The sequence below is a fragment of the Brienomyrus brachyistius genome, chromosome 11 (genome assembly GCF_023856365.1).
Source record: "Brienomyrus brachyistius isolate T26 chromosome 11, BBRACH_0.4, whole genome shotgun sequence".
In the NCBI taxonomy this organism is placed as follows: Eukaryota; Metazoa; Chordata; class Actinopteri; order Osteoglossiformes; family Mormyridae; genus Brienomyrus; species Brienomyrus brachyistius.
Genome location: NC_064543.1, coordinates 23,151,348 through 23,295,526, shown reverse-complemented (window position 1 = coordinate 23,295,526; position 144,179 = coordinate 23,151,348). Strand labels below are relative to the sequence as shown.

General features: G+C 43.6%; 2 protein-coding genes and 1 long non-coding RNA gene across 5 annotated transcripts; 1 reads left to right on the top strand and 2 right to left on the bottom strand.

Annotated features, from left to right (window-relative positions):
• The first annotated feature begins 34,238 nt into the window (after nt 1–34,238).
• Nucleotides 34,239–38,538, top strand: dbx1a (developing brain homeobox 1a). Its single transcript, XM_048969692.1, has 4 exons — nt 34,239–35,330; nt 35,691–35,792; nt 37,234–37,436; nt 37,709–38,538. The coding sequence occupies exons 1-4, from the start codon at nt 34,967–34,969 to the stop codon at nt 38,021–38,023; spliced, it is 984 nt and encodes a 327-aa protein (XP_048825649.1). The 5' UTR covers nt 34,239–34,966; the 3' UTR covers nt 38,024–38,538.
• A 729-nt stretch (nt 38,539–39,267) lies between these two features.
• On the bottom strand, nt 39,268–137,451 carry nav2a (neuron navigator 2a). Of its 3 annotated transcripts, XM_048969622.1 has the most exons (39): nt 137,104–137,451; nt 117,783–117,900; nt 114,817–114,869; nt 106,156–106,228; nt 104,480–104,717; nt 103,993–104,061; nt 102,629–102,777; nt 94,989–96,090; nt 93,607–93,719; nt 90,861–90,969; nt 89,147–89,533; nt 81,798–81,920; nt 70,736–70,865; nt 67,087–67,390; nt 65,475–66,102; nt 62,383–62,775; nt 61,899–61,964; nt 60,618–60,662; nt 59,655–59,815; nt 59,108–59,287; nt 57,235–57,287; nt 55,307–55,330; nt 55,052–55,126; nt 52,689–52,772; nt 52,416–52,527; nt 51,577–51,728; nt 49,288–49,457; nt 49,028–49,181; nt 48,711–48,870; nt 48,521–48,618; nt 48,316–48,411; nt 48,050–48,218; nt 46,575–46,810; nt 45,977–46,131; nt 45,743–45,814; nt 45,086–45,282; nt 44,176–44,294; nt 42,218–42,418; nt 39,268–41,809 (listed from the first exon to the last, which is right to left on the bottom strand). In XM_048969622.1, the coding sequence occupies exons 1-39, from the start codon at nt 137,338–137,340 to the stop codon at nt 41,684–41,686; spliced, it is 7,131 nt and encodes a 2,376-aa protein (XP_048825579.1). In that variant the 5' UTR covers nt 137,341–137,451; the 3' UTR covers nt 39,268–41,683. The 3 variants fall into 3 exon arrangements, with proteins under 3 accessions (XP_048825579.1, XP_048825581.1, XP_048825580.1); XM_048969624.1 differs by lacking the exon at nt 60,618–60,662 and having other exon boundaries at nt 137,104–137,450; XM_048969623.1 differs by lacking the exon at nt 103,993–104,061 and having other exon boundaries at nt 137,104–137,450.
• On the bottom strand, nt 42,442–44,167 carry LOC125704271 (uncharacterized). The gene is made up of 3 exons (XR_007381066.1): nt 43,547–44,167; nt 42,707–43,476; nt 42,442–42,636 (listed from the first exon to the last, which is right to left on the bottom strand). It is a non-coding gene; the product is annotated as an uncharacterized LOC125704271 (long non-coding RNA).
• Nucleotides 137,452–144,179: the final 6,728 nt, after the last annotated feature.

Genomic DNA, 144,179 nt, shown 5'->3' with positions numbered 1-144,179 from the left:
GTGTAAGGGATTAAAAGAATTAGAATTGGTGTGAACCAATGCAACCATATTCTTTCTACTGGATCTGGGTAATTGGAGGGGTGGAGAAGATGGCTGATCCATTAGCTTGGTCTGTTTGCTCAGGAGTCGGGCAGCTCAGTTTTCCAATTTTGTTCCTTCTTTGGGCCCTACTACTTTTGTAAAAGTGGGGGGACATGTCTTTGTCCCAGGACCTAACCCTCAGCACCTCTGTATACTTACCAAGCTAAGTAGATTCTACTACAAAGAAAATGCCTCCAAGACTTAGGAGGGTGGACACTGTTGCAAAAAATGCAGTAAAAGTTTCAAGTGCTACTTAAGGGGCAGTCCAATCAGACCACACTCAATCTGTGGCCCGAAAGCAAGAGATAATTGAAATTTATAAACACCTCGGAAGCCTCTTTCTTATTTTATTAATTCTCTGCTTTTGGAATCCAGGCATCAGATGTGCCGAAAGCTACTTAAAGGAAAATTGAAATGTTTTAGATTCAGCATAAAGAGAAAGGAATTATGGGAAGGCTTTCCCCGAGACCGCATAATCTTAATAGCAATGCATTTTGTTATTTGTACAGCTGGAGCAAACTATGATGTTTCTGTCCCATCCTGTGTGATATAATGTCATTATGTTACCCAAGACTAGTCTGAAGCCTGAAAACTATGTTCTTTTCTTTTTGATAGAAGACAGAATCATCCTTCTGTAACATATACCTCTTGTGTGATTCACTGTCTGGACGTCTTTCAGCTTAGTACAGAAGAATCTAAGACAGACTCGATCTGAACATAAAAGCCAAGATTGGTCTGCCTGCTTCTTTGTAGTTGCTGCATTTCTTCCAGTCAGGTGCACGAGCCAATGCAGGCCATCTTCTGAATCATATCAGTAAATTCTGTTGTAAAAGAAATCTCTCTGTACCCATCAGAACATATTCTCAGCTATTTGATCTCCTCTACAGTTTAATCAGGGTTGTTCATGTTTGTTGGGTTTGCAGAAATACATGTTGAATTTCGTAAATTCATATTACGTACAACCGAGTATATTCAACATTAGTTAAAAGGGGTCTGGGTTTTTTTCAAAACTAAGAATATATTTGATCTATTAGATGGTGTAACGTGTCGATGTGACATTGCCGAGGCAATCAAGCTGTGTCAGTTACTGACAATCAGTGTTTTCCCTGGTCAGTTGCACTGTGCACTGCTTCAAGGCCCCTTCCTCAAAGGGATGATCATGAAAGGGTAGTGACTCGAACTGACGGGACATATTAACAGCAGATGATTTTAAGTGGGGATTGGATCAGGTGTCATCATCAACTCCCTCTGGTCGTGACCCTGTAAAATTTTCCTTGGTGCCAATTAGGAGAGGGGAAAAAAAACCTGTGTGAACAGGGTGGGGCCCTGGGTGGTGTTAGCGTGCCCCTGCTGGCCACACACTGGCCGGTCAGCAGGGAATGGGACTAATGGCTTATCAGCTCCTCATCCGACCTGATCTGTAGTGTCCTACTGGGAATTCTTGTCTGCCAAGCAGGATCAAGACCATTAGAGCCATGGCGTACTTTAATGATGAGATATTGTGGGTCGGGGCGTCCCTGATGTCAGAGCTCTTTAGGAAGGTGAGACATTCATAGGGCAGGAGCATCAGATTACTCCTTATGCACATTTAACAAATGAACCCTCTCAAGTTCTGCAAGGCCTGTTGCAGGTACAGTAATACCAGTGGTGGAACTGTATTGGCTAATGAAATAGCCCGGCCAACTGTTTTCCTATGTAAGGTTTTCTTATTGGTTCAAAAATGATTTTTCATGTGTGACGTCTTTGCAATCCAATCAGAGAGCGAGTTCCATCATGCCTCATATACAGCACCTTCGATGGCTCTGTCCCACACACGCCCTGCTCCCAAAGCTGCCTAATTACCCCAGTGTTCTCTCCATGGCCGATTCTCCACACCAGACGCAAAGTGTGAGCAGTAATGAGCAGATAAAGAGTGGTAATGACACGGCGTGGGGTGGGGGGACAAAGGCCCCAGGACGATGGCGGCCACGTTGGCTGACCCCTCGATGGTGCCTGTGATCTGAATTTTATTGATCACTCAATTTGTGGCCTCCTTTGGCCGAAGCTCCCCTCGCAGCGTCTGCCGCCGCCCCCGGGGGCGCTGGGCCCGGGAGACTCCGTCTGCTCGGCTTGTCAGGGCCAGTTATATGAGTGAAGAATGGAGGAGGCAGGTGGTGTGACTAAGCGAAGGCCTTGTTAGGATGGGGCGGGGTTGGGGGTGGGGGGGCATAGCGGGCCCTGTCCCAAACAGGCCTCGCTCCACACCCTCCCAACTGTTCCTCATTCAGTGCCGGACTGCTTTTCCCTCTTCTCCTTTTTCTTTACAATGCATTGTTAACAAAACAGTTTACAAACCACGGCTGATACATTATCCACCCTGCTTGCACTGAGATTTATTTAGGCAAATGGATGCGGGGGTGGGCCTTTTGGGAGAAACCCCGTGCACAGAACTTTACACAACACCACATGGGCTGTGCCGAATATGCCATTAACTTTAACAATATGTTAAGCATATATTATTCTTATTAGGTATATTAACGCTTTTGAAATGTTAATATGGGGACTTGGAGCATGGCTCAGTATCTATTACAGGATGTAGGTAACAAACTATATTGTTACTTGTGAAGATTTTTATTTTATTTTATTTAAACTTATTTTATTTTATTGCCTTGATCCAAAACAAGAAAACAAGGCTGGATAGGAGGTGAACAGATTGAAATTCCGTAAAAACGGAGTAACTGGCTTAAGAAATTAATTCTGCACTAAAATGAGAGGAAGATGCAGTAAATAGACAAGTAACACACAAAGAAGCTGGTGAGTGAATAAGAGGCAGACAGCCCAGACTCACAGAATGTGAAACGATGAAAACGCTGGTTGTTTCAAAAATGTACCTGCATTTAAAGAGAGGAGAGTCACGTAATGCTGCTTAGCCCTTCTGGAGAGGTGGGAAGTCCTGTGCGTTCCCCGTGGCTCTTGCCCATCTTCCTTAGAGACCTTCTCCATTTATTGTGATTTTTAAAATTTTAATTTGACTTTAACTACATCATCTTTTTCTCTTTCACACAGTTGGAGCCTCTGTGGCTGACAATAGAGTCTTTCAAGGGGAAGGAGGCTAGTGTTGGCCAAAGGTTAAACAGGGCTTCCCATCATGATAAATCACTGCTTGATGAGGCCACCATTGTCCTGTATTGTTGTTGCTCACTTTCAGACCGTTACCTTCTGGTTGTAAAGCTGACACAGCTAATGAACTGGCTGCTTTGAACTTTTCCACAATATTGACTGGTTGCACGGAGCAGATGTCCCTGGCCAAGCAACTAGTAAATGTACATTAGATTAACAAAGGCGATGGGGAAGGAGATGGGGGTGAATGGAGCTGTGTGTGGGTAGAAAACCGGAGCTGGGGGTCTTTCAAGATGACAGCACTCGAGGATCTTGATTTTATAAAAATTAACTTCTTTATTAACCTACATAACGTGGTGGCACACCTGAACAATGTCACTGCTGGAATGATCAAAGAACATCTTGTTGATTGTATAGTATATTTATAAGGTACAACTAAGGATTACATTTCTATTCCATCTCCTACCTGATCTCATGATTCGATTTACATTGTCCACATATGTGCCATGTTTCAAATTCACTTGAATACTTATATACATAGTGAAGTTTTATGTTATTCATTTACTTCATCCCCTTACTCACTACGTAGTCATTGCTCTTTAGACCAGCAGTGGCATTCACATTATTCTGTTAAGCTTATTTAAACATTAATCTTAAAACAAATCTAAAATGAAATAGGTTAATATCTTCCATAACTGGCTAAAATTAAATTCATAATTAGCCTCATTTTGACAGAGCATATGACAAAATCCATGAACTAAAACTGCAATATTTAGATATTTGTAAAATTCAATTACAATTGCGCATCTTTTTATCTAAACTGGTCAGTTGTGGAATATTCCAGACGAGGACTTTAAGTTCTATGAAGAGGGCAGCTAAATTGGGTCCAAAAGCAGCAGAGTGTCTGACCCTAGAAAGAGCTAATGACTTAATAAGGAGGCATGACTAAACATTTGCCACTTCACCAACTTGTACTGACAGAGGGAGAAAGTGGGAGAGAAAGGTATGAGTAAGTTACACTGATTAGCATATAATTGCTGTCTTTGTATTAGACACCAGGAATTAGGACTGTGCTTGGAGCCTGGCAGTTCATTCATTCAGAGGCTACATACATGGCCAGTTCAGTTTTAGCCATGCGTTTGGAGTATTGATTAAGTGCACTTGTTACGGCATTTGTGGAAGTAAATTATAGAAGATAAATATAATAATGACCTTTTTTATTTTTTGAGGAGATAATGACACAATGCATTAATTTGAACTATTGCAGAAAACCCATCATGACTGCAAGAATAAGTGCAATTATAACTCATCAGAAGTGGAATTATAAATCAGTTTTTCCTACTTTGTGCAGATTTCTTTGGTGTCGCTATGTAAGCGCAAAAATAACTAATGTTATGAAGTGACATGAGTGTCTACGAGTATAAAGATGAATTGATGATATTTCCATAAGTGTCACCATACATCAGCACCATAAAAAGGGCATGAGGATGTGGCACCACACAGCACGGTGAAATATGAGTACATCAGGTCCCAGTGCCACAGACTGCTGGTGGTCCTGCTCTGATTCCCAAATAAACTCCTTCAGATGACAATGCAGCTTCAGCCTGGGGGGGGCAAGAGTGGCAGATTAGGCATGAATACAAAACCACTTCCGGAAGTAGAAAGCCATGTGGAGGTCTGGTCATGTGCAGCATGTCCAAAATGGAGATGATTAAAATGAGACGGTCTGTCTACAACATTCTGCTCTATTGCTTCATTATATATTATTATTCACTATTTAAGCAATCTGTACAGTAATTCTGCTACATAAACTGGAATCCATGGATTAACCAAGATTTATTGGTTTAGGATTATTTTAGGGTTCTCAAGCTGCTTACTTACATTTTTTAAGGTTTGTTAAGATATGTCAGAAATGAATGTCTACAATGGCACTAGTTAGAATACACTGAAAACGAAAATAAAATTATTTCAGATGATTAAAAGCAAGGAAAAAGTCAATATAAAGCTAATGAGACTATTCAATGCCTGTGCTGTTAAAGACGACTCAGATCTTATATCCACTTGGTGCTGCTCAGAATTGTCCGCAAGCAAGGGCTCTCTTCTACACTAATACAGCATCTTCCCCAGGACCAAAACTGTACCCGGCTAGTAGCAGCCCCCCTCCCTGTCCCTCGCCTCACTATCAGTCATTTTATTGACACAACCATTTCCATGGTGTGCCTGTTATAAATTTGTTGTTACATGGTACGTCTGCCACGGTCCACACAGCATTTTTGTGTGCGGCGCCCGCTGGCATAGGAGGGGGTACAGCGGGGCCCGGGAGGGGTGTGTGTGTGGGGGGGGGTGAGATTTCCCCTACCTCTGGCCCTGATAAATGGCTTGCAGTTGGCTGGGGTAGATGCAGGAAAGGGCCATGGGGGCCGGTGGCCTACTGGGACAGAGGGGTGAGATGGACCCACGCCAATTATGGCCCTTTGTGTTGCTGGGTACTGTGATTGACACTAGTGTCTCCCCCTCCTCATGGTCTCATTATCAACACTAGCCAGGCATTGACCCGCAGAAGGGAGGCGGTCTCACAGCTCTGCGCCGCTACAGCTCCCATTTTACCTACGCCGCTTAAAGACATTTCTAAAAAAGCAATGGTAGCATATATTGGTGCCGGCGTTTTTGCACAGATGATCATAATGAGCCGTTAGCACAAGAGAGGACAGATAGATCTTTTTTAAGATGTACAATCTTCCCAAATGCACCCAGCAAGTGGTGGTCAGTAAGGACCCCCTTTTTCATATGAAAGAAGCAAGTCTATAATCCAATCCAGTGCCTCTTTGTCCCCTTTTAAATCAATGATCATTTCATCAGTTTAAGGCCCTTTCCCCAATTTGTCTCAACTCTTATTATTTTTGACTGACTTTTTTTTTTTAACTGAAAGCGCAGTATTTTCTTAGCCCTCCATTTTTCCTCAAGTGACGGCTGAATAACTATGCAAAAAAATTAAGGCATAATGACCCAGAAATGGTGACAAAACCTGATTGGTCACGGAGGCCACTGGCTAATGAGCCGAAAAAATGGCCCTTGAGTGTGTAATAACTGTATTTTTCTCCGTTTCTTCTCCTTTCGTCACAGCCTTGTGTGGCATCTCTAACAAACTGAAATGGCACCAGATGCAACAGGGCTCAGACATTTTGACTTGAATCACGAAACCATATGTTCAGATAAGTCATGCTTTCCTCTTTCCCACAGACAGGGGCCCTGTCTCTGTGAGGTAGGGTACTGGTGGCCAGGAAGCCCCCATTTATAACCCCTCACAGTAGTGTGGAAGCAAGCCTCCTCCTCACACAAACACACACACACACACACACACACACACATCTCAGTGGAGCATTACTCTATTTATCCAGTAGAAATTTATTCCCCATTTGCTCTGCTTTTAACGTAGAATCTCAAATGTTTGTTTCTTCTGTGTATGCATCACTAAAATAATTTTTATAATTACTTTAAACATTTCTGAATTCATAACAATATTGAAAACATTAAATATTGCCGAAACACAGTCAACATAAAATTAAACCCAAAGGTTATTTGAATGCTGAACTCCAGCAAAGGCAGCAGGTTGGAATATATATGGATGGGAAAGGCAAGTTACTTTGCAATGAATGCAACGTGCCGTGTTTAGATTCCGCTGTGGTGCTGCATGCGGAGGTGGCGAGTTTACGCAGGCTTGGCTGCTCAGTTCCTGGTGCCGCAGGCCGGCCGCAGTCAAGTGAAGTTATTATCCTTTTTTATATACTGCACTTCTTGCCCTCATGAACCTGTTGAAAGGTTCTGAATGAGGCCTGAAAAGTACCACTGGCTCCTGAAAATAGTGCTGACTACAAGGCAGAAAGGGGGAAGCCTGGTTTTATTCAGTGCCTAAGATAACACCATACAGAATGATAGACTCCTCGGAATTGTTTGTCCCCCTTGGCCATTGTTCTTCCTTTCAATGAATGAGACTCTTAGCTGCACTTGAGGGGTCGTCACAGGTAGGGAGACCCACAGAGATAATTCCCAGCCCATGGTTGATTGCCCCCTTATAGCCTCTCACTCACGGCCCTGAAAAGCCTCTGACGCTGGTGAATAAACTCCTACTCGCTTCCATAAACTTTTTCTCCTACTGAATTTTCCGGTGATGTGAGCAGCTCCCAGGCCAGCCTGAGGATGCCTCTGAATGAATCCCTGTTCATAATCAAAGCCCGACAGCTCCACCCCTCTCTGCAGCCACACAATGGGAGTCTGCCACTGCCTTTAAAGCAGGGCCCCTTTCTGCTGCTCACAGCTCCAGGTACGGAGAAATAGCATCAACTTTTGTTGTATCGTAAATTCTTTTTTTTCATATGGAGAAGTGGTTTCCATGTATGCATAGCGGTATCTTTATTCAGGAAATCCATTTATTGTTTCAATCTGGAAGGCTTCTGCGTTTAAACAACTAATGATGTTTTATGCTAGAAAAAAAGTATTATTTACTGTTATTTGTTTTTCATGTTAAAATTTATGCGTTGGGGGTTTTGGCTTACATATGTGTATTTATGTATCATATTGTTTAAACCTTTACATTCAATGTTAATTGATGCATCTGCATTGTTGATTTCTACGTGATACGAATAATGACTGCAGAAATTCCACAACTAATCCATCTACAACTCCATGCCACACATATACATATAATGCTTTGATTTTTCAATCTCGCATTTTTATTTCCGTTGAGCCAATGAATTTCACGCAACTATGAAGAGCCGAATAAATATGTTCCGTAAGACTCACGAACATCCTTCTGTGTGCCTTTTCTTATTTATCAAGTTTTAAAGTAAAGCTTATTTATCATGTTCTAGGAACACAGCTGGTGGGGTTTTGTACCTCCTTCCTTCCTTTCCATTGTCCTGCTCTATAAGTAAAGAAAAAGACAGAGTAGGACCTGCTGAAGCAGCAACTGGGGGCTTCCTGATATTAACAGGCAGTTAATTATTAGCTGTGCTGTAAAGACCCCTGACTTGCTGTAACGGAGCTGTGTCAGGCGGCACATCTCAGAGGGATTCAGAGGGTGTGAGGCTGAATTGATACTCAATATCCTGGATAAAAGTCTGTCCCGTGAAATGAAACATTGTCTCACTCCACTGCTTTGGATTCGTCGGCTTCAGATCACATCAGCCAATGAGAAAAGTATTCGCTCACTGCAATCAGTGTAATATTTCAAAGGCATTGGCCTTGTTTAACGAGAAGGCAAATCAATAGTTTTGCAGTGCAGAATAATAATTTGTTTAATATGTTTATTGTACATACCCACCACACACTGTATTTTAGCACAACATTACTGTAACTTTATAATCAATATTACTTACGATATGGATTGACTATAATGTCAGTATTATTTTATCCCTATATTGTTTAAGAAATAAAAATAAGGACACTATATATTAAATTGTGCTTCATTTATATTGTAATATATGATAAGAGGAGTAAGATAAAAAGCACGAAGCAGTTGTGCTCTGGATGCTTGACTGATATGAAGCTGGGTGCAGTGAAACAGTCAGTCACTGCCCCCAGCCCCCCCGTCCTCGCATCTGCTGTGGTCCTTTGGTGAGTTAAGTTGATGAATGCAACGATGGTGACGAGGAAGACTTCAGCGCACCAACAATGCGTCTTTCTTTTTCTTCGCCTGGCCTTTAAAGAGGACCTGCTAGCGTTCGGGTGAGGGGCACGGGGTTTGATTGACAGTATCTGTCAGAGCCAATGAACTCCACTTAAACATTGTCTTTATGTGGCTGTGTAGAGTTGTTGGAGTGTGACCCTTCCATCTGTTCCAGCTAATCTGGCCATCATGTGGACCTGGTTCCTCCAGCTCGCGGCCCGTGCAGAACGCACTCTTGTTAGCACATGAGACACATGGCTGTCCGGCCTGACACTGCATTGGCTCCGACCTGGGAAAACCCGCATGGAGTAGAAACCGTCGAGGCACCGACATGCTGAGGAGTCCACACTGGCGGCAACAAGCAGCAGTAACTGCAACCTGACACACTTACACTCACACTAATCTCCTCTTATTTTAGAAACTCAGGAAAATGTTTTAAAATGAATAGTTACATTACCTAATTATAGTACTTAACTACCAAATGCATTAATGTGTTATTAAAATGATAAATAATTAGCTTTATTCATTTTAATTGGAATCCTCTTCAATTATTTTGAATGACAATACAGCCTTTATTCATCAAATGTTACTTAGACATCTTTACATGCAATGAAAATGTATGCATTAATGTTTCAATGCATGCATCAATGCATGTTTCTGCAAGATCCTAACCCATTTTTCTACATAAACATATAAATGTACTGCAACAAAAGCAAAGGCTGTTCACAGGCGGAAGAAAAAATGCTCAGAAATACCGTAGAACAGACATTTCTATGTGAACTAGTTTCATTATTCTGTAATGATAAATACATTGCTGGATCTGTTCCACTGGGGATAGTGTCTCTGATTTAATCACACACAGATCCTATTCAAAGACAGCCAAAATGAACAGCAGCTGACAATGACTGTTAGGCGATAAGGGGGCATGATCTCTGTGCCCTTCTTGAACTTGAACACTATGAGCCGAGGTTAAGCCCCAAAAGATCTGAAAGGCTCTTTCCTCTAGAGCTACTGTTCTTAATCTTTATTATTACCGACGCATTTGGTGGCAATGTGGGAGCTTACGACATATTCCAAAGAAATATGAGAGAGGGCAGATTTCCCTACCCTTTGTTACTGGCCTTGACCCCTAGAGTCCGTGGACCTTAGGGAACTTAAGCAAGCTTAGATCAAGGCAGGATTTTTAAAAATTGAATTTATTCAGATCAACACAGCCTTTCTGTGAGGGGGGATTTAGCTCTCACAAGCTGTTACTTCTGCTTCAAACTGAAATGTTCCTACCAACATTTTCATAGCTTGCTATAAATATTTAAGTTAATCCAGCATTGTTGGTTTAAGTGCCATTCAGGAAATAGAGACTGATGCATTTCGGAAACAAAAATATCAAGGCACTGACTAAATCAGACTTGGTTTTATAATCAAACAACTGGGTTTTAGGTTATTATTTGTAACACATGCTCAATTTAATTATATTCCAACTCTGTTATTTGTTAATTAGTGTTATTAAATCGAATTGATTTTGTGTTGTGTTTATACAATATAGTTGTTTTTCCAAAGAGAATTCAAAAACCTGAAAAAATAATTATGTTTATGTTATGTTTTACAGAGAGCATTATTATTATTATGTCAAATTTAGAGACAAATACTTGCATATTTGTTTCTTAAAAACTTCATATTTACAGTCTGAACTGAATATTTACAAGTGAATGATAGGAAATATGTTAGAAATTAGTTTATAAAGAGAATATAAATAAATAGCTGAAAAAAGTTCAAATGTATATGTTGTAGACACTTTTAAAAGTCTTTTACAAGTTTTACAAGCCAAGACACATAAACCAAAACACTGAAATTACTCAACTATTTAAGTGATTGATCCAAATCAGTCAGCTATTTGTAGAACGCTTCTTTCCAATTTAACTCAAAACATTTTCTTACACTCATCATACGTGCAGTCTTAAAAATGGCAAACACGTTGCTCTTAAGTAATGACTGCTAATTTTAATTAATCTTAATGATTTTTTTTCTCTAAATAGCCTTTCTATTCCTACTTTCATTTTCTGAGGAATTGTCTCAATACTCTCATCTCAAACTATGGAAAAAAAGCACCACAGACCGAGTGAAGTGTCTTAATTAAATGCCCGAATCACCAGCAGCCTCCACTTCTCTGGATTCCTCGCTTTCGTCTCCAGAGTAGTGGAGGCATTGTTGACTTGCACTTTAAGGCCTCCCTGTGCCAAAAGAATGTCCCATTAGACACAATGACTCTGTCTATTAAAGAGAGGGTGCAAATTAAAACTGGAGAGAGCCGCCTTTGCCTATGTCATCTCCGCTCATTATTCCCCAGTAAGAAAGTGCAAAGGGGATGAATGTGACTTTTTCAAAGTCCCCTCCTCAAGGTGATACTTCTAGCTAATTAACTGGAACTCATTGATGCAACTCAATGTATATATAGGGTTTAGCGGCTTATGGAAACTCAACATGCAAATGTATCCCACCTTCTGGATAACTGCCCTTCTTCCTTGCTAGCTGTGAGTTAATTCCACATTCCTTAGTCTCTTCAAATTAAATGTTGGCTGTGGTGTAATATCACCTTCTTTATTTAGGCCCACAAAGCCAGGTCCCATTATTAGAACGATTCAAGAACTTTGATATAAATAACTGAGTGCAGCTCCATTCAGCTCTGATTTACAGTGAATGTTCAAGAGCAACAGCTTTTCAACTTTGAATTTTAGGGTAAAGAGCTAAAGTAAGTCAGGTAACTCAAGCAGTACCCAGGAAAGAGAGACGTCATAGTTATATTTATTCTGAGACATTTTTATGTCATTCTTCTAAAAATAAAGTTAAACAAACACATTGTTTAGGAAATCATGCCAATTTAATTACTATAACATTACATGTGCTGCACATTCTGTCCCTTGTAAATCAAATCTCTTGTATTAAGTCTCCTAAAATATTGGCAATTTCTTCATTTGGAATATAGTTATTGAAATTGCACAAATCTTAACAAATGCTGCATATAATTCTTAATTTCAGTTAATCATATCTCACAGAATCGAAAAACATTTAGTTCAATTACTAACAAATTAAGCCACTTTTATTAAAAGATAAACATCTACACTCACAAAAAGATGAATCTCACACATGCACAGAATCACAGATTCTGATTACTTACACACATTCCTTAAACCAAAAGGATTACTCTATCCTTTTTTCTTTTATAAGAAGCTGCCTTCATATCCATCCTATGTTAACATGCCTTTTCGTGACTGCAATGTGCCACCAAACAAATAAAGCATTTTTTAGGGGAATCTGTCACTATGTAAATCATCAGTTTATATGTGGCTTGCTCACACGGGCTCATTTGCAGCTTTTACCCTTTTTTCAAGAATCAGTGAAAAAAGAAACAATTATTTGGCCTACAAAGGAGGGTCCTGGGTGGGGGGATCCACTGAGCAAATGGTAGAAATCACATTTTGGGGAGTATTACAGAATAATTACACATATGCTTAGATCGGCGGCATTCAGGGGGGCTGACAGTATTTTAAGGATTAAAGATGTTAGTGGTGTAGCTGTCTCTAAGGAACTGGGATCACTGGCACATTCAAATGCAAAAGTGTACCATTTGGAGAGTCTAATGCAGTCTGCCTCAACTGCCGGCTACAAATTTTGGAGAGACTTCACTGGGACCAGACACTCGGTGTTTAATGCGTACGTCTGTTCTCCAGTGTGCGGCCCTTAACAAAGGCAAGGCACAACCACGTCATGCATCGCTGCATTTCTGTGGAAACTGACATCCTCACCTCAGACCCTGTTTTCACTCCCAGCAAGACAGAAAAAAATCTACGTTTAGGTTTTTATTTTGTTAATATTTAATAAAAATACATTTTTGGCACAGAGTTTTTGAGCTGCATTCACAAGTCAAATGAGTATCTGACTTGAATGTTTAATAACTGTTAGAAGTCACATTACAACTATATAAATGCAAATACATATTGATTGTACAGTGGTATGCTGTGAGTCCACAGAGTTCTTGATTCTAAAGAAAATTCAAAGTACTCCTCAGAGTCTTGAGTCGGGGATATTAATCTCTTGAATGTTTTCCTTGAAGGCGATGTTATTCAGCAGCTGCTAAGTTGCCACTGGCAACAAGTTCAGTTCACTCCCACAGTTGCTAAAAGTCAACGCCTCAGCGTCTCGACCATCCAAAGTCGAGGAAGATCCCACTCTGATGGCTGAAAAGGAAGAACCCAAACTGCATTTCCATGTGTACATATATTACCAGTGACGGATTCTGCCACAGCAAAGTATTGAGTCATTTCCAGACCTGTACACAAGTTACAGATCAGCAGTAGCATTTTTCGGCATCCTCACTACATCCGTCAGATTAAAATACAGCTGGGACCTAAACACATAGTTTAAAATCTTTTTATCTGCAAGAATCAAATTACATTTCCTACAGGATGAGAAAGGCAATTAGCGCATGACAAACTTCGTAAAGATAACTGTGTCTTTCTTCCAGACTGTAACGAAAAGGTCTGTTTTTTTGGGGGGTGAAACGTTACGTTTGCTTCCTTCCCCCTGCCAGTGTTTCTGCCCTAGTAGAGTTAGGGCCATGAAATCCCTTTTTGTTGATGTTTAGACATGGAAATGTAAAGTATTCATGGTAACTATAGCCATGAAAAATTGATGAAATTACAGTCTGTTCAGGGGAAATAAAAAAGGCTCCCAGTAACAAAGCCCTGTGGCCCCTGTCAGCAATCTGCTGGTGCCTTTCAACAGGTGAAGGAGCTTGTGTATGTGCGTGTGTGAGAAAGAGTGTATGTGGGAGCGGCACGTGAACGCAGTCTGACAGCAGCACCCCTGCTGGGCTGGCATAAAAGGAGAGGCACACAACCTTGGGTCCCCTCGAGTGCCACAGATATGCTACATTTCACTTAGCGAGATGCTTTGAACAGCAGGCAAAAGAACCAGTAAAGAGAAAGAACAAGAGTGGTTAGTAAAAACAGTGACGCTTCCATCCTGCTCTTGTGAGTATGCAAGCACAACTCTATTGCTTCTAACACAATAAAGTAAAGGAAATGATGAGTAAAAATACACGTTTTTGTATGCACGCATGTATGTATTTATTTTAGCTGACGTTGATTTACATATACATGTAAAAAAGGGCTAAAGCATCTTTTTCACCATTTTCCTAGCGTCAGTAGTGAAAAAATATTTTACGGACACTGCAAAATGTTTCCATACCACAGCTTCAAATCTTATTCAGCAAGAAAACAGAACTTCTTAAAATTAAATTATTATGCAACAAGAAAGCTACATTAAATTCTGAAAATGCATTTTGCGGCATAAAGGAGAGTACAAAGTGGCTGTTTAATAAAAGTAAAAAAAAAAAAAAAAGTCTGATCAGATTATTTCATATTGTTACATTTTTGTATGATCAAATCCTGCATGTGATGTATATCTCTGTTTTTTACGCTCTTTAGAATTTGAATCGCCTCGTCTGGTAAAGTTAAACAGCCAAACAGTCACGGTGAAAGGGTCAAAATCTCAGGTGTTGCAAGTAGAGTGAAGTTGAGATATTCTACTGCATGTTTTTAGCTGATGCTAAGTACTAACCCGCTCTCACCCTGGATGAGAAGAACTCTGGGCTGTGGGGGGGAGGGGGGGGGGGTTGGCTCCAACTTCTTGGCCTCTCTGTGGCAAAGCCCTTGAAGTCAGGCCACCTGATGAGCCCCTCCGCCTTAATTAGAAAATGCCCCAGGAGCGTCGTGGTGGGGCAGCTTTGCTATCAGCTGCCCCGGTCCCACGTTTCCTCTCCTCACCGCTTTCAAGTGCAAAGCGACCTGTGTCTGCAAATGTGCAGGAGAATAAAAGTCCGCAGCAGCACCACAGGCTTTGCCTGGGAGCCAGTGAGGCGTGCGCCTCTATGAATACCACCAAATCTTAAATGAAACTTTTAATCTCTGCATCACATTCAGCCCCCAGAGAATGGGGTTTCCTTTTTAACTACTTCCCCCACCAATCTTTTGTGTCACTCTGCTCCTAAAAGTCTTAGATTCTGCTCTGACCCACTGAGGGTTATACACTGTCAAAGCACCCCCTTTTGTCCAGGCCCAAGCTGATGTTAAGGCAAAGGGGCAGAGAAGCCACCTTTCTATCACCAGAAGTAGCACATGCAAAAAAACAAATGAAAAGGAGTTCCTGGATACGACTGAAGAGGTGGTGATGGAGGTGGAAATCAAAATGGAGGAGACGAGAGAGGAGGCTTCCTAGAAATATTATATCCCCCAGTTTGATTTGTTTACACCTTAGATTCCATCTCCTGATCAGATTGCTTTCCCTTTTAGGTCAAAACATTAGACTGGTTTCAGTAAAAATAATAATAATAATAATAATAAATAAATATATATGTTCATGTTTTATTCAGAATCAAATTTAGTATCAAGTTTAGAAAGAGACCCATAAAACTGTCTGGAGGGCCATTGCCCCCCCCCTCAAGGCTGGGGCCTTTGTGAGGGGGAGCCCCTCTTCATCAGAAGGAGGCATGATTTCATGACTGAGTGAGAATGAAAAAACCCCTTAAGATCAGGCCCTAGCTTTCGAGTGACTATTTTTGTTATTTCCTCGCTGAGCAGTAACACCTACATTGTATGCAGAGGGACAGAGAGCATTCAATGGCTTCAGAAAGAAAACCCATTCACTTCTGGGCAGCTGGGCCGGACAAGTACTCTGCCTGGCCTCTTCACTCTTGGATGGGTTTTGTGCAAAGCCCAAATTCAGAGGCCTCCACTTCATTCCCACTTGCAGAATATAAAGATGAATTCGGTTTACAGTCAAACGTTTTTTACTTCCACATCTGCACGGCTTCCGTAAGCTGTCAAGGCGGTGAAGCGCCTTCCCATGAGGCCGTGCGGCACCACGGCAGCTACACCGCCGCTCATGGCTCCTGCACAGGCTTTTGAGGAAACACTTGGCCTCTGAGTTCTGCCGCTTGCATCGAGGCGCCCCGCTCACTCCGACAGAGTGCTGAAAGAAGAGCGCCCTTGAAAGACTCCTCCTTACACGGAGTTCAAAGGTCCCACTGCAATGTTTAGGACCTTTCGGCCCCGTGGCCTGACCATCGGCGGACGGGAGCGAATGACGCAGGCCACCGCTGCTGTTCACTTTATGAAGGCGCGCAGAAAGGAGGGAATGAGCCCTGCAGCCCGTCCCCTCACTCTTCCCTCTATACCTGCACCTTCACCCCCATTGTGCTCCCCCTGGCCTCACTCTGCAGTTTATCTTGCCTTTGGGAGTGCTGACGAAGGCCCTTCTTCTTATATGCTTACATACACAAAAGGCGCTCATTTTGGATTACATGGACTTAGTGGTTTTGACATTTATTTCAGCTTGCAGACAAATAAATACAATTCATATTATTATTATTGTAGTTGTTGTTATGTAGTCTGTTATACCAGTATTAGATATAGACTTATTTTGAATAACATTTTTTCCCTCTAAAAAGCCACAATTCATTTTATAGAATTTACGTTCACGAATATACCTATTACATATGTAAAACATTGCTGTTCCCTTTGATTCAGAAAGCGCGGGTGAAGATGGATGGATGGATGAGAGCGGCTTGGAACTCTGGTGTTGGTATTTTTTGGAGAGAAAGACAAAGTTATTTCCTTTAAGGGGATAGAGATGAAGCTGAATGAGTGGTACTTTCTCCATAGCTGAGGGGGGAAACTCTCTGTAGCTTCTGGGTTTCCAAAGCCCAAGCACATTATGTGGGTTGGAATTATGCTGCTGCATGTGGGGACACAAGCTGGTCAAGCCTTGATGCTACAGCCCGTCGTCTTTCAGCCCCAGTGGCCTGCCGCACACAGAAGGAGATTAAGATTAATCTTCCATTTGACATGCTGATATTAACAATTTTCCTCCGGCCTCCTTTTACCCACAGTACAGTGGAGTCAGGCAAGGGTGAAATGATAGAAGTTACCAGATTACTTATAAAAGCAGGTGCCCTGCTCAAAGGGCTTTTTGTCATGCCCTGTTCCTTGCCGGGGTGAGGAGGTGTGGCTGCCTACAGGGGGAGAGGAATCTTGTTTTGTATCGCATTCTGTCAGTGCGTTGGTGTTCCATGGGTCCATATTGTGATACAGAGACTCAGAAGAGAGTTAATCTTCGATGATCACATTTTTCTTAAAGAGGCAGGCTCACAAAAGTAGATTGTTTTGGAATATTTGGAGTTTTGACAAATAAACATATTGTTCAGTATTATTTTTAAGACAGCAAAATATAACCAGTTTTACTATTACAGTACATACTCTGTTGTATTAGTGTGTGTGTTTTTTTTATTAAAGAACTTAAATCGTATGTAAATGGGACAAAGACACAGCTTCTATTTCTGCACATATAGCCAGTTCAAAACATTTAATGCTACTTAACCCAAAAACATGAATCTGTTCTTCGTTCATTAATGCTACATTGGCACTCATTTGTGTGTACTGAGATGCTAAGATTATTCCAGAACCTAATTTGATAGGGCAATGAATTTATTATGTATTTCACCTGAAGCAGGACCATATGCAGGTCTGGAAATCTACTACAATTAACTGTTGCCAACCTAGAAGACATATTGGATTTACTGCATGGAAATGGGACATTTACTGCAAAAACCAAGGACTCAAACAGCATACAGGAAAACAAAACCTTAGTTCAGATATAAATCTTGACTGTTGTTTACCTTTATCATGTACTTTGATGACAACAGTCATGTTAACACAGTGAATAAGCCTCCAAAGTGTAAAAATTTACATAATGTGATGTTGATATTTGTCTCTTTTCAACATAATACAATAAAAACTAACAAAAAAAATTAATAAGAGACAGATGGAGCTATGCTGGTAGATTTTTAATTATTTGTCACATTGTTTGCCCTGTATAAATGTGTGTCAAATAATTGCCTGTGGGCAACAGGTCTTCAATTCTGCATCACCTGCAATGATCCAAAAAAAGTTGGGAGGCTGTGTAAAATGTAAATAAAAACAGAATGCAATTGTTTGCAAATTTCAGAAACCCATATTGAACTGAAAATAGAACAAACACAACATATCAAAAATTGAAACTGAGAATTTTTATTGTTTTATGAGAATTATATGCTCAATTTGAATTAGATGCCAGCAACAAGTTTCAAAAAAGTTTAACAGGCATGTTTACCATCTAGTGTTTCTGCATCACGTCTTCTTTTAACAGCAATGTTTCAATTTTAACATTTGATATGTTGTCTTTGTTCAGTTAAAAATGGGTCTATATGATTTGTAAATCATTGCAATGTGTTTTATTTACATTTTACACAGCATCACAGTGTTTCTGGAAACAGGGTTGTAAAAATTCCTGCCCTACTTCTAATTTGAGTGTTTACTTACAAAGCAGGTTGCTGCATGGCTGCACTCAGGTTTTCATGCAGGATGTGCTTGCCAAAATGCATTGCTTTGCATGATTTTTGGAGTTCATTCTATGGCACAAAAACTACAGTTTTCTACCTATTTTTTGATGCATTCCTATCCATATGAAAAAAAGCGTCAAATAGCCAACATCCTGGTGTGGCTCACCTCCAAAAAGGCAGCTCAGTGAAACCCAGCCTCAAGCCTCCTCACCCTTTCATTGACCCTAATCAGTGTAGTCATTTACATGACATCACCCCATGCAGGACAACTAAGCTTGCATCTAAAACCAAGCTAGGCAGAGATATCCCAGCACCTCTGATTTACAGGCTAGGTGAACTGGTAATGACTGTGTGAAAAACTGTCAAAAAGTTGCACTGTGGATTTGAAGGAACTCCTCCTTTCTGGCCTGTTTAAGGAATGACATCTAGCAGTATATAAATGGCAAATACATAGAACAAAAATTCACAAGTGAAAAAGAATTTAAACCAGTTAAGCTACATTGCAGCAGACTCATTCCTCCTACAACATTAACACATGTAAAATGACTACTCAACAGCGTTATACTCAACATAACAGGCAAATCCTTATTAAAAATTATTTTCATGTTTTTAAATTAAGTTCCTGTGGTGGTGATGGGGGGGGGGGTTCTCTGCCTCTCAGGGTCAATCAATCAATCAATCAGTCTTTATTTATATAGCACCAATTTAACCACAGGGTTTACAAAGTGCTATACAGGTATTTTAAAAGGAGAAAAAGAAAGACATTTAAAAAAATATAAAAAGCACACAAGAAATAACAAGGATCACAAGACCAATGAAATAGAATTGTTGCTCTTCTTCTTACTATTATTACAACGACAACAAATTTATTTTTGTATAGAGCATTATCACAACATTACATCGTCTCAAAGCGCTTTACAGCATCCCCACCCAAAGCCCCCAGTGAGTAAGCCATAGGTGACAGTGGCAAGGAAAAACTTCCTAGAAGGAAGAAACCTTGGGAGGGACCAGACTCAAAGTCCAACCTCCAGGAGCCGGCAGCGAAAGTCAAATGAGAGAAATTTTTATTATAATAATAATAATAATAATAATAATAATAATAATAATATACCACCAGAAAGCAGGGCTTTGGCCACCCAGAGACCTCACAGGGGACTCTAGCCCCTACCTCACGGGGGACTCTAGCCCCTACCTCACAGGGGACTCTAGCCCCTACCTCACGGGAGACTCTAGCCCCTGCCTCACGGGGGACTCTAGCTCCTACCTCACAGGGGACTCTAGCCCCTAACTCACAGGGGACTCTAGCCCCTGCCTCACGGGGGACTCTAGCCCCTGCCTCACGGGGGACTCTAGCCCCTGCCTCACGGGAGACTCTAGCCCCTGCCTCACGGGGGACTCTAGCTCCTACCTCACAGGGGACTCTAGCCCCTACCTCACGGGGGACTCTAGCCCCTGCCTCACGGGGGACTCTAGCCCCTACCTCACAGGGGACTCTAGCCCCTAACTCACAAGGCCCTCTAGCTCCTACCTCTTCTATGGGAAGCAACTCAAAGCTGCATCTTCCCTCCTCAGCTGTGTTTTTAGAAATAATCAGTAAATTACTGGTTCATGTTAACAGTCTAGGAGCAGCATTCTGGACTCATAGATTTGAAATAGATTTCTTAGGTAAACCAGACAAGAGTGCAGATATTTTCTACTTGAAACAAAAGTGTGTATTAGTTTATAACAGTCCACATTTAATAACACACCTCTGGCAATATTATGAAGGTAACAGTAAGCTGAAACATTTCATTGCTGAAATGACTGTTAAAATCAAGACCACCATTGAAAAGTATTCCTACCTTGCTGTTTGGCCTTCACAGACACTGATTCCAAATTCACCAGTATATTCTTCCTCTGTACTTAATTCCCAATAAGAAGAATCTCTGTTTTTGCCTTGTTCAGTTGTAGAAAGTTTTGCAACATCCATAAGTTTATGTCGTCTATGCATTGAAGAAGGCAGTGGATAGACATGGGTGTCACCTGCATTCTGATGAAAGCTGGTTTTATGATTATCTATTATATTTGACAGTGGCAGCATCCATCCATCCATCCATTTTCCAAACCGCTTATCCTACTGGGTTGCGGGGGGTCCAGAGCCTATCCCGGAAGCAATGGGCACGAGGCAGGGAACAACCCTGGATGGGGGGTTAGCCCATCGCAGGGCACATTCACACACCATTCACTCACACACGCACACCTACGGGCAATTCAGCAACTCCAAGCCTCAGCATGTTTCTGGACTGTGGGGGGAAAGTGGAGTACCCGGAGGAAACCCCCACGATGACATGGGGAGAACATGCAAACTCCGCACACATGCGAACCAGACGGAGACTTGAACCTGGGTCCCAGAGGTGTGAGGCAAGAGTGCTAACAACTGCACCACCATACAGTGGCAGCATGTAAAAATTAAATACTATAGGGCCTAAAATTGAGCCTTGATGCTTTTAAATACAGGTATGAAGCACAACATAGTATTCATGCCCATTTAGGAATGATCTCAACAGTCTAAGACTGTTGCAGCACTGAGATCTATAAGAACAAGAATGGAGAGGTTACCTGATTCTCTGTTGAACCTTCAATCATTGAGCACTTTGACAAGAGCTGGGGGGTATTCCACGAAGCAGGATTAAGGGGAAGTCTGACTTATTTCGACAATTCATGGCTAATTTAAGTGGGAGTTCCGTTCCATAAACGTGTCTTAAATAAATCCCCGCTGAGCTACCATGGTAACTTAGGAGAGTGAACAAATCTCCTGGAAACAAGGTTAACTGACTTAATTAGTTAAGCGGTGTCTCAACGAACGTTCGACGTGTGGGAACAGAGTCGTAAAAGATCGTTCCGTCGGACGAAATTCCGCGATCTTACTACTCATGTCATGTAATCTGTTGAATTATGTGTCCTCATCTGTCATAATATTTTACAGTATCTGATTGAATTATTTTCTTAACCTGTAAGGTGTACCAAAATGTCATGATTTTGTTTGAGTTAGCGGGAGAGTGAGTCTTGTATATACGTATATAAAAAATGGAACCCTGTAGTCAGTGCTGTGAGTAAAAGCAAGATGAGAAAGCAGAATAAAAACCATTTCATTCAAAACTTTTCTGAAGTAATCCTCTGTGTGATACTTCCATAATATGGAGAACAGAGCTGAGATTGCAACATAATCAGTATAATAAAGCCTATAAATATCATGTCTCAGCATTCCAATTAATTCCAAAATAATTACAGTAAAATCTAATTATAGCGGACTCACATATAACCGAATTTCGTTTGTAACGGACAAACCATTTGCTTTTAGCTGTAGTTTTGTTCGCTATAACTGATATGCAGGTTCCGCCTACAAGGCGCGTGGCGTGCCGGTGATATCCAGCACAGATACGTAGTCGGGATTATTAATAGTCACGCATCTGGTCAGTAAAAATTGGATTACTATATGTACAATATAATAATCTATACCACAAGTGTGTCTGCTGGGGTGTGGCATGAGTAAATGGCGTCCTGTAGTTGTGTTCTGGGCAAACAGCAACTCTGGATATAACGGACTGTTTTGCCAGGTCCCTTGAAATCCGTTATAACGGGATTTTACTGTAAAATAAAAGCGTAGGTATATTAAAAAGGTGAAACATGAAATGCAATGACTGAAATTGAAAAAAAAATCCGTTAAAATAATATGAACAGGAAGATGTTTTAATATTTTGTTTAGTCACTGTCTACTTTGAAAGTTTATTACTAAAAGTTATGGTTATTTTGCAGAACATTTCACACGGATGCGATTGAAAGTATTTTACGAAGATCAAATAATACATAATAACATTATACAGTAAGAATGACAGCATAAACCACTGTACCACCATGCCACTGTACTATATATGCACTTGTAACATTTAAGAAACTGTCTGCAATTTTTTGCCAAGCCAACTCCCTGATTGTATTTATGGCCACAGTATTGCCTTTTTTTATCGATTATATCTTTATATTTTTCATACAGCTCCATCAGCAGCATTTGTTCTGCGGCGGAAGGAAACACCGCTCTCCTTTTACACGCTTTCTGATTCATTTGGTCGATCTATCGTTCATCCATTCATTTGGGCTTCTTAAATATGCAAGTCTGCTTTGAATGAGCCTTGATTAGTTAAAAATGAACTGCGTTCGTGGAACGACATGAAGCTAAGTTTAGAGATGGTGCTTGGTTGAGTCTGACGTTTTCGGGAAAGTCTGCCTTTCTTTAGCTACTTCCATGGAATACACCCCTGCTTCTGCCCAAAAGCCAGACTAAAACACTTCTTGCTGATTATTGAAGTACTTTGGTTCAGCTCACAGAAGATCTCATCTGGTCCATACACATACATGTACAGATTACTAAGGCGAGGCAACTAAGGAGCTTTAAGGTTTTTTCTATGATCCTCAAGACCTTCTACAGAGGTGCTGTTGAGAGCATCCTGACCATGAGCATCACAGCGTGGTTTGGTAACTGCTCCATCCAAGACCACAAGGCCCTGCAGAGATTGATAAAAGCAGCAGAGCACTGTTGCAGATCTGATCTTCCCTCCCTGCAGGACATCTAAACCAGGCGCTGCAGGACCAAAGCAATCAAAATCATTAAGGCCCCTCCCACCCCAGCAATCATCTGTTCTGTCTGCTGAACTCAGACAGGCGGTTCTGCAGCTTCATGACAAGAACAGAGAGACTCAGAAAGAGCTTTTACCCTCAGGTCATAAGGCTCCTCAACCAAGACTCAAGCCTCAGTCTCACTAGAACCCACACTGGACAAGCACAATGCCACTTTAAATCCCAATTACTTGAGTGTTCATATTACTTATTTACTATTTAGTTGTTAGATATATTTTTTCGTTTTAGTTTAGTCTCTCAAATCTGGTATTATCTATTTTATTTAAAATCTCAGGAGAGATTCAGGGCTGCATTTCACTGCATGTTGTACATGTATAACTCTGCATGTGACAAACTTCTTGAATCTTGAATATTTGTGTTAAGATAATCGCTTTAACTGAACTGACACAACTTTCTCAATGATTTTACCAAGAAATGGAAGGCTCGAGATATACCTATAGATAGACCTATAATTACTATAATTATACCGAGATAGACCTATAATTACTAATTACTAGCCATCAATATTACTTCAATAAAGCCTGACAATATTGATTTTAAGATATTGTGGGAAAATTCCTTCTTTCAGAGAAAGATTAACGATATTCAGAATGTCTGCCAACAATGAGCTTAGAACTTGTTTACAAAACTTTGTGGGAAGGGGACTTAGAGCGCAGCTCGACGAGATTAGGGGTAATATAATTTTGATTAATGAATTAAGGTTAGTAGGAGAAAACACAGGCAAATTACATTGAACAGCAATGTGTGGAGGATTGATGTTCAATTTTATTAGCGAGGAAGGCTGCAAATTCATTGCATTTATCAACTGTAAGAAGCTCAGATGGGGCCTGGTGGTGCAGTGGTTAGCACCTTTGCCTCACACTTCTGGGACCCGGGTTTGAGTCTCCGCCTGGGTTACATGTGTGTGTAGTTTGCATGTTCTCCCCATGTCGTTGTACTCTGGTTTCCCCCCACAGTCCAAAAACATGCTGAGGCTAAGTGGAGTTGCTAAATTGCCCGTAGGTGTGCATGTGTGAGTGAATGGTGTGTGAGTGTGCCCTGTGATGGGCTGGCCCCCCATCCTGGGTTGTTCCCAGCCTTGTGCCTGTTGCTTCTGGGATAGGCTCTGGACCCCCCGCGACCCAGTAGGATAAGCAGTTTGGAAAATTGATGGATGGAAGAAGCTCAGATGAGATGTGTGGTGTTGGGTTAATCAATCTATCAATAGTAGTAAAAATGAATTTGGGGTTGTCTTTGCTATTGTCTATCAGATTTGATAAGTTTCTCACGTGCTTCAGTTCAATTTTTAAGGCTTTCAGATTTTCTTTTTAAATATCACAATGAAACTTTAACTTTGTGCAATTCTATTTTCTTTCTATGTGTCTGCAGTCTCTTTTGAGTTTAAAAATTGGACTTGTGTTCCTCCATGGGGCTCTCACTCTATCTGATACAGTCTTAGTTTGTGAGTTTTTTTTTTTAACTTTTCGAAGGCTTGTTCACAGTTCTTTGTCCAATCCCACTTGGATCCTACCTGAAGCAGGTCATTAAGAGGGTGCAATACAGTGGACAAGTTTGGTAAAAAATAGTATTTATGATAATAATTTACAAATGATAGATATGACCGTAGCTGCAATATATTTTCCAGCTGTGGGGTCTTGAGCAATAAATCAATCTTATCCTGTCACTTGTGAAATAACATGTGCATAGTAAGAGATCCCCTTCTGGAAGAACTCACGTTTATTATCGTCAGCTTTCAGTCCAGATTTCTAAGTCTGCTGAGCATCTGCTGCAGGTCACAATTTTGCCATCCTTGCCAGTCATAATGATACCACTATATGGATAAAAGTATTGGGACCTCTTAATCATTGAATCTTTTCATTCAGGCCCATTGCCACAGGTATGTAAAACCAAGTACCTAGCCATGCGGTCAGGTTCACAATCATTTGTGACAGAATTGGTTGTTCTAAAGAGCTCAGTGAATTCAACTGTGGTCCAGTCATAGGATGCCATCTTTTCAATAAGTCTGTTTGTGAAATTTCTTCCCAGCCAGATATTCCACAGTGAAATGCTTGTGGTATTATTGCAAAGTGGAAATGTTTAGGAACGTCGGAAACTCAGCCACAAAGTGTCAGACCACGTAAAGTAACAGAGCGAGGCTGAGGCACATAGTGCGTAAAAGTGACCAATGCTCTGTTGACTCAATAACTTCAGAGTTCCAAACTGCCTCTGGCATAAACTCCAGCACAAAAACTGTGCACTGGGAGCTTGCAAGCCCCACATCACCAAGCACAATGCCGAGCATCAAATAGCATGGTGTTAAGCACACCACCACCAGTGCTTCTCTGGCTGGCAGTCTGGTGGACGAGTCTGGGTTTGGCTGATGCCAGGAGAACGTTACCTGCCTGGCTGCATTGTGTTAACTATGCAGTTTTGTGAAGGAGGTACTGCATATGCCTTGACTTAGGGGCGGCAGTGTCCTTCAACTCAATTATTGCTTTTAAGCCTTTCAGTTTTCCTTTCCCTTTTTGAAAAATGATTTCTGACTGAGTACCTGTGTCTTTGTACTTCATGTTTACTGTGATGTCACCCATGAGGGTTACCTTTCCTCCTGTATATGTGTTTAAGACAAGTGGGGTCTTTTGGACAACCACTTATATACAGGGATGACTGATAAGGGCGAACCAGTATCTAAATCCATTTCAAATTTAACACCAGACACTTCCATTGTGATCCATATTACCCTGATATTAGGCTCTATGATATTATGCAATTCCAGACACAAGTCTTAATTGTCCGAATTTCAGCTCTTGCATGCTCTCTCAATAAATCCCTGTTTATGACATTACCTGCACTCCCTATCCGTAAACCATCAATCATTTGCATTATAAGGATTTGTTGCCCAAAAGCATTTTTGTTTCCTTTCTATCATTAAATTTGTTGCACACTCTATCCCCTTTTGTTGAGATTCACATGAATCCTTGGCTGCTGTCTCCATACAACCTGAAATATTTAATGTACATTTCTCAGGTAACAGTCTCTTTTGGATGCTTTCATTACGCATTCCACAGACAAGTTCATCCCTGTTTTAAAAGTCTGTATACTTTGGTAATATATTTGGCAATGCCAACTCACCCTTTAATTGGTTTTGCTTTTAAATCTAAATCTTGCAGCTATTACTATTACTGAGTTATTTGTCTGCCAGTGTTTTAGGAGCTAACAGACTATGAAGTAAGCCATATGTATCTGCCCTAATCGCACTCAGCAATATGGACATTTTTTATCATATCATTTGCCTATCAGTACAGTTCCACTCTTTCAATATATGTAACCCAGCCCTCTGTACTACTGTCAGAAACCCTAATGGTTCCAAATATAGACATTTTTATCCTGCCCCACTGCCAGGCTTTATAACATAGGTTGTACTTTTCAAGACTTACAACTTCCCTTTGCCGGTTACGATCTTTCTGTCGGTCCGTTTCTTTATTACTTGTGGGCGCCTTTACCATCACCAGACTAAAGACGCCTATTTTGTTGCGTCTTTCCCATAACACAAACAAATAAATAACAATTCAGAATTGAGCTACTTGGATGCATCTTTTTTTAAATGCCTTACTTTCTGGAACAGTAATTTAACCACTTAACTTCTTTTTGCCTAAATGACACGCGACAGGCTATGAAGTCCACGTCCGCTTGCGGAACAAGTCCCATTACCATTCATATATATTACAGCGGAGAAATCCACTCGCCACCAGAAAGAAATTGTGTGAAGGTTCACATCACTCTGGCCTTATTACATTGCAATAAAGTGTTTAGTCTCTGTTTTCTGCCTTTGTTTTACTTCTACAAACTGCTCACCAGTGAGAAAGCTAAATGTCATCAGCCACCCCCCACTCCCCCCCCGCCCGCCATCTCTCTCACCTTCCTTGATTATCCATGAGAGAAAGTCTCGCTCCTCACAAAGTAGACTTCACTAACAGGGGTGAGGCCAGGGAACCTGTCAAAAAAGACATGCACAGACTCTCTCTCTGTGACACACACGCACACACCACCACTGAAAAGGCAAAGGTTTTCTGCTGTTATGCAAATGTATCAATCAGTAAACGCTTGAGTGAGAATTATATTTGAATTAAATGAGGCTTTGGGTTTCTTTAACATTGAACCGTGGGCCAAAGTCTCAATACCGAATCCGCACTCCGCGGCCATGCATATTATTTGTTTGACGAAATGCGAACTGACATAAATACCATGGCTCGCTTACAATCCGATTACTCGGCTAAACCACATCAATACTGGCCAGCGAACAGGCGCTGGCGTCCCCCATTCATACGGCCAGCGAACAAGCCTGGCTCCTCCTTGGTAAACAAGCACCCACGCTACCACTGCGCAGCCCCCACGCTCAACCCGTCACCCATTCTCAATGGGCCTCTTTCGACAAGGTGCTTTCCTTTGCTTCCCAAGTCCAGCCCTAAAACAAAGATAAAGATTGTGCTGATGGGACCAAACTGCCGATGCTGCCTTATGCTACGGCAGAGCCCCATACAAGCAGCCAGGTTTAGAAAAGGCTCCTCCTCCAGAGGGAGAGTGCCTTTTTGTGTCTACCCTCCTGAATATTATTGAGAAGGTTCTCCACCGCATTCCCATTATAACTATCAACAAGAATAATGCTTAGGTTAGCATAACTCAGGGGTCATTTTTTGTGTAGGGGGGTGATGGTTTGTTGCCTACAGGCTCTTAAATTAAACCAGTTTTGACAACCACAAAGATCGTCCTTTTTTATGCTGCCCTGCGACGCTTTGGCTTCCCAGGAGCACATTTTAACCAGAGGCGTTTACAAGATTTTCCTAAACAACCTGCCAGGTGCAGTAGACCCTTTCTAAAGGCCCACCGTGTCAGTGTCTCTATATAAGGCCTAATGAGATTAAAATTTGAATAAAATACATTTGCCACATTGATTTGCAGTGAGCCCCCATGACCAAGCTAGTGCTAATGAGGGAATTCTCTGTTTGTTTTCAGAACCACCAGCCAAGATGTTGTTTTTTTGTTATTTTAAGAAAGCTGGACCTCAGATTTCAATATTCTAAGAATTGAAGAGTAACATAAGAAGTGAGCCTTTATTCTTAATATGACGAGAATTTTTAGGCATGTTAATCTAAGATGTTTACTTCGTGGTCAGTTTTGACTGAGTAATATAGTCATTTGAATCTAGCTTTTTCTATCAATGTGCCAACTCCAAATTCAAATGAAAGTCTAAATTAGCATTTTTAATTAAGGGCTAGTCAGGTGACAGATATCTCCTGTTTTCAGCATCATGCAAATTATCTTTTATCTTGGGGCAAGTCCTGACAAAGATCATTAGAAGGTATGGATCAGTGTAGAAGGTAGCATCAGTTCACTTTCATAGATGGAAAACTATGAGCAAACTGTATGGAGAGCCTGTGATACAAGGGTTACTACAATATCCACAATATGTGTAACAGAGAGTTTAGCACTTCATACATAGGTTAGCATGTTCTTAGGAAAGCCTGCATGGTTAGTCACAACATCACTGAAACCTCTTATTGACCCAGATAGTTTTTCAAAATATATATTTAATAATAGGTCACTAATATGGACTACAATAACTCTTCGAGGAAAAATTAACATACATTTCAACTCATCTAGTAGTAAATTCTAAATTAGTATATATATATATATATATATATATATATATATATATATATATACAAAAAATATTGAGACGGTAAATTAAAACTGTCAATCTTTAATTTGGCTCAAAGATGATGCACTAATATTATTATGAAGAAAAGTACTTTCCTGTATATTTATTGAGATATCAATAAAGAGTTAAACAAAAAGAGTTACATACGCAAATATACAAAACGGTTGTGGCAAATACATCTTATACCCAGGTAAATAGTTTAGACATTTTCTTTGAGTGCCTAAGACTTACGCTTATATTGATATGTATGTATACATACAAACGGAACCAAACTTCAATTCCTCTAGATTGGTGCTTCTCAACTGGTTCAGCCTCAGCCACATTATTCCTCAGTCATTAAGCCACAATCCTGTTTTTTTGTTGTTGTATTTATGTGTTTTTGTATTTGTTTGTCTGTCTGTTTGTTTGTTTGTTTATGTCACCAAAAATGGGGCAAGGGTGCTGGCAGTAAAACAAAAGTCAGATAAGAAAAGAAAATCTTTTCAACCACACAAAACCTGACCCAATGAAAATGACTCCATGCCTACATTTGGGTTCCCAACAGCCCAACATGTTCATATTTCAGAAGAAACAAATTACAGTGAATGGCTATTTAAAAATTCAAAAGGATTCATTCTCAGCTACTATTTAAGTAGCCTAAGAGAGTATATACAGTAATTTCATCAAGTGAAAATATCGTTAAATATAAATTCACTGAACTTCTAAAAATATTAACACTTTTGTATACTTAAAAATATATGCTATTTTAAAATATACCTATACTTGAGTATTAAGTAATTATATAATTAATTCTATGGAATGATAAAACATAAAAACTGTGTAGTATAACTAATTTCAGACATTCGATCTTACCATTAAATTAAATGTTTGGATCAGCACCGAATAAAAATAAATTTTAATCACAACCTTACATAAAGTGAAGATTGTGAAATAAAAAAAAAATGTACTTTAAATGTATCAAGAATATATCCTCCCAAATTCAACTTAATCTCTGTGGAAGGCAGGAATTTCCAACTTTATATGATGAAAGAATCAGAAACCAGTTTAATAGCAAAAATTTGATTTAGAAATAATGTTGCACTTAGGGTTTCTTTTTTCTGATTTCTAGTCCTTTTGTATATATATATATATATATATATATATATATATATATATATATATATATATATGTGTGTGTTTGTGTTTATCTATTAGCATGTATATCTTATAAAGATGTTTTGTAATCAATTCCTACCTGACAGCAGCTCACAAACTCAGCTCTATCTATCCCGTAACTGGCATTTCTAACTTACAAAAGCTATATCAAAGACACACGCAAACACACACACACACACACAGCGAGAGAGAGAGAGAGAGAGAGAGAGAGAGAGAGAGAGAGACCTGTACTCATAACTTTGTGGGGACTCCCCATTCATTTCAATGGGGAAAACTCTAATCCCAACATGATGACCTTAACCCCTACCCAACCCTAACCTTAACCATAAGTAACCAAACAAAATACGAGACTTTTTACTTTTTGATTGCATTCACAGATCTTTGTGGGGACCTGAAAAATAGTTCCCACGAAGTTAAAATAACTGGTTTTTTTTTTGGGGTACATTTTGTGGACGTAATATAAACATAATCCACGCACGTACGCACAGACACACACACACACGTTCTATGATGCTGCCGCCAGCAAATCAAAGAACAGGTGCGCTGAAATCCAAATAGACTGGAAGGCTTTGTCCAAAGGGATATGTTTTTTCATATTTAAAAAGTGGGGGCGGGTGGTATGTTAAATGCAAAGTTAATATCGATTTAATGCTTGTCAAATTTTCTTTTGGCGTCGCTAAACCTTTCAGTGTTCTGCGGTCTCCGGATCTTTTTTCTGCATCATGCGGTGGGCTAGATCTACCCAACAGATGACAGCACAAGAACTGGGACGGACCAGGCTTACCCAGGGCGTTATAACAAAGACCTCCTGCTCCACACGTGGTGTTTAAACTGTGACTGCGTAATCTTAACTGTTTATCATGCTAATTTCAACTATATTCAAATATGGCACTTGAAATATAATTAAAATGGAATGAGATTGGTAGCCTTTTGTTCTCTAGTCGCTAGCACAAAGTCTATCTGAACTTTATTTTAGCAGTAAACTAAACAAAAATTAAAGACTTTACGTACTGCCTATTATTATTTGTATTCTAATTTTATATTGCCTCGTATTATTTAAATTATCGGACACGATGCATGTGTTATTTTCGTTTTGCTTATGCCCTAGACGATTTTTCCAACAGATAAATATATAAATAAGATAGATAAATAACGAATGAAACGCACGTCTGTATTAACGACGGAGTACTACTACTAATTATATATATTGGCTTCGAAACCCTTTGAAGCACTTCTTTGAACAGGTCCAATTTTAAACGATATCACAATTCATGACTTTTCTGGAAATAAATTACTCAGGATATAACCCATTCAAATAACCTAATCTTTGAATAAACTGAAAATTTTGATAATGTGTCATGATGCAATTTATCCAAAGAAAAGAAATTACATAGATTTGTAACACATGCGAAAACGACGCCCCCTTTCTCCTTCCGACTATCAGGGAAGTGTCAAAAAGTTAGTCTTCTCATAACCTAAACGCAATAAAGCGATTAATGCAAAAAGAAGTGGGGAAAAGACAATGGGCAAGGCTTAATATATTTAGTCAAAATTGTTTATGATATAGAGGTTGCGGAGAAGGTATATATTTCCCATTTGCTTTTATGCCACATTTTCATCTGAATGTATCCAAGTTTTTGCTTTACGGACAGGTGGACCGTGTGTAAGACGGGTGGCTAGACGTTTTATATGGAAATAATATCTTTAAAATTTGTCTTTATTTTATTTAATTCAACAAAGCCAGCTGTTTTGCGCTATTTGGTAAAAGGAAAACAAACGTGCCAAGCCTGGAAAGCTAGCTGAAATTAGTTTCGGTCACCAGGGCTAAGCTATATTTCCTGCAAACCATCTGCTTGATTGGCACAATAGAGGGATTTTCGGGGCAAAGTAGAGGAATAAAAAGCTTTGAACGTCTAACAGTTACTTATTTTCACCATGAATTGTGAAGATGCTGTGTTAGGTGTCTTAATATGTCTGCCCCGGACGGCTCAGCTTTTGGTCAGTCAGAAAGACGAAGGCAAATCTGATGAATGTGTATTTTTAAAGGAATAATTTCATGGTGGAGTTTTACTCCGATTTAGCACAGCCCTCAAATTACCTGTTTAAGCGTTAATTGTATTTATTCAAGTATGACAATTACGTTTCACAACGTAAAATATATGCAGACATATAAAGACACCTCCTTAGATGTATAACATTGATTCAACTCATTCTGAAATAGTTATATGCCCATAGAATTACATTCAAAATTTTGTTACTTCAAAAAACTTTAGTAATAAAACCATGCGACATATTTAAGTAGCCTTTCTTTAAACATTTTCACTACGTTACAATACAGCTCAAATTACTATAACTTATTAAAGTGGCGCATTATAATTAGCGGGTATTTATTTACTGTTTTTTTATCTTCAGAAAAGAAAATAAGTAAACTATACATTTCATCAGACATCAATAACGAAAATACACGAAAAAGTTAACGATTCTCACTGTCTTGGTCTGAAAACGGCGGAAAAAAGTGTAAATTAAGAATAAGTGTCTCGTTTCCGTCATATTGATCCTAAATACAATTACTATGAACATTGTGTTAGTATACAAGTTTATATTACCGCAACACTTGACGCGCAATTGCATGGAGATTCGCCTTCTGTGACTTAGTTAGTGACTCAAGCGGGACAGCAAACTTTTCTTCCCTTCGCGTTCACAACATTCAAAGCAATTACTTTTTATATATACATTTGAAGATAACTACTTATAAATGAATGGTTGGAGGCGAAAAACCGAAAGCACGCCGGTCAGACGCTATTAGTCACAGGTCTTATAGCCTTAGACTTCAGGATTCACTCCTCTTAAAGGAGCAGACAGAAAAGAGTTCTGTAAAAAATAAGATCCTCGGAATATAAAATCTTGTAGATTTTCCCGACTTGGATATTATCAGTTTTCTCCCAAGGGCGCATATCATCTACTCTGCTGTGGCCCGCCTCGGGTTTGCGCACATTAAACTGGATCCACGCGTGGCGCAGCATGGTCCTGACCCAGCCTAACAAACAATGACATTCCCCCCTTTTCTGAAAAACTCCGAAATTAGCCGCACTAGCTCCAAAGCAAAAGAACACAGGGAAAGAAAGTCACATTTATTTGTGACCCATTGAAGAGGTGAACTGCGGCAAAGGAAGCCGAAACCTCTGGCGTGAACGATGCGCATTTTCATCACTGACTGCTCTTTGAAATGCTGCTTCCTGTCTTGTAAAATTATATGTTGTTGTTTATTAGGAAGGTTTCAAATAAACGAGAATCACCGGTAATTACAATTATTCTTTACCATAAAACCGCGTTTATACATTTTAAAAACTCTTAATTTCTAATATTGATCTGTACTTGTACTATATAGGCCTACATATGGCACGTTATGTCGCTGCCCAGTATATGTAAAGTTCCCTCTTGTTGGCCTAAATTAAGATGCCGATAATGGACACATACAATATACGGACTCTCCCCAGTACAGGTGAACAAATCAACGCATAAATCTGTGCATTTTACGTTTTGCAGTTTAATATTTCAGTGTTTCTAGAAAATTTCCCAAGTGGGCATGATTTCTCTGCATATATTTTAAACAAAACCCAACGCGTTTACAAAACAGACTGACAAAAAGAAACCTAGAGAGTCAGAGAGCCGCGGTGTGCGATACATTCAATGGCTCTTTAATGTGAGTTTAATGTGAGATTTAAGGGTCTTTTCATATCAATGTTTTATAAATCGCAGATGCACTTTTATTCAACGGTTAAAGCGCCAGAACAAAAACCGTCCATTGAAAATAAGACTGGGTAATACGATTTTTTTCTGAAAGCTTTGTGTTTGAAAAAGAAAGAGAAAAACAGCTGAGGGTGACAGTTAGTTCATGGTTAATAGGATAAGGGCCGCGCGGCCAGGGCCGCACACTTCTCATTGCAAATGTTCAGCGGAGCCAGCAAAATGAATGGAGACTTTTCAAACTCATAATATTTAACACATCTGTTAAAGCGTTCTGTGACCAGAAATCCTGTTAATACATTATTCCATAACTAAGACTAGACTGTTCGATAAAGAGTATCACGGTTTTTCTAAAATCCCCCAGTCAATTAGACGTATTTATTTTAAAAATTAAAAAATGCTCATTAAAAATGTTTAAAAACTAAGTATGTAGCTTAAACAGTTAACAATCTCAACTCAGGTAAGAATATCTTACAATAATTACAAGGAAAAAAACGAAGCTTTATTACTAAAGAAACGCAGTCTTGTAGTAAACAAACTTCAAATAAAAACAAGCCGCCTGAACGAAACAGAAGGCCGGACGGTTCGACAGAATGTCGTCTTTACAGTCAGTATCAATAATAATAATAATAATAATAATAATAATAATAATAATAATAATAACAATAATAGAACGTGTCTAACTAAATGCCTCTAAATCGGACGTGTATTTTGGTTCATTTCATGTCAGTTAAACGGGAAAAGAAAATGTATTAAAAACAACAAAAAGAAATTATACACGTAACTACTTTAAGTGGGATTTAAATTAGAAATCCAAATATGGTTATTTTGTGTTGTCATACTACCTGCGTTTCAAACGTCTTACTGATTTTACAATAATACTCCAATTTTGTGAGCATGACGGGGGAGGGGGAGGCGCAAATAAATTTTGTGGATCCCTTTAATAAAATGTTTATTCACGGGGCAAAACGACGTTTGAAACTTTTAAAATGGCCTTTTAATTAACCTATGTACGCCGCGTTCAAACAAAAAACCTACTGGGATTCAATACAGCAACCAATACCAGAGAGGCGGTCAATATGCAAAATTGATGACTACACCCTCTTTGTTACACAGACATTGTCTGCTACTTGCTTATGAAGTCTAATCCAATCATAAATTGCACCATTCCACCAATCAGGGCCCTTAAAAGCCGGAGTGAAAGAAACTCATGCGGAGAACTTTGTTGATCCTCATTGTTAAAGCTGTCAGTTTTGAAAGAGCTTTGCTAAGCAGTTCACTATAAAACCCCTGATGTAAAGGGATCGGCCAGAAGAGTACTGGAAGTCTTTCCATTTGGATCCTAACAGAAGAGCTCTCCTCTCAGTCAAAAAATTGTGTTCTAAATACTTTTTTCCTCTTTTTCCTAAACGGTGCAATGATGTTTCCAAGTGTTATTGCGCCTCCTGCGATGTATCCAAGCCTCCTTCGGCCATCAGCAGCTCTGTCCCTGCCTCAGTCTTTGCATTCAGCTTTCACTTCTCACTCAAGTTTCTTAGTGGAGGACCTGCTACGGATCAGCCGCCCGGCGAACTACTTGTCACGGAGCGTCCCGTCGCCCAGCGTCTCGCCGCCGAGCACATGCGCCGCCACCCTGAGCAGCACTGCGTCGGAACACGCCGGCAGCCCCACGGCACTCTCAGGCGGAACATGTTCGCCGCAAACTTCACTTTCTCCCAACAACGACCCCAACTATCTGAAGTTTGGAGTTAATGCGATCCTGGCACCGTCAACCAAAAACGGTAATATTCCACGAATCTGATCCGTTATTCCGAGTTTTCTGAAGTTTAGTTTTAATTAAAAGGGCCAAAATACCCTGACTTATCGTTACTTACGCCCACAGGTGGATTTCACAGGAATCGATCAGCTATGTTCTCTGTATTGCAAAACATCCGAGTACTTTTTTGAATACCTTTATTTATTTTTCAGGGCGGTTGTTACATTGATTTAGGCATTATAGTTGACAGTTTTGAAGATAATAAGTATCTGCGTTGTTTACATTTTGGGGGGTGGGAAACGAAACGAGGCATGTCTGAAAAAAACATTTATCTTTCTGCTCATACTTCAATTAATTTTATTTGCATGTTTCGTTTTTATTACAGCATCATCGGCCCCTTCTATTCAGTGCGTGCACCCGAAAGCTTTCCAGTTCCCATATTTTGACGGATCATTCCCCCCATTTATTAGATCCACCTATTTCCCAGGTAGGTTCATCCGATTATTTCATGCCATTACTATGAACAGGATTCGTTTGTTTGCTTTTCTCACATTTCACATTCTCAAGCGAAGCCGTGGGGTTGTACAGGCTGTTGGTTCAGAGGCTGGAAGCGGTACAACATTGTGGAATCAGTCTCGCCAATTTGATGCCCTATTTAGCACAAGCAGTGACTGCTGACATTTTGCACCGTTTCCCCTAATCTACAAATTAGCCGGAATTGTCATGCTCTAAATTTGAGGCGGGCCCCTTCTCACATCGAAACTGCTTGGCATCTCTTCACGGCCCCGGTTTTCCCACAGAGCAAGTGCATTTAGCCACTGATTGTTAACAATGGTTTCAGCACCATGACCAATTGGTCAGCTCCCTCCGGGCAGCCACACACAGACTCGGCGTTGACTTTACCATGCTTCTGATAGGCATTTACCAGTCATGGACTAATTCCCTATTAGGGTCTATTCACCGTTTCGATATTCTCACAAGACCACATAGTGCGGTGTGCGCGTTTTGTTGAACTGGAGCACAGAATATATAAAAATCGCACTCAGATTTACATAAGGATAAAAGTTGAATTAAATACACGACCAAAATATATGTTACCCTTAAAATATTATACATAGACGTAAACAAAGTTAAGTTGTGTGGAAATTAATTATTGTAGTTAAGCGTTTTTAGATTACATAGGCCTGCTTTTGTATGGCGCACCGAAATTTAAAAAAAAGAATATGGAGTATGATTTGAAATTCCCGCTCTTGTGCAGGCCTATTATGGAGTGGGGAAGAATCTCTTCTATAAAGTCGTTAATTCGTGCTTTTATTCCGGCTAATAATAATAGAATTTGATTCTTTTCATGGCTGCATGAATACTTCAACAAAACAACTTGAGCTATATGAATAGCTTTTCGTGTTCATTTAATGAAAATGATTTGGGGGCAAAAATAGGCCCCAGTCATCAGTATTCTCCAAATGATCTTGGCATGCAGTTGTGTTTAGTTTGAAAGTGTAAATCTCTTTTGTTAAAATAATATATGGCTTTAGCTGCCTGTCCTGAGCCTTTTTCTGTTAGTTCATTACTACACAATTACTGTTCACGCTTCATTAGCGCCTCTATTTTTCATTGGAATTTTCTTAAAGGATACTCTGCCTTTTTACCATACCAATGCTATTGGGAACCAAGCAATGTGCTAATTAGTTGCTTCGTGCCATTCCACGCAAACGGAATGCTATTTAATAACACAAGAACAAAAAGGCATTCAATATTTATAGATCCTGGAACAGGAATGATTACTTTTCAACACCTAGATTTGAAAAGCAATGCGGAGAGCATCTCTTGGGCTTCATTTCCGCCAAACAAACTGCCTGTTTCTAGGTAGAATGCACTCAATTTCAGGAAGAATTTTTTTTCAAGTAACTTCTTTATTTCTTTTGTAGCGTCTTCTTCAGTGGTGCCTATCCCAGGCACGTTTTCATGGCCTCTGGCAGCTAGAGGGAAGCCCAGGAGAGGCATGTTGCGCCGGGCTGTCTTCTCTGACGTGCAGAGGAAAGCCCTTGAGAAAATGTTCCAGAAACAAAAATATATCAGCAAGCCCGACAGGAAGAAGCTGGCGGCCAAGCTTGGCCTTAAAGATTCACAGGTATGATTTTAAATAATAATAATAATACAAAAATTATAATAATAATACAATAATAATAACAACACAAAAATAATAATAATAATACAATAATAATAATACAACAATAACAATAATAATGATGATAATAATAATAATGATAATAATAATAATAATAATAATGATAATAAATAGAAAACTATTCAAATACATACAGTTTAATATGTGGTATATTTTAGAATGATGTTTTTTTTCGGAAAATAAAATGTAATAACTCATTCTGTCCCTTCCCGTAGGTTAAAATTTGGTTCCAGAACAGAAGAATGAAATGGAGGAATTCCAAAGAGAGAGAGCTTCTGTCTTCCGGGGGGTGCCGGGAACAAACCCTACCCACAAAGTTAAACCCTCACCCAGACCTGAGCGATGTTGGAAAGAAGTCTTCGGAAGAGGAGGAGGCCGTGGGAGGGGAGAGCCCGCGAGCAGTGCTCTGTCACTCCCCCGCTGTGCGCAAGCTTTCGGACAGCGTGGAATCGCACCTCTCGTCACCATGTCAATCCAGTAAACACTCAGACTTCTCAGAGTCGGAAGATGAAGAAATCACAGTTTCCTAGATAATCTAAAATAAATAAATTATGTTTATATAAAAATAAAAATACCTTATATACAGAAACAAGTAATTAAATGTAAATAAGAGGATGTATCCCTTAATTTAGACAGAGATATCAGAATCCAAGTCTGCTTTCAGCACATACCCTGCATCAAATCAACTTGAAACGCAGCAAATGTGTGGAATGTTGACATGGAGTATATTTGGGACGATCTTATATTCTATATGTAAATGTTTATTTTAGGGGATATGCATCCTTCTTGGAATAACTTGCTGTATTTGCACAGCTTTTGTGAACTGTACAGAATTTTGTACATTTTTTTTGTATTGGAAATTTTATACCAAGAGTATTTTGAGTGACAATATGGCTTTTACATTAGATAATGTAATGATTTAACAAAGAAATGTAGACGTTAAATGTATAAATTATAAAGATATTATTTTCTATTATCTCTGTGTATGAAGTTTTAATATGTATGTATTTTACATGTTTTGTACAAACGCCAAATAAAATGTAGAGAAAGCAAAGAGTTGTAACTCTCTGGAGCGCATGATCACACAGGTCGGATCTGAATCTGCTAGTCAAATTGGTCCGAATGCATCGTGTTTAAAATATACTTTGTGGTTTTGATATCCAATGTAAAAAAGTCAACCAAAATGAACAATATGAATGTTAATAAGTAAATCAAAAATATAACATTGTTGTGACCTACCATTTGTTAGCAGCAATAGGGTTATATTACACTTTATAATGCATCCTGTCAATGCACTTTTCATCAGACTGTTTTAAATTAACAGAAGTTCAGCTTAGGCAAATCGGTTTTATGGTTTTAAACTATGTTGCCTGTGAATGTGAAAAAAAAAAATCAATTACTTTGTTGAAATGTGAAACCTACCATGGAAACGACTGATTCCTTTTGGTTAATAATGGGATTTTTAAAATCCATTGTATTTCAGTACTGAAATGTAGAAAAAAGAGCAGTACCAGAGGTAAATAGGACTCGATTATGGGTCCTGATGCCCAAATTAGCTTAATAAGTCTCAAGGCTCACGCAGTCAATTTCACTCCATCCTTCTTTCACTCACGCTTATAAAACAGCATTTATTTGACTGAACAATTATAGTTTTTTGTTTGTTAAAATTATATCCAGTGGAAAGGCAAAGTAAACACGATGCATATACATGGATGCATGCAGCCAGAAACACACACGTGTGTGCAAAGACTATAAAGTATTTCACCACAGTAGCTAATAAATAAGCATTCATTTATTGATCATGAATAATTTAATAACATTACAATGATCATATTTATTTTGTGTGAATCTGACAGCAATTTCTGACAAACCTGAAAGAACACACTAGGTGAATTGAGTACTGTACACAAAATACTTTTCTAGTTTTGTTTAAAAACGGCTAGAAAATTTCAGTAAAATGTAGCACTGTAATATTTACATTTCTCTATGTTACATTGTACATGTAAATAGCAAAATACACCTTGCTAAACAGATCACCTTACTTTAAAACAACTACATCAAAGAGTGGCCCTTCCATAAAATTAACATCCACACTCCTGCAGGGAAAATGTCATAAGAAGAAACGCCCAGCCAAAGCTTTGTGCTTGTATCCATTATAAGAGCCAAAATGTACAGAAAAAAACCCTCTAATTAAATTACAACTGAGAATCTATTCACATATTGATTTAGTTGCTGTACAATTCTTGGCAGTCCTGACAAATACTAGGAAACTATTTGGCTTCCATTTAAAATTCAAAATGAATGTTGCATAGAATTAGTAACTAAGAACACTCAAAATGAACAGGTCAAACGCTGAAAAGAAACAGAAGCATGGAGAGAGGGGAAAAAAATGAAGTCGTATGTCATACTATTAAAAGTAGGTTTTCAAATGCTCAGTGTTATGGGTTTCAAAGGAGGAATAAAGCATTGTCTCTGAAATAAAGCAAGGGTGAGATCCCATTTACACTTAATGCAAATTGACACAATGTTAATTCTTTTGTAATGAGTTCGCTACTAGACACGCTGTCATTAGTTCCAAAGCAAGGTCGGGGCCCCGGCCCCTCCCTTTGCAGAATATCCAAATGTTTTTGGATACTTAATCTTGATAAGTGATTAGAAACAAAGCAATAAAATGAAGGTCTTTCCCCTAAATGAGGCAACAAACATCACAGCCATCACATTTCATGCACTGATACTATTTCCATTATCACTTACAAGAATAACACAAAAAAAGTGGAACAAGTAAGACAATGGCATAAAGTGTATAGGCTTGTGAGGTATAAGAACAACCCCTTCAGATCTTCAGCCATCTTTCGGAACCATTAAATCTGTACAGTACAACTTAAAGTGGGTGTTGTCTGAGCACCGATCCCAGACTTTGAAAGATGCAGCATTTTCACCTGATCAGTGGTTCAAAGCCCATTTTAGGCTTTGACAGCTACCCCGACGGGCATATGCTGCAGCAGCTAGATCAAAGCAATGATATGGATCCAAAAGAAAGTTGCCTTCATTTGCCCTCTTATTAACATGGCATTATCCTTTGATATGATGGGGGGAAACTGTCATAGCACCTTGAACCTGCAAATTCACCTGCAAATTGTCAAGCGACCATGACGCTACAGCCCTGCAGTTAAAAGTAAAAAAAGACAACAACACCGATGCATGTTAAATATTACAAAAGAGGTAAGGCATCATTTTTGCAGCTCAGCACCAAAAAGATGTTTGTCAAAGCTTGCGACTGCTCCTCTGTGACAATGCGCACTAGCGAGCTATAAGAAGCTGGCTGCGCTTTACTGCTGTGTCTGTGAGTGCTCCAAAGCGGAAGGGGTACGCCAGCGGAAGGCTATAAAGCTCACCCTGTAACAGAGTTATGGCCCAACCTGTGCCCTCAATCACAGTCTGGCACCCTGGCAACCGAAACAATAAGCCTACACAGCTAAAAACCTGAGTCCCCTGGAAAGGGATCCAATCACACTTATTACATGACTCCAAGGGATCACACATTATTGTGGCATGTTCTGTGAACTCCACAACTGTGCCCTAAAAAGAGAGTAAACAACCCTCACAGAGCCATAATGCACCATCCACTATGAATCACAGAACATCTAAGGACTCAGCATGTTTGATCAGAAACCAATGCTCACCCCTTCTGCTGGCACTGGGTGATCACACTGGACTAGGATGGGTTAACATCCAGGCAGAAAGATCACGAGTACAGCACAAGGCCATGTGAATGGGGCAGCATAGGGTGGTCACTTTAGACCGGCACTTCGGTCTTCTAGCACCATCTGCAGTTTAGAGCATATGTAACACATCTATGCAGGAGTTCAGCAAGATTGTTTGGTTCACAGAAACGGAGGCGTATGTTCTTCAGGCTGGATGAAAAGTCCATGGCAGGACATGAGCTCCACAAAAGCCAGATCCTTGTACCTTTAACATTCTATAACGGGGCTAAGAACAGCATTTCACAAAAATATTTAAAAACTAAAGCAGTGCCCTTTTTTTCGTTTCTGTTGTTAAAAATGAAATTATTTTTTCTCTCAGGGGTTACCTGCACCCACTGTATTTCTTTGTCAGTCTCTGAGAGCAGCTTGCTCTGGTTGCTGGTAATTAGGAGTAATTTTTCCTTGTGCTTAAAACTACTGATCGATTCACAGCGTTGATTCCAATGAAGAGTCCAGGATGTCATCGTGGTGACTGTTGCTGTTTGAGTCGCTGTCGTAGCTCTGAGGGCTGGAGCAGTTAGCAGCTTCTTGGAGTCGCATCAGCATGTTCATCTGGTGAAGGGAAATGAGGATAATGGTTAGCACCATCCATCCATCCATCCATCCATCCATCCATGGACGGGCGGGGCAGCCCATCACAGACCATAGGTCTAAGTTAACGAAAATGATTACTGTTCAAAGTTTGTTTACCGTTTACTGATGTGAGGGGGAACTCTACTCCAAGACAAGCACAAACCTAACTGTACTCTTAAATATCATTAATGAAGTTCATTGGCTAAATATCCATATAAGGCTTCTCACTCTGGCAGAAATAAGGACAACCTGTCAAATCTCCTCTGTATACACCAACTGAAACAGGGGTTACACTGGCTGAGAAGGGGCTGTTTTTGAGTGAAACACACAGTTACACTGACGGCATAACCAGAAGCCTGACTGGGACACGAGCGGCTATTCATTCACCAGAGGGTCACCCTCCGCATCGCTTGGGGGGATCTGCTTGCTGTGGCCTTCCCGTGAGATGGAGTAGCCATCGAAGCCCACGTCTTCAGGCCGCAGCTGGAGCAGCGGGGGCCACTCGTGTTGCTGGGGGCTAGCGGCCCAAGGGTAGCTGTCCATGACCCACTTGGCTGGGTCTTCCCAGGGTGACCTTCTTCCATACAACTGTGAGATCGCGAAAGGCACCAGATGAACAACCAAACTGACCTCTTAAAATGCAATCACAAGCAGGACTAACACATAATACATTACTGTATGTTCATTAAGGTGGTGGCTGTGATGGATATGCAGTAGCCGGTAGAATGCTGTTACTTAGACTCTATTACTCCAGGGCCACTTGACATTGGCTGAGCCTGTACATTGACCCCAAGACCTGCTCTGACCTGTATATGCCTATGTGTCTCATGGGGAGCAAGATGGGACATGTCAACTGACCCCAAGACCTGCTCTCACCTGTATATGTCTATGTGTCTCATGAGGAGCAAGATGGGACATGTCAACTGACCCCAAGACCTGCTCTCACCTGTATATGTCTATGTGTCTCATGGGGAGCAAGATGGGACATGTCAACTGACCCCAAGACCTGCTCTCACCTGTATATGTCTATGTGTCTCATGGGGAGCAAGATGGGACATGTCAACTGACCCCAAGACCTGCTCTCACCTGTATATGTCTATGTGTCTCATGGGGAGCAAGATGGGACATGTCAACTGACCCCAAGACCTGCTCTCACCTGTATATGTCTATGTGTCTCGTGGGGACCAAGATGGGACATGTCAACTGACCCCAAGACCTGCTCTCACCTGTATATGTCTATGTGTCTCGTGGGGACCAAGATGGGACATGTCAACTGACCCCAAGACCTGCTCTCACCTGTATATGTCTATGTGTCTCATGGGGAGCAAGATGGGACATGTCAACTGACCCCAAGACCTGCTCTCACCTGTATATGTCTATGTGTCTCGTGGGGACCAAGATGGGACATGTCAACTGACCCCAAGACCTGCTCTCACCTGTATATGTCTATGTGTCTCGTGGGGACCAAGATGGGACATGCTAACTGACCCCAAGACCTGCTCTCACCTGTATATGTCTATGTGTCTCATGGGGAGCAAGATGGGACATGTCAACTGACCCCAAGACCTGCTCTCACCTGTATATGTCTATGTGTCTCGTGGGGACCAAGATGGGACATGTCAACTGACCCCAAGACCTGCTCTCACCTGTATATGTCTATGTGTCTCATGGGGAGCAAGATGGGACATGTCAACTGACCCCAAGACCTGCTCTCACCTGTATATGTCTGTGTGTCTCGTGGGGACCAAGATGGGACATGCCAAATCCACGCAATTTCCCCACAGGGAAGAAGTATCAAAATTTTATGTGCTCAGCAGTATTCATAAAGAAATGACAATAATTATACTTATGGTCATTATGACCTAATTACTTGGGTGCTGCTAAACTCCCAAATCTGATAGGTCAGAAGGATGTTGATTAATCATTTATTACCACTCATGTTGTGCCATCCAGGCTGATCACAATAGTATATCAATGCACTATTTTGTACTTTTGTGCCTTATCATATGTTCGTGACTACTATACGACTGACAGGGCTGATGATGAGTCTAGGATGTTAACATGACAGATGGTCATTAATGCCTATAAAGACGTTTCTTCTGAAAAGCAGCTTGGTTTTCTGTTATGCCACCGGTAGAGACATTCATAGCACTAAAAAGACCAGGCATTGAAAACTAGAAAGTACATGTTCCGACATCTATTACTATGCATGTGTACATTACAGTATTAAGTTAAATCACATATCAAACATTACATATCTAAGAAATCTATATAGCTGGATGCACAAACCACTAGTGTCAGCCATTAATAACAACAAGGACTAAATCAGGTTCCACATCCATTACCTGTAGGCCTTCACGCACAGCTTCCAGCATGTAAGGGATGATGGAATAGTTCCACAGGTCTGTGAACCACACCCTAGACCCATCAACATCAATGGGACAAGACAGGAAGAGCCGTGGTCCTGAAAACAATCAGTGAAAGAATTCAGAGGGTAAACCATGTTTAAGCATAGCCCTTAACATTCTGAAGTGCCATTTAATACTGGTGAAGAATAGTAAAGATATCAGTATACCCTTTATATTTACAGAGTACAACTGTACATTTACATTGATTTACAGCATGTGGCAGACACCCATAGCCAGACCGACTTATATAAGTGCTTAGAAGTCTCCTCCGTGAATACATTCTGATACTGGTTAAATTGAACCCGGCTAAGAATATTATCACTCTAAGAAAGCATTTATTTTAAAAAAGAATTTTTGTTTATTAGGGGATATGTCTCAGTATAAAAGTTCTAAGTACTTCCAAAAGAGGTTTGTAGGTTTGTAGTCGTCGTTTGAGGCGCCCAGTGACTCAGCTGTTTGGGCATCCAGGGGAAGCTCATTCTACCACTGACAGACTGGCCACAGTTAAGACACAACAGTCACACTGATTCATACTTATCGCCTTGGGTCCAGATTTAGGACCTGGTGGTTTGATAAAAATTGCATGGGAATAACCCAGGATGGGCCGCCAATTCCAAAAATATATGTCTTCCTAAGAATAAAAATTATAGAGCGTTTAATTTAATACAACACTGCCAACAATATTGCCATGACGAATTGCTGCCGATAATAGAATTTCTGACAGATAGAGAACTGGTGTCCATTACCCATTTGGCTGGGTTACCCCAGGTTGCCCTTTTACCATACAACTGTAAGATCCAGTACAGTGAAAACTGCATTCAAATTACTGCATATCTATTTTTCTCACCAATGGTGACATCAGAAGAACTGTGAGCCTCTAGAAAGCGGTTGAGGTGCTGCCAGACACGAGGGATCCAATCAATAATCTTGACCAGCTCCATGTTTCGCGTGCGGCTGCTGATTTCTGTCTCAATCAGCTTCCTCCGCAGGAACCGGCCCAGGAAACCCTTTACTGGTTCCATGTGATTAGCACACAGCACCCACCTGAGACATGTGCAGAAAACCCAACTTCAGACTCTCTACACCAAGTACTACAGAGTTTTGAGATGGAGCTAAGCAGAAAAACAAATAATGCCCTCTAGTGGACAAATATGTAAAACACAAGTTTAATTACCATCATAGTATGACCATATTAAATTAATTCTAATTAAAATGATAAATAAATGTTCTATATATACATACACAGAGATACGATAAAATTACTCCTTCTTATGAGTAACTTATCATAACATTATGAGTAATTCCTTTGGAGAATTATTCTCAAGACACATCCTTAATGACCAAGATCAGTGTTTTAATGGATTACATAAAACACATCTATATATAAATAAAAGATGTCTTTGAAGCAATTACTAAATGGTAGGTCCCCACATCCTTCCAAACAATTTGTGGGTAATACTGGTTAATTAGATATCTAATGAACCAATGAGATACAATAAATTACCTGAAGTTGTGGTGAAGCTGTAGATTTGGAGTGGAAGAAGTTGCTTGGTTCATTGTGCCAATTATATAAGGGCTGAAGACAAAAATTTAAACAGGATGGTGTTAAGAGCCACAAGCTAAGAGCAAGCAATGCTATTAAATGACAGGAAGGGATGCATTTGTGAATAGCCTATAATTCAGGTTCCTTTCTTTCTCAAACGAATGATTGTACAGAGTGGAGGCAGAGGGTCTTTACCATCGATGGTACTTGCAGTTGAGCAGGCCATTGAATATTTCCCCCAGGGAACTGACATGATGCAGGTTGTCCAGAATCACGACCAGGGGCATGTCTACTGCATGGCTATCGCTGCTGCACTGATCAGCGAGATTGGACAGGTACTGTCGCAGTTCCTAGGTTGGTCATAAGGCCAGGCAAGTCAGATATAAACACAATTTTGGATTAGACCTCTGTAGTTATATGTGAAGTAGTGCACAAGTATTAGACAGAAAATGACCAAGCATATATATAAATATATCATTCATATGCATTAATTATACTGCTAGAAAACAACTTGGACATATTCAGACGGACTAGATAATTGTTACTGATGCATATAAATAGTGGTTTGTGATTTGGGATAAACTACAGTTCCACCCAACACTCTATGAACATTAGATACTCTTCAGGCTTTTCACACAAGCAAATGAGTGAGAATTTCTGAAAGCGGCCCATATTTTACAGGAAGGTATGGCATATGCGGGAGATGTATACAGGAGTGAATAAGCAATCCACTCCTATAGTCAGCACCGCACCTTCCTAATGGGCGTACAAACTAGCAGAGAAGTATCCGTACCTTGCTAGACTTATGGTCCACATTGAAGGTGGCGATGATGCCATCGAGCAGCTTGTGGCCGTCCTGCAGCACCATGTACTCAGCCAGCTGGTTGGCCAGAAAGGTCTTGCCAGTTCCACTGGGACCAGAGAGGATGATGCGCCTGTGCTCCTGCAGTAGGGACACATATCGCTGCAGCATTGGTTTGGGAATGAGCGTCTCAAACACCAGGCTGTCTTGACTGTGGACCTCCACTCCTGCAGGGGGGGCAAGAGAGCACAATATCAGACAAAGAAAAGGCTGCTGAAATGCTCAATTGATGCTCTTATTAACTTTGTAAAAATAATTTTCGAAACAGGGGCATTTAATTTTTGGAGAAATGGCCGGGAAATGCAGCTTTCTGGTGATCAGACTGAATGGCAAAGATAAATCATTTCGCCTCTAAGCAGTCAGCCCCCCAGGTTACGTGTCAGTGGCAAAATGCCACTTAGGTGTGCGTGAGGAAACTCACAATGAGAACATGTAGAGAAATGTTTGCTCGCAGTTGCAACATGATGTCATGAGACTGGCCTCCTTAAGGCCCTTTCTCGCCAATTGCGGTAAAAATTCTCCTGCACACTGAAACCCATTGTTTTCTACAGCTTAAACATTGCTGTGGCAGCTTTTCACCGTGCCAAGAGAAGCACAAGCTCAGTGCATGGCGCAGGGAACTCACGTGCCCAAGTTCACATTTTTGAGCTTTTATGTACTGTGATCTGATGTATTGTTTGCTCAGCCAATAGGAAGTCCATGGAAGAAAATGGAGAATATGACTGCCTTGGCAGTATGACTGCACAGTAAAACGTGAATCGCAATTTTCTCTCACGATTCTTGAACAATATTTCTAACATCATCATCATTAATATTATGCTTTAAATATTGTCCTTATCATTTCTGTAGTGGAGATAGACACTTAAGGCTCGCCTGCTCTCTATTATAGCACCAGTTTGTCTGCCTCCTTGTCCTGACACACACATTACATAAAAACAGTCACCAATCATTGCCATTCTGCCTGCCTATCTCGCATGTACCTTCCCGACATCTGTCTAATGAGTGTGTGCAGGGTCCGGCACAAAAGCACAGCGCCATCCGTGTTCACTGAAAAAGGCTCCTTAGACTGAAAACTACACTTCTATAAATAAACGTGTAGATATAGAATATTTCTTAAAATAATACATGAATGTAGACTCATTTCAGCTAAAAAAAAAAAAGAATTATTACCAAAAACGCAATTTCAAATTAAAATAAGAATCACAGGAATGGGGTATTAAATTCAAATTGTTTTGCCAGGTACTTCAAATCTCTGTTCATGCTGTTGTTCTCATGGTATAAGAAATGCTGCATTATTATAAAGGAGGTGGGATACGTCCTGTAGACATGGCGGAACAGCATTCAGAGAAATGGCAAAGCTACATGATGGTGTGAGGAATTCAGAGTGGAGAACACTGGTGCAGCACCTTTGAGAAACACGGAGATGGTATCATTCTCCCCCACAAGATACCCGCAGGGCAGCAGCTCAGGAGTTTCTGCCCCACTTGTGCGCCGGACGTCCCCAATGCCGTATCCAGCCACGCTGTCTGAGTTCAGGCCTAATTGACTCACAGGATCCACATGGATGATATACTCCTGGAGAAAGTTGGGCAGATGTCAGACCGCTGAAAACCCATTCACATTACATGTCTGGGTCATGGTTTCTGCCACGAGAATCTGTTTCTGCCGTTACCTTGAAGAGACGTCTGACCACCCCATCCAAGACATCCCACTTGGTTTTGCCGCTAACTCCAATACAGCCAATCAGGAACTGACGAGGTCGACATTCCTAGATGGCATCAACAACAAATTAGCATACAAGCTTGACACGCTAAGAACCAAAATGGCGGCCATGCATCAAAATGCCAATTTCAGGGTTCAGTTTCAGAACACCTCACCTCCTTCCACTTAACATCTTCTTCCAGGCTGACCATGATCTTGACATGGCGACCCTCTTTGCGTGTACTGCCATCACCATTGTCATCTAACAGCATGTCTAGGAAGACACCATGTGTTACCCAGGGGGAGGTGAGAATCTAACATAAAGAAAGTGGCTACTTGCATACAAGCACACAGATGGACACACACCAAGGCTGGTGGACTCGGTCAGGTTGAGGCTGTGCTGGGACAGTGCCACAGGGGGGTGCATCGAGGAGGAGATGGACACTTGCGACGGCGCCCGGCTGCAGCTGCCCTGATTCTCTGATTTCAGACGGTCGTTCTCAGCTTTCAGCTTTTCAATCTCGCACTAGAGGGAAGAGAAAAAAAATCAACATTCTGGTCAGCCAATCAGATGCTCTAACTTTAGAACAAGGTCCAGATTCAGGGTCTCGCTAAATGTGGCCATACTGTGTGAGACAGGTGCTGCGTCTGTCTGGGGTTTGAGTACCAGCCCCCCATCCCACCTGCATGCGGTTCATAGCCTCTCGCAGCTGGTCCAGCTGGTGGGCGGAGCTAAGGGCCTCCAGCCGGATATCAGTCAGCTTCATCTCCTTGTCTCGCAGCTCACTGCGTAGCTGCATGACTGTCTCAGCCTCGCTGTCCGTGCACTCTGAGATGCTGCAGTATACAGCAGGGGTGGATAGAAAGTGTGTCACATGTGGCACAAAATCAGTCAAACATCCATATTATCCATAAGAGGGTCAGCAAAGCAGGGGCCACGTACAGAGAGTTGGAGTGGGAGTTCCTTAGCGCAGGTGTGGAGGTGGCAGAGCCATTGTGGGGGAGTTTTGGGGAGGAGGGCAGGGACGAGTCTGTCATCTCCTCGATGTCAGAGTGCGAGGACGCGGACTTGGGTGATTTCTTGCTGAAGGCCTGCTTGAAGGAGCTCCGCAGCTGCAGCAAAGAGATGATGGAATGGCATGAGAATGCAGGCCACCACACAGCAGGCCTTCTGCTTTAACAAAGCCGGGATTATCAAATAAACATCTGACACAAGGCAGGAAAAGGAAAAGCGAAAACCACTTGTTCCGAAATTTAAATATTATGGTCTCAGGGTTTCACTCATATTTTGAACAGTAGGTAAGCTTAAAATTGTAAGCTTGAAATCACCATCAATGCATTATTATTAATATTCAATGATTACCTTCTGGGCACTGCTTTTCATTTTATTACTATGCTTAAATTCTCAGCTCACAACTAAAAGTCTGACGACTAAGGAAATATGTTCCAACAAAGTTCACAACATAAATCAGTGGAGTTATTTATCAAATAAGAACTGAAAAACACTGATATTTACAACAGATGGAGTCACACAGTGTACAGGACCAAAAGAAAAGTCTTTCTAGGAAGAACGTAGTAAGGTTAGTAACCTAAAATGCATTGTTAGTTGGGTTAAGTGGTTTGTGATAACAGACATCTTACCTCATACACCTGCCACATGAAGCGAAAGCACAGAAGAAGAGAAAAGAAACAAAAAGACACAAAACACAACACAGATTGAGTCTGAGACATGGCCAGGTCGTTTACATGCAGGTGTCTGACTCTAAATCATTTAAAAAAGGCTGAATTACACATCAAGACCTTTTCTGCATGTGAAAACTTCTCGAAAAAGTTTAATTTAGAAGAATCCAGAGAACCAAAACTTACTCTGGCCCAAGCTAGAGCCCCAAGTTCTCAGCTACAGTAAGCAGAAATGGTGCAAACAGTTAATTCAAAACACAAATCCACAAATCAGTTAACACCCTTATGCAAAGCCAAACCTTAAGGCCATCACAAAGTGGTTCTTAGCCTCTCTAATACACAGCTAAAGCCAGGAATCTAGGTCTGAACAACAGAACACACAGGCATCTCACTGACAATGAGAGGAAAAACCACCTGAGCTCAGTCACAAACTGACTCATCCACTAAGATCCCTGCAATGAGCTCCAGGAGAAACAAAGGTCAGAATCCTGGGGACGTTAGAGCCCATTAGAATGAAGCATAATGTCATAAATGATCACAACGTCAGAATTCTAATATGGTACAACTATGCACTACAGCATAAATGATTGGCACAGAGCTGAATGGGAACTGGGGGATATCTGCACTGGGTCTTCTGGTCCTCCAGTCGGTTTGCACTTTGCTCAAGCATTATGATTAGGCAGCTACAGAAACAGCTATCCTCATCAGACAGTACCATAGGAGCGCAGAGATTCCAAACAACTAAAGAGGTCTTTAACCATGAACTATGATCGGTCCCTGATCTGTACGTACACCACAATATAAGAAAGGAAACCCTTAGTGGTTATGATCAATTAAATTCAAGCCATGGGTCTGATGTCACAAGACTGAAGCTAAACAAAACCTCAAATACCTTTGTGATTTGTGTTGCTTAAAGAGATCGGCAAGAATGTTATTCCCTTCTCAATGTAAGATTATACTGTACACAGTTAATGTTTTGCCACTCCAGTGCAGGACCAAAAAACTCTGCTACTAAAAACCACAGTCGATACAGGGACTGGTAACACTCGGTGCTACAGTGAGACACACTGTTGCATAATCATTAGCTTACCGGGTCAAATCCTGTGTTTGGGAGAGTGATGCCACCATTGGGACCTTAACCCCAGTTGCTCGAGGGGTGATGGATGCAGGCTAAACCAGGGTTCTGACCCCAAGACTTATGTGTCTGTGTGTCCCATGGAGAGCGAGACAGGTGAAAACCCAATTTACTCATGAATGAAGTATCACTATTCTATTCCTGAAGAAGGCAACTGATCAGAAACATGAAGATGAAAGTCCAAAATGGTAGCATCTCACATAAAATCTCTCTTTGTTAAAAAAAGAGTAATTTCAAGGGCTGTGTCTTGAGGGCCACTGGTAAATGATAAACAGAGACAACTTAGACACTGAACAGCTCAGTGAGGTAAATGAGAGATGGTACGGAATAGGCAACAGATTCAAGGACAAAATGACCTGGTTAGAACTATGAAGTGAGACCTGAACAGGGGGGGCGGGGAAGGCGGCTTGGACTCACCCAATTCTTTTTTTTCTTCTTGTTCTTAGCGTCTGGGTCCACATTGCTGCCCACACTGGAGTGGCTGGTGGCGCTGTTGATGCTGGAAACGCTGTCCGATGAGTGCTGCCTGCGTATGCGCAGATCCGGGTGCGGCGTACCGTTACCAGAGGCTGTGAAGGGAGCACACATTATACATGCTTATCATTTCTATGTTTCATATTAGGTGAAACATCTGACATTCATATCTCCGTTTACACAATGACATAATTGCAGCTCTTCCCAACAATTTTGTCCTGAACCTGTGCAATGAGCTCCTATGACTTGACTGTCACGACTCAAAGCCCAGCCCAAGCAGGAAGGCATCATATCAGCTTTACAACTTCCCTCTTACTTGTTTGTTAAAAAGATATACAGGAGACACATGCTGACAGGAGTACGTAGAAGAAAGCTTAATAACCAACACAAAACTCTTTTTGTTGCAATTATTGAAGTTATAAGAAAAGTAGCAGCACTTTTAATACATTTCTTTGTTTGTTGGTTTCCTCGGTTTTAGCATAGAAATTAGCATCTCGCAGTGCTCCATTCTAAAAGAGATAACGAGCTGCATCCAGAATTACGTACTTACACTCCAATCATCAGGCTAAAAAAGTGATCAGAATGACTGAAACCCAAACAGTACCCAGAATGCCCAGTTGCAAACCACATCCGGCCAAAATCCAATAATTTCAGTGGCATGAAGGGGTGTAGCTTTTGAAGAGGTAGTCGACCAAACTAAAGGTAAAACTTGATGACACTCAGATGTGCATTAATTAATGACTGTGCTTAATGATCGGTGCATAGAGCTGCTGCACGCTCACCTTTACCGCTCAGCTCAGGAGTGTTTATGACGCCGTTAATGGCGGCCTGCGCAGCAGCATTCTGCTTCTTCAGGAACTCGATGGTCTTCCTCAGCTCATTTAGCTCAGAGTCCTGCCAAAAAGCATGAGATTTCAGGCCCAGATAAGCCCCTTTGCTGAAGTGTCCCACACAGTGTCACCTTCTGTTAAATAACTGGCAACATGGATGTGACCTGATCATAATGAGCAGTGAAGCAACTGGATTATAGATTTTGCTGGGATCTCTCCCCTTACCTTCTGCTCTGCTGTCATGGTGAGGCTCTGGAGCCGGATGGTCATGTTTGCCAGGCTCTGCTCGAATGCTGCCACCAGGTGAGCCTGCACACAAACCCCAATTCACTGTTAGCCTGCCTGCCCAAATGAGTGTCTTCAATGCCATGTGGTTGTAAGCATGCTGCATGAAGGAGTTTGCATAACAGCTGTATCCTAGCCGCTAGAGTACTGAGAAAGTGTGTGTTCCAGGGAACACAGGCCCACACAAATGCTTTCATACTTCGGTCTGCATGCTCTGCTTAATCGGAAAGTGGCAAAACACCTATGCTGTTTTCTGCTGTTCTTAGTTTCCCTTTGAACCTGTGGATAAAGCTAATAATGGTACCAGCACCTGGACAGGTGTCGGTTAGCAGCCAGACCTGCCAAATCACCCATGAAACAAGGGTGGGATTCTGTGATAGCTGCCTGTTTGGGCTTGGCCTCCATAAGCCTACAAAGGCTTCAGAGCAGCAGTCTTCTGCCGTCACACGGAAACTAGTATCACATAGAAAATCTGAGACTATATGGTGCAGCTGAGACACAGAGAGCCTCTCCTGGAGAAGAGAACATCCACCTTACTGAAGCGATAGAGAGACCCTCGATGATGAGACAATACACGTCAATATTAACATCCTGGACTCTCAACTGTTGCCTTTCTCAGGTGCAATAATTTATCTTACATGCAATAATTCATGCACAATATTCCTCCTATACGTCCACACTGTGAATTGTAGTTCCTATTTGCCATTTATTTATTTTATCATTTTTGTCCCTTAAATTTTCTTTAGGTTGTACAATTTTACAGCGGTTTCTACAGGATGACCCAAATGTCAATAAAGATATCTTAGCTGGTATCTTGTACACATATTCAGTATATATTTATACACAGTATATATATATATATATATATATATATATATATATTATATATATATAAACATAAATCCATTACTGGAACATATGTGGAAGAAACCACATGCTTTTAAAAAAGCACACCCAAGGTGTGTGTTTGGAGGTGTGCTGATGAATCAGAGCTGGAGTGGCGAGTGAGGCCAGGCCCAGACAGAAGCACCATTGGGAAATAAGTTAAGGGATCACTGCAGGGAGCTGACAGATGCTGACACATGTCCGATGTGTTGAGACAGAAGCGTAGGAGAAGTGCTGCACGGTGTGCGGGGGGGGGGGGGGGCTCTCTGATTCACCTTTATGCTTCAGTAATCTAGGTGAGTCACAGTGAAATGGCCCAGAGAGATGGGGAAATAGAGACCTTTCAGGCATCCAGCTGCTTGCCGTGTCAGAAGCATTAAAGCGCTGAGCTAAGGCGCTTTACAAACATGCAGCTATAAACAGGGGTCATATATCAACTGACTCTGAAATACCACAATTATCAATTCAAAACATGTAACTGCAGATTGGCTACATGAAAGGGGCTGATTTTTGATTCATGCATAAGCCAGGAGATGAACTGGCCAGTTCTGAATAATCGGAAAACCGTAGAGGACTGATAATGCTCACTGCAGAACGTTTAACTCTGAGTTCAAAGGAGCACAGAACCGCAGTAACGGATCTGGTGACAGGTAAGCCTGGGTTCTGCAATGTACCATCATGTGTGTCAGTGACACATGCAGCAAGCGCCGGGTCTCATGGAGCGGATGGCCTGTAAGGGGAGCGACTTTCAGCCTGTTTCTCTCAGCACAGCCACTACTTACACCACCTGCTACACCGGCTGAGATGGACACTTAGATGCTCATTAAAAGGAAACATTTTATTGACAGGTATCATTACAAGGTAAAGATTAATTGAACTTTTCTGGCACTTCTGAGTGTTCCTTGGGTTTTGATAAAATCTACCCTATAATTCATCATCCAGTCAGAAACAAATCATCCCAGAACAAACACTACACCCAGTACACTGACAGGCACTACAGACACGAAGACAGACATTATTCTGTGTCTGAGAGTTTTGGCTGATCTGGCAACATGTGTGACTTGCAGCAGCTCTCATGCATGTGTAAGGCACTGACCATGCGTTGTCACTTGCAGTTGCATTTATGGCTGCATAATACTGGACAATTAGCCATTTTTATGAAGTAAAACAGGAATTCAAAATTCACCCAAAACAAACCACAGCCAAATGGAACTTATTATCTATTACTGGTGGTGATTTCACGCGTTTTCTTTTTGTATTAAGCATAAAAAAGTTGTAGCACGATGTGTTTGATTTTATTTACCTTACTTGACATTGCACTGTGCATGTGCCGTACAGTGCATTGCCATGACGATGCTGAAATGATATATTGTGCAGCACTGGATCCACGTAATTACTAAATGGCTTTTGTTACTTACATTTGCACTCAGCTGAGTTGTTAGGGCAGACACCTTTTCTTGGGAAGCGTCCAGCTCCCTCCGGAGCTTGCGGATCTGACAGTGAGAGACACGCACATTTAGTAAACATCCACACCCACTGACATGCTATCTGTATGACACACAGCTATGAGAGGTGAGCCCATGTGGCCAAACAGGCAACCCTGGAACAAAGCAAGGGGAAAAAAGCCAAGTTTCAGATGAACAAGGTTATATGAAATGGCTAAACAGACTTACCTCTGACTGTGACTTCTCTTCAGGCTGCAAAAACAAGAGACACAGGTGGAAAAAGATGTGAAATGGACAACACATGTAGGAGCGCGCTCCAGGAACTGCACACACAGACATAGCATATTCCATTTCAACCCCAGGCTACAGAAGCACACAAAGTAGAGCAGCCCAGGAAAACTGTAACTTAGTACTAAACTAACGCCCCGGGTGCAATATTTCCTCTAAATTAATAGGTACAGGATACAACACAGCATAATTAGTGGATCTGCTGATTCCATATCTGCTTGTGGTAGAGGGGTGAGATTTACAGCGTTCTCTCTTATTATACGGTCCCTGGCTGAACAATAAAACTTAGAAGAAAAAGAAAGACTCACACAAAACCAGCTGAATGGCTTTTGAAATGCCAGTCAGTCAAATATGCCCCCCCACCCACCCGTTATGATACACCTCCCCCATACGGCTCAGATGACAAACCCCCTGGACACATTCGTACTCATCGCATGGATTACACGCTATGTCATTTTTCAGCAGGACAGAGTTTTAAAAATACAGGAATTATTATTAAAACAGTTTTGTCTGTTTTGGTAACAATGACACTTTACAGCTTGTAAAATAAACATGAATATTATATGAAAATGATCAGTTTTCGAAGCAGCTGTCAAACCGGCCCCAGGAGCCCCAAATCCAAACACGGGGGGTGCTCATTACAGGCCCCCGCCACCTTCCTTGGTTTATTCCATTCAGCTCACGTGGCGTGAGAAGGGGGGGGGGGCAAAAAGATGCTCTCTAAGGTGCCACCAAGCCAGCCCCCCCCACCACTATTAACAATAGCTTAGGATGCAGGTGTGACTGTGATTGGGCTCGTCAAACATCGGGAAACATGCCAAGACGGCACAAAAACCCACAGAGCAGCTTTCGCTACACTAACACACGCACATCCGCGTCATGCCTGTCACTGCACATTTCTGTGTCATTCTGTATCAACATTTTCCATATTAGACAGTTTCTAGCCCAATCTGAGATAATCATAAATACTTCTGATAATTAAACTAAATATTAATTATGAATAACCTCCTGATAAATATAAGTAGGTAAATCATTTTTCATTGATAACTAGACTTCAAGTACTTTTATAAGCTCATCAAATGTACTGAATTATTTCGACTCTGCAGCTAAATAACTCCAAAGTCACTCCAAAGCATAAATAATTACAAAAAAAACCCAAAGGCTACATGTAGCCACATTGATTAAATCTCAATCTCCAAAGCAAAGCTGCCCTACCGTGGCTTCCCAGGGCTTGAATGCGCCTGTAACGGAGACGGCAGCCATCATTTCCACCCCCACCACAGCCTGCTTCAGGCTCTAAAGCAGCGCTAACATTCAGCAGACCTGACAGAGCAATCTTAGTCACCTACGCAGCCCAAAACTCGCTCTGAGAACAACTGATGACTGCAGTGTGAAGTCAGTTAGGGTAACAGTCATTTCGCCGGCTCATGTTCATGTGGGCGGAGCCAATGGGCCACGTCTTTGGGGTGCTGGAACCAGTCGGCATAGCATCGTTCAATCGGGATAATAACTAGCTGTTATGAAAAGCTAAGCGACGGTAGGCAGCCTTGCCAAATGCATTCAATTACTCCTTTTCTGGATTTTCTCTGAGCGCTAGAACTGCCAAAACATTCAATAAAATAGAACACACTAGAACGTGCATTTATTGGACTGTGATTCATTATTCAGTTCACCTCAAGTCTTGACAAGTTTAATACAGTTTTTTCCAGTGATGAACAGGTCTTCGAGGCTCCTGTGTGCTGCATATAGAACCAGGCAATGCAAAAGGCCTAAAAAGTCCATGAGATTCTGGTACTCTATTAAACTGGCAATTCGCGTCATTTTCTAGTTGAAACGACATAGGATAATCATACCACATGGAAACTCACCGTGGAGTAGATTGAAGAGGTGCTTGACACGAGAGAGAGGGAGGAGCCATGAACTGGAAAGATCAGAAAGAAAAATAGCATCTTAATGAGTTCGGAGGCAGTAAAGAAACTGGTTTGATTGATGCAGCAGGACTTGATGGCCCGCATGTCATGACAATCATCATCTATGATGATCATCAAAATTATCTTCCATTTATGCCAAAGTAGCCCTTTTCTTGGTTTGTGCCACACGTGACAGCTTTTGGTCACACCCCACATCTAAGAGTCCTTGCCATCCCGTACCCTTAGCCTACTCACTATAGCTGACTTGCCTTTTCCAAGATGTTCTGACCCAGTCATCTGACCATAATGATTTAGCCCTTGTCAAAGTCATTTAGGACTTCATCCATGCCCATTTCTACTGCATTAAAGATGTCAGCTATGAGAACCGCATTGCTTGCTTCACACTAACACATGCTCCATAAGTGTGGTCATAAAGTTTTATACACATATATATATTTTTTTGTTCTGCCCTCAGAAAATTCCCATGAGTGCCTGCGTGCTGCTTTGAGCTGCAGCCACATAATTGGCTATTTGCACTAATCAGCTGGTACACCTAATAAAATGGCCATGAGTGTATATAATGAAATATATAAAACATAAGCAATTAAGAAGGATTTGCGAATGTATATAAAATTTCCAGTTAGTGTGTTTCTGAGGTAAAATGGCACAGAAAGGGAAGCAGCACCATTATGGAATCCTTCACCAAACCCCCGTCAACAGCCCTATCACGCGTGACGAGATAAGTGAGCTTTCCTCCTGAGCGCTGCTGCGGGAGGTATTCCCTCTCAGTCCCAGTGTGAGCTCCCAGTCTCATTATATTTCCTCACCATAAAAGTTCATCTTTAACCTGGCCTGTAATTAGATATCTTCCTCAGGAAAGAAGCCAGCCAGAGAGAAGGCAGCTGAAAAGCGGCAGAGTCAACAGCCAGGCGTGTAATAAGCGATCTGCCCCCCAGGTACCAGTCAGCTATACCGTGTCAGCAAGTTCACACCCTCCTTTTCTCATCTCTCTACAGGGGGATACTGGGTCGCCTTTAGGTGCAGGGTGAAGTGAAAGGAGAAGCACGCTAGTGAACACCGAGCTGTGCAGGACTAAATACTAGGACCATAAGCTCAGGCACGGTCCACATACGGAGCCAATCACCATGCTTGTGGCTATGGCCTTATGACTGCAGGTAAGACAGCCGTATCAACACTGGGCTGCAACGAAAGAGCATGTCTTTGATGGGGGGGGCGATGCAGGATTTTTCCCACATTCAGACACCAAATCCCTGAGCTACTATATGAAATCAACACCTGCACGCAGTCAAACAAGAAGCCGGTCTGGTGGATTTAAGCAGACAAAACGGAGCTTTTGGGCCTGGCCTCAGTCCAAATGATAAAAGCAGTTTGCTGGGATGGAGGGGGGGGGGCATCCAAAGTTCCACTTCTCGCTTGTGGGAACATCTCCGAATGCCACCATGGTATTATTATATATTTATATTCTCATCTATTTATTCAGCAGATGCACAAGTACAACAGAAAAAACAATCACAAGTATAAAGCTATCAAGGGGCCAGCTTGGCTGCAAGTCTAGCAGAGCGTCCAGTGCATGACCTGCAACAAGTGCAGTTCAGCACTGGAGCAAGAGCTGTAAAAAACACAGTCAGGAGCTAAAATCAGAAAGAACAGTGAGATCAAAACATCAGGAGGACTTGGTTCCTACTAGTCAAGGGCAAAATACAAAAAAAAATTATCCAGTGGTGTTTGCCTTAAGCTCACACTTGCTTTGTATGAAACATTAGGCTTAGTGCCACACTGATGTCAGCATTAATGGGCTTTTGGCACTGACCCTCCTCAAAGCCGTCGCGGAAGGAGCCAGAGCGGCTCATGGTTCGGGTCTTCTCATCCAAGGACATGGAGGAATTGCGCAGACGGGCATCGCTATACGGGTCGTAAGGGCCGTCCTGATTGGACAGGCAGTTGGCACGCAGGTTAGCCAGGCTCATTTGCGTGGCTGCTGTGGGGCTGCCTGCAGGGACACATTGTAAGAGAGACAGATGGCTCAGAATCACTCAAAGCTGGGCCAGCGAACGACAAGGCGCACGGTGCTCGTACACTGAGGTGGGCTCCACACCATCACACACACATCAAGACAGATCATCATGAGAAGGAACTCTGACAGACTGAATAAGGATGAGCCAATAGTTATAGGTCATGCATACATCATGAGAGGAGGCAGAAAAAGGTACTTTAAAATACCTCTGTCAATGGTGTCCCTGGTTTGAAAAAGACTGAATAAGTTCAATGTTGTTTTGCCTGATTATTGGAAAAGAGGCTTGTATGTGTGTCTGGCGAGTGCTGAGGGGGGGGGGGGGGGGGGGGGGGGCACGACGTACCGAGAGGGACGAAGTTGAACCGCGTCGCTGATGGCGAACTAAGGCTGGACCCGGGGGAGAAGGGCGAGTTGCTGGCAGACTCCTGCAGGCCTCCCGCGGAATGGGAGCGTAGCCATTCCTTGGCATCGTCGTGGCTGCGGAGCTGGGCTGGCGGACCATACCTACGGAGAGCATCGGGCTAATGAACAGGCAGGCGTGCGGCTGACTGGGCGTGGGGAGGCCGCTGTACAGCTTCTCTGGGTCACACCTAGTGGAGCTGCGCAGCAGCGACTCTCTAAAACCTTCTAATAAAGATAATTCCCTAGCCGGGGGGCCGAGGGAGGGCCCCTCTCGCACAGGCTTCAGCATGCTGGCGTGGAGGGAAGGGTAACGCGCAGGGTGAATCACGCAGAACCTACAAATGCGGCCAGCACCACCTCACAGCAGCACAGTGTCTGCTGGGTCATTAGAAAGCCAGTGGGCGTGGGGGGGGGGGCGCTCTGAAGGGTGTGGGGGGAGCCAAACAGCTGGAGTTCCGTGTTTATTCAAACTGGCCAGACATGGTTCACGATAAGCCGCTTCTGACACATGGAACAATGAACAGGAGCGAAGATATCCCTGAGGTACGCAAACAAGCAGCACAACATGCTCTGCTCTGCCCTGCTCTGGCGATGCTCGCAGGCCTCAGATGGGGAAGCAGGGGATGGGGGGGTTTTACAGTGTTACGGATGACTGTTGAAAATTTCAGCAGCACACACCAAAGCCAAACGAAAGTTAAATACCAACAAAACGTGATGCTTAAAGCAAACATGCAGTACAGTGTGACAGACTCCATTACATCAGTGCGCAGTGACTGGCCACACAATGTTCATGCTCCCACGTCCAAGCTGAAGAGAAACGCAGTGAAAGCAACACAAAAGCAGGTATTTCAGCAAAAAACAGGGCTGGTGGTTGGGGGTATGGGGGGATGGGGTTCATTAATACCTGAGTCCCTTTCTAGGCAAGCTGTTGCTATCAAGGTGGGGGTCACTAGAGGTGAGGAGGAAAGAAGATTGAGGCAAAAAAAAAGAAACTTCTTAGAATGAGAGGAACTGGAAAAAGAGTGTATAGTTAAGAGGAAACAAAGCAGGGACTCATGAGGTCAGCATGTAACATATGAATACAGCAAATAGGCTTCGACCTGCCATCCTACTCCTTCTGGGAATTTCACTGGGAGTCTACTAATCAAACAAAAATGTGGAATCAAGTCAAAGCAGCCCTATTAGTCAACAATATGATTTTATGAGCTAATTGTAGGATTTGATATATGGGATCCTTTGTTCAGCAGTAATGTAAGACGGCTGCTAGAGACTTAAGATGAGCGATTGCTGAGTCAACAGTTTGTTTACTTTGGAATGCAAGTCTATGCTTTTCTCAACTCTGCTCTTATGAAACGTGTCACTGTCAGGAAGCCAATGGTGCTGCAGCTGCTGGGGTCAAAGAGTAGAGCCCGACACTCAGGTTACTACACGTGTTCAATCATACATGCATATAATTTCAGTGTGTCCTTTACAGATGTTTAAGACTCTTCAAGGGCAAGTGCACAGACACTAGGGGTGGGGGGCTTAGCTGTCTGTTCCATCACAGGCACTTCCACACTTGTACATGAGCTCCACATGACAGCAGGACGCTTGACGAAGACATCTTGCGTGCCATCAGGAAGCCAGTGAAGTGATTGCTGACGAGGAGCTGTGACCCTGAGAAGGTCAGAGAGCAAAGGCCATGCCCCAGACAGTCCTGGAGTCACACAGTGAGAGGTGGAGGCCAAGGGGGCAAAGGCGGCAGGTTCTGTCTCTTTTAGATGTACTGTAAGATAGTGGGCTGTACTTCTCAGAAGGAATGTGAGGGCAGGGAACTGGATGCAGTAGGACCTGCTATGCTACTGCGGACCCTATGGAAGATAGCTTCCATTTATATTTACCATAATTCCACTTCAAACCCCTGCAATCATGCTATATAGTTTCACAGAAGAGTAATACAAAATAAAATCATCATATTCAGGCCAAAATCGATCTGAAGTTATTTTACATGTCGGCTGCAATATAACTCAAGTCAGCAGGTGGTGCCAAACCAAGCTGGGAATGGAACAGACAGCAGTAAGGAGATGCCTTTGTGGATTAAGCTCAGCTCGACAAATCACTTCACACAACAGGACACGCAGAAGCCATAGTGTTAGCCACAAAGGTACCAGGAGCTGCAGGCTCCTTCTGCCACAGATGTGTTTACCTGTCCTGTTTCCGGGGTAAAGTGTTTCTGCTGAATTTGGGACTAGCGGAAGGGGAGGAGAGGGGACTGTGGGATGGGGGTAGACACAACAGAGAGAATTAGTCAACGGAAGCGGGAGATGGAGAGATCAACATGACGACGGCCTTGTGCTACACGCTAAAACACCATCTAAGAGCCACAGAGACACAACAAGGCTACCTGCTCATCACTGCTTACAGACCCCATTGAAAATGTAAAAGTTACATCCACCGTTTTAGCCAGGCCTGGGTCGCAGGGGCAGCAGTCTGAGCAGGGCTGTCAGAACCCCCTTCTACCCAGCCACCTCCTCCCGCTCCTCTGGGGGAATACCTACGTGTTCCCAGGCCAGCTGCGAGATATAATCCCATATACTAAATATAATATATTAAAAAAATCTGCCTTGTTGTAAGGGCACTATGGGAGAAATGGTCTGGTCACAAAACAGTCTGCACAGCTCCCCGCTCACCTCTCCGACATGCCGGTCTTGACGCTGCTGGTGCGGACAAAGGTGCCCAGCGCATCGTCCCTGCCGGAGCTGAGGTGGCCCAGACCGGCGCTGCCCATGGAGACGTCAATGGACTCGCAGCTGGTGTGCAGGCTGCTGAGCGAGGGGTAAGCTGGGCCGTCCTTGCTGATACCGGAGGAGCTGCTGGCCGTAGTGGCCCAAGTCAGGCTGTTGGTGGGAGCCGAATAGGCCGAGCCTGGGCTGGAAGCCAGAGAGGAGTGGGCGGGCTCGCCACAGGCGCCCCCCGGGGCTGAGTCCAGGCTTCCCTGATGAGCCATGGTGGCGTGAGGGTTAGAGATGACCGTGGAGCTTTTCATGGCGTCTGTCTGCTTGCCTGGCTTCCCCCCAAAGAGCCTGCATCAAGACAGGAGTTGCAGAGTAAGGGAGAATCCATATAGTACAGAAAAATGGACTTCACTCCTGGTAGCATAGCACTATTGTCAGAGGGCACGACCACTATGAGAGAATTTATCAAGTGTAAGAAAAACACACTGGACTTTGCTCCAGTACAATTTTTTTTAGACGTCTTCACACAACACAGGATCATTTTGGCGTAATGATGTCTTCATTGTGCTCCTGACCATGTGCAGTTCCCATTTAAAAAGACACATGCCAGCGGAACGGCCAATGATAACACAACAAGTGTAAAGGGCATCACCAGGGCATTAGCAGACCACACCCCAAAGATGATTGCTGTCATTATACACTAAATATAAGATAAGTGATTGGTAATATGTATATCATATGACATATCATTAAAAAATGTTACGGAGAAATCTTCATTCATGTCGTTTGGTGCTACAGTATTTAAGGCAAAAATATATCAGGCTTCCTCTCTAAGAAGACAGTTCTCTAAATCTCCCCTCTGGGGGACTTGTTGATTATCTCCAAACCCTCAAATTGTAAGGAATTACTGTCATGACCCACTGACTCATTTCTGTTCACATACTCTGGTTTTAGGTTGTCGCTTAGTCTTTTTGATAATATAACCCACATGGGCATGACAGTAAATATACAACAAATGTGGACAGACATGTGACTACCTCTTACCTTGAACAATTTATTTGTGTGGGGGTGTATAAAACATTTTTCTTTAAGCGTGCTATTGCAAACAACATAATTTAAAAAATTCAAGTCGCCCTCTGGTATCCTGAAGGGGAAATGACATACAGGGGTATGGAAATAAGAGTGTACAAGGCGGTCTCTCAGATTTGATGCTCTTTTGTAGCAAAAAAGGCAGCAGATCTCAGAAGACATGTATGGGAGAACCAGGAATGCTTAGGAAGGTCAGTGTTACATCAGCCTGTTAAATTCAAGTACAGCGCATTAAATGCATTACATTTATTTACAGTAATATTTATAGGAAAACCCAAACTGTAATATTTTTAAAGCAGTGCTTAATAATGTAGATGACAGTGGCTGAGTGACAGTTATAATGGTCATCTGCTGCTGCTGGGAACTGAGAGCCAGGGCAGACACTGGTCAGGATACTGGTAAGGATACTGGACCATCTCAGGGTATGTATGCATCCTACAGACATCAATGTGTGTCAGTTCTCAGGGCCGAGCTTATGGTCAACTAGCCCAGGGCCACACTGCACAACAGAATAAACTGCACTGTACACTGTATAGTGTAAACTGTACTACACTGTATAGGCTTTATCCTATCCTCAAGAAAAACAGCCTCTTGGCATATGCGCACATCTTTTACCAATCTTTATTTTCTTTTGTCTGCTAACTTGATGCTCAGTGTTTCATTTCCTGCTATCATGTGATTTAACTGGAGAAAAAATGAGCCAATTTCCAAAAGCCACAATTTCTGGTAAATTATTGTGCAAAGTACAAAGGATTCTGCTCATTAATAATTAGAAGAACATAAATGAGAAAAGAACCAATTTATCTCCCAATGACTTCACGGACACCTCTGTTTGTGTGTGTGTGTGTGTGTGTGTGTGTGTGTGTGTGTGTGGGGAGGGGGGGGGAATGGCTACTCATCAGTAAAATCAACAAAAGACCACCCCTGAGGCTAATGAGAGCAGTGCCCTCCCTGGCTCTGAGTCATGCTTTGAAGCAGCTGCTTTGGATAGTTTCAGATAACAACCCCAATAGTGTAAAAACAGACCCACCAAGGCTGTCAGAAGGTACCCAGAGCAAAGCAAAACAGATGGATACAAGTGGATATAAGGTGGAATTGAAAAAAAAAACTCTTTGTTAAGAAACCATTTTAGGCAGCAGCCTGTCAAGAGATTTATGGGCACTGAGGTACCAACTGAGGCACAAAAAATGGCACAGAGGTACCAGGATGTCACCATTGAGTGGGCATATACATTATTTAGGTGGGCAACAACAAAATGTTACTTTATAAAAATATGGCATGTCGACAAAGGTGTAGTTTAATTCTTGGGGGGGGGGGGTAATAGGAATACATGTAAAGGATCCAGGTTTCGGGGGGGGGGGCAGGGCCATTACCCCATGAAAAAATGTATATAAACCCTGTAAGATGAGCATTTGTATGATGAGCTACAGAGGAATACTGGTTTTGGTTTGAATCTTCAGTATGCGACGGCAGAATACAAGGCACATGGGGAACCTTGCAAATCATGCAAACTGAACAGTGCATTGCTAATATTTTATAAGAACCAGAGAAAAGAATGAATAAGAATTAAAGGTATTAACGATTTTAATTGGATTGCTGAGAACAGCTTGCTACAAACTGGTCTGGAAGTTCACTTAACCATGTCTGTACTGCACGTGTGAAGAAGTGTTGCTGTTTGAGGATAATTTGAGGATAGCAGGAGCACTGACTAAGCACAGCCACTTCAAAACGGCCATTTAGGAAATGATGACCAGCAGTTTCATGACTAAGGACAAAATTACAGAAACTATGAACGCTCAAACAAACAGCTATAATGGTGATTTTTTTCACTGGATGGACAGATGATTCTGCTGAGTGGGCAGAATCTCTGGGTGGGCAGCACCCACCCCAGCCCACCAGTAGATACACCCCCAAAATACAAACAGCAGTGACACCCCTCAAAGTGAAAGCCTCTTTACCTGCGCAGTGTGGGTGAGGACATGTCCACGTATTTGCTGGTCTGCTGCCTGCCGGCGGAGGGGGCAATGCCTTCACCCTGCGATACAGGGCTAGCTTTGATAGAGCTACAGGCAGCTCCGCCTTCTGTGTCGGAGGCTACACCCTTTTCACGGTCTGTCTGATTGAGAGGCTCGCGGGCGCGCAGTGCCGGGAGGCTGGCTGCCTCGATGCTGCTGGTGGATGAGCGGTTGCCATTGCGGGCACTGGAGCGGCCAGGCCGGGGCAGACTGCGATACTGCAGGTTGGCACGGGTGCCCACAGGCATATAGCTCTCATCCTGCACTTGTGAGCCATCCATGCTGGCTTTACGGCCCACCGACCGTCCCCCCGTTAGAGCTGCCGACTTGGGTATCTTGCCCAGTGTGGCTGAGCCGCCAGTGATAGTCGCCCCACTGGCTGTGACGATGGTCACCCCTCCCGTCAGTTTCTTGAAGCCGAAAGTATTCGTGGGGGTGCGGGCTGAGCTGGAAGGGGGTTTCTTGGACTCATCTCCACTGCTGCGGCCAACGTCTGAGGGCGAGCGCTGGATAGCACTGGAGTGTGACGACAGGCAGCCCTTCTCGGACACCTTGGCGTCGTCAGTCTTACCTGCATGCAGAGAAAGTGTACCACTACTTATGCATTTATTCCAAATCCTAATCATCCTTGCTGTTTAAATCACTCATAGATGTGCTTATGAGAAATTGATTTACGGTAGAAACAACTTATAGTGATCACAGTTGTAGCGATCAATTGCGTATATGGATCAAATAGCTTCGGACAGAATCATTCCTGTACAAATACTGTTTAAATAATTTGCATATAGTAATCAAGTAGTCTGCTTACAGTGTTAATTTTGTTTTTTTTTTTAATACATGATAACTGAAAAAATTAAACTATGGTCATTCTTAAAATTAGATGGAAATCTGCTTGAGACATAAAGTAAAATAATTTGGTTATAATGATCCTCTGCTTATAGTGATCAATTTTGCCCTTACAGACATGATCACTGCAAGTGGATTCCACTGTACTTTGAACTCCTTGGATTGGATTTTTTTCTGATATCATGCAGCCATAATACTAAGTATGAAATACTAACTAGTTCAAGATATCTAGCAACATGTAATGCAACATTCAATATAAGATAAACTGATATGTGGCACAGCAAAGTAACAATAAAATGTGGAGCAGTAGGTAGAATATACAGAACACCGCAGCAGTATTACAAATTTAGCAACTTGCTGTGGAGGAAGCAAGTGTACAACATTTCATGCCACAACCTCATACAAACAAGTAAGACCAGAAATGAAGTACCCGACCAAGATGGTATTTTCGCACTGCCCCATGGTGGAAATAACTTTTAGTCCGCCAGATTGACATAAACCACACGTGCAAGTATGAACAGCAGTGCCGCCTGCATAGTGACAACACGTGTAAGTGCATACACTGCATGTGTAGAGTATATCATCAGCAACCCGATCTCTCATTAAACAAGAGAAGCATCTTTTTGCTGGATGTGGAGATGTTTCAGCGCTCAGATTTCTAAATTGTTTTTGTGTTAAGGACACAGAAGCACCCCAGACGTGCACGTACCAGCCCCCTGTGCCTTGATCGCAGCAGAACCAGACGTGGGTGGGGTCTTGGTCCGGGGTGCTGTGATGCCCACCTGGGCCGTCATGCCGCGTCTCCACGAGCCCGTGTGGGAGATGCCGGCCATCTTGCGGCTGGACGTGCTCTTGTCGGACTCATCTGAGACATCGGAGGGGTTGCGCCGCCATTTAGATCCGGGATCAGTCTTAATGCCGCTGTCAGAGCCCCCATCTGACCGCTTGATATCGTCGCTGGACCACATCGAGTTGCACTCCACAACTGAGTGCTTCTCTGCATCCGTCTGTGGCTGTGGAACACAGAATCATCCTTCAGATTAACCTGCTAGCTTATTAAAATGCATGAGAAAAAATGAGGGCTAGGAAATGTATCACCTTAACACATAGCATTATTTTTAATAACGTGTTATTGCTTCTGTGATTGATTTGACATATGTATCATTTAAATATCCATCCATCCATCCATCCATCCATTTTCCAAACCGCTTTTCCTACTGGGTCACGGGGGGTCCGGAGCCTATCCCGGAAGCAATGGGTACGAGGCAGGGAACAACCCAGGATGGGGGCCAACCCATCGCAGGGCACACTCACACACCATTCACTCACACATGCACACCTACGGGCAATTTAGTAGCTCCAATTAGCCTCAGCATGTTTTTGGACTGTGGGGGGAAACTCGAGTACCCAGAGGAAACCCCACGACGACATGGGGAGAACATGCAAACTCCACACACATGTGAACCAGGCGGAGACTCGAACCCGGGTCCCAGAGGTGTGAGGCAACAGTGCTAACCACTGCACCACCATGCCGCCCCTAGTTGCATTTCATCGTAATTAAACAAATAAATCGGTAAGATTATCATATTTTTTTTATTCACAGCCCTAGAAAAAAACCCATTACTTCCGGTGAACCCAAACCTAGATGATTCAACTTCAGCCTGAGTAGTGCCTTGTTTCCACCAACACAGAGCCAGTGCTGGTGCTGGTTCCTGCTTGGTGCCTTTTGAGAACCTGCCGGCATTTCCACTTGTTACAAAAAAGACTGGACCACAGATGTTACATATGCAGAAGTGAGAGTAAAGTAAAGGTTCATATGAAGTCCATTTTTTTTGGATTTATTTTGATTTGTTTCAGATTGCAAGTTTTTATAAGCTGCAGAACTGAAGAAAAACTTCAGAGTATGACTCCTTGCGCTGTGTGTCTATTGCCTGTATCCACTTTTGTTTTCTTATAGGTTTCCACAGAATACAAAAAACAATGTAACATTATTCAGCCAATAAACTGGCAAGTTCTTCCACTACTGGCACCTGCGATATTAGACAAAACTATATCATTTATAGATTGGTTTTTCCATGCATGCAGAAGGTCTGGACAATAACCCATCCCACTTTCGCCGACGTTACGGTTCGAAATTCTGAGACCAGCTTCTCTGTGGTGCCATACTGGAGCTGTGTTTTCTGGCCTAGTTCCACGTTTGGAAAAAGTCCAGCACCACATTGGTGGAAACAAGAGAAGATGTGCAGGATATATCAATCATGAAGGCAGGCTTCACTATAGCACCTTTCGATGGTTTCTGGTAACTGCTCCTCGCTCACTGCATTACAGTTCGGGCACAAGGCTGGTGTTTCGCACACTGAGACTGCATGCCAGCCCAAACGGCATAAGCACGCCACCAGCTGTATGGTCATGAGAACCTCCTTACCTCTGTCTCCTTGCACACATCTGCACTTGGTATCCACAACCTCCACACAACAGTGACCAGCGATCACTCACTGGCTCACTAGTCACCCTTTTACGTGTTCTTTTTGACATACATTTACCTGAGGAAAAGGTTAATCTGTTCATTGACCTTGCATTTTGTAAAACTGTTCGCTAGAAAGCTGTTAAGTTTCGGTAAACCATTAACATTTTGTGACGACAAATGAACAAGCTTCCACACAAACAGGCACAAGAAGTTCTAAAGCTGACACAAGGACAGCCAGTGTAAACAAAGGCACAGTGAGCGAGATATCAGCAAACACGGCACTGCCGCTTACTGTGTCAGCTAGAAAGAAAGACTCTCAAAGACCGGACATAATGAGCTGCACAGACTGGGCTCTTACATGGGCCTCTAATTAACCAAAGAAACTTCCTTCAAGACAACTTTCATAATCTGGTAAAGGTCCCATTACAACACAGTTATTCTTTATTGCCCATTCAACAGACTTTAAAAAAATATGTACCGATGAAACAGTTAATCGATTTCTCATTTTATCAGCCCAAAAAAAATAAACGTATATAGTGCACTTGAGAGTCCGTGGGAATAATGCAGTTCTATAAAAGGCAACAGTTTTCACAGTGCCAAAAATGTGACTCTTGGCTTTGTAGAAAGGCTTTGGTGCCCAACTTCATTTGTTTCCATTCATTCCAGTTGCTGTCTGGCACGAGGGAAATACAGGCTCCACATAAAAGGGCCGTGAGGTACCTGTGACGTGCACATGGAGGCATAGAAACCATGCTGGCCAAAGTTCTGCACCCACTCACAGTGGCCTATCGCCAGACACACCAACCCTCATTAGGCTGCCATGGTGAAGTGTTCAGAGGCCCTTCAGGTAGACAAACATAGTCACTGTTCTAAGTTTCATCTGACTTCAAAAAGGCGATCAAGCAGAGGCCAAGCAAATGCTCCATGCTCAGGACAGACACCATGGGCTCCATTAGCAAAGACTGCCCTTCTGCCCCCACAAACATGGTTGTGAACCTGTGATGTTTGAGAACAACGTCAGCTCAGGCAGGCAAAATGTCTAAGATGAGGCGCAGAAGTTATCCTAAAAAAGTAAAGAGCTTTATAGTAAAGCCCCCAACCCTGCACTCCCCCCACCCCACCTCCAGGTATCAGTGATCTGAGAGCTCAGGTACATCTGATCACCATGTGGTGGCTCCAGTCTCCTCTAAATCTCATAAAGTTTCGGAACATGTTCAGAACTACCAGCATACTGAAACTGCCATAAAAGCTCCATAACCCACCACAGTAGCCAAAGAAAAGCACAAAAGAACTAGAATGAAAAGGGTTTTTACCATAACATTGCAATAAAACTCATCAGTTCCAGAACTATTGCTAATTGTTCACCATCAGTCGGCTCCTCTTCTTCAAAACAAACCAAACACCTGCAGCTGGACTTTCTGAACATCTGATTAGTTATGTGAGCTTAAGCAGTAAAAGTAAGAGAACTCCTTTTTTGGAGTTCTGTGCAAAATTACATGACTGTGTTGGTGCTCTGCTCATGTGCAGTGGTGATGTTATCAGAGCACTAGACTGGGAACAGGCTGAATGCAAACACAGTCTGTAAAACCCAAGAGAGCAGCGGTTTCTGCTTTTAAGGTATTAAAATGTCACCAGGAGTAAATGCTTTGTTTTAGCCTTGAATTAATGAGTATCGCACACCTGACTTTTAAATTTATCAGCCATGTAAAAATATTGGTTGAGACAACTATAATGTTTCTCTGAGTCTGACGTTGGTCACTTCCAGCTGTGCACGCAAAAGCAACAACATCTTGCCCATCAGATTTCCTGCTTTGGTCATGTTTGCCAGTACGGTTGCCACAGAAGGTAACACGCTCTGTGACAGTCTTGGGAAGAGCACAGCATTACTCACCTGTCCGTCTAAGGCCTTGCGCGTGGCAGCAGGCGTGTTGGCATAGGAGCTGATGGAGGAGCTGGTATTAATGTCATCGGTATCCACAGTGTCACTGATCCCACTGCTGACTGAGCTGCTGTCGTCCCAGCTGCAGAGAGAAGGACACATTCACATGATGTGGGGGTCCTTTAAAACCATAGGGCATCACCTCCTTCTCCACCAACCTGCTGACCCACCTCTGTGTGTGGGAGGTCAGCTTGGGAGGCTGTGCAATAACTTTGAACATGATGTTGCTGACAGCCTTTTGCCCCAATATCTGCCCTCCCAAACTGACAGTCCATGACACTGGTCATTCACAAAGAAAGGTTTTCACCAGGCAGGTCTTGAACTAGCAATGAAATGGAAGGATCCAAACCACAAAGTATATTAAAAACCATTAGGAGGAGTGAGGAACAGCCATTCCCATCCAATGTGCAATAACATGTTTCTTAACACATGTAGCCGCTAGCAAGACATTTTATAAGAGAGGCATAAAAAATGGTTCACTACTGAATCAGTCTTTCACAACCAGGATGGAATCTGCATTGCGCTTCCTGGATCTAAAGTTCGACCATTGGACAGATTCTACTCTCCAGTACCCCAGCATAGACCTTCCCAAGGAAGCCTTGGAGTGTGATCTACCTGAAGTTAAAGATTGGGACCACCACTCCAGCCTGCTAATCCAAAGGCACCAACTCCAACCTCTATTCAACGATGAAGAGGTTTTTCAGCCATGATAGCTCAACAACATCAAGAGCATCGAGCTTAGAAGGCCTCCTTCTTCAGCTTGATGGCTTCCTTTACTTCTAATGTTCACAAATGGGTACCGGGGTTGCCCCTATGACAACAACCTTCCAGACACCGCTCTGCACAGTCACCTCAGCAATGGAGGCACGGAACTTTGCCCATTTGGGCTCATTGTCTCCAGCCTCCCTAACAATGCAGGAGGAATTCTGCTAGAGGTGTGAGTTGAAGATCTTCTGGACAGGGGCCTCTGCCAGACACTCTCAGAACACGGTCTGCCAGGTATTTTTCCCGCCATCTGCTCCAATTCACTTCCACATATTCACCCATTTCCATTGATCTCTGTGCCTCGGTAGCAACCAGTCAGTCTATGCTGGTTGTTGGGGCTGGGGGGGGATATACTGTGAATAATTAACAACAGCTGCAGCTGAGCCGACCCCCACACACCTGCCGACAGCCAGGACGGCGGACTCCTTGACTCCAGCTTGTTGGGCGTAGCGGTAGCCTCCAATAGCCAATCAAACACCAAACATCTTCCCCTCATCCCCCATCTAATGGGCCATAAGGGTGCTTGCATGCCATCACAACCTAACCTCCAGTCTTATAGACTGGATGGATGAGGAGATGAGCTGTTTATATGGTGCTGACACCCAACCAGTGATACTGGTTTTTAACAAAAATAGGTGGGGGGGGGGGGGGGCAGGCTTATTTGGTCTGTTGCCGAACCTGAAGGGTGAATGCAAGGTGGGAGGATCAAACAGCCTACTGATTGTTGCCTGAATGTGGGATTAGTTAAAAACCGAGAAGTAAAAAGATCAATGGACTATCTGTGAGGCAGGAAATCGAGTGGCTTTGTAAACAGGGCATTAAAAAGGACACAGGAAGGCAAAGGGGGCAGCGTGGCTGAGCCTGCTGCTGGCTATGTTTAGTTCACACCACAATCGATTTGTTCTGGTAGATTAGCGCGACATGGAGAACTACTGGTGGGCGTGGTCTGTGAGCAACAGCAAGCTACCTGGACAGAAAAGAGGATAAAGGCTTTTTAACCAGAGTGGAAAATGGCATCATTGTGGGAAGAAATTAAACAAATAAGATAAAACTACAGAGATGAAAAGAGAATGGGCAGGAGCGGTGTGCTCTGTGTTCCAGTCCAGAACATGTCTTCTGTGAGCCTGGTGACTGAGGTAAAGCAGGCTGTCTGGCGGTGTGACAGACAGAGATTAAGAGAAAAATTTATGAGCCTTGGGCAAGGACCCAGCTCTTTCTAAAGCCTATCTGTGCACGAAAACTCAGCGGAGCACTACTTCGATGAACTAAAGACATGACCCTGAGTAAGACGCTAATGTTAAAAATAAATATAGCCAAGACAGTCTGAATACTTGAAGTCACTGCTGTCTCAGCAAACCAAAAGACACCAAAATGTCACTCATTTACCAGCAAAAGCATTTCAGAAATCAGAAAAAAACCCAGAAAGAATTACTGTATCCTCTCTATACTTCGCTGTAAAATAACCACAAACTTTTTGTAAGCAGCAATCATTACTTCCAGGGATTAATTCAAGACAAAATGAAAATTCCTCAGATATTCCCTGGGAGGGAAAATGAGCATCAGGTCATAGAAAGGCAATGTCAAAGGTTCCTATAGTTCACCCAGAGCCGATGAAGCCTGTCTAGGACTAAAAAAGTGTAGCCCTACCTGGGCCACTGTGCCGCTTGAGGAGGCCCTTCTCAGGCCGTGTCTTTGCCTGGCGCAGACCCCTGCTGCCACCACTCGCTCTGTTGGCGCTCCTCACTCACTGTGGGAATCGGCGGGAGAGCGAGGGCTAGGAGCAGATCGCCAGCAAGCCCGTAACCTGATCCCCATGCCGAGTTAACCAGCGCAGTGCTGGAGCTCTTAGGACGTATGCAGCACATAACTTATCGGCAAACGCAGATAATATAAAAACACAAATTTAAAAATCACAGAACTGCTCTTGATTCTAATAAAGCTCAAGCTTATGGGGCTCCTCTCTCTTTCTCATTGATCTGTAGCACTTCAGTCTGACTACAACCTGTCTGTTAACAACATCGGACACTCCAGAAAAAAAATTAATAAAATTTGGTCATTAAAATGTATAAATAATGTTAAATGACAGCAGTAATCAGCAATTCAGATAGGCAAGGTTTTGTTTACCTTCGTAGTCACAGAAGAAATTTTCAAAAAAATAGTTTGTAGCCCTGGTCAAGCTGCGTCCTCGGTGTGAAGGAGAACCAGGTCCACTAAAGGGATCTTTCATGGAAAATCAGGCAAGTATCGCAATGACGCTGCGACACAAAGATTCATTCTCATCATCTCCTCAGTTCCCTATTTATGACGACTGCCGTTACGTGAATCTGGAAGTGTGAAAAAGTTCCACTGGACAGCCTGCAGCACTCTACGACTCCTAATCGCATTATTTCGGTTTCTTGGTCCGACTAAGAGGAATTTGATTTAGTATGATTTCAGTCGGACTAACATGCTTACATATACTTTAAAAGTCTGGTTTTAGTCAGACTAACACAATAACTGGATTTTCTTAGTGTGTATGTAAACATAGTGAGTGTGTTTCTACAAATTACTGCATGGCCTGTAGTAAAACAATATTGAGGCCCATCTAACAGGCACAAGTGACCTGAATTGCCCTGACAAGCTCAAGGTGCTACTGGGTCGGCTCACATTGGGACATTTTACAGATTTGACCATTCAGATGAGATTCTCAGGACTGCAGGCTAATCTGCCCTATGAGGCGAGAGCTGAGAGCTCCTGGACAGCAGCAGTTGTCTGGTAAAGTCAAAATAAGCCAAGAAGACTGACTGGGAACACCTCCTGAATCAGTCCCTCTACACCACAGACAGTCCTATTTTCACTCACTTTATTAACCCAGAGTGTAAAGGGGGTGACCAGAGGCAGGGATGGCACCTGTACATTCAGCATACAGTCTTTGTCCCTCAACATCATGACACAATCTGGAATATATAAGCCGGCAGGAACCGGTTAACGTTACTGTTCAGCTAGCGACATGCTGCCCATCCCCCACCTGCGTGGCTGAAGCTTACACCTACATTCATCAGGGCAGGATAAACAAGAGTAACGGGCCTGTCGCTGCCTCCATGCCGACAGCTCCTCCTCCTCCTCTGGAAAGGGGGGGGGGGGAGGGTCCTCGCTTCCAAAAAGGAACAGTTGCGGGTTCCCCTCCAATGTGGGCACAGAAGGTCAGATTTTTATCCACACAGCTGCAGAACGAAGCAGCTACTGCTCCATTTCATCCCAAAATGTGAGGCTTCTGCCGTTACATTTTAGATCACGGGAAGGTAAAGGCATTTATTGTACATGTGCCCCCCCATACATATTCTCCTCAGAAGTGTGATTTATCACTGAATGCTTTCCACACACACAACAAAACATATTTACAATATTACGTAACTCTTTTGTTGCATAGTAATAACAAAAAGAAATCTGGGTCTATCAAAATGCATCACACTGGAGCCAGCTGCAGACCAGCGCATTTCCATGAATGCACCTCTTTGCCCTGTCCAGCAACCTTCAATTGGCCGCAGTCCCACACCTGCTATTCATTGTATCTTGCAGGCTCTGGGCCAATAGCAGCTCCTGCTGCAGACCACTGGGAAGCAGAAGGACCCAGCAGAATGCCCCATACAGCGAATGCCAAGCAAAGTCTGCATCATGTGAATCTCTAATCCACAGAAACAGCAGATCGAATAGTTTAATGGCAAGCAAGCACTTTAGTCAAAAAATAAAACTATAAAAACTAAAGAAGACTAAACTATATTAAGCTTTCATAAAAGCACAGCACTCAACACACAAACACAGAGAGGAGTAATTTGGTGTTGCCTGATCATCAGGAATATAAACATAGCAACACTAAGGCTGGTCGTTCAGAGGCAAACTGGGCTGCAACATAAAGGCAGCATATTTAGAGGACTGTGAGGATTTCTGCTCTCGGAGATGGCGAGCGCATTCCAGCACAGCCGTCCAGCGCCTGCGGTGTCACACGGCTTTTTCAAACCCAAAGAAATGACAGGGTCACAGCATCAGGAATTTGGCCCGGTGGCTCACCCTCACGGCTCCGTTTCTTGCTCAAAGTGAGTGTGTGGGGCTGGGATAAAAATAAAAAATAAAAAGTCTAATCTTATCTTTGTGTTTGTAGCCTGCGTGAGGAGGCGCATCGGAATGTGGCCTCTTAAGGTCCTGCCTTCAATTAGAGTGGAGAAGAAATCAGACAAAAGCATAAACGAACGCAGAGGAGCAGTGTCTGGTTTCTGATCAAAGGCAGAGATTGAGCATGGAGTGAAGCAGCAGAGCAGTATCAGGGCTCCCAGTGAAGGCAGCAGAGAGTCAGCCATCAGACTGATGGCAGCAGAGGAGAGTCAGTGTTCAGAGTGATGGCAGCAGAGCAGAGTCAGGGCTCCCAGTGATGGCAGCAGAGGAGAGTCAGCGTTCAGAGTGATGGCATCAGAGGAGAGTCAGCGCTCAGAGTTATGGCAGCAGAGGAGAGTCAGGACTCTGAGCAAAGGCAGCAGAGCAGAGTCAGCATTCAGAGTGATGTCAACAGAGAAGAGTCAGCGTTCAGAGTTATGGTATCAGAGGAGAGTCAACGCTCAGAGTTATGGCAGCAGAGGAGAGTCAGGGCTCTGAGCAAAGGCAGCAGAGCAGAGTCAGCGCTCAGAGTGATGGCAGCAGAGGAGAGTCAGCGCTCAGAGTTATGGCAGCAGAGGAGAGTCAGGGCTCTGAGCAAAGGCAACAGAGCAGAGTCAGTGCTCAGAGGATTGGCAGCAGAGGAGAGTCAGGGCTCTGAGCAAAGGCAGCAGAGCAGAGTCAGCATTCAGTACTGTATTTTGACAATGTTGGGAATTTGAGGTGAACTCACCAAAAGCTACTATTTTTGACTCTGAAATATGTTTATAAAACATATTTTTATCTATCGTTGTGCCTCTCTGACCAGCAGAATCTCAGTGCCAGGCCATGGGTGGAGGAGGCTGGTTATCGCTGTGCTTAGATCATGATGAACAGCTCTGTAGCATGATCTGTCTCCAGCCCTCCCCCCCAGGCAAACGCTAGCTTGTGTGTTGTGTCAACATGCTGGTCGTTAAAGCTGACCAAAGAGGAAAGCCCCAGATTTCCCTCCAAAATAGAACCTCTCGCACCAACTGCTGAGTCACCCCCCACCACACACACACAAACACAAACACACACACACACACACACACACACACACACACACACACTCCCAGAATGACAGCATTATAGCATTTGCAGTAGCAGCAGATGCTGGATCTCAGCGTTTGTGGCAAGATTGCACCCTGCACAAATCACCCAATCTCTGCATCACCTTAAAATCAACGTCAACAAAGGAGTCGTCGAGCATCCAACAGAGAATCATGGGAGAACAGACCTGGCACCCCAAGCTGTTCTGGCACAGCACTGGCTACAAGGTGTGGCCACAGCCAGCACTGTCCGTGGGATGTGGCCACTGAGGCCAGGGCGGGGGTGATAACTTCCCCAAAGAGGACTAAAATACTCCCTGCCCTAGGGAAAAACAAGGCTGGGTTGGGGGTTTGGTTCTCTGACTGAGACACCTTTAACCAGCCCCGGACAGGTGAACGAGGTCGCGGCTGCCACACAGACATTTAATTCCAGGCTAAAACTGTTTCTCCCAGTTCTTCTGTCACCTGGCCAAGAACAAGGGCTGTGGAACAACAGCTCACATAAAGCAGATTGAGTTTCTTCAGCCTGGTTGCTCTGACCTCTTTCTCACACCCTCCCACCCCCCCACACGACGCACTGAAGGATAAAAGGATAAGGTGGGGGAAACTGGCACTGCACGGCCTTCCAATTTGCCCCCGGCAGCTCCAGCACACCGTGAAGGAAGCCATCCGGCAGACACTGCGGGGACATGAGTCACGTCTGCGCTGGGCTGCAGGGAGCGAATCTGTGCTTCTGCTCGCCAGCGCCCCCCTTTGACGGGCATTTGCAAGGCTCTCTTTGCCCCTTCTCTAAGTTTAAATCCCCAGGGTTTAGCATGGGGCCGGAGGTGCCAAGAACGGCCTCTCTCTCCTTATTGTGGTGCAGGAATCCAGCTCACAGCCTGCGCTCCTAGGTCAGGAAAGGAGGAGGTCCTGGAGCTGGCAGGGAAGCTTGGGTTTCAGGCTCGGCATGTGGGTTCACTCGCCCCCGGAACGTCTCAGGATAGGCTCAGCTGGTGACGCACCAGAAACATGCAACAGCCACATATCCCATTGCACTTTTACATCCCAATCCTGGGTAGACTGTCCTAAGAGCAGAGAGCTTGAAATCAAACAGCAGGAGTGAAAATCAAAGGAGTCATCACAAGCAGTCTGACCTGACACAAAGAAGAAAGCTTTTGTGTGATTAAGTGAACGCAGGTGTGTGTCCATCTCCATTATGTCTCCCTTATGCCACTAGTGTCGTGTCAGTACTGGCTCTGACTGGTAGCCGGGACGCATTTCCACACACACGACAACGGGCATGTAACAGTTTTGAGTTTGTTAAGTAGCGCTTTTTGATAGAGAATGTTTAGGTTCATGATAAAATAAGCTCCCATTCACAATTTAGCATTAGTTGACACATTCTTTTTGACACATACAACGTGCATACAGTATGTCAAATGCAGCTCTGCTGAAGTTTACAGTGCGTTGTAGCCCCTCCCCACACTCTGACATCACGGGTTCACAGTTTCACAATGGCAATTCTGAGGTGCTGGGCCAGAGCCAGTTTTTCGGGTGCAGTACCAAGTGATCAGTGGTGGAAAAGCATGGAACCAGCTCCAAATTAGGCACCGGCACCAGCACTATGTTGGTGGCAAAGGGCTACGTGTGTGTTACTGTATCGCTGAACGGTCTGCAGAAGCCAAACCAAAGCAGGGTGTGACATACTGTCTCACACTACACAATAAAAAATAAACATTAGTTGCTTTACCAAGGTGGAGCCAGGCCCATTAGGACATTCTGTAGGCATTGGAGCAGCTCATTAGCCAAACTGAACCTCTCAGGGGGATCGTTGGGACTGTCCCTTCACCAGACAGCGCAGTGGGCAGAAGCCTTGCCCTGCTACACGAAGCCCTCACTTGTGCCATCGGGGGTAACCAGAGCTGTTAGCCAGAAGCAAGGCCCTTTAGCTGTGTACCGGTCAAAACAATCTCGGATTGCATTTCTGCACAGAGGACAGGAAGAGGTGGGTGCTCGGGATATAGAAATAAAGGATTTATTGCTTACAGATCTGGGTCACAGATAATGACAATAATCACTCACAGAACACAATGGTATAAAAGCACAGGCACCACGATGTGGTAGGTGAGTAAGGGGCATGCGAAGCTGCTTTTTAAACATGCCCTCTCCTGATGTCCCCAGAAGCGGCATATCATTGCCTTTTGAGGCAACATCAACGGCGCTGAAGGTGACAGCCGCAAACACAATGCTTAAACAGCTGCAATCTGCAAAATGCAGACTCTGGAGACAAAAGTCAGTGAGCCCCTAGTCCACATTCACTAGTACTGTGGTCCTGTCCTGGTTAAAAAGCAGCTCTTTGTGACCGGATAGACAAGAGTCGGTCCCACTGAACCCCTCTCAAACACATGCACCTATGCTGCGTTCCATTTGAACTCATAATTCATAAATTCCAAGTTCATAGTCGGAAATTTCAACTGGAACACCCCCTCAAGTCGGAATTCCAACTCATGAACTCGGAGGAATCAACACAACCCTGACCTCAGAATCTAAGATGGCTACGCCCTTTATCAACAGAAGTTAAAGCTGTAGTACTATACTGTTTATTAGCACTTACATCTTATTTGAAGCTCATTAAATCGGTCTTACACACAGTAGTGTCCAATCGCTATCTGTGGACATGTTGCTATGGTGTTTTATGCAAAAAATATCACGTAATGTGTTTTTATTCACTGATATTGCTAATAATGGCTAACAATTAACTGGGCTAGAACTGGGGACAGTTTCAGTATGCAGGACTTAAGGTAGTCTAAAGGCCATTTAAACTGGGGTAAAATAAATCTGACAAGTTAGCTGGGAAAGCTTTTTGAAACGGGTCCCTGGTATTGTTAAATGGCTTTCCAACTTGCTGTAGTGGAACGCTGTTAATTCGTACATAACGTTATTCCCAGTTCAGAGTTCACACCTCCAAGGTAAATGGAACGCAGCATTATGAACTCAAGGCCTGTCACATTCAGTACATTTTTCTAAGTTGAGTAACTTTATGTTATGGCTCGACTACACCATTTAATCAGACTACTGTCCTTGTCCCAATATACTTACATGGTAAGTACAGTTGCACCTCTGGGACCAGGGTTCGAGTCTCCACTTGGGTTACGTGTGTGTGGAGTTTGCATGTTCTCCCCATGTCGTCATGGGGTTTCCTCTGGGTACTCTGATTTCCCCCCACGGTCCGAAGACATGCTGAGGTTAATTGGAGTTACTAAATTGCATGTGTGAGTGCATGGTGTGTGAGTGTGCCCTGTGATGGACTGGCCCCCCATCTTGGGTAGTTCCTTGTCTCGTGTCCATAGCTTCCAGGATAGGAAGCTGCGATTTTATTGTAATAAATATTGGGGTATTTATGTAACAAAAAAGGGACTCAACGTCATTTCTCACAAACTCGTTTAGGAATGATTTAAACAGCAATTAAGGACGGAAATTATTATTATTATTATGATTGTCTTCCAGAATGCATGCCGCAATCATGCAAAACCAGCGGAGGTAAACATGTACAACTGCTTCTTAAACATATATTAGATAATCCTGAAAATGAGTAAACACTGAAATCGCAAAACCTGCGTTTTTTTTTTTTCCTACGATAGAGTATAAATGTTTTAGCGAAACAAACTAATGGTAAAAAAAAGCCTGCTCTAGCTGACTAGCGATGTAAGAATTGTATGTGCATATCAGGTGATGTTGGTATTCATATCACACATTGTAAAGTCCTATAATAAACTACAGTCATTTGTCAAATTCAATACAAAATACCCCGCCTCGCTTTGTAATGTCATTTGGCACCGGTACCAGTGGAAAACCAACACCTTGAAGTACTGTATTTTTGGTACTTTCTTGACTGTGGAGCACGTGCAGAGCACCTAGGCCAGTTTGTGTCCGATTGAACGTATACATGCAGGAGTAAATCGACTCCCAATCTCATTATCTGGGTTTCTTAGTGCGACTAAGAGAAATTCGATTTAGTATGATTTCAGTTGGACTAATATGTTTACTTGCACTTCAAATGTCTGGTTTTAATCGGACTAACACAATAATTCGATTTTCTTAGTGTCCATGTAAACATACTGAGTGTGAACCAGCTGTGGGTAAGACTCTGGCCCCCCTCATCAGTCCAGGATGTTCTCCCACCCCCTCAGTCTGCTACATCAGTCTTATTGGGGGGTGGGAGGCAGCCAAGGCTGAATGCACCTCGTAGGCATGTGTTTTATGCTAATGTGGCTAATACATAGAAGCTTACTTCCACACCCGCTGATTAATGAAGACTCTCTGCAGGAACAAGCCAGCCGCTATGCCATTCCTCCTCTGGGGTGTGTTTCCAGTGCGATACATCCTTCTGTGTTTATCTCCAAAGCCGGAGAAAGGCACTCTACGGGCAATAACTCAGAACACATTCTTCCATACCATACTCCACTGGAGCAATCTGATCATGGTTAACTGCACAGGTACGCTCAGAGCTTTGTGTTACACTGCTGTGTGAGCTTCACTTTCATCTTGTCAGTCTAATAACTGATGTTTCCCCCAATGCAAAGCACCTTTGCTGACGCTCAGTGTTGTCGAAACAGAGCAAAGAACCCTCAGACCATTTCCCTCATTTCTGTTTGTCTTCCAGTGAGTCATGAATGCCAAAATACACAGCAATGTGCATGTGTGAGCTGTCTGCTCAGTAAAGCTGCCCCCCCCCCCCCCCCCCCCCGGCTGGATCCTGACAAAGAAGGCAGGGGTGATAGAAACAATGCCCCCCCCCCACCCCAAACAGGGAAGAAAACAACAGGAGGGGGACCACAGGCCTGAACTCATCCGTAACCATAGCCAGCTGCCAAAGGAGCAGAGTGGGACAATCAGTCAGTTTCTGTATGACAGAACAAAGGAGGGTCTGTCCCCAGCACAGCCGCAGCCAGGGGATCGCGGGAAAGGCTGAAGCGGCACAGCATTACTCCAACCCCACACTGAACCGCCACCCCCAGCTCGTCTGGGTCTGGGGTCAGGCATTGTCCACCGGGCAAATGTGAGCGTCTTACCTGTCAGCATCCCCCTGGCCTGTAGATGCGTTGCGATGGAGAGTCTCTCTCACAACGGCCATTCCATCGGGAAGCCTGTTGAGGCGGCGCGTGTACAAACTCAGACCCCCGTCAGTCATGTAGCTGCAGGGATAGACAGACAGGTGGAGGTGAGCAGACGCAGACTGCACCCTAGGTGTGCCTCCCATTGCCGCCATCTGCCAGACTGAGTAAGCACAGGCTTGCACAACACTTCATGGAACTGCAGAGCTTTCTGCTAACGTGCCATTCTGTCCAGGTCAAACACAAGTGAATATAACACAGATCAGAGGGGGGAACTGCATGCACCATTAACAGGCAGGAAGCATTATTCATTTCATTTTTATCCCAAACAAGAAATTTGTTGTAAATTATGCATTTGACACTGGAAGTGAAAGTAGCCCTTTCACACTGGAAAGAGTACCATTAAAGGCGATTTAACAATACTAAGCTGCCAACCAAGGCCAAAGCAAATACGTTAAACACAGCGACACCAAAAAACTTCAAATCAAACCATCTGATTTTGTTACAGCTCTGTGAAAGGTATGTAAGATGATCTTCTCTTAATAGATAGATTTTTTGGTCAAATGGGCAAGAGTGGCTATACAGTATGGTCAAATGTCTCGACACACCTACTGAAGATCATTTGTTTTTCAACAAGAAAATCACCCTAAGAACACCTCATGGTTATATACTAAATATTTTTTTGTGAACAACTGCGACAGACAACCTGGTCCCTGCAATCCCTCGACTAAAACCCTATACAGCTGGTTTGGAATGAGTTGGATCAAAGAATATGAGCAAAGTAGCCAACTTGTGCCCAGAACTTGTGGAAACTCCTTCAGGACTGTTGAAGAAGCATTCCAGGTGGCTACATCTGGAAGCTGCTTGAAAGAATTCCAGGAGCCTGCAATGCTGTCATCGAAGCCAAAAGGGGCTATTTTGAAGAGTCTAAAATTTGAGAAAATTGTTGAATATTTCTCTTGGTCATTGAAATATTTCATATGTATTTCTTCATTACCTTGTGGCCTTTTACTTTTACTAGCTAAAATAGAGACAAACGCATGAAAAACAGGCGTGTCCAGACTTTGGACTGGTACTGCAAAAGCAACCGCAACAAAAGTGGAACAATAAAACGTTTCAACTCTTACACATCTCCACAAGACAACCTAAAAGCTACACGCCAATGAGATTCTATATGTTTTTCTGTCAAACTGTATCTGAGTTTTTTTCTCCCGCTCGAATGACAAGGTGGCTGCAAGTTAATGATACATCACAGCTGAAAGTGGCCATTTCTGCTCTGTTGCATGTGGAATGATTGTGGCTCGGTGAAAAAAGTACAAACCTATTAGCCATTAAGCTTTGCCAATTTCCTGAATCAACAAACACTCACTATGAATATGTATCCTCTGAACACATCCCTACTGTCTTTTAAAGGCTGCCAAGTAAGGCATCTCGTCAGCACATTAAGTAATAATTAGCAGATAACAAAGATTCACTCTGTTTAAAGGGATGTTTGGAGCCCAAGTGGGGCTTATCTAGGACTGATAGAAACCAGTTTAAACCCAGCAGAGGGCTGCGGTATCCTTTGCATGCAGCTGTCAGGTGGCGGATGAGTATGGCGCGGCTTTGTGTGAACTCCTCTCTGAAGCTGAGATCCTGGAACGCTCCCAGGGACCTGGACGAATACTGTTCAGAACCGCTGAATCACTCTAAGCAGGCTAAAAAAGTGACGCTGCACTCCTTTTCTCCGCTCCAGGTAGGGAATGTAAATAAGGGAACCACCCAAGGACAACAGATAGTGTGTCACAAAGATGTGAACTGAGCGACTTGTGAAAACAAAGGGGTGGGAAGGAGACCCAGTTCACCTGAGCTCTGGCAGCTCAGAGGCACCAAGATCCCAGCTTTAACAGAAGATACATATAAGTCAATTCAAAGGAAAATGATTTACAGCACTTAATACATAAAGATAAAAATAGATTAATCAGAAATATATATCACCATTGTGACCAGTAACCGTAAAAACAAACCATATATATATAGAATAAAAAATTTAAAAGAAACATCAACAAAGGGTATTTCAGCAGGAAGGCAAAAGTACTATGAAATTAGGTGACATACCTTTCTGCATTGAACATTTAAACAACGTAAATCCGGCTCCAATCAGAGAAATCCAGGAAGGGCAGGTAAAAGAGTGAAATATCCAGTGGAAGGTTCAGTGCTGCTGTGTACAGGCTGAGTATGGGCGTCCCAGACAGGCAGGCATGTGATCGGGAGACCACATGTGCGTGTGTGTGCGCGCCTATGTCTGTCTGTGTGTGTGTATTGGAATCCGTCCTCTCTTCGCTCCTGGTGTCACTGGAAGGGCTGCCCCTCCATCAGGCTGGGAGGAGGAGGAGGAGGAGGAGGAAGAGCCCCAGGTCTAGTCTGGAGCATTGAATCACCACGGCATGTTGAAGCAGTGCGAGACTGAGGCAGGCTGGGGCAGGAGAGCTGCGGGGCCTTTGCAGAGGGGGAGGGAGGTGGGAGGAGGGAGGGGGCCGGGACACGTGGGGGCTGATGGGGGAGGTGGGCAGCTCTATTGCCTGGGGTCCTGATTATTATGAACGGTGAGCGCCTGACTTTGTGCCCTTCCTGCAAGTAGTTAAGTGCAGACAAAAGCTCACGAAGACGCGCTGACAGAGCTTTGTTCAGACGGGATGACAGACAGCCGGCAGGAGTCGCACTGCTCTGCAGCAGCTCAGACGAAGAGCAGCTTCGTTTCGTTCTTTCCATTTAGTAAACTGCCCAGGAAACTAAATGTGAACTGAAATGTCAATTTATTAAACAAAGACATTTTGAGAAAAGTGGCTTATTATAGCGAATGCAGTGAGCCTTTGGACATGAGGAAAGGACAGTTCAGGTAATAGGATCGTAATAATAATGAACATTTCAGTTACAGTTTAAATAAAGGTCCTCTGATCTATCTATCTCTCTCTCCATCTCATCTCTCTCTCTCTCTCTCTCTCTATATATATATATATATATATATATATATATATATATACACACACACATATATATATATACACACATATATATATATACACATATATATATACACACAAACACACACACACACAGTACTGTGCAAAAGTCTTAGGCACTCAAAATAAACGTTTAATGCTATTTATCTGAGTAGTAAGGGCACAAAAAAATATAATTTAACATAAGAAAATATAAAAATTACGAGTAACACAATAAAAAATAGTAAAAATGTCTTCTGTTCTCCAAAAAGTTACTGATATCTACTTGGATAGCTAGATGAACACCACTTCAGTTCCCAAACTTCTCCTCAGTGGCACCTGAACCATTCTATGTATTTAATAAATTTCACCACCAGCTCGCTTAATTAATTAACTTAATTAGTTAAAAAATGAGCGCGATACTGAATAGATATATGAGGTGGGCTAGTGGTCAGGTCAAAAAACACACGGGTGTGTTGTACGGTTGCTGGAAATAACAGGGTTATTTTAGCAGAGGGTTTGAAATGGCTAAGCTGACACACTTTGTTAGGTGTAACAGCATAGTTTTACATCAACATGACAGTTATTTAAACATATATTTTTTTTGGCTGCTTAAGACTTTTACACAGTACTATATGTATATATAGGTCTAAATAGATCTGTGCTATTAAAAAACAAGAATTGTTCTTGACCACCGATAGTAATTTGGATATAAGGATTTCAGCTGAGCTCATTCCGGTACAGTCAAGTGAATGAAACTGTCTCAGTTCCTCTGCTGAAGCATTCAAATGAGGAATAGCGATAGGGGAAGTGTGACACAAGGTGAAGGAGCCACACAGTAATAATAAATAAAGCCTCTGTGAGCAGAAAAGTGAGGCAGCAACTCAGGGAACTGTAAACACACATTTGTACATGGAAAATGTGATTTAACATTGACAGCAGATTATAATTTTTCTAAGAATTACGATAATCCGCCCTCCCCCCATGATTAATGGGAATATATTCCTGTGATGAGATGCACCATGCAAACAAGCTAAAGGCAGAAAAACCAGCTGGGTGGGTAATGTGTGGCTGCGGTCACCTGTGAAATAAACTGCCACACCAGCAAGAAACAATAACAGCCTGTCATTTCCACTTTAACCCTTTGATGTCTGCAGGCAGATCCAAAAGGGTCCTCTCAAGTAAAAGGGTACCTTCATCCCAAGTTAAACACATAGAAAATCATCAGATTTTTCCATATGCCAATCAAAATATTCAGGATTAAAACATCTGGAATAATACGGGGTTTAAATTGCATTGTCCCACAAATCCTCTATTACACAAAAATCAATCTAGATGATGGCAGTGTTTCAAAATATTTACTGATGATTATTAGTGGAAAATCTCATATAAATGGTACATAAAATTAAACTGTCCCTCAAAAACCGTTATACACAAAAGCAAATAGGAGGAATAAGCTCCTCTGTCTGGAGGACACCATGTGTTTATCTGTTTGTCTGGAATGCCTATAGGCTCCATTATCACTGACCTGCACAAGCCAACACAAACAAAATACAATGACCTTCTATTAAATTCCGTGAACAGTATTGGTTTAACATGGTGTTTCTCTCAAATTCAAAACAATTACAACATATTTCTTACACATGTGGCTACAAAACATCAATGTGGCGAATTCCAAGCGTATATCACAACATGCACCCACGTGTGGCCTGAGAGATTCCGTCCCTGTGAGCATAGCCCCCCAGTACAGTATCTCAGCCGGTTGAACACTGTAACACCAGCAGGGTCACCTTGCCCTATCGCAGCCACCTTTATACGTTTGTCTTGAAGAGAAGGGATATTGCGTTTCCTCTATACTGGTACTGGACCCTCAAGCTAGTGCAGAACAATAAAAAGGCAGGTATAAGCAACAAATGAAAAGGAGAAGCATGCAGGTGCCTGTTTCAACACGGCCAGATATGGCAGTAAAACAGCACAGAGCTCCAACCATCATGAGGCACCATCGCAGACAGAATTACGATCTATTTCATGCAAAGCTGGGAGAATGCCAAATGATCCAGCCCTCAGTAATAAACCGGGGAATACAGACAGACAGCTCCCCGCCTCTGTCAGCCTGCTTTTGAAACGTTTCGGCGAGAGTATAAATATCATATCAACATTTATTTTCCAGACACCATGGTTTCTAATAAAACAGGAATGCACATAAAAGGGCTACATAAATGGGAAAAAGAGACCGTAACAGCATATAAGGCTATAGTTTCTTTTTTTGGAAAAGTTACTGTCTGTAGCAGAGAGCAAGTAGATTTTCTGCATCACTGAAAAGCTCCCTGCTAGGATGCTTGCTTGGAAAACCAAACTCAGAAATGGAATTCTGTAATTGGCATGTTCCCTGTGCATATTACCATTTTGGCCCAAATATACAGTTTTTTTCCCCAAAAATGTCATATAAGAAACTGGGGTCATCTTACATCCAAGGACTAGAATTTAAATGTCTTTTAAATTCGACGCACAACCGGACTACGATCCCTGAGGCAAACTTTTTCTTTTATGATCCCACCCATTGTCCATGATTGGCTGATATAATGTGACAACACTGGGGTCGGTCAGCAGGACTAGGTACAGTATGCAGTTACTGGCATGCTTTGCAACACACTGCATGTACGTTTAAATTGCGTAAATTAACATGTGTATTTGTGTATTTACGTTAGTAGTAAATGTCATAACTGCATAATATTTGCCATGGAATGCATGTGTTTCATTAGTGTGTAACTAAGTATCATGCAAATCGATGACTTCCCTGTCTGTGCTGCTGCTAATATTAAACAAACAGTGACTGTTAATAGCAGTTAAGAGAGCAGCTTCCATCTTAAAAGAGCTGTCATCTCCTTTATTAGAATGACCCAGCCTCCCCCCTGCCATCCTCAGAATGTTCTACTGAGGGACCACTGAGAACATCCTCTGCTGCTGGTTCGGGAACTTTAGTGTCGCTGACTGCAAGTCTCTGCATCGGACAGTGAGGACAGCAGAGAGGATCATCAGGCCTCCACTGAACTGTACAGGAAACATGTCGTCCCCCGTGCATGCAGCATGACTGCAGACTGTTCACCCCCATCATCTGGCAGAAGGTTCCGGAGCATCCGAACCATCACTGCCAGACACTGCAACAGCTTCTTCATCAGTCTCCCCCCCCCAACTTCCCTACAATGATCCTGCCTTTTGTTGTCTGTTCGCCCTTTTTTAATTGCACTTCACATTCTTTATTCACTTTACTCTTTTGTGTGTGTGCATGCACCACCGTAAACACAAACACAATTAAACATAGCTTTGTACACTATTTGTATTGTATTATTTGGTAGATGTCATACATTTATTTGTTGTATTTGTATGTCTGTAAATCACCATAAGGGGCCCAAGGGAAACGGTATTTTAGTTCACTGTGTACATGTACTTGGATGTGTTGACAATAACTGTTGAGTCACAGCAGGGACCCCTTCAGTCAGCCATGCTGCTTATAGCAAAATCTTGCTATCAAGGTTATTAGCATACGTTTGTGACTGGGGTGCTTGTCACTATGGAGTGATATTGAAAAGGAAATGAATGCAGAATAGACAAGTGGAGTGAGGTCAAGACTGACACGGATACTGGCCGACAGGAACCAAACAAGTGGTGTGGATTCTTCAAGCAGAACTTGGTTCCAGAAAATCAAAAACAAATCAATTCTAAAACATCAGTAAATGTTTGACATCGATAAACAACAGTAAACAATCTGCATAAACAAAAAACTCAGTGTCTTGGTTCTTCAGATGGTCATCAGGGTGGAAAATTACACAGTACTGCCACCTAGTGGTGTGATAGTAATAGATATCAAATTCGGAATTATTAAAAAAAAACAGCCGGCCAAGGTTTACATACTGGGTTTTGTTTCTTTTCAAACCATAAAAAAATGTGACCTTCCTAACTGAACAGGTTTTCATTGATGCTAATGAATAATTTAATGCCATCTGAAGAATTATTTGCTAATTTGAGAATTGTTTCTGGTCCCGACACACTAACAGAATCAACCGCCAATATGATTCACTGAGTAATATATCCCTATATGACAGAGCAGCAATAAAAATAAACCCATTTTTATTCACACAAATGAATCAGTAATATTTTTTCTGTAGGATGCATATATTAGCTATTATTAGATGGAAATATGTAAATGCTTCATAACACATCAAAGCTAACGATACTGAGTGGGCAGAAACACCAGACAGCAGCAGAGAGCTCCAGATCTCCTGGCCCTGCCCTGGTGACCAGCTCCGCATGCGCGTGCAGACTCACCCACTGATGACATCATCCGCCCTCACGTTCTTGTTCAGGACGTCTCCGTCGCTCATGTACCCTGTAGCGTCCATGTTCATGCCCTCCAGGTCCAGCTCCTCCACCTTGTTGGCTAGGTCCATACTGCAGATGGCGCTGCTCCGTGTAGCCAGCTGCCTGCGGAGGGGGCCTGAGTACAGGTAGCGCCCCCCATCTGCACTGACCAGGCGGCTGGCGGCGGCCCGTGCTGGGTAGCCATTGGCTATGGAAGGGGCATCACCTGCCTGCAGCCGGGGGCTGGACTGGCCCAGTCGCCACGGCAGCGGTGTGGAGCGGGATGTCAGACTGAGGATGCTCCGCCCGCTCATCTCCGTGGTGACACTGCTGTCAAAGGTCGTCTCCAGGGTGCTGGGGAGAAGACGAGAGGCGTGGCAGAGTGGAGATTAAACAGGGGGGTGGGCAGACAGACCCCTGCTATCTTTCACACAAACTCCCCCAAGCAGCAAGAGCTTTAGCGGCTCCTTGAGTTGCCACCAGAGGGAGGTCTGCAGAAAGTCTCTATGCTAGCAAAACAGACAGGGAGGTTCTACTGTATATTATCTGGGGCACCAGCCACCCAGCTCCCAGGAAGCTTAAAATAGACACAGGTGTCTGGAACATATGGCCAGGGAACATCTGGACACAGCCAGACTCCAGGGAGTTTTGGTTGCCTGTTTTTTTTTTTTTTAGGCAGCGTAGGAGTGCCCAGTGAAATGCCTGCTTTCAAATCTTCACGATAGTGTGGAGCGTAAACAGGCCCATTCCCTACCTAAGCTGGCTCTGTCATTGCGACAGCAGTGCTGAAGCTCAGCCTTTCTCAGGCTCACACTGGCCAGTGCAGGCTAAGCCAGAACGTTGCCTCTGGTTTCAAGGCCAAGTAAAAATAAGCACTGGCTCTGAAGAAGGGCCATTCCGGAGCAATTTCACAGCTAGGTTGGACCCTAAGCCAGCGAGCAATGCGCTGTTCTTTTATGTCTGAGGCAAAGACGGTCCAAACGTCAAAGGAAAATGCAGTGCCAGTCAGTTCTCAATCCAAATGCTGAAACAGACTGATGAGACTGAGCGTGTCCCATTTTCCAGTGATGACAGTACTGTCCACACAGAACTGTTACTTTCATATATTTCACTGCCATTTGATCGTTTGACTCTACTACACCCCAGTCCCCCATAGTCCCTCACTGGTTTTACATTCGCCCCTTGATCTTATTAAACTGCCATGCAGAGGTAGGCAATCTTGTCCAGAAAGGGCCCATTGTGTCTATGGATTTTTGCTATAATTCCCTAATTAGATTACTAATTAGAGGACTGATTGGCTGAAGAGTCCTCACACCTGAGTTTGAACAGCCAAGCTAAAGGTCATCCCAAAATCTCGCATACACACTGGCCCTTTGAGGATAAGATTGCCTGCCCCTGCTTTAATGGAAAAGCATCACATCTTAGCAAACATCCAGCAGAGGGCACTGTCCCCACTGTTAGTTGGGTACACATATTATTGGGCTCTGGGAAAAAATGTGGGTTCCTCCTACGAATTAGTATGCACAGGAGCAGTACATACAGTTGCTTGTACAAACAGCTGAACTCCTTAAAAACCTCAGCATGTGTTTTGACCTGGGTCATTTATACACCTACACATTAAAACAACTAGAAGCGGTAGGGGCATTGAGCCTCTTTGACTGCAGGAGGCACTGAAACATACCTGTGTGTGATCTGGGTCCCCCGCAAGCTGGACATGGTCTCCTCCAGGTTCTGTCGGAGGTCTGCGATGTTCTTAACGGTTCGTAGCCGTCTAGTCTCGGGGTCCTCACCTAATTGAAGAGATTTTTCAGTGGACCCACCCAACATTTATTGCTGTACCACCAGCAGACCTGGCATCTGAACTGAACAAGTTCACAGCACAAACATGCAGCCCTCTGCTGTCTTTCACCAGGTCACCAGGAGCAGTCGACAGCCATGTGGCATGGTGCAGCACACCTGGTGAGAAGGCAGAGCCAAAGCTGCCAAACTAAGGAGCAAAGACCAAAAACCCAAACCAGCCCATTCAGAGCATTAAAGCGGCCAGAGCCGTCAATTCTGAGACGCAGATCTGCAGGACTGTTCCAAAGCCTACACCCATTATGGGAGCTTTTATCTGCTATAATCTGACCCATCCTCACTGTGGTAAAACAAGCTGACAGATTGTTTATTCAATATCAACATATCATACATGTTTAAAAGGGCACAGGGCACGGTTATGAAAGAATCTGTGCCTGTAATAAAAACTTTACTAACAACGGGCATGGTTCATGGACGAGCACGTCCAGCATGGCTGTCAGCATTTGCACAAATCCACCTCCCCTCATATCTCTGCTAAATGTTTAGCACAACTTCCCAGCACCCAACAGGTCATTCTTTGGGTTCTGCTGCCTTAATTGTGGAACCAGCTACCCCAACAGACAGTGGGGGCCAGCCCGGCTTGCTTTGCCACTTCTCACATATGTTAAGCTCAGTAGGATCTTCTCGTTTAGCTGGATGATGCTTTCAGACATGCAGGTCTTCTGCACATACAGCTGGTAGGTTTAGCTGCACCTGGGTAAAGTCACCCTCCCACTGAGTCCTACACTGCTTGGTGGCACCAGCCACAACTAGCTCCTTCCTCAGGGCCAGGATGCAGCTCTTCCATTGGTCCTGAACCCCTTGTAGGTAAGTGTGATCTCACCTGGCTGTGGCTGAGCCCCCACTGCCTCTTCTTGGCATTACCCTGAAGCCCTGCTTTACACTGTGCAGCTGCACCAACCTCTCACCCTGTTTATCCTCTCAGCTTCTAGCAAGTCTTAGTATGGAAATATGGCGCATAACCTTAACCATAAGTAACCAAACAAAATAAAAAACTTTTGTCATTATTACTTTTTTGATTGCAGTCACTGATCTTTCTATGGACCTGAAAAATGGTCCTCATAACGTCAACATAACAGGTTTTTATCACATTGTGGGGACATTAAACACACACACACACGCACACATGCACGCAGAGGCACATGTACGGTATACCTATCCTTATGGGGCCCGCTCATTCACTTCTATGGGAAAAATGGTAACGCTACCTATGACAACCTTAACCCCCACCCTGCTATAATCATAACCAAGCAAAATACAAGAGTTTTTGCATTTTTTGTTTTTTCATTGCAGTCACCGATTTTTATAAAATAGAGTTTTCCCTTATGGGGACCAGGAAACTGGTCCAGGGAAAAAAATAATAATGGAAAAATACGGATATTTATCACGTTATGGGGACACTGTGTCCCCATAAGGATAGGTATACCCGCTCGCACACATAAACAGGCACACACAGTATACACACAGACACACAGACACAGTACACACACACACACACACACACACACACACACACAGAAAGCCCCAATTGTATGAGTAGCCTTGGAAACTGTCTTTCGTCAGGGATCTTTAATATGCAGGCTGCTCCCTTTCTGCCCCCCATTTAGCCCTTGCCCAGCTCATTCCTTCCCTGGGCTACCATGGCATTAAACTTCACGGAGCTACAAGAGCAGCTGAAGGTGAGAAACGACAATACTCCGGAGGAGGACATGCATCTGGGGAGTACTGGGCCTTGCATACTGATACAGTGCCTCAGTGAACATGACAAGGGGAAAACACTTTAATGCTTATTTTAAAGGTTTTAAAAATTCAAATGCTGGTAATTTATGGGCATTCGAGCACAAATAATGTTGGTTCAGCAGATGAGTCAAGAGTTCGATATTGTTCCATGAGATGACTGATAGATAAATAGACAGACAGAGAGACACTTTATTATCCCCATGAAGAACATTTTGTGGTGAGTTCAGGTCAGTGTATGTCAGACGGGACATAGAGGACTATAGGAACCTGACAACTGAAATGTCTAAAACGTTATAAACAAAGAGGCGAATGTTCTGAAATGGACAAGTCAAAGTCCAGGTTTAAAACCCATTGCGTACTTGTGGCTTTCTTTGAAAATTGAAGTGAACAAGTGACCTGGAATAAGCAAAAATCACTCCTGCCCAGTGTAAATACTAGTGTTCAGTGGTTAAATATTTATGCAAACAGCATATTTCAGTTTTTGAATTTCTTTAAACAATTTGCTGACTAGTAATTGATTTTGACTTTGCAATAAAAATACCGAGAGAAAGCATATGTGTATGTGACACTTGTAATTCAGGCAAATCTGATTATTTTAAGGGGGGTGGGGGGCTTCAATACCTTTGAAAGCCACTGTAGTTCATCGTTACCTTCATCACATATCTGGCATTAAAAATCAAATCTAAATTAAAAATCTAACTAAATCTCAGTATCATAAAACCCATCACAAAAATATTTTAATTACATGAAAAGTCTACAGGAGAACACGCCAGATATATGCTGAATGGCGGTGGGCGGTTGAAGACGTCTTCGGGCAAAGATTGGTCTACCTGTGAGATCATCCACTGAGGGTTGTGTGGGTTTACTGAAGAGCGCAGGGTCCCCGTTTCCTCCTCCTGACCCAGATTCTGTAATTACAGACCCCTCGACATCCGTCTGTGACCTAAAAAGAGAGAGCATGACCAGTGTAGACTTTCTCCATACATTTAGAGACCCAGTCTGCATTGCTCATCATCAAATTCGGTTGTTGTGTTATCTCACAGTCCAGAGTTAGGCCCTTAAATTCTGCACTCAGGACATCAGCGACAGGCTCAATCCTAACTGAGCATTTTAGGTGGTGGGTACAGTGGAGTTGTGGAGAACTGGCTGATGAAAGTTGACAATTAATCAAGCCACATCACACCACATCACATCACATCACATCAGCAACTAGGGGAGTTATGTCTAAATGAAAATTGCCCTAGAACAAAAAAGCAAAACAATGATAATAGATGGCTTACTGAAAAGGAAACACAGAAAGCGACAAACCGTCTAGGGTTTATCAGGATGATGACACTTAAATATACTTTCCTGTTGAAAGGTCAAATTTTACACAAAGAGGAACACTGAAAATGTACAGGCCACACACAGAGAAGCACACTGCTAGGCCAGCTGGGAAAGTTGCAGGCTGCAGACAGCAACATGGATATCAGCCAGTGGAGCTAGATTTACTCTTGATCAATGAAATACTGACATTAATTTAAAAAAATGCCCAAATGTCCAAACATCCAAAATAATACCTAAAATTTATACTGAAGCTTGAGAGGAAAGGCTCATTTGTGGGTTATATTTATATTACTGTAAGTGCTTATGGATTTATGCCTTACACATATTTTCATATCCAGTTCTCAAATTCACTCTAAGGGTGCATTTGGTACGGTCCTTTCGGTACTTTCGCTTTTCTACTGACTTCCGGTCGAGTACCGGTACCAAAAATTCCATTACGGAAAGTGCCAAACCAGCCGGGGTACTTCTTTGGTACTTTGGGGTGGGACTTGAAATGCTTTCTTTGTCAGTTAGTTATGCTAATAGCCTGCCGCTGAAACACAATACAAATGCTGCCTTGAAAACAGGCGCAAACTTAGAAAATAATGATAAATGAAATAAATGGGGAAAAAAATGCGATTTGGTTTTAAGAACATATAAAAAAACATCTTGAGGGCATGACAAAAAATTAAAAAGTATTTTGTTGAATATTGCCAAGCCGTATAATATACAGTATTACAGCCATTTTTCAAAATCAGTACAAAATACCCCTCCTCGCATTGTGATGTCATTCAGCTCTGCTATCAGTTTTTACGCCAGTGGAAAACCAACACCTTGAAGTACCAAATGTATGGTACTTGATGTGGTGGGAAAACGCCCTAAGTGTTACTTATCAGTTTTTACTGACCTGTACATGAAGGGGGCGACTGTGGCAGTGTTGGGGTGGCTGTATTGTTGCTGAGGATGTGGTAGCTGAACGCTGACAGTGTTGCTGGCTGTAGACTGTGTAGCACTGGTGCTGCTGGCCACTGGGTAGGTGCCATTGACGACATGGGCCTTGCCCTCTGAGGAGGCCAAGCTGGAGGAGGAACTGGAGTTCCTGCTATCCAGCTGGCCCTTGTGCAGTGAGAGCCCCCCTGCCAGCCTCATGCTGCGTGGCCTCTCCCCATCTTTCCCAGAGCTGGCTGCCCCAGATGCCTTTGCTGTCCCAGAGGCCTTGGCCCCTGGCTTTGGTATGCCGCTGTGTGCTGGGCCTGAGCTCTCTTTTTTGGCACTGCTGACCTTGCCCCCTTTGGGAATAAAGCTGCCGATCTTAGAGTATTTTTTAGGTTCTGCCTCAGGGGCGACCGTCACTTCCTCTTTTGGCTCCTCCCTCAGCTCCACCTTCTCTGCGACAGACAAGCGCTTAGCTTTGTCCTTTTCCTTGGGCTTGTCCTTGTCAGCAGACTTCGGAGAGCTCTTCCTAGTGGTGAGGGCTCTGCTGAAGGTACGCTGCGCAATACCTTTGAGGGCAATCTTGGGGCTGCTAGAAAGAGCAGCCGTACCGTTAACAGGCCTGACGTTGCCATCGACCTCCTCTAGAGTGTCAGTGTTGAAACCAACCTCCACCTTCTCCACTGCTGTCTCCCGGGTAGCCAAGCTGTCTGCTGAGCTCCCAGCTGAGGACTTAGATGCCCCTTTGCTGTTAAACAGTTTGAGCTTCTCAAGCATGGATTTCTGTATGATGGGGGCAGCCTTAGGTGGGGTCTCAATGACTGGCGTGGGAGGCTGCTGCTGCTTGGTGGGGTCCTGCTTCACAGACAGTATGGAAGACGTGGCACTGTGCTTGGCATTGAGGGATTTGCTCCTCCAGGGCTTGCTGACTGAGTTAGGCTGGGGGATGACAGATGAGGAGGAGGTAGTGGTGGAGTTGTTGATGGTAGAAGTGTTGGTGGAGGTACTTATAGGGGCTGGACAGGAGACACAGTCTGTCATTCCAAGAGGCTGCATGCTGCCGCCCTCCAACAGATCTGCAGGTAGGAGAAACAACAGATGAAAGCATGATAAAGCAATATCAGCCATGACATCATCCACGACATCAACTGCAAAGTCATCCACGTCATGAATATCAACAATAATGTTATCTCTAACATCAGCCATAATGTCAGTCATAACAACATTCATGTCAACCCTGACATCAGCCATAATGTTAGCTGTGACGTCAACCACAACATCAGCTGTAATGTCAGCCCTATCGTCAGCCGTAAAAACAGTTGCAACATTAGCCATAACGTCAACCAGTTATAGCATCAGCTGTAGCATCAACCAGGTCATTAATGTCAACCATAACATCAGCCATGACATCATCCATAAAATTATCCACAACGTCAGCTGTAATATCAATTAACGCTGGGGAAGAGCTGTGTCGTAATAACACACATCCACCATATAGTCTTGATTGTCAAACTTCACTTTCTAGACATGCCAAGCATACGAACCTGAAAAACACACCATCTCCTGGTCAAATCAGAATAGGAAACACTGGGAATTATAGATGACTCACCTCTAATCCCAAATATAAGTCATAACCCCTCAAGAAGTATCGGTTTCTGTAGAGCAAACTGTGACTGAGAGTCACTGAGCTCTCCTGTAATTATCTGAGAGCCCAACTTAGGCCATGGGGTACAGTACAAAAAACATAAGAGGAATTGGCCAATGACCATGGCCGGTTTGAAATTCAAAAACAAACAGGCGTGAGTGTGCTTTGCGAGTACCACCATATGGTGTGTCTGGCCAGCACAGAGGCTGTCTATTTGGAGCCAGCCTGCCTTCCAGCTCTCAGTGCCTTACAGATTCACACCCCCTTGGCCGCCTCTGCACCTTGCCTAGCCCATGAAGTTCCCATAGTGTTCTAATCATAGTTAAAACATTGAAGGTGCTGTTGTGCTTTTGTGAGGTTTATGGTCACTCACTGCTTCATGAACCATATTTCACGATCCAGACTTTTTATAATTAAGGATTTCATGGGGAAATAAAATTGTATGACTCTGATATGTCTGTAGTCACACACATACCGAATATATATTTCTGCTACCTGAGTCAGTGCCCTTTCTACTGTATCCCCCTTAAGCTGAAACTTGTTAGGATTCACATGAAAATGATACACGCTTCATGTCAGACAGTGTCAAATTTCCAAGCAAACCTTAAAACTAGCAGTTCCTTTTTCCTCATGAAATGCTGCGAGGCATTAATGCAACTTTACATGTTGCCTACAACTTTATATGTTATCCATCCATCCATCCATTTTCGAAACTGCTTATCCTTCTGGGTCGCGGGGGGGTCCGGAGCCTATCCCAGAAGCTATGGCCACAACCCAGGACAAGGGGCCAGCCCATCACAGGGCACACTCTCACACCATTCACTCACACATGCACTCTATGTTGTCCACTTTGTTATAATATTAAAAGATCACAATATTAGGTTATACAGTACCTGTGTTATTTAATTTGGCCCTGGAAATTGCACCCAGTCATTCAAGCCAAAGCTCTGGGTTAATTCATAATTCTTAACTGTTTCTCTTCTTTTACAACATATTAAAATAATTAACATGCCCCAATTTGAGAAAACCAAGCTTGTTTTCTCCCATTACCAAAAGATTTTGAATAATTAGTGATGCCGCTGGGTAGAAAGTGGGTCTTGTGGGTAATAGCTTCCTACTTGAATGAATGAAGCGACTGACTAAGAAGGCCGTTGTAAGTGGGCGGGACCCCACCCTGCGGTCAGTGTGCGCCCAGGGCCTCGGGGAAGGCCACCCGGGAGGTCAGCTCATATCCTATGTTACACGGTAATCTGCCTATTTGGGAGTGAACCGAGTGCAGACAAAACTATTATCAAATGAATCCTGTCTTTGGCATTGTCCGTGAAAAAATACAGTTAACACTTACAGTTTGTAATTCGTTACCTGTAGCTGAATTTACTTAAGTCTCCAAATAAAATATAATGTATGGTAGCAGGAAAGGAGGCAATCCCCTATCCCCTTATCACAGTACACAATAAAACTACAGCCCACATTATATTCATCTGGTCCATAATTGCTGTTTTACCATTTAACTCTTAATTGCCCATTTAAGATAATGACTTAATTTAAACTCAAGTAAATTACAACAGAAAGGCTTCACATGAGTGACTACCGCTGGTCCAGCAGGCAGAGTTTTCCAAGGAACAAGTCTGAGAGATACGCCCCTGAACACGACACACGATCAACTGCTGAAGCGAACATCCAGCGTATCCGGCCCCAAGGACAGGAACCCTATGCATGAGCTATTAAGTTTGCTAAAAGTGGTCAGCAGGATGCTTGTTATACTAAAAAGCCCAGAACTTCCTCCAGATGAATAGCTGTGCAAACAAAGCTGCTCCAATAATGTTCCAGAGGGATCTGTCAGCTGACACTGACAATACTTAGCAGATTTAAATTTTCCTATAACTGATTTATTTACTGAATATATTATTTTAAGCATGAAGCAACTCCAGGAAATGTTCCATGACATTTCAAAATGTAAAAAATATGCAAATAAAAAATAAGACCATCTAAATGTACCTAGAGCATTTAACTACATGGACCAGCACAGGACCGAAGCCAGCACTTGTGGGAGGCCTCGAGCCTTGGGGACGCAGACTGGCGCTCCTCCAGCAAAGCCCCAAACGGAGGCCTCTATTACAAGCCAGCAATTAATGACTGAACTTCTTTCAGTCCCCGATATTGTGCTCCGCTTGTTCTACATCATTCTGAAACTCGCCCATGTCACCCAGCTGGTACATCCAAAGTGAAGATCGGCCACTTGCCTTCACTGTCATCAGGGCTCCAGACTAACTTTTCTAGTGGGAGAACTAGTGCAATGAACTTTCTCAGTCGGTCGCAGTAGCACATGATTTGATCCTTTTTTTTTGTGCATGCTGATGAAAAGTTGTCCTAATTTTCATACCTTAGCTTTTGTGTTAATGAAAGATTGACAGTGACTCATGACTTGATACCGTAACTATGCGGAGGTTAGGGGTAGCAGATTCACGCAAATGTGACAATTCGCAAATACTTGGATACCCCTAACCTCAACCCATACCAGTCTGCTAGCCTGAATAATAACATACAAAGTGCATTTATTATCAATTTTTAAACAAACAATACGATTTTGTACACTTCGCATGCCAAATTACTTTGTCATGAGCAAAACATTCTAATGATTGTCATACAGATGCGGCGATGTGAAATTATAACTCGCACACTCTGAAGGGGAAGACGCCCCCAGACACTCAGCAATACTGCTAAATCTGAGAGGTTAGTCTTGCAGACACCCTCTCCCCAGCTCACACTCGAATGATGAGAGTAATACCCCCCCCCCCCCCCCCCCCCCCCGTGCCTGTGGAAGTCTTCTTTGCAGCACATCCATTACTCATGCTGGCAAGCAGCCATGGTCGAAATTTGACACTGAGAATGATGCAGGTTCAGCAGACAGCTGGGGCACAGACACAGGCATCCAGACCCAAACAGCACCCACTTAAACTATGCCTCTTTACCCAGAGATGGTAGAGGAGATGTAGCAGAAGATGAGAGTCTGCTTTCTGATTGAGGTCACTGAGTCCTCCAACAGATTACAAAAACCAATGTGCCCCCATGATGCCAGCTGGCAGTGATGTGGCGATGAAGAGCCCACTGACACTGATGAAGAGTCCACTGATACTGATGAAGAGCCCACTGACAGTGCCAACTGGTGCTGAGAGAGGGCCAGCAGTCCAGGGTCTCCACACTGTGCAGGCTGTCATCCCCCCCCCCCCCCCCACCTTCTTAGCCACACTCATCTTGACCCACTCCTCATCAGTTCCACTTTACCCATGTTCATACTCCTTACCCCCCACCCCCCCACCCCCACCTACCACCCCGCGTTACCCTCTCTCGCTGTCTGCCAGTCACAAATACACTAATTAGAGCTTTGTCAGTGCTACAAGCAGTGACGTGAATCTGTTTTCAGCATCTAAGTGCCAGGCAGATGGATCCTCGGGTAACTGTGAGGGCTATTATGGCACGTGACAACCAATTAAGGCGAAATAAAGAATGCACTGTACCAGTACAGCTCTGCCTGCACCAGAGGAGAGAGCAGTTGCCAGCCCAGGGTGCTTAATGGGCATTGAGACAAGAAGGTGCAAATCCACAGCCGGCTTAGAATAAAAACCTCAACTAAGCTACAGCACAAAAATGAATGACTTAAGTGGAACCTAACGTCCCCCACACACAAGTATAAACACAAGGCATCTCCAACAGTATGAGCCACATGAACCAATCTTGTTTCAGTCCTCACAGCATTCAATGCATAGACATTTACAGCAATACTGTCGTCACATGGGCTGTTCAGCTTGACTGGCAAGAAAGCCAGAGAGACAGAACCACCAGTCTGAGCAGTCCGAGGGTCCAGGGCATAGGGGGTGACCCAGTTCCAGGCTCATCTTAATAAGATCAGGCTGAAAACATTTGCCCTTGTTCACAAGCATAATTTAACACTTCAACACAAACACACAGAATATTTATTTACATTTTTTTATCAAAGCTATTGAGAACCTCTCCGCCAATCACATGGCCCCAACTTACAGATTATCCAAGCAGCCAATGCTGTGTACTTTCTCAGTAGATGAAGTCCATACATGTTCCACATGCTCTTTCCTGTGGTTTCCATATAAATCATTCACACCCATTTTCGTCCTGATACAGAAGGACACTAATGTTCTTCTCCCTGCAGTTGCTCCATGAGCCCAGAACCACTGGGAGGTTGTCTGGTTGGATTCCCAGAGAACTTCTGCCATAAAGCCCTCACTGTGGTAAGCCCCATCACTGCGCCTATAGTGGTGCTGTTAACAGCGTGCTTCTTAAAGATAAATCACCCTCACTGAGCATGGGTGTTCCACATGCCCACAGTAGCGTTGCCTAGCATATAGAGAGGGTTAACCCTTTCCCGACTTGTCTTCACCTCAAATCTAATTACTGCACTTATCAAAAGACGCTGGGGAAAGAAACCATTCATTATTCACAGAAAACAGCATGCCCATGTTCCCCCCCCCCACCCCCCCCAGAATATATCACAAGTGAGTGCACCTCCCTGGAGCAATGACTGTTACAATTGCACCATCTGATGATTGAGTACAACAATTTGTCTGATGTATTCATTATTATTCCAAAGACTAAACTGATGACTCCTCCCTGCAGAGCAATGTGTCGCAAAATGTAGCAGCAAACACATCCTTCCTCATAGCTGCCCACAAGCAGCCAGGGCAGGAGTTCCAGGGTGTGGAAACGGATGCTGAAATGTGCATCGGAGCGAGCACTCCCACAAGCACAGTGTGTCTTCAGCCTGGTGTGTGTCACACCCCTGCTGTCTCTATCTGTCTCAGCTTGTTTTCACCCCTTATTTCCCATGATGCTTTGACTCCTTTCAGGCCTATGGGCCTCTTCCTGTCACATGCGCTGTTGGCCTAAAACCTCTATACCCCCAGGAGGCGAGGAATCCCACATGCCACCCCTGCTGGTTTAATAAGAGGAGGCTCACAGGTCTGTCAGACAACAAAGCACTGGACATATCTCATGTTTATACTAACTATGAAGCTAGAAGAGCCCAGCTCCACCTTTCCTGCTCATGCTGATGAACATGCAAGTAGAGCTCATCAGCATGTATCTGTCAGAGCCATGCTGAAGTGCAGAAAATGAAGCCTCTACAGTCCATTCTGGATTGTGGGTCTGTAACTGAAAAGGTAACTCCCAGGAAACAGCTTAAAGCCCAGCAATCTAACAAGCAGAGTGGACCGGCACACCAACACCAATGCAGGTGGACCAGAAAGGTATCCTGTTAAATGATACAACAAAAACCACTGGAACATCCGAGTAAAAAAAACAAAACACTGCAAAACGTCTACCATCAGTCCAATTTATTATAAGTCGCTACACTTCAGCTGTGTTTCCAGCAGCATAAAGATCAGGGCTAAATGCCCACCTCACATTCACCAACCCAGAGCAGAAAAACTCTTGCGTTGATGCATACACTGATGAACCAACCAACCATGACCACCCTAATGTGAAGCAAATAATACTGACTCATAAAAATATTTCATATCAAGGTCTGGGGTGTATCAGACCGTACGCTAACTTTTGGCATTCATAGTTGACATGTTGAATGCAGAAGAAAAGGACAGGGATAGATATCTGAGCGATGGCCAAATCATTTTGACCAGACGACTGGGTCAAAGCATCTCTGAGACGACAAGGCCTGTGGGGAGCTGACAGTTTGCCATGGTGAGTACCTACAGGGAGAGGCCCAAAGAGGGAAAAACCAGGAGCCACCAACAGGCTACTTGTCCATGAGAAATGTGAATGAAAGCTGTACCGTCTGGTGCAAACCAACAGAAGGGCTACTGCAGCATAAATGACAGATAATTTTGATGACAGTCATGGAAGTAATGTGTCATGATACACAGTGCATTGAGCCCTGCTACATTTCAGACCATGTAGTATATATGCAGGAAGGGACTCACCTCTGTCATGGCCCCCAGGGACCACAGTGCCAGGCTTGGACTTGTCAAAGTTGTTGAAGCTCTGGCTGCGCCGACTGCTGGTGCTGGCTCCGGGCCGGACCTTGCTCTCACTGCCTGCAGTAGAAAGCCTGGAGGTGGGACCCGGTAGCCTGTGGGGGAAATAAAAGAAGAGAGTGAGAGTGAGTGAAAAAAGAACTGAAATATTCCAGTGTCACAGTGGACACCATTCGGAAGGGGTTGGAGATGAACAGCCAGCCAATCCGAATGGAAACAGGGCCAGAAAGCCCCAATAAGCCAATTACAGCATCCTCATGAGGCTAGTAAACATCTAAACATCTAAATCTCATCTCATGAGCTACTCTAGTCAATTCATATGCATCCCTGGAACTTATCTATCCATCAGAGTAACACATTTTCCTTTCAATAAGCAGCAGCCAAAGCCACTTACTGCAGGAAAAGGCACTGATTAGAATAGCACTATGCCCGAAGAAGCTGGTCTTTAGAAGGATTTTTAAAGCAATCAAAGCTGTCGAACATAATAAAAGAGTGAGAAAGAAAGATGCAGGCCGCTGTTCAATGTGTATCCCATACAGACAAACATTATTAAATGCTTGTTTTCTTCCAATTCCATGCACATCCAAGTTTTCAGTCACGCACATGTTCATGCAAGAGGAACACACTCATTCAGGATATCAGAAAAAAGGAAGGCACTTCGTATGGTAGTTACGGGGGTGTATACACACATGGAAGAAGATCAACCACAGCAAGCAAAAACTGTCAACCGCAAATGAAAAACCATTTAAAAGACTTACTCCTGGGACACACCGGAAATTCCTGTGCAGTTACAGATCTCTCACCAGTAGGTGGAGATGATGCATTGATTTACATTGCAATTCTGATCTATAAATAGCTTAGGTGACACTTAAGTTTAGCACAGTAAAACAGTAATTGGAAAGTAATGATTTTTCATTTTATGAATTTTTTGTCAATTTTTTTACTGCAGTACTAAATGATGTAATAATTTTATATACCATGCATTCAAGCATTATATTGTCAATCTTAATGACACTATGACCATACTGTATTTATATGAGATATTGATATGAGTTCATTTTAACGCACAAAGCAAGATCTCTCATGCCTAGATGTAGCTTATGGTTGCTGTACGCTCACAGCTAATAACTGACTACTCACTCATATGCCCTGCCAAGCACATCATTCAGGAGCAGGCTTATCTAAAGGTTAGGGGAACTTTTTGGTTCAGGAATCACTTTTGCAGTCTACAAAGAACTCAGAAAAAGCATGCTTTGGGGCTGTTAGCGGTGCGGGGCAGGGGAAGTGCAGGGGCATAAGCGAGAGCTGACCTAGAAGACCTTCTCTGACCAAGAGCCAATCTGAGCAGTTTGCTCTGAGAAGCCTCTTTGGATGGGAGACTGTACGGTGAGAGAGAGGAGTGGAGAGATGGAAATGAGCACATCACAGGAGATGGCAGCTAAGAGCACAGAGCAGGCTGACAAATATGAACTATCAAGGCCAAGCTTCCCGGCCCTTGAAAGCACCTGGGAACCGAATGACACACCAGTGAATTCACGGTACTTGTAGCATAGACAGTTTCATTAAGAAAACATATTGACTGATTATTCTGAGATACATTATTCAGGTACTGGTACTAAGGGAGAATAATTCACTAAATGTTTAAAGGCACATAAAACATTTAAGATGCTCTCCAGAAGAATAGCTTGAAATTGCACTACCCTAACCCAGCCAAATAAAACACACTAATAACTAAAACCTAACCACAGAATTACCTAGCGTGCACCTCACATAAATTGGGAACCGCAGGGGAATTACCTGGACTGCATCTCTGCTTGTGCTTTCAACATGTGTGCTGAGGGGGGGAGGGACTGGGCCTGCACAGGGGTGGGGGTCCCATGGGTGTTTGGTCCAGTTTGGGTAGGGGCACTAGTTTGCTGGACAAGGGGTCGGTGCTGGGGGTGTAGGGTGGCCTGCTTCTGTGCCTGCTGCTGTTTGTACCGGGACAGGCTGAAGAAGAGGCCCAGGATAGCCTTCAGATTCCCATTCCGGATCTCTGTTGGAGAAGGATGGTCAGGAATGCTGCAGGAAGACTGCGGTCACGATGTCGATCAGGTCTGTACACACAACAGACACACAGCTACAAGTATCTAATGCAGTGTTTCTCAAAGTCGGTCCTCGGGCCCCACTGCCCTGCTTGTTTTCCTGCTATTCCTGCCCCACACACAAGTCCCAGCTGTCTTTCAGCTTCTGATTGACTGAACACATCTGATGCAGGTAATCAGCAGTGTGTAGGGCAGGAATAACTGGAAAACAAGCAGGGCAGCGGGGACTGAGGACCGAGTTTGAGAACCACTGCTCTAATGAGACGGAAGCTATTACAGCAGAAACTATGCTGAAACTGAATTATTGTATTCTATGTATAAATATATTCTACATGTAATGTCTCAAAGTACAGGGTTTGGCACCTTTAAAGGGGAATCCCACTGAGAATGCGAACACTGGGAACTCACAATATTCTTGTTACTGTGACAGTCTGACAGTTTTTGGTGTTACTCTACCAAAATCTTTATTCTCATAAAGGTAATTAAAAAAAAAACAATTACGAGGACCCTAACGCAAATTTTTAATATAATAGGCTTCATGACATTCCATTCATAAGTAATAGCAGTCCGAAAGTTGTATGTTCTTAAGTCAAGAACTGCCTGTACAGGGTTTGGCATCTTTAAAGGAGACTCCCTAGGAACTCCACAGTCTTCTTGTTATCGTATCAGACAACTACATCAAAATCAAATAAGGAAAGTCAGTTACAGTAATCCTAACATATTTTGTTTTCTAGTACCTGAATGACAAACTCATAAGAAGCAGAACTATCAGCAGAGAGGCTGGGGGATTCTGTCTTATAAACACAGATATTAAAGTAAACAACTGCTGTTAAATGCATTCACTAACAGAAAGAATATGAGATCTGAATTATTGAGGAGTCACATGATGCACACATAGTGTCAGTGGTCAGCTTCCAGATAACTGCAACCCTGTTTAGCCTAAACACTTCCCACATGACGTGTGATAATCACAATCAGAGAAAGCAGCACTAAGAGTCATTCAGTAATCAGCACTCAAAGCAACAGAGTTGGCCAGTGATGAGGTAAGCTCACCGCGTCTCACCTGTAAGCAATGGCATAGTTTTGATATTGGGGGGGACGCAACTTAATCATTTATATACAAAGGTCTCTTTTTTGTAGGGGAATAAATGCAGCCAAATTAAATATTGGAGAGTACATGCACATGCCCCCCCATCTCCCCTGGATCCTACACTTCTACTTGAAATTGAAAGGACTCCAACCAAGATGTCGGCCTGGCCTGTACACGCACAGCTACAAGAATCTAAAACATTACAGGTCCGGTTACAATTTTAACCAACAGCAAATGGACTGACGCTGTGACTGTGTAGATATTTCTGCTTCCAGGTCATAGCAGAGCAGCTGAGTTACCTTCTGCAGACAGGCCCTGTATGTTCACACCTTTGGCTGCCAAAAAGCTGAGGCAGGCATCGATGTTTTCGATCTGCAGGAGAGAAGAAGGAAGCAGCTACATGAGACACAGCAGCGCACCATGAAGGCTAAAGCAAACGTAGACAGAAGGAAACACCAAGCAAGCTAAGGGGATTCCTTTATAAAACAGCTCCTATGCTACGTATACATGTACATGGGCACTCATTGGAAGCTCAGCATAGCTGCATTTCTGGTGGAGCAACAAAGAAATAAACACATAACCAGCGAACATCAATTCAGGACAAATGGTATTCTTTTCAACAAGAAATGGGGCTGTCAGAAACGACAGCACTGTATTCCCTGGACAGCCCCAATACTTGCTTTGCCCATCTAACCCTAACTCCTCACATACTCACCAATTTGTACAATTTCTAAAAGTACTGGATGGATCATCTGGAAATGTGAAAGCTAATAAATATGTTTTTACCTGAATGCCCAAGTCCTTGATGTGATATGAAGGTCTGAAACTACACTTATTCATTTATTGCACATTCCACTGATATGACAATTTGCAGAATCTCTGATCACCAATTAGGTGGTTACTTATATTCACTTGTGTATGTTTTAATGTCCATGCTGGAATATGACATTTATGATATCTCTATTTTAATGTTTAAATATTTATATTCCATCTATTTCTCTTTTGCGCTATGACCAACATTTTCCATGACATAACACCAAGACCTAGAACAGATACACTAATGGCACCTACAGAAGTGTGGAGGCCATGGTGAGTTTTGTTTTTTTGTGTTTTTCCCATGGGTACAATGCATTAAATCATGCGTACAATTTAGTTCCACATTCCCACAAAATTCAAGCTTTCGTTATGTCTAAAATGTGCACACAATTCACTTTTTTATGCTCTCAGTTTGTTATTTCAAACTCTGAAATTAATTTTCAATGTACTAAAATGTAACATTGTTGACGTGCTTTAGTCTAACATGCCCACAGAATACTAAATCATGGTCATGGTCATGCAAAAAATAAAAAAAAATTACGTCCCATATTAATTCCTATGATGCGTAGCATTTTATTTTTCAATATGGGCTGCTACCGATAAAATTTGCCAAGTAGGGGGGCTAGCAATAGAGAAATCAATATAAACTTCATTACAGAGTATCCATAAAATCATCTCAGACACCACAATTTGAGAATCATAGATCTGTATAATGTTCCTGGGAAGTTTGCAAAACGATTTAGATGGCAGATGTTTACAAGGTGGCAGCTGCAGCCTCTAACTGCCCAATACTATGTAGTTAATTAAAAACATCAATCATCGCTAGGGTTGCCAGTTATAAATAAGGGAGGCCACGCCCCACCTCACCGTGTCCATGATGATAAAATTTACTGCAGGGGGGATGGGCGATTGAGAGATCACAGAATATACATCACATTAACTACAATCAACAAGAACAGTATTTATAAATCAAAGTATTTTTAATTCTTGGTTCTTTCACTTTGAGTGGGTTATTCCTTGCCCATAAATCAACAAGGAATATTGACAAACAAGTGACTTTATCTTCCCTGATAACTGAACTTGTGTTTTCAATGGCTAAGCGTGGTTAATCACTCTCCTTGTGAGACACCAAGACACACACACAGTATACACAGAAAAGAACAAATTTGTGAGTCTGAGTAAAGTCATTTATCCGGAGACCATGGGCCACTTGGTGTGACTTGTCATAATGTAATTAAGTTCACCAGATCTATGCCTGTTGTTTCTTCTGCCACCACTGACTACACCGGATAGGACTGGAGCCAAATGATATGATTAAAGATCTTCATCCTTATAATGGTTTTCTGAACTGGTAATAAGATCCATCGAAGACCAATACAGTAACAAAGTAACCGTGACAGAAAACAATGACCCTCTTCTCAAGGATAAGCCTCTAATTATCTCAGCCTTCTCTTTGTGGTCAGTAAGTGTCGTTGTTTCAATTCTGGTGTTATTTATCTCAAAATTTGAAGTCTAGATCTTCACCGAAGTCTGGAAAAGATCGGACAAATAATTTTTGAGTTATCATGTTCACAAGATCAAGGGTCTGAGGTTGCCCTTCTCCTTTCTACTACTATATGGTGCTGATTAAATTTTGGAGTAATTTGTCTCAAAATTTGATCAGGTCCAGATCTTCATCCTTAAAACAAATCTGCAAAGTTTGAAAAAAAATCTGTCAAATACTATGTTAGTTATCGTGATAATGAAACTACCTTTTTTTGCTATCACTATGCGGTGCTGCTTCAATCTTTGGATGATCTGTCTCAAAATTCGATCACTTCCAGTTTGTTACCCCTATAATGAGCTATCATCTTAACAAGCATAGTGTCTGTGGCGGTTGTGGATTGGTCATAAAAACACACGTATTCCCTGCCCATGCAATACAATGATGGTCTCCTTAAAAATGCAAAATTCATAAGTATGACATCACATGTAACACACATGTAAGTGTAACAAAACCAGAAGTCATGATGCATGAAAATGCCACGAAAGCTTTAAAGGCAATCTGTGAAACTTTCCTCCTGCGTGTCACAGGAGAACGTCACCCATTTCGTGGGACTTCAGGATATGTGCGATGTCTTGCTCATTCTAGCTGAGCTGACTGTTTGGTGGACCCCATTATCATTGTATATGCAGTTCATGCAAAAGCTGGAGCCGGAGTTACCATCACTACCACCCAATCCAAATTTCCGATTGCTTTCTGATTTGCTTTCAGAGCTGGAAGGTGCCATGCGACTGAAACAGAATTCAAAGCAGCCAATGTTAAGATATGTGTTTATACTGCCCTGTTACCAGGCAACGGTGTAATGCTAACCCGGGTGATTCAAAACATCTGAGTCAAACACAGGTCTGAAGATGCGGTGAAAGGTCGCACCGCATATCCAAATCATGGTTGATCATGGGACTCGTACTACTTCTGCTTATCTGATGGTGAGATAAACTACAACTTCAAAAACTATGACCTCATCCTGTAATAAAGATCACAATAAAGACCTGAACCATTAATCACTGAACCTGTTGTATATATAATCTTTGGTTATTCAAATTCCGCTGTCTACCTTTCCTTGTAAAGCAGAGCTGAACTGCTGAATGGTGGGGAACAATCCAGTAGCAAGTTTTGGTGGACTAACACTTTCCTAGAATTTTCCACATGGTCACAGGAAAAGTCAGCCTCCAAACAGATCCACCTGAATCAAAACACTCACTAAGGGGGAAAACTAACAGTTTCAGTACAAGTAAGAAAGAAGAAAAGTCTTTCCCAGTGGCAGGCAGCTGGGCTGCCTATGACTGAGTCACATTCTCCATACAGACCGTTTCCTGTCAGTCTTTAACTGCTGGATCTACTAAAAACGGAAAAATTCCCCATAGAGAGGAGGCCATGGGAGGAGTGCCGGGTGTGGGGGGCCACACACAGCAGCTGCTGTAGGGACACATGTCCCCCCACGCCTGCCCTGCCCTGCCCTGCCAGGGATGGGCACTGCAGACGTCACCTCGCTGATGTCGAGCTTTGCATTCCTCGCCTCCTTCACATGACTGAAACAGCCATAAGGTGGGCAAAAATAACCCCAAATGCTTCAAAATAAAAATATGAATACCACAGCAGGCTGGAAGTATTGCATATTCACAGACACACATGCACACCCAGACCTGCCAACTAATAGCTACATCAGCCCTACAGTCAACATACACATCCTTATATAGAAAACACGTGCGGCTTCTGTTGGCATTGTAGACATGATGAAAGATACGCTCCCTTTTGATCACGTGACCATTTACTCCTCATCCATCCATCCATCCTCTAACTACTTATGTGGGTTGGGGTCAGAGTGGAGGCCCGTAGCCCATTCCTGGGAACCCAACAGACAAATCAGAGGTACATACCAGATAGGCGCATCCATTCTTTAATGTCTTTAAACAAAGCATCACAGCAAGAATCTAAAAAATAGTTTCAAATTGTGTCACCTATCTGTGTGGGTAAAGCAGATATTTCAGCAGATTCCAAGCTACTGAAAAATGGATCCTCATCATTTAATCTGCTGTACATGTGTACCAGTGATAAGAACGTTGCTGCCTAAATGATTACTTTTTAATTGCAAGCAAATATGACAACCACCTCGTCGACTATAATTTGTCATACTTATTTTATGTATTTGTAGTATGTCCACAAAGCTCTTTGAGGCTCATAGAAAGAACATGGCCATCGCCATGGCAACTCAGCCAATGCATCTGACTCTCCTTGAGAAAGATCACAGGCCCATTCAACTCACCTCATTTACGAACAAGATCCGTGCCCTAAGTCTTTAAATTGAATGTATAGATAAGTCAGAATATGTACATGTTTCTGCACACACTGTGATTTTCTATATTTGCATATTATTCACTTAAAATTTACTGAAAATACACTCAACATTCTTTGCTAACAAATAAATTTATAGTATATTCACCACTTGAGTACCTTTATTAGCAAGAAAATTACATATATTTCATTCATCAAACTAATCTCCTTTAGTAGTTATAACAACAGAGAAAATTTGAGGCATTCTTTCTACAAGGGACTTTAAATACTGCTCTGTTTCATGTGATGAAACAGTTAGCTAGTGCATTTAAAGTTAAAGAACAGTCTAGAATTTGAATATGCCATCACCATATATCCAGCTAATAGGACGTCAGGCACGTACTATTACATACTCTTTCCGTATTATAAAGGAAATTTGTTTTATTTGACTTGTATTTTCATTTACAGTTCACTCAACTTTCCAATGCTTAACAAGAATAGAAAAATCAGCAGCAGTATATGATAAACACCTGTGGTGTGCACAAACTTTTGACCAGTAGTGTAGTGCTGTATTTATTGTGCTGTATTGTACTACACCTCTAGCTGATGAACTGCTGAAGCCATGCAGTGTTTTCATAAGTATCACAAAGTATTATCTTATTACGAACCATTGTATTTAACTCACATTTCATGGCATTCCATTCGTAAATGCTAGTCGTCCATAAGTTGCATGTTCTTAACTGAAGGACTGCCTGTACTGGGTTTGCCATCTTTAAAGGGGAATCCCACTGAGCCTGGCAATTCCACAATCTTCTTGTTGCTGTGACAAACAACTACATCAAAATCTTTATTCTCATGATCGTAATAAATACAAACTAGAGAAATAATAACGTTTTGTTTTCTAGCATGTGAATAACAAACTCATAAGGAGCAGAACTGTCAGCTGAGAGGTTGGGGGGCTCTTATAAACACAAATATTAAAATAAATGCGGCATAGGAGACAGTTTAATATTAGGGGGACACAACTTAATCAATTTTATGCAAAGGTCTGTTCTTTGGAGGGGTGAATGAAGCCAAATTAAATATTAGGGAGTATATGCCCCCCCCCACCCCCAATCCCCCTAGTTTCAATGCTACTGCCTGCAAGACTTTCCATTTGATGCTATATTCCAGGAAATCCCTCGGACTGCATGTCACACAAAATACTGTCCTTGACAGCTGTTGAATCCTCACCTCTGACCATTTGCATCGACTCTAAACGAGGGACAGTTTGCTCACTGCATCAGCAGCTGCCCTCTTGACAAAGAAGCTGCCCGATTAACAAAAGCCTTCATGTTGCTATAGCACACTCTTACGGGATGAGTACTCAGACGCCATGACACCCCGTCGTGCTGGCAGCGATCCTCACGTCAGAGCCAGAGAACGGCGGTGAAGACGGCTGGTCATGGCGTGCCGTGAGGTTTCTCCCAGGAAGCCTCAGTGAGCTGGTTGCCCGCTCCCTGCTGATGGCAATGCAAATAGCTCTGCTCTCACCCCCACATCTGAATATCGCTGGCCTGGAACGGGCGCCACCCCACAGCATTTTACACCTTGGGTTAAGGGGCCATGTTGTTTACAATGGGAATCCCGAACAGTCACAGACACACAGATACACACATACATAATCTCACACCTACACTACCCATTAATCTGGTACCGCTATCTGCTCAGGGCAAGCGAAACAGTTATTAATAACTACAGAAATATCTTTTTATAAAGCAATCCCTCAGTCACAGTGCAAATTTAAAAATTAGAAAGAGCTAACTGAGAGTACTGAGTGGGACTTACCAGGTGGCCTTGAAGCAGCACTCTAAGCTTTAAACCGTGGGCGAGAGAGTGAAAAGCGGCAGATACACGAAATCATTGTATGGGCCCACAGCCACTGTTGTGAAAAGGCTGTCACACACGCTGCAGGAGCTGCCCCAAGGCTGCGCTGCACCTGTGACGGCATCGTGCTTCGCATGCTGCCAGTCCTGTCTCCTCCATCGCCAGCAGTTTGCCTTCCTGATGGGCTTGGCACTCAGAGCACACGCACACACACACACAGTGCAGACAGCGGATCAAACATTAACCCGACTGCCTCCAAACCCGAGCCACTGAGATTACTCTCCTTACGTATCCAGCATATTCACAGACAGGACCCTTAACGTGCCTTGACATTAGCTTACCCTTACAATACTTGTTAATTTGCCAAACATTACTTTACAATGTTAGATCACAAACAACACTGGCATGTTGCTCTGGGCTGCTGGGAAATAATGAGGTATAATGAGGAAGCCTTTGACAGAGAACATCTGAAATATGTGACTGAAGCAGTTCATAAGAGATTTATAGGTTTACTGTTTCACAGCCAATGTAATCTCACGAAAACTGTAAATGTGATATGAAACACATAATGTAACACAACACTGCCAAAAACCTACAAAAACAGCGCATAGAGATCGGGCAGCACTGTCAGTACACAATCCAAAGCAGACTTCTCTCTGGTAGGCATGGCAGATGTTACACCATGGGGCATCATACTCCACACGTAAATCAGAGCCTCGGTCCCCACTATGCTTTCCAATGCATCCTTTTAATGGGCGGGTTTCCGCTTTGCAGGAAGCAAACCTTTTGAAGAACAAGGATCTGCCACCAGCTTCCTACAGGAAGATGAAAGCCTTGGATTGAAAGCAGTTTACCTCATGACTCCATTCTCGAGCAATAAAATCATAAACATCCAGCTAGTTTAAACCGGTGTAAAATTAAGGCAACCTGCTCACAAAGACTTATGTTTACGCCTTTGTAGTTCTATACAGGCAACAAATAAAAGTCCAGTGGGAGGAGGGGGGTTTCTAGAAAAACAACAGGCCCACCTGTATAGAGCAGTGCTGCATTTACAGTGGACGTCCTGTGTCAACATTCTCCCAGTTTAAACATGCAAATGCGACTGGGTCAATGTTTCATTTACAAAGTGTTGGTTATTGCCGGATAATGGGAGTGGGGGGTGAAGCAGGGGGAGTCTATTTAAAGAGGATCAGACAGAAGGTGCAGTTGTAAAAACAGCCACCAAAGTGCTTCAGCTGACGTCTGACGTCTGTTGAGGCTGCAGTAAAGACGTGCTGGGGAGGCGTGGGACCCCCACCAAATGAACAGCCACAGCACATGGAAACTCTTCATTCAAATCTCCGGAGTCAGCATTCACTCCATGCAAAGGGAGCTTGTCCTGAACACACATCATTCAGGGGCAGTTTACAGCTCTTCTCTACTGCTGTATCCCCCATCCGAACCCTTATATTTCACTGCTTAGTTCAGGCCATGACTCATTACTCTTGCAAATCAGTGCTCCTGGTGTGCGCTTTGCACCGAGTAACATGAGCAGGGGGGACAGAGCCCTCCATCTGCCCTTGGTTTCAGACCCATAAGACTATATACTTCATTTCCTGCAAAGACACGCAGCATTTGCATAATGGCAGCACCTGCACCTGGGACAGCGAAAGTGTTTCAGTAAAATAGCCATGAATGCCTGGTTACCCCGGGCGACAGCTTAGCCCCCAGTAGATGTGCTGCTTTATTTTGACAAACCAGAAGAGTGGCGTCTTTAAAACACAACCATTAGGGACCAAAAACAGCTTTTAAACAATACAAAGAGGGTAATATGGAGTTGCTCCCCCTGGATGGCTGGAGGGCGTAATCTGCTGATAAAAGGTCTCCGCTAATTGATTCTGAGCATTAACTGTGATCCAAGCCCCCACTTGAGTGAAGGGCTCAGAAACACTCGACAGAAGCCTCCATGCTGACTTTAGGAGCAGCGTTTAACACCCAGCTCAGAATGAAGCCCAAAGCCAGCTCTGCTTCTCTGACTGAGCACCTGGGACCTTGCCTGCTCACCATGACATCATACATTGCAGCACGTTGGTACCGTCGGCCCTGAGCTTCATCAAGTAAATAGATAAATAAACCTGCAAATTAATTAGTTAATACATCTTTATGTTCAAATTAAAGGCATGTTAAAGACCCAGTAAGGTCTTGTTATGTTCAGCATGAGAGATATTTTTCTATCTAAAGGCATGCTAGTGTAAATCTGGTAAAGCCTACTACTTTTACAAAGCAGTCACGAGATCAAATAACACCTCAGATTTCCTCACAGAATAAACACAGCAAAATGTTCTGTGGGCTCATAAACTTTTTACTATCTTGCTGCCCACACACAGTGAACTGGCAAGGTGTTCCCTCCCAGTAAAAGAGTAGAACTTTTCCTTTCAAATGAACACAGTTGAACAATTAAGGAAGGGGAGCAACGCACACTCACCATCTGAGAGCGACTCTTGGGGCATCCATTGATGTCCTCAATCTTCTCATTGGCTGGAGAAACACAGGGAGAGAGAGAGGCAGAGAAAGCTGCCTTTAGCAGACACGCTCATGGTTAATCCTCAGGAGCCTCAGGCCCGGGTGCTGCCCAGCAGGGCTGAAACCCAATCTCATCGAAACAAGCGAACTGGCCTGACCACTCTCTCAATGTGCTTCTAGGGGGCTATTCTCGTGCTCCCCTCCCCTCACCAGCACCGGCACAGAGGGCCAGCCCACAGCAGCTGAAACGCAGCCAGCTTTTCCGACCGACAACTGCACAGCCAGCAGCTCCTGCCCTGCCCGGTGCCCCAGCCACTGGCAGCCTCCCATTCCTACAATGCCACCTATGCTGTGGGGAAAAAAACAGCCTTATCCTGGTGACCACACACACACACACACACACACGCCTGAGTCTTTGAGTGCGTGTGTGAGAGTGGCCATGTGTAGCTGGGGAGCTGCCATCACGGGGAAGAGGCTGCCATCGGCTGGACGGAAAGCTCAGCCATCCGCCATGTGTGCCGACTTAATATAGAAACAAGTGACTTTCAAGCAGGAGCATCACAACACCATCAAACTCAGAAAAAGCTGGTGAAGCAGGCATCTCTGATGCAGGGGCTGTTCTGCTGCTTTATGACAAGGGGGAGGGGAAGGAGGCACCTGACGGAGGTCTGTGCGGCAGCACTGGCCAGCGCAGCAGGGGGGGCACCCTCTTTTAGCTTCTGGATTTTCCCTGCATCTATTCATTACAGCTAAATAAGAGGCTGGAGTAGATAATTACAAGCTGCATTACTGTATCTCGCTTCCACCCAGTGAGCAAGAATCCGCCAGAAAACATTGAAGTTCACATAACGATCATACAAAGAAAATGAAAGTGCTGGGGAAGAGTACCCCACAACAGCGCCAAATCAGGCTATCCGTCTGAAGTAGTCACATTTCAGGTGAGAAAAGGCTGGGTGCAATATTTCATGACACCTTAAGATTCAGCAGTGAGTCGCCTGGGCTGGCAGAGGGTGGAGGGGGCTTCTCCTAGGAGGCCAGCAGAGGAGGCTGTTCCTGGGAGACCAGCAGAGGAGGCTGCTCCTGGGAGGCTAGCAGAGGAGGCTTCTACTGAGAGGCCAGCAGAAAAGGCTGTTCCTGAGAGGTCAGCAGAGGAGGCTGTTCCTGGGAGGCCAGCAGAGGAGGCTGCTCCTGGGAGACCAGCAGAGGAGGCTGCTCCTAGGAGGCTAGCAGAGGAGGCATCTACTGGGAGGCCAGCAGAAGAGGCTGTTCCTGAGAGGCCAGCAGAGGAGGCTATTCCTGGGAGACCAGGAGTGGAGGCTACTTCTAGGAGGCCAGCAGAGGAGGCTGTTCCTGGGAGACCAACAGAGGAGGCTGCTCCTAGGAGGCTAGCAGAGGAGGCTTCTACTGAGAGGCCAGCAGAAAAGGCTGTTCCTGAGAGGCCAACAGAGGAGGCTGTTCCTGGGAGACCAGCAGAGGAGGCTGCTCCTGGGAGGCCAGCAGAGGAGGCTGTTCCTGGGAGGCCAGCAGAGGAGGCTACTCCTGAGAGGCCAGCAGAGTAGGCTGTTCCTGCAGGCCAGCAGAGTAGGCTGATCCTGGGAGGCCAGCAGAGGAGGCTGCTCCTGGGAGACCAGCAGAGGAGGCTGCTCCTAGGAGGCTAGCAGAGGAGGCTGTTCCTGAGAGGCCAGCAGAGGAGGCTATTCCTGGGAGACCAGGAGTGGAGGCTACTTCTAGGAGGCCAGCAGAGGAGGCTGTTCCTGGGAGACCAACAGAGGAGGCTGCTCCTAGGAGGCTAGCAGAGGAGGCTTCTACTGAGAGGCCAGCAGAAAAGGCTGTTCCTGAGAGGCCAACAGAGGAGGCTATTCCTGGGAGACCAGGAGAAGAGGCTACTCCTAGGAGGCCAGCAGAGGAGGCTGTTCCTGGGAGACCAACAGAGGAGGCTGCTCCTCGGAGGCCAACAGAGGAGGCTGTTCCTGGGAGACCAGCAGAGGAGGCTGCTCCTGGGAGGCCAGCAGAGGAGGCTGTTCCTGGGAGGCCAGCAGAAGAGGCTGTTTCTGAGAGGCCAGCAGAGGATGCTGTTCCTGGGAGACCAGCAGAGGAGGCTGTTCCTGAGAGGCCAGCAGAGGAGGCTGTTCCTGGGAGGCCAGCAGAGGAGGCTACTCCTGAGAGGCCAGCAGAGTAGGCTGTTCCTGCAGGCCAGCAGAGTAGGCTGATCCTGGGAGGCCAGCAGAGTAGGCTGTTCCTGCAGGCCAGCAGAGTAGGCTGATCCTGGGAGGCCAGCTCTGCCTTATCTCTCTGAAAGTTTTGAGAAGGGGCCTAATGCCTGGGAGGAGGTTGTGTAAAGACAGGTGGCTGATCAGGCAGCACTGTCCATTGTCTGGGTTACACTGTTCAGCAGCCTGATGCGTGGATACAGCATGACCAAAAAAGTGGAATTGAACATACCTGCAGTAACAATATCAGCTAAGTCCTACACCTGCTATACATATGACCCTTTTGAATATGCTGTTTCCATTGGCACATTATTTAAGGTATCACATGAACACAGCGGTTATGCCTGAATAAAACACAGGGTTGTCATTGTTAATTTTTTTTCTAATTATAAAAGTTAACAATGACCTCACCTAATTAAATCATGTGATATGTAAAACAAAACAAAACAATTTTTCAAATCTGGGAGCCATTATTATTCATTGGTTGTTGTGAATTAATATTTCAATTTACTGGAGATCTGAACAATAGAAAGTAATGTTTCTGAATACATTTTTGAACATCAGCAGCCTAATTTTCTCAGGCTCTAATGCCCATTCCCACAAACCCACAGGAGACCTACAGTGAGAAGACAAAGCTCTTCCATGAAGGACCTGACAAATGTACAGCTCAAATAGCAAAATAAAGCCTGCTAACAAGCCTGGTGAGAGACTTTCTTACCCACAACCTGGATGATTTCGGCCAGCAGAACCCCATCGGTGACATCTTGCTGCAAGTCCTTGATCAGGCGCTTGTGACCGGATTTGGCCAAGTAATGATTGGCCCAGTCCGTGTAAATCTGTTAAAAACACAAATAAAAATCAACATTCCTTGCACAGCAGAGGGGAGAATCCATTCATGAATGTCACGGTAAAAATGTTGTGAAAACACAAAGCAGCAGAACATCTCTTTTAGTGAACCAACAACTACTTTAAATATTGCCAGTATGAAAGTGGTATCTCGCAGGCTTGCTTTTCCTAGGTCCAAACCCTTATATTCGTGCAGTATTCAAAGTCGGGCCATTGTACACAATTGGGGCATTGAAGCCTTGTGATTGCCTTATTCAGATGAGATTCCTCACATTTAAGCTTAAGACAGACAGGGCTTTCACTGGCTGAGAGGACTTGAATGTAGTGTCTGAATAATCTCAATGGACAGGCTGATAATTGGGCGCTTAGAATGGGTTAGCGTTCATTTTCGCATCTCATTATCTTGAGGCCTGTCGGCAAACAGCAGACCATTAAGGACAAATAACTTATGAGATTATTGAGATAAATACAGAGCGGCCTGGCTATACCCTGTTCTTTCCCAAATCACTTTGATTAAGGACAGGAATTGCAAGTGAGTACTTCTGCACACAGTAAAAAATAAATCATATAACTAGCAAAGCCCAGAGCCAATTTGGAGTTTTAAGATCTGAAAGAATTAGGACAACAGCTACAGGAAAAAATGGAACAATTACCTTTCCTTCACAATTGTAAAGTTCTTGTTAAAAATCCAGTTTGAAAACAAACATTAAAGTCATTAATTCACTGAACTGAATTCCCCTCTTCAAACAGGTCATCCTGCTCAGGGTCACAGGGGGTCTGGAGCCTATCCCAGGCAGCACAGGGCACAGGGCCCAAGGCTGGGCTACAGCCCAGACAGAAGGACAGCACATCGCAGGGAACACAGACACAACCATACACTGCGGCCGATGCAGAGATGCCTATTAGCATTGCATTAACTGCAGGTTTTAGGATATGACACAAAGAAATCACACAAAAAATAGAGATTAGATTCAAACCTAAATTCCAAAGGTATGAGGATGGATGTCTGGGGGGGGGGGGCTGCTGTGCGTGCCTGCCCCTTTTGCCCAAAAGAATGAAAAGTGCCCCCCTTTTGAGGTCCTCAGTGCCCATTTTCGATCTCTCCCATCAAGCATCTGGAAGGTGCTAAGTGTGAGTTACCCACTAAGCCACCGTGTGCCGCCCCCATGCTCACCTCAAAGATTTAAATAGAAATGGGGGCTGTCAGAATGACAGACCTGCATTCCACAGACAGACCCACCACCTGCTCCACCCAACTAATCCATACTTACCCCCCACACGCCAACCTGTACAATTTATACAAGTACTGGAAATCTGAGAGCAACAGATGCGTTTTTACTGGGGCTGCGAATTGATTTTGAAAAATTACCTAATTAATCTCAGTTTTCAGTGATTAATTATGATTAATGGCACCTAACATTAAACCTTACAATCGTAAATATTTACACATTGAACCCCTAAATGAATGCAGCATCACCGAGGGAGAATAAACAGCCATGAGTGAACCGACTATTTGCATTTTGAGTCCTGCAACAAAGAATGTCCACCAGACAAAACATTAGGCATGTTCATATAGATCATCATGTTTCAGTAGATCATCATGAAACATTTCACAATATCAATGCATAAACCACACTAAACCCATTATTTTATCAGGCTTTAATGTCCCAGGCTTTCTATATATTAGTTCTGGGGCAGAATGACAGGCCCCTAAGAAATGTGGAATATGACTGGATTTGGGTTGGGAGCCCGACAATAATGCTTTCATGGGGTCCAAAATCTCCAGTGGCCCCCCAGCATTATCCAACTAGTACTGAAAACAAGTACAAGGGACAAAGGATTTGTTCAATTTTATGCTATGCTGGGAATTCTATTTATTAACAAGGTTTGCCAGTATATAATCATAAAACTTTCTAATGTAACTTTTAAATAAACATTAGTTGTTATTGTTAGACAGTAACTACAGCAAACACATCGTAAAAGTGAATGAAAGTCTGGCAGCCAGAATGTTCACAAGGCCCAGAGCCCCAATTCTCAGTGGGAAGTCCTGGCCAGAGATGCGGTCCATGTAAACACTGGAGGTAGAACTCCAGCCTTTGCACTCTTTCAAAGTGAGAGCCTCCCATCACGCCGAGGAGAGAAGCTCACTAAAGGAGGCATTACTGGCTAAGAGTGAAGCGGGCAGAGAAAGTTCCAGAAGGGCATTAGAGGCTCATACCATGCAATGTCAAATACAGCAGGCCACGTCAGTGGTGTGAACATATAACAGCTACTCTGTGTCCAGGGTGCATGAGTAGTGCTGAAAGAGTGAGAATGAGAGTTTATGAAGAATGATACAGAAAGGGATAGAGATTCCAGGAGAACTCATAGGAACCAATGACCCGAATTTCACAGATCTGACAATACACTCGCACTTGATGAGCTAAGAACCCCTCATGTAGCTGGTGCCAAACAGTAGATGCACGGCACAGCATAAATAAGAAAATATATTTTAGGATATATATATTTTTAAAAAAACCTTCTGAATGGCCGTAATGGGGCCCGGTCCTTACCGAACTGTAACAGTCGCCAAACAGCCAGCTATCGCCTATGGTGGGAACCCCAGTGGCCCAGTGTACAGCCATCCAGGTCCCCTGGTGGGGATACAATGTGTGACCTCACTTCCTGTGCTGAGCCACAAGAGCAGCAGATAATTGATGGTGGGTAGAGAGGTCCATACTTCTGCCTGCTCGTCTCCCTTTAGGAGCGAAGATAACGCCTCCCTCTTGCTAACAATGCCTATGCTCACCCCCTTTAGCCCTGCCCCTCCATCTCTGTCCCCCTCCCCATTCTCACTCCCTTGCTCACCTCCCCTTTTTAAGGTGCAGCAAAATGACATCAGCTATGCGGGTGGCTGCTAATATTTATACCCGCAGGAGTGTGTCATGTAGTTTCAATTCAAGTGCGGCTGCGAATAATGCAATAAAATTACAGACAACATATTGGAGAAACTGCCAGTGCTTTTCCAGTGTCTAGTCCATAACATCCAGCAGGGTGGAAAAACAAAGGATCGCAAAAGCTGAGAGAGTGGAGGCACTCTGGGGAGCAAAGAGCGTCTGGCTCCCCTGCTTCTGCTTGCAGCTTGGGGCAATCGAGGGCCACCAGTCCCCTTAACAGCAACATCAAGTGCTGAATTCATTTCCCCAGAAGCCCTGAATCTAACTTAATAATCCTGTGGATGCCCAGCAAGCCCCCAGATGCTGTTCCTGTTTCGCTTGATGATGTGATGTTTCTGTAAATCAAATTTGGAGGCAGCTCTCTCTCACTCAGCCCCCTCAGCCCCTCCACCTCAATAATACTCCCCCATCACCCTCACTCCCCCTCCCCAGTCCCTGTCTTACATACACACATAAAAGTAAGGCTCAATATGGGAATCATTTATGTACAGTAAGCCTACATGTTGCTCCTGGCAATTTTGTCTGATAGTTTATGACTCTGTCACATATGTAAAGGACACCAACGCTTTGTCAGCTGCTTCACTGTGGCAGGATGGACACATAGATTACACTCAGTCCTGTGAGAGCAGCACTCTTCTCCAATAAAGCCCCTGAACATCCACCCATTGTAAATTACTGCCACCAACCTTGAAAAGTATCTCAGTGCAGGTGCCATTCAAGTATGGAAGTCATTCAAACGTATGATCCTCAGAAGCCGGCTGATTGCCGTTTTGGTTACTGAGAGGCAAAGACTGGTGCATCCAGGGGACCGTCACGTTCTGAAAAACTTTAAAGAATACTAAAACGGCATGCTATGCTTCTTCACCATAACTGAATGTGCTGTGTGGATTTGCACTCACAGAACTGTGCTACAATTTGCTCCCATTTTCCCACTGTGCCCCAAAAATTTTCCATGTGGATTCATTAAGCACGTACCTGATGTCTCTTGTATTCTCCTAACCTGTGACTAATATCCGTTCACGGCAACTAAACAGATTAGAATGCGAGTCAAATTTGACCCAGAGATTAATTTGACCTTCTGAAATTAAATCAACAGGACAGAATCTTGTCACATCTGTTAATGATCACTGAAGAACACTGTGCCACTCAGTGCAGATGGTGGCAGTGGAAGCTAAGTGATGGATGACCCTCTCTATAGACAACATGTAGATGCTAGCAGTGATGGATGAGCTGAGGTCAAGTTCTGACCAATAGAAACTGCCCTACTTGTGGTAGAACTACATCTGGTTTAGCTCTGTCATACTCAGAGGGGAAGGCCTTATCACCAACTTAGTTACACTCAGGTCAATATAAAATCTACAGATACATAATAGGTCCCAAAAAAGCCTGATATGTTGACATGACATTAAAAGAACAATTCAATTTCACTGTTTATATGTATTTGCAATTCTGTGAAACAGACAAACACAATGCAAAGTACAGACAGCGCAAAGAGACTTACCCTGTCCTTCACAATGGCTCAAGAAATGTAAATCAAAGGCTCGGAGAGGGTTTAACCATGGGTGATATGATACCATTTTGGAATTATCTCAATGTGATATTCTGTCACAGATCCTTTGACTAGCAGCCAAAAACACAGAAAAATCCAGAAAAAAAGGAACTGTGATAGATGTAGGTTTACATTTTGGAGGAAATATTCCTATGCTAATTTCAGAATACTTCCTATACGCAGAATTAGACTTGAATATCAGCAAGATGACAGGGTGAGATCTTCTTCTTAGTGCATGAACTGACAGCTTGATGAGACTGGCCAGGATTTCAGTTCACTTGCAAACAGAATTATTTAACACCATAAGTAATATGATACAGTAATGCTATCTTACATAAATAACTAGATTTTTTTTTTTTAATTCAGTGGTTAGTTGTCATTGATGACAGACCACAGACCACAGCACACAGTGCACAACAACGAAATGTGTCCTCTGCATCTAACCCATATATGACAATGTGACATAGCAGGGGGCAGCTAATTCAGCACCTGGGGAGCAGTGCTTGGGGGGGCGGTACCTTGCTCAGGGTACCTCAGTGGTTCCTTGCTGGTCAGGGATTCAAACCAGCAAACTTTTTATTACAAGTGTGCTTCCATAACCATTAAGCCACCACTGCCCAAGTAGCACATTAAATAAAGCATTACTAAACATATGAGGTCTCAATGAGGCCGTCCCCAGCAGCATCCTGCACTCAAATCATTCTATTATTAGATACTACATGTCACAGTTCAGGGCCACGACAAAATTTAGAAAGTGACCACATTATATCAATAATCATCAAATAAGAAAACAGAGGAAAATAAGAAAACCCACAGAAGTACCACTTCACTGAAACAGACCACAGACATACAGAGAATCCCACAAAGGCTGATGTCTCACTTACGCCTGAGATGGAAAAAACATCAGTGTTACAAGTTCAGGGATTTCTAGAGGGCTGGACTTTGCATGAGTTTAAAAATCTATTTTGAATTTATTTTATTATTTTTGTTAACATGTAACACCTTATTTGCCCTTTGTGTGTATGCACTGTGCAAAGAGGGACAATTAGATCTCTGTCTGGCTAATGGTCTGTATCAGCCTGTTTATCCAGACCAGGAAATGCCTCTTGCAGGTTAAAAATAAATGCATTAAATGAGAAACCCTCCCGAAACCCCTGGAACACAGAGACCTTTTAAGAAACTGAGCTATTAATGCAAATTTTGGGTTTATCTATTTAAAGCTATTATTAGAATAAAAAATGCCCAATTTCTCCAAACAGGTGTGGAAGCCCTGAAAGCACTGGAAGGTGGTGTGGCTCAGACCTGCCAGACAGAGCAGCAGAGGCCTCTGGGAAGGATAAACAGCCAAAGGTCATCTCTCTTGGAACAGGGCAGGGCAGCACGGGGCAGGGCAGGGCAGCACGGGGCAGGGCAGGGCAGGGCAGGGGGAATGTGCCAAGGACAACATGCTGTTTTTACTGCAGGGTTTTCCCACGAGCTGGTCCACTGGGTCATTGGGCAAACAACTGAGAGCCAGTGATCCCCAAGGCATCACAGTGAATATTTATAGAATCGTGTCAGTCGGCTGGCATGCGGCAGGAAGAGAGTATGCAGGCGGGAGGCTTGGGCGTCCATGACACGCTGCTAGACAGAAACAAAAAAAAAAAACACCAACACCTGCAGAGACCATCCCCTGCCCCCTCCCCCAAAAGACAGGCACCATCTGCTCCATGTAGCCATACAATAAGGACATGCCAGCGATAAACTTATAAGAATGTGATACTCTGACAGCTTTGGTTTGGCTAATGAGAGCAAGGCTCAACCAGGCTGTTGTGCAGGAGATTAAAGACCATTACTGGTCCTGATTACTACTAATCCCGACAGCTGTCAGCTTGGCTCCTCCAACAGACCCAGAATTACTCTGCTACGGCTGGCCAAATTCCCAGCTCCCTCAAGCCTCGTCAGCTACAGCATGTCCAGGAGGACCAGAGTAAGAGAGATGGTCGACCCACATTCAGCAGTTATCACGTCTAGAGATGGGAAAGGAGTTCAACCAAGGCACCACACAAACAAAATAAACAGATAAATAAAATGGGTAGGGGTCTCGGTCTATTTGCTTATTCTTAACTTTCAAAATTTCTCTGTTCTGCAATGTCAAAAGCATTTTTTTTCAAAAGACTCTCCATTCATTTCTATGGGGAAAACTTCACGACCTTAACCCCCACCCAGCCCTAACCTTAACCATAAGTAACCAAACAAAATAAGAGACTTCTGGCACTTAAAATTTTTTGATTGCATTCACAGATCTTTGCGAGGACATGAAAAATGGTCCATACAACCTCAAAATAACAGGCTTTTATCACATAATCCACACACACACACACACACACACACATATACATTCTACACTCACATCAGTGTACACCAGCTGTTGTATGAAGCTCAGTGTCCCAGTCAGAGGCAGTCCTCTGTCTGCGACTAACAGGACCTTCTTAATGACAGAATACGAGACGTCAACTGAAAGTTGCTGACCAGAGGTCAAAGACTGAGGGTCAAACTCAGCCTTGGAGGTCTCCTTTCCACCCAGTGCAGTTTTCACATCACCCCCGAGTCTCTGTCAATGCGAGAAAACCAACGGAATCATGCTGTATGGCTCTTAAGAGAGAAGAAATCCACAGATAATATTACCGCAAGACACCATTCCAAAGGCAAAATAAAAAATTATGTTGAATACTGATGGCAGCCATTTCATTTCTAAGGTTGTACTGCGTGTCCTGTGGACACAAACATACTTGTTGGTCAAATCCAGAGGCCTACACATGGTTTCTGCAACATTCTCTGCTTACACCGTAGGCTGCCAAGTGACATGCACCCCTGACCAATTCTAGCAGCACATCCTTTTCGCAAAACACTGATGTGACAGTTGAGCAGCCTGACTCTTCATACACAGTGATGTGCAGATAAGCTCACAGCCATCTGAAATCTCAAACTACGTGAACCATAACAAATTAGAAACATGGAATTTAAAAACAACTCATTTTCTTCCATGTGGTCACACAAATTTGTTCAAATACCTGGATTAAATGTATACTCAGGCTGGAAATGTATCATGTTAATGCTTAGTATTAATTTTTAAATCATAAGGTTTTATTATTTCTTTGATCGAATTAATTGATGCATCTAGTATGAGCAAATCTATAATATAATACTACTTCCTGGATGTAAACAATGCAAGAGTTTAGATTATGATATTACACAGAATCCCAGAATATGAAGCTAAACTCAAAAACACTCGCCTGGTATCTCACGGGGAAGCTGATGTTACTCAAACTACCCCAGAGGCAAAACTGACAGCTTAAACAATAACATTTTCAAGCTAATTTTAAATATCACAGAAAATTCACATTACAGTTTGCGAGAATGACCCATATGCTCTCCTTTGTAAATTAAAATTAATTTGGGGATTCACTGCGGTTATTTATTATCGTACGTTGGAATGATAGGTGCAATTAATTGCGATTAATCACAGAAAACTGTACAATTAATTAGGTAATATTTTTTTATTACATCACAGCCCTGATATATAGACAAACGATGTGCCATTATGCTGCCAGCCTATCAGGGGAGAGATGCATGACAAAACAGACATGTAAAGAGGCCTCTCATTGTTTGCACACAGAGACACAAAATCCACAGTAAGCCTATTACAGCATGGCACACAGGGCACACTGGAGTCAGATAAGCATGGGCCACGCTGCTCAATACCATTAAACAGTAAATAGCATAGTAAGCGAAGCCAGTACTGGCAGTCAGACGTGTGGCCTCTCTCTCTCTCTCTCTCTCTCTCTCTCTCTCTCTCTCTCTCTCTCTCTCATCATCCCTGCCCATTTGCAGCTCTTCAACAAGATGAGAAGCAGTTTGGCCTCTTTCCTTCTCTTTCTCTCCCTCTCGCTCTCTGTACCTCTGTCCCTCCCTCTCTCTCCTTCTCTCTCCCCACGTCATCCCTGCCCATTTGCAGCTTTTCAGCCAGATCTCCCGCAGTAGTTACCAGCTTCATAGTGACACTCTTCTGCTCCCATCTCCACAGCTTGACGCTCATGTTGCTCAGTGCCCTGCCCAGACCATCGGCAGCTGGTACATCTCCCCGTCTGTGCAGAGGGCCGCTGCTGCTGCTACCGCTGCTGAGCTGGGTCTGCAAAGTCTAACCTCCACGCTGGGGAGCAGCGCCAAGTCAAACAGGCCATGAGAGGGAGGGAAGCCCAAGCAGGGTGAAATTGAAGGCGAGGAGGCCCTCCCATCCCCTCCTCCCCTCCCTGCCAAAACCTCATCTAACCAATCAAACGTAGGAACTCCATTCCAATGGGCCACTCACACTGAGCACAGAGACAGCAGGGCACTTCTTGTAACCTCTTGCCCTGTAAAGAGCTTCTTCATGTCCCTGGATGAGTGAGAATGAAAAGGGCGAAAAGGCGGAGCAGCAGTTAGCCTGCCGGCCCACTCTGGGAGCCCTGCTGTTACCTTCCTGGCCGGCTGTTTCCCTGACCCCCCCGACCCTCCCAGGTCTCACCGCATCACCACAAGCGGAGCTTTTGGGAGAGCGATACGATGTGGCCCGCGGCAAACACGGTGCCGGGGGAGGGGGGGGCACAGGAAGTGCGCACAGATGGGCTCGTTTGCGTGCGCTCAAAACCCCCAAACCTCAAATTACAAGCTGAGGCTGAAGATGGGCCGGGCTGGAGCCTGCCATCAGCGCCATGTTCCCATAGTACGCCGGGCTGGGAACCTCAGATCTGCAGGCTTAAAATGGCTTTTAATATGGATATGAGGCACACAGGAGGTACCTGCGGTGAGGGGGACGGGGCAGCCTTTCGGCCAGAGCTGGACAGCTCCCCTATCTTTTTATAATTCGGGGCCTATAAGGGATCACGTGCGAAGCTCCTTTCAGGAAAGCAGAAAGCATGGAGTGAGGCCCCACCCCCAAGGGCCATTGTTTCAGAAAAGCCGTTGAGGAGCCTTTCACGGGGGCCCCCAGGCTATTGTATGGTGTAGGGATGACACATGAGCTGGCTGTGGGGGGAGGAGATAGCGTAGCTGGCAGGGGGACCCCCTCCATAACACAGGCACCCTTGATCAGTAATGATACTCCATAGTAAACACCAAAGCATGGTGGCATTGCAGGCAGCCTGCAGAGCAGCCTTTCCCACCAGACCAACCTCTGAATCAGCATCACGTCAGCTACAGCAGCTCCTGCTCATTCACACTCTTATTTCCTGCACTGACGGGAGCCAAACGCCCCCCCCCCCCCAGCTGTCACCAAAGAGCTCATTTTCACTCTCGTAACCGCGGGCAGGAACTCAACCACATGCTGTCCTTGCAGAGAAAATTGGTGACATGGACAAGCAGTGCACAGCACAATGACCGCTGAAGCGCATGAGGACCTGCCATCGTGTGCCTCCAATCCATCCCAGTGAGTGTTAGATGTCTTTTTGCTCCAGGTTGGGAGATAAGGCTCCTCTGCACTGAACAACAAGCCAAGCAGTTTCACAGAGGTTTTACCTGCAGGACCATTCAAACGGACGACTTTCAGTCAAATGCCTCAGGATTCCTGCAATTTGCGTAGAACTTATAATTTCATTCAAGCCTAACCTGATTTCTGTACAAATAGAGAAATGACAAATGAAGAGAATCAACTGCATTTCTGAGTAAGTAAATACTGAGATGCAGAGTCTGTTTGAGTAGTTTGTTCTGGATAGATACAATCAACCTTACAAACCAAGCTAACTCAGATGACAGGGCAGACAGGCCTTCCAGGGGGGTCTAAAATATCTGACTGCAAGTCTATCCGTTTAACCACTGTTGTCTAAGCAAAAACTATGTATGAAGCTCTCATAAACTGTCTCTCATTTCAGGCGCTGCAGCCTTCTAAGGGCTGATTTATACTTGATGCTTGCCATGCGTACAGTCACACATGCTGTCGCTATACAAGTGATGTTGCCACACAGTTTATGTCAATGTGGAGATTTAAAAGCCATATCCACCAGGAGGCAGTGCAAGAAATCATCCTGTTTGGCTCCATTGTTTCGAGTCTTATTTGTTTGTCTGTACCTCCACGAGCTACCAAAGATAAAGCTTAACCATATTTGCAGGAAAATGAAGAAAGCATAATATATAATAAGCCATAAATTGTGTGGCCGCATCCCATAACATCACACCCGAATTAACCATGTTCCAGTACAACTAGCCAGGATAACCATTAGCAATACCATTTCTAGCTAGGTTCCTTGTTAACCATTGTAAGCAATGGCATAACATGTAACACGGTATTTTGTGCATTCAAGCACCACAACAACATGTCCACAGATAGAGGTTGGACAGTGCTGTGTGTACAACTGATTTAATGACAAAAAAATCGACAGAAGTGCAGTATGATCAGTTAATTGCTACAGCTTTTTACTTTTAATGCATGCAGTAGTCATCTTGAATTCTGTGGTCGGATTGCAGAGGTTCCTCCGAAGTCTGACATTAAATGGAACGCACCCTCTCAACAGACATAAAGCAATGCTGACAAATGCAATCAAATGCAGACAAATAAATGATTATTCCACATGCACACACAGTGATGACTACGCTGAAATGAAATAAAATGCAGCCCTAATGGAAATAAAACAAAACCGACTAACAACCCAAGAAGCAAAATTGAGTTTGAACAAAGATGCTATATATAATTTATAGTGTAAGTATAATTTGAATCTGTCTTCAAACTAATCTTAAAAATCAGAAAAACCTAATATATTATAGTATTGATTTTGTAAGAATGACCTATATACACTAACCTTTGTGTTAACGGTACAATAATTTGAGGATTCAATGTGTAAATGCACTGCTATGGAAAAAAGCACTGGGACATCTGGCCATTACACCTACACAAACGTTTATGACGTCCTATTCTAAATCCATAGGCATCAATATGGAGTTGGTCCCCCCTTTGCAGCTATAACAGCTGCCACTCTTCTGGGAAGGCTTTCCACAAGATTGTGGAGTGTGTCTCTGGGACTTTTTGCTCATTCATCCAGAAGAGCATTAGTGAGGTCAGGCACTGATGTGGTATGTGAAGGTCTGGCTCACAATCTCTGTTCTAGTTCATCCCAAAGTTGTATGATGGGGTTGAGGTCAGGGCTGTGTGTGGTACAATCAAGTTCTTCTACACCAAATTCACCCAACCATGTCTTTTATAGACCTTGCTTTTTGCACTGGGGCACAGACATATTACAACAGGAAAGGACCTTCCCGAGATTATTCCCACAAAGCTGAAAGCATACAATTGTCAAAAATGTCTTGACATGTTGAAGTATTAAGAGTTCCCTTCACTGGAATTAAGGGGCCAAGCCCAACTCCTAAAAAACAACCCCACACCATTATCCCTCCTCCACTAAACTTTATAGTTGGTACAATGTAGTCAGGCAGTTGATGCTCTTCTGGCATCTGCCAAACCCAGGCTCGTCCATCAGACTGCCAGAGAGAGAAACATGATTCATCACTCCACAAAACACGTTTCCACTGTTTAAAAGTCCAGTGGCGGCACTTAGCATTGTGCTTGGTAAAGTAAGACTTGCATGCAGATGCTTGACCATGGAAACCCATTCCATGGAGCTCCCAGTGCACACTATGCACCTCAGGACTCTATCCCCGGTGTTACTTCACATGGTCTGCCATTTTGCTGGTGAGCTTTTGTTGTTCCTAAACACTTTCGCTTTGCAATAATGCCACTTACAGTGGACTGTGGAATATCTATAAGAGAAGAAATTTAACAAACTGACTTTTGCAAAGGTGGCATCCTATGACAGTACCATGCATGAATTCACTGAACTCTTCAGAACAACCCATTCTTTCACAAATGTTGCAATGGGTCTGACTGAAACACCTGAATTCAATGATTAAGAGGTGTGTGACAATACTTTTGTCCATATAGTGTATTTATGATTGTATGTTTTAATGTTAGGCGCGATTAATGATGACCAATCACTGAAAACTGTGTGATTAAGTAGTTCTTTTGTATCAGTTCACAGCCATAATATTCACTAATAAGCTTTCATCTATTCTCCAATTAGACGAAGTGTACATGAATCTTCCATAGACTTCCAGTGAAGAACGACATTACATTAGTGGGTGTCTATGGGCTGTATTTGTCCTGGTGTCAAAGGGAAAATAACTATTTAGTTGTTGAAAACAACTCCCATGAAACAATCGGTTCTGTGGTTCAATTAGTAAGATAGATAACACCTTTTATTGGAAAATAAAATGTATTAATACTGATACATTGAAAAATTCAATTCTTTTGGGGGAAGCTGTGCTTCCCTTGTAATCTTACAGCAATTGCTTGTGGCACAATCCCTAGAAAACCATTCTACTCTTTACCTAACCTTGATAGGATTTCGCACATGTCACTAAATCCTCTGACATAGATAAGAGATGTGTCTGAACCCCCCCCCCCCCAAAAAAAAAAAAAAAACTAAGAAATCTAATTGTGCAAAATGTAGAGCGGATGAATGTAAACAGACGTCCTGACTTAACAGGATGTGTTTAACCTCTGCAGAGGTCATCTGCACAATGGACACCCTCATAAAGACCAAAGGAAACCACTGGTTTTGATAAACTGCAACCATATGGCCATTCAGTATATTCACAAGTTCACAAAAACACAAACAATTTATATGGTTAAAGATGACGTTGACTTTCCTATAACAAAACTACATTTTACTGAAACAGACCGTGTCGTGACAGGCCATTAAGCAGCGCTGCACGTAAAGTGTCATTTAAGGAGGAAATATCACGCTTTCCTCGTCAAATGGGGAGCAGAGCTTCCACAAAGCCCTCCACAGAAAGCAGACATCAAAATGCAAAAGAAAGTGAGCAGAACATGAAAAAGAGCATGGAGACCATCCCCGCTACTGCAGCCACAATCCACGCAGCTTTCAAATGGAGTTTGGAGGAGGAGTCTGACATCCTGCACTGGTGAGAACAGTGTCAGACACTGGGTCACAATGGGCTTATCCTGCTGAAGCAGCAGCCCTCCATGTTCACCTCCCTGGCAAAACCCCAGACGGCATGAATGACACACCTGCAAGTGGCATCAAATGCGCGATACGTGCATGATATAGCATCTCCTGCTGCTTCAGTGATCGGTCAGAGAGAGCTGCTGGTGGTGTGAAAAGGGATGTGGGTGGTTTTGAAATGGACAGCAGCAAAACAGTCGGGGGGAAGGGGGGGCAACAATATGGGGCTATGCACAACAGATGTCTAATGTGTGCTTGTGAGCGACACATATAACTCTATAGATTATCTAATGTCATGCATCTCCATGACAACCAGAGCAAACCTCAAGCATCAGGAAGCCTTGGTTCCAGAGTCACACAGACAAGGTGATTGTCTACCTTGTGACATCACTGACCTGGCCGGATCCAATAGTGTGTCTTAGTTAGAGCACCTGCCCAAGCCTGATTGGGGATCCTGCTGTGCTGGTTAGCAGCCACACGTCACCCGAGGGCAAGCCGTAGCTTTGCAGAGCACTAACATACAGAGTACTGCACACCTTCTCCGCCAGCAGCCAGCCGTAAGGCAGGGCAACTAACAAGATTTAATGGTCTAATTGCATGGTAATAAGAGATGAATCGTTAGAGGCGAAATGTAATACAGTATAATAAAGAAATTCATTAAAACTAAATATATGCACAAATTTTTATACCAGTACCTGGTAATATAGTTTGTATGATAAGTAATAGCAATCGCTTCAGTTTGCTTCAGTGTTTTTATATATGTGTGTGTGTTTGTGTGTATAGGTATATATTTAGAATGTGTTGTATACCACACCTTTTTACATTTTACATATTTACAGTCTATACATAATTATATTTCTTGTGTAAAACAGACAGTGGCAGACTGAAAATAGCCTGGCCATTTATCTTGACAATTCCTATTAAGATAAGGGTCTTATCATACTGAAAATTGGTTAAATGGACCCAGCGCATAAGGATTAGCTGGCTCTCCGACTGAGACAAAGGGACAGATCCGTGACAGTGGCATGCAGCTCAGCCCCATCCCAGGACTCTACACCACCTTCTGCTTCAGCTTAAAAGCCCAAGACCACAAACCAGGCTGATAAAATCAAAGATTCTCTTGCTGACATAGAGATCTTTCATAACCAAAACCATCTGGGGAGATTTTTTTTTAATGACAGAAGCAGTGCTATGTGCGCTGATTCTCTGGTGTTTTTACATTCTTCATTCAGCCTTATCCAAATTTAGTTCGTCACCCACATCTGCCCAATTGAGAAAATGGCAAAGGTCCCCTCTACGCCCACTGATTCCAAGCCCCTCTTGGAACCAAGAAGTGCTTGGTTTGCCACTCGTTTTATTGTTGATGGATGAACGTATCTGCAGCAACGGCGGCCTCGGAGTGGAGGAGGAGCAGAGGTGATGGGGCGTTAAAAATCATTCAGCCTCATACAGTCAGCGCGCGCGCACACACACACACACGCACACACACAAAGGTGCACATACGGGCATGCACACATAAAAGCACACGTGGGCGCAGGCACACTGCACTCCACAGGAGGAGTCGGCGCTGGCATCCTTTAGGTGACAGCCTGTCTCGGCATGAATCCTCAGTGACCGTGGGAAAAGAATATTAAACACTAGGGGGCAGCAAAGCCTGTCTGCAATGTGCCGGTGTTGGCACAGCGCCTCTCTTAAGGCTGGTTTGAGCGGATATGGCAGTGCCACAGTGTGCAAGATAACTGCAACATAATTTCCGTCATAGGGGCTGGTCTTGAATGCCGTGCAGCACTCGGAAATGATAACGACGCGGGAGTTCTGCCCAGTGACAGAAGTATACCCCGACCATTCCTTAGCCAGAGGAAAAGAAGCAGTCAGTCAAATAGTAGTCATACCAAAGACTGTATATAAACACCTTTTCTACCCTCTGTTATCAGAATGAAAACAAAAATGGTTAGCGGATTTGAAGAATGGTTGACTGAGAACGTCTTGAAATACAGACATTTATGTGATTCCTCACTACAGGACGATAAAGACTCACAGATGGTTACAAAGTAATATACAAATACATTGGTATAGCAACCCCATGTACCTGGGTAGGCTTCTGCATCAGTGATATTATCATTTTTTAATTTATTTTTTATTAAATTTTTAATTCTCATTTGAAACCTAGTTTAGTTTTAGTTTTTGGTGTTTCATTGTTTTTATTTTAAAGATTTATTTAGTTATATATTTTAGTTTTACTAATTTTATGGATAGACAGACAATTGTAGAGTAACTATTGCAAAATGTCGCTTTGTAGTGCTATTGGCTATTTCTATGATTAAAATACGTCGTAAGAAAGAGGCTCAAAGACAAATTATTACTTTAGCTAAGTATTTAAAAATGGTAACAGAGAGTTCTTGGTATTTGTTTTACTTTATTTCAGTAAGTTTTGGAAGCAATATTTATAGTTTTCATTCTTTTTTTAATTTAATCTTTTGTGTATTATTTTATTTCAGGTTGTGGAAATGATTTTCTTAACAATACTAACCCTGACTTGCAAACTGGTTTATTTAATTAAAATTCTTATTTGTATCATAGTATCCATACTGTACTTCAGAAATGTGACTAGCAGCCTCGTCTGTGGTGCCCCCCAAAGTACACAGCTGCCTGGTGTGCTGGTGCTAAGTATGAACATTCAGAATCGCGGACGGTCCTGCACAGGAGTGCATGTATAATGGCACAACCACGTTCCCAGGGAGTATGAACCAAGCCTATTTCTTCTTCTTTGGTATCCCTGACACACACACACAAACACACACAAACACACACACACACACACACACACACACGTGTTTGTACTCATATCTTTGTGGGGAATCTCCATTCATTTCTATGGGAAAAACCCAAATCCCAACAATGATGACCTTAACCCCTACCCAGCCCTAACCTTAACCGTAAGTAACCAAACAAAATACGAATCTGGTCCCTACAATGTAATAAATACATGACCCACATACACACACACCCACGCCAGACCCCTCCCTCACCGCCCTACTGCCCTCAGAGTGCATCTCAACCACAACATCCTCTGCTTATGATGCCAAATACCTCCTGACAGGTTGGCCACCGGCATGACTGCTGTGGCCAGGCTCGTTTTCTCAGGGAAGTGAAGGACACTTAATCTCTGAAACTGACACGCCAGCAGGGATAATCCATCGCAGTGCATATCTGATCGATAGCGCACGTGCCATTCTAAGGCAGGCCATATTCCCTATAAAAAAATCACAGACTATTACTTGCACTGTGGTGCTGCTCACATTGTTCACAGCTGTTTAGGCAAGACGTGTTTCACAGAGACGTGACACAGATTTGTAGTTTAAGCTTGATTCACAGGGATTTAGGAGTTCACTCTGCCAACTGTCACACATCAAACCCAGAATGATTCCAGGTGTCGGCAGTAGATGGCAGCACTCTATCTGCTTTTCACAGCCATCCAAAGGCTACCTTACACATTTACAACAAGATAAATGGATGGGAGGACAAAAAACATCTACCCTATTCTATCCTACCCTATCCCACTTTTTAACCTACACAGTACTTACACATCAGAGAAGATTATCTGTAGAAAGACTAAATTTGAGTCAATACGGCTCACAGTATGTTCCGGGTATTTCTGCATCACTGTTCCAAGAATCATTAAACAGCCTCCTGTGAAGGTCCAGCCCCTTATAAGCATAAAACTTGGAAGGTAGACAGACCCAAAGAGAAGCCCCCCACCCATCCTCTGTCCCATCCTGAGGACTCAGGCTGCCCATACGCAGCTGCATTATTACTGTCCATAAACATCTTCATCTTGCCGGTATCCAAAACTCCTCTCGAGTTCATCTAAAAATACTGAGTTCACTGAAAGCCTTTTTGCTTTAAAAATGAAGAAGAGGTGGAAATGTACACATTTATATATTGTTATACAGACGCTCCTCTACTTACGAACTTTCAACTTATGAACTTTCAGACATACGAACGAAGAGGACTGTAAGTTCAAACTGTGTTCACTGGGCTCCCCAATGTACTTGCGTATACCCTTAAAATGATGTTCAATGACGACTTATGAACACGTCAAGTTACAAACAGCCGTTCGGAACGTATCTCATTCGCAAATAGAGTAGTGTCTGTATATGTGTCATTTTTAACTTTTAATTTTGCATTCATTCATAGGCAGATTCCCTCTGGTAGCATCCCTGGTGCCAGGGGGTGGGGCCAGAAGGCACTGACGAGCAGAGCGATTAGCTTCCATGCCGCACGCAGCTCCTGTCATGGGTACTCTAGTATGGGCTTTGAGGATGTGATCATGCAACCCCATAGCAGAGCGGCCAATCAGATCGCTGTCATGTTACAGTGTCACCTCTTGTATTAACAGGAGTCTCATTTGCGACAGGCCGCTTATTAAGCAGAGCCGGATGGCCGGCTGGATGGCTCACATGTCAGGATTCTATCCTACATACAGCCCCAAAGCATACAGCGAGAGCCGGCCTAGCAAAGAAGTGATTCTGCAAAGAGCAGGACGCACACGGTCAAACTGTGCGGCTCACACAAGTTTAACGGTGCAATGGCGAGTTGCATGGCGGAGCCTGACTTAGCCTTGGCCCACATGGCTGTCACCGGGCACACCAAATCCCCAAGAGCCGTCCAAACCTGCAGTGCACGTTCCGCAAATGACAACCTGCAGTCAAATAATCAAACATTAGCTGTTAGTGTGCTACATGTCTAAAAAGCATTGCTGTACAGCCCTGGAGGAGACAGAACAGTCATTCTAATCTGAGAGCCACGCGACCTCTTACACAGATTTAATGGACACGGAGCCAGCGGCACGTTCCAGGAGGAGAGAGTCAGTTTGTTTAGAGAGCGAGTATTTTCAAAGCTCTCTTCTTTAAATAGAAGTGCGGCCTCCTTAGAAACAGGCTGGTAACACAAACGCACAGGGGTCTGGCGGTTGCTTGTGACAACATGCTTGTATTTGAAATCGCCGGTAGCAAACAGTGAAATCGCAGACAAAGGCAGGGCAGTGCGAGACTTTCTCACTTAGATCGCCTTTAAAACCCCCAGCTACTTTATCACCCTCTGTGGCCTTATAAAAGCAGGGATTTGTGCCGTGTGATACAGGCATTCTGGGAAGGGATCCAGCGCTAAATACGGCAGGTGCCTTAAGGAGACTCCCTCACACCACGGCACTCCGAGGGGCAGCTGCGCCTACCTGCCACACTGTGTCCCTGCTCCAGTGCATCCGAAAACCAAACCAAAACACGCGTTCAGAGGAAGCATGGTATGGCTATATACCACACACAAGTACACTGGTATAGAATGGCATACAGAGGTACAGCAGTACTGTATATAGATAATAGTATACAGTTTTATAATATATACTATACACACACACACACACATATATATATATATATATATATATATATATATATATATACACACACACACACACACACACTCACATACATACATACATACATACATACATAGATTTAGTGGTACATCTCTATTCTATACAGGCAAAGCAGCATAGAGTCCAGCACCATAACAGCATAGAGCTATAGATCTTCTGCTGCAGGGTTAAGCAGCATAAGACAGAGGTAGACAGCTATCCATCTGCAAACTGGCATGACACTGAAACTGATCTCTGACCTGCGTATCTCCTCCTGTCGCACTCCTCTTCCCTGGGGCCCCATCGCCCTCACGCTCATGCCCCTGGGGTGATTTCAGGGGGATCTGGCTGGAATAGGTGGGCTTGACACCGGCCAGCTTGAGGGCGCAGGGCTGCGGGGCAGCAAGCCGGGCAGGAAGGTGCGGGATGGGCACAGCACTGTGCACAGGTTTGGGCAGCCCTGACTTCATCTTGGTGGCCACCAGAATGGCCGGCATCTTCTTCTGCCGTTTTTCTCTCAAACGCCTGGCGGAGAGGGAGGCAGGCAGGCAGCCTGTGGAACGAGTGAGCGAGCGAGAGAGAGAGCTGAAGAGCGCCTGATAGGCAGGAACACTCTGATGGGGAGGAGCGAGTTGCGTGGGTCTGTGCACATACATGCACATGAGAGGCTCTCCGTCAGGAAAGCACGTGCAAACAGTCCACCCGCCCCCTTGTCCACCTCGCACTAATTAAAGCAGGCGGCAGCTACAGAAAAATCCCTCTGCTCTCTCAGGCTGCCACCTGAGCCACAAGCCAGCAACTGAAAATGGCCCTGGGTGTTTCTCTCATGAAGAGGAGGTGGGGCCCTGCGGTCTTCCCTCATCTGCCATACACACCTTCCCAGTTCATTATTCCCCAGCCCCCCATTACCGCTCAGAAGAAGCCCGGCAGCAAATACAGGGAACTATCAATGCAACTTGCTGCCTCTTTGGATGTGAAACAACCACAGATTAGGACTCTCCTCCTTCAACAATAGCCAGTCAACTGATATTATTTGGGGACATTAATGACTTTGGACAGGAGCCTAAGGAGACAATGCCCCCCCTTCTCTTACTTTTCCTCCTACATGGACATGGCAGATTAGGTAGATCAGCTGAGTGATGGCCACTCTGTCCCCACGAGCAAGAAAACCGCAGTGTTCAAGTCCTGTAACTTCACTGTGCCCCAAAGCAACAGCAGAGCTGCCAGTGATGGTCTGACACCCTGGTTTACTAGCTCTCAAGTCTGATTACGCTGCTTCAATGAGTTTCCTCATAGGTCAATCATGCTGTTTTCTGGGCCTCAGGTCCAATTACTCTGCATTGCTGGGTCTCTGTGCAGGTCTGACATGCCGCTTTGCTGGGTCTCTGTGCAGCTCTGACATGCCGCTTTGCTGGGTCTCTGTGCAGGTCTGACATGCTACTTTGCTGGGTCCCTGTGCAGGTCTGACATGCCGCTTTGCTGGGTCTCTGTGCAGCTCTGAAATGTCGCTTTGCTGGGTCCCTGTGCAGGTCTGACATGCCGCTTTGCTGGGTCTCTGTGCAGGTCTGACATGCTGCTTTGCTGGGTCTCTGTGCAGCTCTGAAATGCCGCTTTGGTGGGTCTCTGTGCAGCTCTGACATGCCGCTTTGCTGCGTCTCTGTGCAGGTCTAACAGCCGGGTGCAGACTGTGCAGGGTTGACAGCCGCTTTGCTAGGCTGCAGGTTTTATTATACTGTTATATTCTGGGTCTCAGGTCTGATTACACTGTTTTGCTGGGTCTCCACCAAGGTGTGACATGCTGCTTTGCTGAGTCTCCTCGCAGGTCTAACATGCCGCTTTTCTGGGTCGCAGGTCTGATTACGTTGCTTTTCTGGGTCTCAGGTCTAATTATGCTGCTTTGCTGGGTCACTGCGCAGGTCTGACAGGCTGCTTTACCAGGTCGCAGGTTTGATGCACCTCTTTGCTGGGTCTCTGCGCAAGTCTGACAGGCTGCTTTACCAGGTCGCAGGTTTGATGCACCTCTTTGCTGGGTCTCTGCGCAAGTCTGACAGGCTGCTTTACTGGGTCGCAGGTTTGATGCACCTCTTTGCTGGGTCTCTGCGCAAGTCTGACAGGCTGCTTTACTGGGTCGCAGGTTTGATGCACCTCTTTGCTGGGTCTCTGCGCAAGTCTGACAGGCTGCTTTACCGGGTTGCAGGTTTGATGCACCTCTTTGCTGGGTCTCTGCGCAAGTCTGACAGGCTGCTTTACCGGGTTGCAGGTTTGATGCACCTCTTTGCTGGGTCTCTGCGCAAGTCTGACAGGCTGCTTTACCGGGTTGCAGGTTTGATGCACCTCTTTGCTGGGTCTCTGCGCAGGTCTGACAGGCTGCTTTACCAGGTCGCAGGTTTAATGCACCTCTTGGCTGGGTCTCTGCTCAGGTCTGACAGGCTGCTTTACCGGGTTGCAGCGTTAATGCACCTCTTTGCTGGGTCTCTGCGCAGGTCTGACGGGCCATTTTGCCAGTCCGGTTCTAGCTGCGGCAGATGTGCGCACACAGAGGAACTTACACCCTCCATAATGTGTTCATGTCCACCATCTCTGGCAGTGTTGAGACTGATAGGAAGCATGGCTGCAGCCACAAACTGTGCTACTCCAGCTGCCCGCAGTTTCTGAGGGAGGGAGGCGTGCAGACGGAAGGGGGGGGCTGGACATAGATCCCTGCAGTGAGGAGGGGCCTCTCCCTGGGCCTGGCCTGCAGGCAGTTCTGCAGCACAGTGCCGGCTCTGGTGGCCCTCCTCCCAGATACATCACTGAAAGACGCCCAGGCATATTGTGCCAACAATAATCCTTGGCAACAATTACAAGGCTTTTAAACATTCATGGTGTTTAACCAGCCGAAATACACACACGTAAAAGAGCTGAAAATAGATGAAAATTAAGAGCTGATGTTCTGCTTTGAGGCATGACAGTTACCTCAGCGATTAATAGGCAGATGGACACGCAGTGCCAGGCTGCCTCTCATCTGGGTCCCTGAAGACAGTCACTTAGCGTTAGGCACCATGGCACATTTTATCCCAGGAAGGAAAAGATGAGAGGCTGCCTAGCTTTTGCTCCAGCACTAATCCAGTTTACTGCATTCTAGACTAACAGAAGTCCCCATATAAATCTGATTAGGGTGCATGAAAAAACGATGACATGAGGAAAACCTGCCATCAGACCAATTACTGTAATTACTGTAATTCCATTGAAATGCTAACCAATGCATGCTTCACCGAGCAGAAGTGCATCAATTGGTGTGTCCCCCACCCAGCTCACACTGAGGCAGTGTGCTCCGTCTCCACGCCTGTCCTGCACAACACATCAGAAAGCAGCTCATTGCATCGTGGCAGCGGATGCACACGGCACAGACATGCGTCGCTCTTAGTAAGACTCCCACAGCAATAATCTCAGGCTATATGCCATTGTTTTTGCCCAACTTACATACAGGCCAATCTAAGAGCAGCCACTAGTGAACACAGCTCTGTGGATGCCCACAGGACAGAACAGACAAGCAGAGGCAATCCCTGTGTCATCCCAAGCAACCAGTGGTCCAGTTATGCTTTCCCTGCTCCCACGGGTCCCAAATTCCCAGTCACCCTCCCTGGCAATGCGCTGCGATATTCCAGACAGCCGCCTGCAGTGTGGCACCCATGCTAACCTGCCATGGCCGTGACTGGCTCCCACCCACCCCCAAGAAGGCTTACCTATGTGCAGGCCAAGATCACAGTACTTTGCACTTCAACCTTACCTTATATTAGCTAGTGGAACCACATCCTGTAATTCAGAGTAGAAATAGAATTTTATGCCTTTTCGATGTGAATAAATTTTAAGAATGTCAGCATATCAAATGTTGTTTTTTAATGATCAATCTACTAAATATTTATGTTAAGTATGTCATCCATCCTCCACAGAGAAAGAAAGAAGTCCCCATGACAACAGGAGTCTTTATCTAGCGTTGCCATGGTGTATGTCACACACAAATCCACCCCGTTTGGCAAAGTCACTGTGCTTTCGTTTGCCTTTGAATTCGAATGACAGTAACTCTGCATTCGTTGCATTTGGATATTAAAGTGGACACATTCCTTATGGAGCTATTTATAACCGGCACGCATTCATTAGCTCTGAGTTGTGTTTTCCATCCCGGTATCCCTGTATGACAGAGAGGCAAGAGCAACACAGTTTTTCCAAGCCATTCATCCTGATTGAGCAACATTAGACTCACGCCTTTGTGAATGCAATCTGGACCGATTTCTCTGATATCATTTCAAAGCGCAGGTGTGCTGCTGAGAATCTACAGCGGCATCTGCCAAATTATTTTAAGTCAGGCACAAGGTCGCAAAGCAAATGAAGCCAACTTTCAGTCACAGCCCAGCCTGGTGGGTTCATTATAGTGTGACACTGGTCTGCTCCACACTCAGTGTGCTTTGCTCGAAGACCCCACTCTGGCCCGGGAACCCAGCATATCACAGCCTAGCAGTATAAAAGCCACCTGAACATGACTAATGAATCACTAGGACCCCATAGACAGAAGATAAAGTCTGTCCCCAACTTACAACACGCACAAATGACCAACATTTAAAAAATAAAAAATCAGACGACCATATACCCAGCAGTGAACGCTAACCACATGGGAAAGTATTGTACTGTATGGCAACGCGACCATCCTAGGCACAGACGCGCGTCATTCTCACACCTAAAAGTCAGTGCCGTTATCTGTTTTCAGCATACATCCATTTCAACATATGACCTATTTCTCAGAATGGAACCCAGTTGTAAATCGGGAACAGTCTGTATACATAACCATGTGCACTTTACTTCACTTAAAGTCACAGCAAAGTAATAGACCCTCTTTACAGGAAGATAAGTAAAGCAGCAGTAGGCTTGAGCTAAATCTGATCTGATCTGCGCAGGGGGCTTTCAGCACAGAGGGGCAAGGATTCCCCTCTTTTAAGCCATAGACATGCCCAGCTTGGGATTCCCCTCTTTTAAGCCATAGACATGCCCAGCTTGGGATTCCCCTTTACCTGCAGAAGGCCATGGGGGAGACTGCTCCATCTAGGAAGGCCTATTTCACAGGCCTGAGTTCTGAGTAGAGAGTACTGCATACCAGTGGGACAGCAATATACCATCTGCAGATTCTCAGAGGTAGGGAGCCTTTACTAAGAAACAGAGTGCAAGCTCAGGTTCATCTAGCAGACACTTTTGTCCACTGCAACTCAGTAGTGAGGGCCAGAAAGTGGGCGCAGCAGCTGTCTCCAGAGTAAACCGGGGCCGAAGCTGGGCTTGCTGCCCTACCTGATCATTAAAAAAGGAATAAAAAAAGAAATGTAGGTGAAGTTTTACTTTTAACTCCCATGATAATTGCAATAAAATTCAACTACATCCACGCCTGCACGCAAAATCGAGCCTTACCTTCATCAAGAAATGTCAACAGATACTTAAAGAAATTAAGAACTGATTGAAGAAGGAACCAGCAAAGAGAGCGCTCCCATTAGCAGCCCCAGGCCCACGACGTGGCTGGGGTGGGGGGGCTGTTCACGTGGGAGATTGGTTATGGCATTTAGTGACAGACAGGCAGACACAGAGATGAAGCCGTCTGACAGCCAGTGCTGAATGTAACCCCATGTGCCCTCTCAGACGTCACAGGCAAAGCAGCACGGAGCGAAATGTGCACAAACTGATTTGTAAATGAGAAGAGGATAGATCATAATGTAAATTAATTGAACCAAAAAGCAGGAAGCATCATTCATCAACAATTAGAATGCTTTCATTTAGCATCAGCGTACTTATCAATGCTGTCTGCCCATTGAAGGCATAGATCCTTAACACAGTATACAAACACCACAATTAATTAATCTTGCCTGATGTCATCCGGTGACTTCCTGTGCTGCCACGGGCATTTTTCTACTCCTGTGGCAAGTGATAATGGGACTGCAGCAACTGCAGGAAACTGTTTTTTTTTTGCTAAATGTGAGTCTTAATTAATGCAATGGGTACTGATAAGAGTATTAGATGTAAAAAAAAAGGCCATTAAGTATTGCTGGTACAGATTGTATCAGGGCTTATTGGAGCCACCAGGAACAGCTCAGCTTTGTGCTGAAATGAGCAATTAGTGAGGAACAGGGGGGAGGGGGCATCGTAGGACAAACCCCCTTCCCTTTGACGTGAGACCTGTTGCGAGGGCTGTGTGATGCTTCCCAGTGCGATGCTTCTTACTTATTTTTAAACATATTTTATCAGCAAGGTATCAGAGCTGATGACCTCACTTGTACTCTAAATGGGACAGGTACCCAAGCCTCTGTGCTCAGTGCCCCCACCAGTATAAGACCGACTGACTACCAATCCCAGCTCCCCCTAATGTGACATGACTCTACTGCCCTCAATAACAAATTGGGCCTTAACTGTGCACATAAATCTGTGATGATGATAAAGAAAATTACTGTGCAAACCCCAGCCATAGCATCTGTGATAGCATATACAGTAAGGGCTTTCATTAACAAAGACTGCATAATTAATGTGTAATAATTAGGACACTTTATCCATTTGCCATCAGTTAAGCAGCCCTCCTCAGGAAACAAGGAAAAAATTACCATGCTTCAGGCCATAATTAGAGCACCAAACCATGCTTTACCTCTTAACTATGAAGGAAGCGGAATGTTTACACTTATAAAAAACTAATTTTAAACCAGAGCAGTAACCAAAGATAATGGAAATTTTCAATAAAGAAGTAAGAAAAGGGCGGAACAGGGAAGGCAAGATTTAGTAAAATAGCAGAAAATACATACATTTATTAAAATGCAAATCCACAGCCTGATCAATGGATCACTGAAATTCCTTCTACAATATAAGCATGCCATAAATGATCTTCTTCATCTCATATTCTGTTTTAGTGAACACAGTAGTTTTGCTCCTGCTGGTGCCTCCCTTGAGTGCAAATTAACCTGAGTAATGTGTGTCGTTGGGGCAGAACCTGAGCTCTGGTTTTAAGAAGCTGACTTGTAAGGGAGTGTGGTTTTCTGCATAGTTTTCTGGGTCAAAATTATACATACAGGCTCAAATATACAAATATACACATACACCCCATCTAGTATTTGGTTAAATGTCCCTTAGCAAGCTGTACCTCGACAACATATCTGTGTGTGTGTGTGTGTGTGTGTGTGTGTATGTGTGTGTGTGTCAGTATTAAAAATCACCCTGCATCATGAAACATACTATATTATGTCCTTGTCTTGTGATATGTACTGTATCCTAAGGTTACTGGTAATGTGAATTAGGGAGCCCATGTTCCAGGGGACTGTGGGGCATCAAACTGCAT

Coding starts and splice junctions, on each gene's coding strand:
- dbx1a (XM_048969692.1), top strand. CDS start 34,967: ATGATGTTTCCAAGTGTTATTGCGCCTCCTGCGATGTATCCAAGCCTC. Junction 35,331..35,690: donor GGCACCGTCAACCAAAAACG/GTAATATTCCAC, acceptor TTTTTATTACAG/CATCATCGGCCCCTTCTATT. Junction 35,793..37,233: donor TAGATCCACCTATTTCCCAG/GTAGGTTCATCC, acceptor TTTCTTTTGTAG/CGTCTTCTTCAGTGGTGCCT.
- nav2a (XM_048969622.1), bottom strand. CDS start 137,340: ATGCCGGCCATTCTGGTGGCCACCAAGATGAAGTCAGGGCTGCCCAAA. Junction 67,391..70,735: donor GCAAGGCCTTAGACGGACAG/GTGAGTAATGCT, acceptor TGTGTTCCACAG/CCACAGACGGATGCAGAGAA. Junction 49,458..51,576: donor AGAAGAAAAAAAAGAATTGG/GTGAGTCCAAGC, acceptor TCTTTGCTGCAG/CTGCGGAGCTCCTTCAAGCA.